Source organism: Dunckerocampus dactyliophorus, chromosome 8 (assembly GCF_027744805.1).
Source record: "Dunckerocampus dactyliophorus isolate RoL2022-P2 chromosome 8, RoL_Ddac_1.1, whole genome shotgun sequence".
Lineage (NCBI taxonomy): Eukaryota > Metazoa > Chordata > Actinopteri > Syngnathiformes > Syngnathidae > Dunckerocampus > Dunckerocampus dactyliophorus.
The window spans coordinates 11,749,615-11,893,793 of NC_072826.1; the positions used below are offsets into that span (position 1 = coordinate 11,749,615).

The 144,179-nt window shown below is 41.5% G+C and overlaps 6 protein-coding genes across 17 annotated transcripts in view; 2 read left to right on the forward strand and 4 right to left on the reverse strand.

Annotated features, from left to right (window-relative positions):
- Positions 1–394: 394 nt before the first annotated feature.
- Positions 395–18,368, reverse strand: inavab (innate immunity activator b). Of its 4 annotated transcripts, XM_054785780.1 has the most exons (11): positions 18,136–18,368; positions 13,120–13,248; positions 10,428–10,534; positions 7,477–7,610; positions 4,878–5,000; positions 4,565–4,796; positions 4,008–4,061; positions 3,618–3,927; positions 2,511–2,663; positions 1,581–2,277; positions 395–1,484 (listed from the first exon to the last, which is right to left on the reverse strand). In XM_054785780.1, the coding sequence occupies exons 3-11, from the start codon at positions 10,480–10,482 to the stop codon at positions 1,392–1,394; spliced, it is 1,851 nt and encodes a 616-aa protein (XP_054641755.1). In that variant the 5' UTR covers positions 10,483–10,534; positions 13,120–13,248; positions 18,136–18,368; the 3' UTR covers positions 395–1,391. The 4 variants fall into 4 exon arrangements, with proteins under 4 accessions (XP_054641755.1, XP_054641758.1, XP_054641756.1 ...); XM_054785783.1 differs by lacking the exon at positions 10,428–10,534; XM_054785781.1 differs by lacking the exon at positions 18,136–18,368 and having other exon boundaries at positions 13,120–13,333.
- A 23,053-nt stretch (positions 18,369–41,421) lies between these two features.
- Positions 41,422–106,425, reverse strand: LOC129186293 (growth/differentiation factor 11-like). Of its 7 annotated transcripts, none has more exons than XM_054784398.1 (6): positions 106,202–106,425; positions 105,721–106,081; positions 87,088–87,448; positions 69,972–70,332; positions 49,203–49,576; positions 41,422–44,946 (listed from the first exon to the last, which is right to left on the reverse strand). In XM_054784398.1, exons 3-6 carry the CDS (start codon positions 87,151–87,153, stop codon positions 44,566–44,568), a joined length of 1,182 nt encoding a protein of 393 aa, XP_054640373.1. In that variant the 5' UTR covers positions 87,154–87,448; positions 105,721–106,081; positions 106,202–106,425; the 3' UTR covers positions 41,422–44,565. The 7 variants fall into 7 exon arrangements, with proteins under 7 accessions (XP_054640373.1, XP_054640372.1, XP_054640370.1 ...); XM_054784397.1 differs by having other exon boundaries at positions 106,197–106,425; XM_054784395.1 differs by having other exon boundaries at positions 105,721–106,425.
- A 3,657-nt stretch (positions 106,426–110,082) lies between these two features.
- On the forward strand, positions 110,083–117,065 carry LOC129187003 (leucine-rich repeat flightless-interacting protein 2-like). 3 transcript variants are annotated; one of them, XM_054785839.1, is made up of 7 exons: positions 110,083–110,128; positions 110,365–110,470; positions 110,680–110,754; positions 112,453–112,491; positions 112,681–112,842; positions 112,963–113,046; positions 115,021–117,065. In XM_054785839.1, exons 2-7 carry the CDS (start codon positions 110,372–110,374, stop codon positions 115,489–115,491), a joined length of 930 nt encoding a protein of 309 aa, XP_054641814.1. In that variant the 5' UTR covers positions 110,083–110,128; positions 110,365–110,371; the 3' UTR covers positions 115,492–117,065. The 3 variants fall into 3 exon arrangements, with proteins under 3 accessions (XP_054641814.1, XP_054641813.1, XP_054641815.1); XM_054785838.1 differs by lacking the exon at positions 110,083–110,128 and adding an exon at positions 110,158–110,297; XM_054785840.1 differs by lacking the exon at positions 110,083–110,128 and having other exon boundaries at positions 110,178–110,470; positions 112,456–112,491.
- A 3,469-nt stretch (positions 117,066–120,534) lies between these two features.
- avil (advillin) lies at positions 120,535–132,436 on the reverse strand. The gene is made up of 20 exons (XM_054784406.1): positions 131,719–132,436; positions 131,505–131,618; positions 131,325–131,399; positions 129,674–129,870; positions 129,488–129,596; positions 129,293–129,403; positions 128,056–128,261; positions 127,894–127,972; positions 127,717–127,815; positions 127,486–127,639; positions 127,301–127,389; positions 126,092–126,229; positions 125,845–126,003; positions 124,868–125,047; positions 124,642–124,799; positions 124,432–124,576; positions 122,803–122,991; positions 121,286–121,354; positions 121,100–121,210; positions 120,535–120,938 (listed from the first exon to the last, which is right to left on the reverse strand). Exons 2-20 carry the CDS (start codon positions 131,562–131,564, stop codon positions 120,825–120,827), a joined length of 2,442 nt encoding a protein of 813 aa, XP_054640381.1. The 5' UTR covers positions 131,565–131,618; positions 131,719–132,436; the 3' UTR covers positions 120,535–120,824.
- A 4,010-nt stretch (positions 132,437–136,446) lies between these two features.
- Positions 136,447–141,837, forward strand: olfml3b (olfactomedin-like 3b). The gene is given in 5 exon segments (XM_054784875.1): positions 136,447–136,476; positions 136,478–136,541; positions 136,544–136,659; positions 137,907–138,192; positions 140,240–141,837. Coding segments are annotated over 5 exon segments (1,281 nt in total). The 3' UTR covers positions 141,025–141,837.
- A 1,458-nt stretch (positions 141,838–143,295) lies between these two features.
- The window catches only part of cdk2 (cyclin-dependent kinase 2), a 3,604-nt gene continuing 2,720 nt past the window's right edge, over positions 143,296–144,179 (reverse strand). The window contains exons 6-7 of the mRNA XM_054784217.1: positions 144,058–144,179; positions 143,296–143,893 (exon numbers count right to left, since the gene is read on the reverse strand). The exon at positions 144,058–144,179 is cut by the window's right edge and continues 82 nt beyond it. Coding sequence (XP_054640192.1) covers positions 143,789–143,893; positions 144,058–144,179 — 227 coding nt within the window. The 3' untranslated portion in view covers positions 143,296–143,788. The remainder of the gene's footprint in view (positions 143,894–144,057) is intronic.

The following is a 144,179-nucleotide window of genomic DNA, read 5'->3' on the forward strand; positions in this document are numbered from 1 at the left end:
GAATGTGGAATGCCTTAAGGTCAACGTGTGTATATATATATATATATATATATATATATAGTATATATACTGTATATGCATACATATACATGTATATAGATAAACACTTTTGCTGTCCCCCCCAACACACACACACAAACCTTTGATAACTGAGCCAGATCTATTAAGTATTTTACCAATTAAAAGTTGATTACCACCAGTGAAAGCATAATGTATTCTTAAAAAGGATGATTATATATATTATTTTATTATTTTTATATTTTATTATTTATACATTTTGAAACATAATTTGTCATACACAATATCATTCATTACGTCAAAAAATGTCTTTGGACAGAAACAATGATGTTGATAGAGTACGACATCAGAAAATGAAACTCAGCAGTATGCAACATTTTTTATTCCACAGGAAAACATTGTCATGAATGCAACAATATAACAACAGGAGCTCAATTTTCAATTTAACCTAAAATGCTTCAATAAAAAAGACAGTAAAAACGCACACAAGAAAAGATGATTGTGGTCTGTTACAATTACAGTCTACTGCACTAGGCGTTCACTCTTTATCTACACAAATTTCAAGTCTGACTTGAGTTGATTTGATAGTCACAAGTCACAATAAATTAACAGATAAATAAAATCACAGTGAGAGACTTCGAGTGAGTGTAGTTGAGTGGGGATCACTTGTATTTTGTGTGATAGACACATGAAGTTTACTATAATTGTAATTTTTGGTGCGAACAAAAGTTTGGTCTGTTGTAATCTGCACTCTCGCATATTTCATGTACATAGCTGCCAAGCTTCAAGTCTTTTCTCATACAATGCTACTGAAAATCTCATGTACTGTATGTTAACATAGCATCGTTTTTCAACTATTTAACTAATGAGTACATCAGCAATTAACACCAGCTGACACAGAAGCAAGTAAAAGCAGGTAAACAAGACAAAGTGACAAAACTGGAATGAGCAGCCTCTCGAAGGTACTGAGCCCAACCAGCATACACAAAAATACAGGTATTGTACATACACTAAGCGAACATTACTCATTTACAGTATCTTACAATAGTGGTTGATAGTCTTCATACAACTAGTTAAAAATCCCTAATTGCAGGTGTCAGGTTGCACGCACCTAAATGTAAAACAGTGAGTGTAATGGAGGGTATTTTGGTTTAGCCCATATTTCACAAGAGTTCATTTCAATGCTTATGTTTTGTTACACTACAAATTCCAACCTGCGTTTTCACCCACTTAAGTGAGATGTGCTCATTCAACTTTTCAGTTAATTAGTTTAGTTAAGGCCACATGAAATCAGACAATATTTCTTCTGGCGCTCAATTCAAAAGTGAATTGTTGCCATTTAATTCAGTTTCATTCATTGAGGAACCCACGATTCACACTTCACTTACATAGTGAGTGCCATCGTCTGCCAGCCAGTGTTCTTGAGAGTCATCTGCAGATATCTGAAGAGCTCTTCTTTGGATGACCTGCACATTAGTGACAAAGATAATTAATTGGAGATCACTTGAAAACTCAAAAATGACCATGAATGACAATACATTTTATATAATTGTCGGGCCTACCTGCTCATGGTACCTCTGATTTTGGTTTCGGGGTGACTCCCGAGTTGCCATGTTTTTCACCCTGACTGCGCCCTGTCTGTCAAGGGACCGCGACCTGGGTCCTTTGAACTGACTGCGCCGGTGCCATGATTTCAGCTGTTCGCTCACCACTTGCCGCGGGAGGCAGTTGGAGCCGTACTGTGGATGATCCCATTGTGCCGGGGAGGGTGAGTGTCTGCTATCAGGAGCCACATGCCTCTGTGCTCTCTGCAGGGGCACAGAAGCTTCTTTGTAGCGGTACTCGTATCTGTTGGAAAGACAGGGAGCCTGCTGGGTGCGATAAGTCCAAGGCATGTCCACATATGGAGGGTACACCACTTCCTCATTGTAATATCCTTGGTGGGACTGATGCCTGGGACTGTGGTAAAATGCAGCATGTGGGGCGGCTTGAGGTCCATAGCTGCTGAATGGAGGACAGACCGGGGAGGCAGCCTGATAGTGTCTGGGCAAATTGCAAGGCAATTCTTGACTGGGGGAGCTGCTGTAGGATGCAAATGAGTGTTCAGAGTTGCTATCCTCGGAGCCTGCATTGTTGACGTAATTAAACATGAGTGGAGGAGCTTCTGCTGATGTTTTGTTGTAATCTATCAGTCGCCTCCTTGGACCTCTGGTGCGACCACGTACCTTTTCTGATACTAGGGAAGATTCATTGGATATCCTGTGCAATTCAGACAAGAATGTTAGAATGTATTTTAACAAACATGCACAGACAAACAGCTGTTAAATTCACGTTCACAACCTGGATTTAACTACTGTAAGCAAATAGGGTTGGGAGTTGCTACAGTTGATCCAGGTCAAACAACCCCCCCCCCCATGACTTAGCTTTTATTTTAGGTGGTATATGTGTGCATAAAAAGGCACTTGTACTGTATGCCGATTCAGTTTTAGCACCTGAGGGAGAGCTGCCTGTGAACACGCATCTCCGGAGTGGAGGGCGTGCTGGTGGACTGTGTTCGGCTCAGTTTCAAATGGGAGAGCTGCTGTGGTAGAGCTGAGTGTGCCAAGCAAGCCTCCAGTGGTGGTAGCAATTCAGTCTTGGCTGGACTGCAGAAAACAGAAATATATAACATTTTATCGGCCGGTTAATGATTTAGTGTAAACTAAACACACTGTTAAAAATTGTAAGGGCATAAACAGTTGACAACTATAGTTAAGTATAAAGCATGTTAACAATGGATAGAGGATAAAGGAAAGCTTTGTTAATGGTGCCGTTAAAGGCATAATGTGCTCGGCGGTATAATGCGCTTGAAATGCTTAAAACTAGGTTAAGCTCTAAAATATGCAGACCAAAAATATACCATTTTCTCTGGGGACCTGAGAATGGTACAACAGTGTGTTGTATCTCATGCAAAACTGTACTCAGCATCAACTATTAACATAATAGATGTGTATTTTTTAAATATTATCTTTTACTTCTTTATTTTTTTTATATTTATTTATTTTTAATATAGCGGTTTATCTAAATTACACCTAAAGCACAGTATAACGCCTCAGCTTAGTTTTTACCAGTTGGACGTTATACCACGTATTCACCAATAGGTGGCAGTGCTAGACATTACTTGAAGCTAAAGGGAGATGAAATGATGAGGGTTGAAATGACCCTGAGAAACATTTTTTTCTGCTCCAAAAGATAACAATAAAAATACAGGCAAATGACACCAAATTACTGACTTTGTTCATTGTTCCTACACTGTTTCCAACACATGCTGAAAGATTTCAACTCAGCTTGGTATACCCAAAACTTGACAATAGACATCATAAAACACATCAGATAGAGCACTGGTATTGGTCACTTGTAGACTACAAGAGAACAGCATGTTTCGTCATGATTTTTAGGCTGATTCACCACAAAGAAATGTACAAATTGGCATCATTGTTGAAGTTTGTTCAGCTTCATTTCACTTCAAAAACTAGTGTCGGCAAAATCTGTGCAGTTTCAAATGTGGTGACTCCAAATGAGGCACTTAGAAATGTGTCATGATGGATGGTCTCCATTACCTGGCCTTGCAGGAGGAACGTGACTTCTTGCTCTTCTGGTATGGCTGGTCGAGGCTAGACTCAGACCAAGGGGAGAGCTGAATAGGAGGCGGGTCATATGCGGCAGGACTTGAGTTAAAACTCATAGAAGAGTCAAGGCTGGGGTGAGGTGACTGGCTCGGTGTCAGTGGCAGGTTCTGCGGACCCACAGTGGGTGACAGGTAGGAGCCATCTGTGTGGGACTCTGAGGACACACAGAGTGTCTGTGGAGGGTCCATCTCTCCTGAATATAAAAGTCCCGAGGAAAGCTGTGAAGACTCGCTCGCCACTTCTAAAGGAAAATATGACACACTTTTGAGTGAACACACATGCATCTTGACAGATTCTTCCTTCTAAACCTTTGAGCCTTACCTTCATCTTGAACCACCGAATCAGACAAAGAGCTGTCATCAGACGCAGCAAGATCTAACAAAGTATAACAGACTTTGAGTCAATACGTGATGCTTCAATCACATTGCCGTTATTAGCCCAAGGGGGTATCGCTAGTGATGTGCGATACCACTGATTTACCAAATAAAATTCAGGCTGGTATTGGCTATGTAAAAACGTACGCAATGCACAAAGTGCAGATGCAAACGTCATATCCGGTTACGTGTAACATACATAAATTGAATAAAACAAACTAAATTCTGAAAGAACAGCCTCTCTCCAATTGTCGCCTGCTTCCGTGAACACCCCGTCTTTTTTCACCTTAGGGAAATAATTCAAACATTTACTGTATGTTATTGGACCACGGGACAGAGGGCACAAAATAACTGACTTGCCCTGGTCCCTGGGAATTTATGCAATACCACTGAACGTGTTCTGCCAAAAATGAGCACTATTCCAATTTTCACAAATTCCGTGGAAGCATGTAAGAATTTGTAGCCAAACAGTCCTCTACATGAGCCAATGGTCAATGTTCTCACCTTGTTGTGTGATGTTAAAAGCAGGAAGTGGTGACGATTGGCCGTGCTCCAGCCGCAGTTGGAAGGCAGTCTCTTGTAGCCGTTTGAGTTTCTTCTCCTCTCGCTTGCACTGCTCCAAACGACTCTTTCTAACAGCCTTGCTCAGGTGCCTCTCCTCGCAAAGCTTTCGCGCTGCCTCGTAGATCTTAAACTGAAGAGCCAACTCTGCATCGACAATATTTAGGGCAGACTCCTGCAAAGGTAGAATGAAACAGGGGTTATGCACGTCATTCGAAAGCAGGCTGTCACGCATTCTATCTGTTTGTGCTTTTACCTCAGCTCCCTGGGGGATGCTTTGCTCGTCGAGCTTGAAAGCAGCCCCAATGCGTCTGCGGATCTGCGGAGGCTTCTCTCCTGGCAGCAGAGGATAATCTCCTGACAGCCGGCCCGTCAGCTCCTTCACAACAAAAATGAAATCACAAATCAAATCTCTGTACAAACAACCTTTCAACCTAACCAAGTTCATATTTCTGCAAATGCAACGATGAATAAAAACAGAAGACACATTTCTACTACAAATGCATCCTTAGGCTCCAGTAGCTCACATAAGCAAAGATCAGTCAAGCGTGAGAGTTTGGAAACGATACTCAAGCATTGTGTTCTCCTCACATGTTAAGACATATGGGGTCAGGGCGTCGATTGCACAATTCTAGTACATTCTTCAGATCTCACATCCTCCTACTAGGATCAAGAATTTGTGTCCAAACCAAAACCAGAGCAAGACAAGACAAAGTTTCTGATTCCATCATTCATAAAAACATTGATGCATTATGATGCTAACTTGTTATTTTGTCACAATGACGAGGAGGGGAGAAGGTGCGGTGCCTCCAATTAGATCACCTTAGCATGCCCCGACACGAGTGCCCAGCCCAAGTGTCAACAGGAAAGAATGATCAGCACTGGGATTTTTTTTGCCCTGAAGCAACTATGCTTTGGCAGACTCTAAATCAGATTATGTGTCCAGTTTCACAATTACTGAGCTTTATGTGACTTTCACATCTTTTATTTGACCAGGGAAGTGCAAGAGACAAACTAATACAGAAATGAGAGAGGTTATTAAATAGCCATCGGGAAACGACTAACTGAATAAAATAATACATAAATGAAACTGTTAAGACCAAACAATACTAATATAACATTCATAGATCCTCAACTTCAGCATACATATTTCATTCAGAACATCCCTCACATTCAGCAAACATGTTTATTACAGTACATCTTTTCAAGGGACAATACAAAATAAATTAAACGATATGCAGTACTTTAGAATAGTCAGTGTACAGCTTGTATAAAAGTAATATTTACTATGCATTGAACCCCCCCCCCCCCAAATGATCATCTAAATAGCTGCCAACAATACCAAGATAATTATGTCTTGCCTACAGTCAAGCATGGTGGTGGTAACATCATGGTCTGGGGCTGCATGATTACTGCCGGCACTGGGGAGCTGTGGTTCATTGAGCGAAACCTAAATTCCAACTTGAACTGTGAGATAACCAGAGCATGATCCCTCTCCCAGGAGAATCTGGCCCGCATGGCAGTTTTCCATCATGATAACAAGCCTAAACACACCTCCAAGATGACAAGTGTCTTACTTAGGAAGCTGAAGGTGATGGCACCTTGACACTTGCACTCATTTTGCCTCCGCACTGTCCCGCAATTCACCGTCATTTAGATGGTACACCTGAAAAGTGTGAAGACTTGTTGCGCACTCTTTACACATACGTACGCACACAAAATGGTGCGCATAGGCAAGAAATGCCACACTCCCGCACAACTTATTTACAAGCACTGTCAAGTACATTCGTAGCATTATTTCGTCCCGCTTTGTCCCGTGTGATGCCGCGCTAGCAGGCGTCACCCTTATCTTTATTAATTTCTCTATTTGCAAGAGCCCTACAAGACGTTGGACTCCAGAGAAGAAGCTTCTCATTTCAGAAAAGAAAAGGTATGTCTATATTATGTTGCAGCTACAGAAAGAGCAGGAAGAAGTCACAACCCCTAACTATAAAAAAGAAAGCCCGTACAGTGTGGGTGAGAGAATTGCTGACTCACTTTGGGCATTATGATCAGTTATTAACAGAATTTCACTAGGAAGATCCAAGAAATTACTTGAGAATTCCCCTTGACTTGCTCCCAGAGGCGTTGGAAAAGTTAACCCATTCATGAGAATGAAACACGCTTTGATACGCACCGAGAAATATGGCAAACGTCTAAAAATGCCCAATCTTGTAATGCAAACAAAAAAGCAAAAATTGTCGACCCACACCTTTTCTTCAGTGGCCCGTGTCCCACCAAACAATGCTATAAATGACCAAGAAAACATAACCTTGGTGGAAATAATAATGACGTTACAAAGGAGAAAAAGGTAAAGAGAGTGACCACTTATCAGTCTTGCTCTGTGAAGACATTTAGTTTAAAGATGATTCACACATTTGTAAGAAATCAACTTCTCTTTTTCTTTCCAGTCAGTGTCTAGTCTCAGCCTGCTGAACATTGTTTTTTTCCTTCGCCCACAGTATTCAATGTCACAAATCCTATGAACTGCCAGCTTCTTCTAGTAAGTGAGTTTAGAAATGCTGAAGTGAAAGTGAAGCTTATCTACAAAGAGGAGTGGGGACTGAAACCTAAAAAAAGAGACAAGTTACATTTTCAAGTCAACCTCAAAAGCATCTCCTCTTGCGTGCCATTTAATGAACATGCAGAAAATGTCTCATCAATCATTCCAGGTTGAACCACCGTGCATAAAAAGGTGCTGGCTGTCTGGTATGACACATTGCCAAAATAATAGAATTGCACCTTCCCCAATGACGTAACAAAGCTAAAAAGGTTTCAACAGAGCTTGTGATGACATCACACAATAATTTACTCACAGCTTCTCGAATACAGAGTTTCTTCAGCTCCAGAAGGCACAGGTCTAGTTGGTCTTGGAGCGCCTGGTGTTTGAGCTTCATGGCTCGTGTGTGCGTGCCGACATCCTTCGTATGTGATGTTGGGCTGTCTGAGCCTGCGGTGTACAACAAACAAAAACATAATTAGTTTTAACTCTGCCTGTTACCTACTGTATCTTGGAACCAGTAATACAGTCACATTGAGATGAAAACTACAGTCGTCCCTCGTTTATCGCAGTTCACTGGTTCCAGTCCCGACCACGATAGGTCAATTCCCGCAAAGTAGGATTCAATATTAACAAATGGAATATTTTTGTAGTTAGAGCATAAAAAAACCTGTTTATAATCTTCTAAAAACGTTTTTAAACATTATTACAGCACTGTGTACATTAAATAACACCCTTATTGTCACTTTTATACTCGTATTACCTCATGTAGCAGACATGATAAGCAATATTAAGACATAATAACTCACCGTTAGCACTGGGAAAGTTCTTTGTTGTAGTCTCTCGAACGTAATGTGGGTCGATCGCATGGCATTAAAAAAATGAACATCATCCATTATCACTATGACGTTTGTTACTTGATTGATATATAGGCCAACCAATCTAACATTAATCTGCCATACATAGATGCACACTGTAACAATGCTGCCAGCTTTGTTTACACCACATTGTGGACCGCTTATGCGCAGTGTACGGGATCTCTAAAGTGACACAAGAGACGACAACCACTTTTAGAGTAGCTTACGCATAAGCTACTGAGCTAATTAGTAAGCCTCCAATTTATTTATTCCTATCTTAACAATAGGTTTGGAACTGAGCTGAGAATGACAAAGTAAGAAGCCGAAAACATACCACTTCCACACAGAATGGGAGAAGTGTTTTTCACTATGTCATGTTGGACTGCAAGGATCCATGGCTGCACGCTAAGGTAATGTATTACCACACAAACATAAAGGCAACAGTGTGAGACCTTATTAAACATTTGTTTGAAAAGAAAAAAAGAAAAAATATGTTATTTTATAGAATACGAGTAAAGAATAAGGCTGTAACTTTACAAGAAAATTATAGTAATATTATGACGATTAAACGTGTTATTTTATGATTATAATAAAGATGTAATATTCTGATCATGAATGTATTTAATGTGTGTGTGTTTAACTGAAATCACCTCTTTTGTCGGGATGGTTACATCACCCGACATACTCATTTGAAAATACTGTAGGAGTGCCACTTTTATAGAACAGGCTTCTTTATTTTATAATGTCTTCATCAACAAATGTAAAAGTTGAATCGAATCGTATCAAATCGTAACATTTGTACACTGTATCGCTTCGTATTGAAGCGTTCTGCTTTTAAAATATATTGTTTTTTTAATCGCATCTTAACCCATGAATCTAGATGCATTTTGACTCGTCTACCTCAAAGAGATTGACATCCCTAGTACACGTATGCGTTCATGATCGTTCATACTGTTTTTTCTTTTCAGTATGGTAGCCATTTCTTTGTTTGGTACTCTGCCCTGAATGACTTCTTTCAAAAGCAGTTTGCTCAGTGAGTGCACTTTACTTCTACTGTCCTTTATGTCGTGATTTCCACACTTACAATCCAAAAGCCACAAGACAGCAGACCTCATTTATGCATTTGTGTGTCCCTCTTTCTAATAAAATAATACTGCATTTTTATAGGCGATAATTATTCAATGGCGTTGCAAAAGACTTAATAGAAATCTTTGGAAGAATCGACCATCACAAAATAAATCCACGTTGATGTACCAAAAACCATACAAACAGCAAAGAAGTAATACTCATGGCTATTTAAAAAAAAAAAAAACCCTGAGAAAAAGGTGACTATTTAGAAAAAGACGAGGATCTTTTTGTCAGTGTTTTCAATGGTGACAATGAAAATGTGTCAGAATCTCTGTAACTATTGACAACGTGTGCTGTGAGTGTTCAACTAGTACGGTCTGTCGCCTTGGAGACTAATAACATCAGGATTAGTCTCCTGGCCAGAGGGAGGAGCTTGGGTCAGAATGCATCGAGTAGTGCATACCTTTAGAGATTATTAACAGATTCCCTGCAGGTACTAACAAACATCTGAGGTACAACAGGAAAGAAGTGTGGCAGTGTGACAATAGAGCAGAGAATTCCACTTCCGAGAGGGACAATCAGCCATTGTTGATGGATGGACACTTTTTCATTGTATAGCGCAGACGCCACGTGGTCTAATTAAGGCCACAGGAATGTCACTAAGGCCAGAACTAAGCAGTACACATTACAGACTGCAGCAAAAACAACACTGCTGGTCTATGAGAGACAACAAGAACATTTTGCCATGGAATGTTTTTGGACAATGATTACCAAAACTGTAACAAAGTGAGGTTCACTGTCACTGCTTTAGATACTTTTTTGGTTTGTTTTTGTCAGTGGAAAGACAAAGACCAAAACCCTCCTGTGGCCCAAACTTTCGATTGTCTGTATTATATTGTCAAATTCCCCCCCCCCCCCCCCCCCCCCCCCCGAGATTACATGACATTAATGAAGAGTCTGATACTTCTGTACATGCTGTAAATGACCCAGATTCGAGCATATTTGCTCATTTTTGTCTGTAGTGCTGAGGCAGGAAAATAAAAACAGAAGGACAATATAAAAATATACCAGATCAAATGAAAACACAAACACACACCCATAAAAATAACATCAAAACAATCAAATTAATGAAAATGAGGACATGACTGGGAACTTTAAAGAAATTGTTTAATTAATTTAAAGATCAATTCAGGAGTGTGGAGTGGCATAAAGTGCTGAAGTGTCACACTAATGTGTAAGTTCTAACAGAGCAGCATGTGAAATAAAACTATTCATAATTATAGTGTAATAATGCAACAACACTACCAATGCGTATGGAATGAAAACATTGACCATGTTTTACCAGAGTGAAGGATGATGCCGCTGTCAGTATCACTGAACTCGCCGTTGCCTTCCATAAGGTTTGGTTGCTTTTCTTCAGTGGTAAGAAAAGCTAATAATCACCATGCCCTGTAAAGACAGTTTAAGAAACTATTGAAGATCCCTGATTATTCAAAAGTGACTTTTCATGATGTTCTAACAATAATGTGTCCTTACAGCCTGTTTATGAGTACCGAATGTGAGAAAAATACTGTATATCATCTCCCTCATTCGTTTGCTCCACTGTTGGTGCAGTTGCTTGTAATGAAGGGAAAAACATCCTTCCTCAAGGACAGGTTACCGCTTCAGACTCACCCCAGGCTAGACGAACCCACCACTTGACAGTTAGTAAAAAAGCAGGCTTCGCTCCACATCTTAAAAAAAATCCTGGCGCTCTGCCAACTATCTGTCAGTCAGTTACAGGCGTAGGAGCTGTAGTTCGATGATTTTGTTTTTATTCAGCAAATAGCCTAACATAGCATGACGTTGCTGTTAAAATGTGACTATAATGTTAGTACTGCAGCTCACATCACTATGCTAGTGTTGCTACAGTTTGTGTCCTCCTTTCCCACTCCTTACTGTTACTTTGTTGTATGTGATATATGGCATCTATTACGTTGGACAAGTGCAAAGTTACAGTGTGCATGTAAAAAAGTGGAGCCACACACTCTGACAGGCATGGACAAACACAGCTTCTAAAAAAGTGGCTATAAAATATATTCATTTATGATATGAAGAGTGACGAGCAGTGTTAAAAATCAACAGTCTAAAAACACACAATTATTAAAAGCTCATTAAAAGCAAGGACTATTACCCAACCATGTGACATATAGCTAGAATGATTCAGGTGTGACTTACCACCTTGACCGCACAATCACACAGGTGCAGTCACAGCTCGTAGCAGCCTCTGTGCGTACACGCTGCCACGTCTGGCCCGTTTCCTTTGACTGCTCTGTTGTCATATGACGCCAGGATCATGACCCTGGTTCGATTATTAACTAAAGGGATCGGCGGAATGTGCAGTGGTATGGTTGAATCACATTCCAGCACATAGAAGCGGTTCAGTTTGGTTAGCGGTGGAAAACTAAGGAGCAACAAGGTAAATGTTACAACTTGTTTGCACAGTGCACAGCTCCATGTTGAGAAACGCCTGCTGTTATCAGCCTGGACATGACGTGAGCATGACACATCCTTATTACGCTCATATGACTGTGACTTGTTTAGGAGGTAACCGGCCACTGGGTTGCCACAAACAAAACAAGCATGCTGGGATTAAACTTACCAGTTCAAACAATTAAAAAAATAGCAGATTTTTTTAAAAACAAAAGTCACCCCAATACACTGCATTTTTTCACCACTGGAAATACACTTTCAGAACTGTTTTTTTAAGGCAATGTTACAGAAAATCTTACATACAGTGGTGGCATAAATGCTTTGGCAGTGACTCATCTTTTGTGTTTCACTAAGTTTGCTGCTTCAGTGAGTTTTTACCATGATAAGACACACTGGAACAAGCATTTTTAATGCAAGTCTTAAGGACAAATCCAATTTGTGCAAGAAGACAATATTTTGACAGTTCTTCTTTAAAACCGCTGCCATTTTGAACTCAGAATCTTTCAAACCACTACAGATGCTCAATATTGGCTTTGTTAGATATTCAATATACCAATATTGTCCAGCATTTCATTGCCGATACGGATATCAACCGATGCTGATATTGGCAGCAGCTCTTCCCTCAAACTAATATCGTGTAATGAACACATTATGGTTCATTTACTGTGATGCTACTAGATGCATTTCACAAATAACAAACATCATTTGCGCAAGATAAGACAAATACTGTAATATACAATACAAGTTATAAAATTCTATATTTATCGTAAACATTTTGTCTCAACAAAACAGTCACTAAACAAATTATGACCAACTATATAATAACATGTTCTCTTACTAGCCTAATTTTTATTTACGGGGACGGTGCATATTACATTTCTATCAATATGCCAGAATTAGCCAAAAGTCCTAATGGAGTTAAAACCGTGATCCAGTTTCTCAACAGCAACAATACAATTTAGAAAGCTGTACATTTGTATGTGGCACAAACGTCCATATAAGAACAAAGTAAAGTAAAGTAACTCTGGACTGGGTAGTCATTTTCAGTACCACTGGTCACTTCTTATCAATACTTTGCTGCAGGTACGCTAGCTTTGTGTGACTCCGAATGATTCTTCCTGAGGCGTGATATTAGATTACAAGTATTGAAGAAAGAAGCATTATTCTCTCCTTGCATAACCAGACATTGTAAATTGCATATTTACAATCCAAAGGCGAAATAATTCCATACTGCGGACATACTGAGTGAGCAAGCTGTGTGGAGCAAGGAGCAGTTTGATGAGGTCTCACTTGCGCACAGATATCAATATCCAGTACAGACACACATCAACAGAAAAATTACCTTAGACAACTGTATTGACAAACAATGCCAGCTTAAGTTGATTTTTTTCCTCCATTCAGAATTTACCAAGCGACTTTAAGAGTGGCAAATCATACCAAACCAGAGATTGGGTATAAGAAATACAATAGAAACAATGACAGATCCATATTAAATCTGCATTATTCCACTATGTCCATTATTTACAATACAATTCAAATGCCAGGGTGTAGAATGTACTTACATAAGGATGAATTGCTGAAATTCAAAGCGTGAACACTCCTCAGAGTTTGCAAGGTGACAGGAGCCTAGCCAGTGTGCAGTGTGTCTGGACAGGAATGAGAGGCTGGCCCACTGAAGAAAGCGCTGCCTGCTGGAAGGGAGTGGCCACACACAGTCAGTATCGTATAACTCCCATCTGACTTTGAAACTGTGTCAAGAACAATGAGCAGGTTACTGAGAATTTCATCGCAATTATATGCGCTCTTATCAGTGATGGATGAGGGAGGCAACCTGACTAATAAGCACGCCCTCTGGGGGTAAGCGTGATTTTAAAAAAAACAGAGTAACAAATCTCAAGGATGGCGTGAGAACGCACAGTCGGAGCATGACATATTAAAAGAGTTAAATGATGAAAAATAAAGACTCATGCTGTGGTAAGTATTTGCAACACATGCCAGTACTGGCCTGTTTGTGTTCCCTCAATAACATATTGAACTCAACAACGCTACAGTTCTACTTGACATACAGTATATCATTTATCTGGTCAGTGCGTGACTACTGCCATCTCCTGGGTGTTCACATTGAAACCCATGATTAAAACAAAGGTTTTAAAACCGCATGCTGTCTCGTCCTCCTCAGACTTCCAGTAACCAGGCCGTTTTTGTTACTTCCACTATAAAGAGGGGAACCACATTCTGGTGGGATAGGCCGCATGATTTATAGACACCCAGAACAGCACCTGCTCTCTCACCGCATGGCATGCATTCATTCCGAATCTCAATATTCACTTTGGATTTCCAGGAATGTTGGTCCAGCAATTCCCAGACATTCAAAATGACCATCTCACGGCACCGCCAAAGCAGCCGCTCAGCGGAAAACAAAGCAACTGCATAATTGATTGTTTATTAATTGGCTGGCGAAATTATGCAGAAACTGCTTAATCAATTTTCAACCCATCCATCCATTTTCTTTACCGTTTGTCCTCATTAGGGTCACGGGTGATGGGCTGGGGCCTGTTGCAGTTGACTTTGGCTGAGAGGCAGGGTATACCCTAGACTGGTCGCCAGTCAATCACAGGGCACATATAGACAAAAAAACATTCATACTCACATTCACACCTATGGACACTTTAGAGTGTCCAATTAGCCTTACATGTACGCTTTAGGGATGAAAGGCGCATACGCACGAGGAGAACATGCAAACGCCACACACAATGGGATATCTCCGTGTGGTCCTCGATCCCCTGACTGAAATGTTAACCACTGGGCTATAGGATATTTTTATTTGTATCAAATACATGATGCATTACTCTGAATGCAAAATTCAGCTTGAAAAACAGACATAGAAGAAAAACAGTCCATCCAATCAATGTCACCTAATAGTGTGTAACTAAGGTACTACAATTTGGAAACCCACCAAACATAAAAAATCTACTTCTAAAGTCACACCAATACTCAAAAATAAGACTTCACCTCAGTACACATCTACTGTAAACCAGGCAGGTAGCTGGCAGGGGTTTATAAAATGTGTGGCACAGTGAGCCTCCCCTCAGGGAATATAATACAGCTGGGGCCTCCACTACTCCCTGAAAAACTGATTTTCTGGACCATATTTATATATAGTGACATTTTCTGCTTATCCCGGACTCTGTTTATTCTCTCACTGTAGGAATGCAAAAGCATTCATTTTGCCTTTGAACATATCTGAAGCTGTTTTTTCTTTATTTATCTCAAGCTGCTGCACCTCCACTGAAGTCTTCCGATGCATCCCAGTGGGGTCCCGTCTCACACAAAACACCTAATCTAAAATATAAACTTCACAGGTGTCTTTTGATTTTCTTTAGCTCTTTTGTGATACCAAAAACCAGTACCAGTGATGGCAGAGAGGAAAAGTGTGAAGATGACCATGATAGAACAGGAAAATGTACTTCTTGCGACATAAGTAGGGCACACGTCTCTGGCTATAAAGCATCAATAAGTTGGGATCAATAACAACAGAAGAGGAACGTAATGTACACCTCAAAGTCAGCTGTATCTATTAATGTGAAGACATTCACCTCGTGAGTCACATGCCATCTGTATTAATGGTGGGTATACAATGTATTGCTTTTCAGAGTAACTATACCGCCGGTTAACGTATTTTTAAATAAATATAATATTGCACATAGACTTAAATTTCTACGATGGCAGCAGTTAGACTCTGAAGCCGATTAATTGAGTTTCCATTATTTCCTATGGGGACATATGTTTTGAATGCAAACAAATCAGAGGTAGACCAGCATCCTGGAATGGATTGTGTTCAACCTCAGAGGTTCCACTGTATGAAACCAAAGAGGCAGAACTTCTGGCTAAAATTATCTGATCGTATTAGCTTATGATTACCTCATCATGTGATAATTGCAGCTGTAACAAATCAAATCATACATTTACCAAGAATTTATGTGAAAATAACATGTGCATAACGTGTTTGCTCAGACCAACTGTAAATGACTTGACGCTCTGATTAAGCTCAAGTAAACAGGCCGCATGCCACGTAGCGGCCCTAAAAGGAGATAAGAGACCTGCAGCCATGCAAGTGGATGATTACCATTATTGCAAATGTAGCTGCTATTTAGAAGAAGCTGTAAGGTAAAGAAAAACAACACACAAATAAACGGTTAGGTAGCTGGCCGGAAATCACCTTAATCACCACCAATTAATGCGAAATCACAGGTACGCTTAACTTTAATCTATCGTTCTCATTATGACGCCAAGTAAGAATGCGTGGTCGACTTCCTTTTATACAAGACTGATCCAGTGGAACCAGTTGGTGGACGTCATGGGTTGCTTTTCTAAAGCAGCAGTCCCCAAAGAGACAGACAGAGGCCTTTGTGTCTGAAACACAGCAGCTGCCTAAACAAATTCTTCAAATATTCTCAAGTCATTTTTATAAGCGTACTACAAGACTACTGGTGCCAGTGCCAGCGCCATCAGTTGACAACCAACTAGAGTGGAACCTCTGAAGTCAAATAGACATTTTAAATTGTACAATTTGGAGGTCTGCCAGACTCTGGGGGCAAAATATGCCTTTAAAAATGCACAAAAAGGTTTTAACTTCTTTTTACAACATCCGGGTAGACATTACAATACGATATTTATTCTTAATGATTAAATCGATTAAAAGAAGTGTGGCCAATATCGATCACATAGTGTATTCCTCCGTAGTGCACCGCACTGTAACTACTTCTTGAGCGAGTACCGTGTTCATGGACCAAAATTAGGTTTTTAATTAATTTATAGGAGCGCTAACATAAACACTAAATGCCATAAACTGAGGACAGATTGCGTTCAGCCTTAGTGGTGATCACACATTTCCACCCTTTTTGTTATCTGCGATCAGGTGTTAATAGATGGTGTAGTGTTGCATACATCCTGTGGCATGGCAATTATAATACTTACACTATGGTTTAAAAAGCCAAACAAAGCAAACAAAGAGTCCCTCCCTAAACTGTTGATATCCATCAGTATGGCCACTGACTTGATAGCTGTGCTGCCTGCAGCCTCCAAGCGAGAATAATGAAGACGTGAAATGAATATTGTACCTCAATGAGCATGTGTGAATATATGAATCACGTTTGTGCAGCATCATAAAAATGAAGCTACGCAAGACCTCAGAAAAACCTTACAAGAGCTCAGTTCAGCGAGTATCAAAGGACAATTCTGCATTTGTGCATGTTTTGCTTTTTCTTTGGATTATTTTACCTCTTATTCTGAAACAAGGAGTGTTATGAGAAGAATGTAAAAGGAACATGAATGCAGTAAGCAGCATTACCACATGGGAGTGCAATGCTGTTTATGTGAAACATCTTACACTTGTATGGGAGTTAAGAAGTTAAAATGTCTGTACAGTAAATAAAGGATTCATGTATTAATAAAGCATATACTCCTTATTGCTCTCTACTGCACTGACCCATCCAACTGCATTACCTTAACCGCCACACTTGGCACCTTACTGCAAATATTCTTACATTTGCACTTGTGGTTTTTAAGGCTGCACTATTCTGTTCAATTTAATATGATTCCAATGCATTTGGGTTACCTTTTCAAATGTATGATAATACAACTTGCCTCCATTCACATGCTGACTTGGAAAAATGCCAGTCTCTCTAAGAATTTTGAATTTAAAAAAAAAAAGTCATTTCTGTGCCTGGGGCAGAAGGTATAAGGGTTCTCGCTACCTCTGACCTCCAACCCTCAGGTCAACACATTGGAATGTGGAGACTGTGGAATATTTGAGATGGACAGCACACAGCACCAACCTAACTAATACTAAAACATTAAGTCAAACTGATAAGATCTGTCCATATATCTCTTCACATAGTTGGTTATTTTAATACCACTGTCACACACTTCATAGTTCCTCTGAAGTGTGATTTCTGGTACAATGGTGTTGTTTTCTCTTGAAAGAGGATGTTGCAAACTAACTACTTCTCTGCATTTGTTTATCTTTATGATGCACCTTTAGACATTGCTTCTTTTTCCCCTTAAGGGTGGCAGCTGCATATTGTTGTGTACTATAGATATAAAGACAGTGTCCTTATGGAGACCGTGAGAATTGAAGCCTTGCTATCTGATCAATAAATGTCAGTTATAGATGTAGAACGTGAAATAAACGAAGATTCATCACATGCAGGTGGTATGTACATTTGACTGTTGTATGCCAAAATGGTTTAAACCCATTCAACAGCTCAGCGATCTTGCATATTGTTCCATTACTCTATTTGGTAATATTGGTGCTAAAAATATAGATCTGTTTGTGTTTGTTGCTTTTTTAATTCATGCAACCGTTACATTGCTGCACAGACGTTGGGCCTCAGATTTAGGAGCATCTTACTTTAAAAACCTGCGTGTTTTTTTTTTTTTTTTGCCCGAGTATTAACTTAAGGTTGTTTTCATTTTAAAAGAACCAAGTGGTTTACACAGTTCTGTAAAAACGAACAACATGCACAATCACAGAATACTGGAGAACCAAACACTGCAATGCAAAGCTTGGCTCTTACCTTGCAGGCGAGCTAGCTCGCTAGCATCCAAAGCTAACTGACTCCATGCAATCTTCCCTCCATCCGCTCACATTCCACACATTTGAGCTGATACCTTCGCAACAGTGATGGAAGTCGTATAAAACAGGTATTTCTGGTATCGCTTTTCGGCGTCCAACTGACAGAATAAAATATAGTACAACCGCTTGAAGTGAGTTTTACTCCCAAAAGTAAACTTTTGCTGATGGGGGAGGCTTGAGTTGACTGCTTGATACATTTAGGGTATCTCGCAAAAAGGAGTACTAATGGTATCAAACAGGGTCACGATTGATAGTGATTGTGTTTCTGTCACTATGATTAAGAATCAAGTGAGTAAAATGGGTAAATTAAAGTTTAACATCTAAATACAAATTTAATGAGGTAAAAACAGGAAGCTTGTACTTATAAACAATTTCCATACGCTGCGGTATACAGTGTTTTGTTCTTCTGTTTATAAAATAAGTAATAAATAAATAAAAGTGCTAACCTTTACTGAAGTAATTTACTTATTCTTAATGTATAAAACTTTACATGTTAGTCAGTTAGCAATTATCGTCATCTTCACTATAATTTAATGTTAAAACTATAAATTACTAGCTAAAAATATGTATTTGAATGTCTCACGGTTCTCTCTCAAGTGCTTCGTGGTTATTTTACGGAAGAACGTCTTGCTGGTAAATGCAATTTTCTTTAAAATGTCATCATTTTTTGTCAACTGCTATACTTGGTGAAACCGATCAATACTTATAGAATTTTTTTTTTTACAATTGTTGATTGTGGAAGTTGGTTTGCAACAACATAATCAGTTCCAACACCATTATTGGTCCAGGTACTTGCTATTATATACAATTATAAATTTTCAGATTCCTGACATACAGTAATTAATAAGTAAATTGCAGTAGCAGTTATAATATCAAAACAATAATTTTATTTTCATCTTTTTCTCGTTCTTCTATAAATTGCCATGCAATAACAGCATCTGACCAGTAGAGGGCAGGTAAGGTTTACGTCAACGTTGACTTCCTTCGGCTTCATTCACAATGACCAGCAACCATCTATGCAGCTAACGTCATCAGTCTTCATTCTCATTAGTGGAAACAGGCTTCTTCTTCTTCTGTGGACGTTTTAGCCGTTAGCCATTTTAGCTATGTAGTAAAATCGTCTTTGTACATGACTTCTTAACAGATCAACTGACCATATTATCCTACATTTTGTTTTTATGGGCACTATCATCACAAACTTTATCGAGGTAGTGAAGTTATATTGCATATAATATCTAAAAGCATAATAAGCAGTGGCTGCATCACTTATATCTAGTTTTGAGGTGTCTTTTCCTGCATAAACATCAGTCACACATTTGGATGGAACTGGACTTTTTATAGGGCACCCACATGAATATTAAATTTTTTTCAAAAATTAAGAATATTTTATATATTTTTTAAAAGAAATAACGATGAAATTATTATATAATACACCTTTCTCTATTTTTTTTCCATTCATTTTTTTTATCAACATTTTTTTTTTATCAAAGAGCTGATTGGCAGCTGCCAATATAATGTGTTGTATTTGTAGCTTCCGACTTCTTTTTTTACTGGCCCAATCTATTATAGACACCCAAAAATATGAACAAAAATAAATTGCATATAATGCTTATAAATACATATAATATACATGATGAAGGAAAGGGATACGTTAACATTTAAGGTTACTTTTACTTTAATTGAAGACATGGTTCTTGATGTGACTGTTCCCAAAGACACAATGTGGCAGCGAGACACCACATGGACACCATTATGAGTTTTGCCATGAGTTATTTCTAGAATTCAAAAGTGTTTCTCACCTCAATAACCCAAAATGGAGACACAGAAATGTTCAAGTAGCAGCGTAAAGAAGGTGAAAAGCACTATTGAACTGAATTGAATTCAAGAAATAACTCAGGAAGATGGTGTCCGTGCGTGTCTTTAGGAACACTCACATCAAAAATCGCATCTTCAATGAAGGTATAAGTAACCTTAAAAGTTCATTCATCCCTTTGATTCGTCATTTATAAGCATTTAGAATTGTTTTATGCATGTAAAACTATAATTGTAAAACTATTAAAAAAAAATGTTTTGTGTTAACATTTTAGACAGCCAACCACTGATGACATCATAGACGGGCTACGTAGTTGACGTCCGGTTCTGGTTGCCATTTTGTAGGTTACCAAACTAGCTTCTATGTTTATGTGTTAAGGACATTTTGTGATAAAAAAAATACATTTAAAAACAAATGGACTGACGCAGTGTATTAAAAACATGCACTGTATTGTATGCTAACTGGAAAATATATGTAAACCGAGGCAAAATTGTGGCGTAAATTTTCCACATTAACTGAAAAACACGCTAACCGGGGCAAACTGTAATTATAAATGACGACTGAAACGGACAAATTAACATTGAACATATTTTTTACCTTTGTTGAAGTTTTGAAGAAGAAGGGGACACCATCTACGCACTTTGCGATGAGCTCCTTCTTGTGTTTGTGTTTCTCACCTTCTTGCAACTTTCTTTGGCCCCATGGCAGGTTATTTAGTAGTTGCACTCAATAAAAAAATGCACAGATTCAGCAGTATGATACAGTGCAGGTTGTTATGAGCAATATTGTACAATAACTGAGACAGTGTGTGAAAACAGGCCAACATTTTTGTTGAAAACCGAATCATACAAAAACTGGGGTGTTTGAAAACTGGGCTTTGACTTTGATATACAGGTACACATTCTCTGACCCTGTTGACTTGACAAGGACCGACTTGACAAAGGAGTCACAATTTGAAGTTGAGATGCATTCAAAACTTACTTATTTTTTGCAGTGTTCAATTATTTCCATTAACTGTACAATGTTTATGAAAAATAGTTGCATTGGATGGTTATCATGTAAGTGATGATTCGTGATGATTTGGCACCTCATGATTTTTAGATATCAGTCCATAATTAACTTAAAAACATTTTATTCACGTGGAGTAATTTGCCTCCATAACTATAACCTAGTCTTGCTTTGCAGCTGATATGCACTAGAAGCAAAACAAAAGGCTTCCCGTACTAATTACCGTGTGTGATGGTGGCGGACCACAAAATGTTTTATTGGATTTCCAAACTTCCTGTATTTCATCAAAATTATCTGTGTAGCAGAAATCGTGTGCATATTTTGCAAACAGTGCATCAACTGCTTCCACTGCAACTCATTTTACAGGACACAGTTGGCTGAATAAAAATCTGGTGGTTTTTGCTACACTGTGCAGCTGATTTTAAGTCAATAAGGAGTTGCTCCTGTCATGCATATGTGTGATTCTTGTAGTCGTGTCTTGTTCATTTCCACCATCATATTGTCCCCGGTCAACAAAGCTAATTGAGTTTGACAGCACCGAGAAGGCTTTAGTGGACAAGCACATTGTTCTAGAGGGGAAACTGTCATTATGACGCCCTCCTCGTGACAGAATGGACTTCGGGTGAAATTAACTTTGAGGTCCAGCTTGCACCTATTGTGCACGGCCAGGGGAAGAGTGAGGGCTGCAGGACAGGCCGCATCTCAGAGGAGCCGGCTGCGCTGGCCGGAGAACGCCTCATTGTTCTATGGGCAGTTTCAGTTAAGAAGGCGCAGAGAATGAATGACCTCCTTCTAGGTAGCCTGCTCCACTTTGCAGAATTCCGCTTTCTTGTGTCATGGTGCTGATGCGCGGATATACACTTCCTGGTCGGCGCTCATTGTTTGGTTTGACGTCGTTCTCCCTGGCGCTCAGCTGTACCGTTTCCCTTAAAAACATTTAATGATTTCTCTTGCATTCTTACTGCTCTGTCAGTGGAACACTGCATTCCTCTTGCCGAATAAATGCTGTCTCACTCCAATTGAGCAGAGTCAATGTGAATGCCAGTGAATGGAGCAGGCTCAATGGGGGAAAATAAACAATTGCGTTGGTCCATGGGTGCAGCGGGGGAGAGCGGATGAGAGGAAGGGAGAAAGGCCTCCCTAACGTGCTAAGATTCCCATGGATACTTAGTCTTTTCTCTGTTTAGAGGAAGATCTCGTAAAGTTCTTCAACAGAGGATGATTTCTCTTTTCTTTCTTTGGAGTTTTTATTTGAGGGCAGAAAGGGTGGTCAGCATTGGGGTGATTGTTTGACATAGAGGGGGGGATGTGGGGGTTACATGCACACGTGCACACACTCACACACACACACGCACCCACGCACACACAATTTGTTCCTCACTTGTCGAGTGCAACGTTTCAGAAAAATACCCCATTGTTTGGGTGTTAAAGGTGCTTGTCTTAGCTGTTTAACTGCATCCAAGGTTCCTCCTACACAATGACATGCAAAGCTCTGTCTTTTGAAGGGGTTTTTGACTAAGAAAACAAAACGTCATCTTGATGTGTGAGGATTTCTTCACACACACACACACACACACACACACACACACATATATATACTATAATCTCGTGTATCGTCTCGTGAACTGAGAGTCTCATATATATATACGGTATATAAATTAGGGGTGAACAATATATATTTTTACGGCGATATCAATACCGATTGGTAATGCCAGTTACTTGCTGCTTCTCAAGACCGATACCGATAATCAATAACTGTTAATTTTTTATATGAACTATATTTACAATTTTGATTTAATTCTAGTTTGTGTACACCTGGGGGTAAGAACGATTCAAACTGTACCTGGTGGCAAACTGTACCTGTATATTTGTCCTTGCCAAAATATCATGACATCACTACTATTAACAATCCATCCATCTTCTTCCGCTTATCCAAGGTCGGGTCACTGGGGCAGCAGCCTAAGCAGGGAAGCCCAGACTTCCCTCTCCCCCGCTACTTCGTCCAACTCCTCCTGGCAGATCCCGAGGTGTTTCAAGGCCGGTTGAGAGACATAGTCTCTCCAACGTGTCCTGGGTCTTCCCCCGAGACCTCCTACCGGTTTGACGTGCCCTGAACACCTTTCCTAGGAGGCATCCGGGGGGCCACCTGACCAGATGCCCAAGCCACCTCATCTGGCTCCTCTCAATGCGGAGGAGCAGCGGTTCTACTCCGAGTTTCTCCCGGATAACAGTGCTTCTCATCTTATCTCGAAGGGAGAGACCAGCCACCCTACAAAGAAAACTAATTTTGGCCGGTTGTACCCGCGATCTTGTCGTTTCGGTCACTACCCAAAGCTCATGATCATGGGTGAGGATAGGAACATAGATCGACCGGTAAATTGAGAGATTTGCCTTTCGGCTCAGCTCCCCTTCACCACAACGGACCGATGCAGAGTCTGCATCACTGCAGACGCCGCCCCAATCTGCCTGTCGATCTTGCGTTCCATCCTTCCCTCACTTGTGAACAAGACCCCAAGGTACTTAAACTCCTCCACTTGGGGCAGGATCTCATCCACGACCTGGAGATGGCACTCTTTTCCGAGCGAGAACCATGGACTCGTACTTACATGGAGGTGCTGATTATCATCTCAACTGCTTCACACTCAGCTGCGAACCGATCCAGTGAGAGTTGAAGGTCACGGAACGATGAAGCTAGCAGGACCACATCATCTGCAAAAAGCAGAGACCCAATCCCGCAGCCACCAAACCAGAACGCCTCAACACCCTGGCTGCGCCTAGAAATTCTGTCCATAAAAGTAATGAACAGAATGGGTGACAAAGGGCAGCCCTGGCGGAGTCCAATCCTCACTGGAAACGGGTCCGACTTATTTCCGGCAATGCAAACCAAACCTGATACCGGTCATACAGGGAACAAACCTCCTGAATTAGGTGGTCTGGTACCCAATATTCCCGGACTACTCCCCACAGAATTCCTCGAGGAACACGATCGAATGCCTTCTCCAAGTTCACAAAACGGTGGGATCAAGGAAGTCTTCGAAGTATTTCTTCCCCCTGTCCACAACATCTCGAGTCGAGGTCGGCAGCACACCATCCCCACCATACAAGCTGTTGACCATGCACTGCTTCCCACTCCTGAGATGGTGGATGGTGGTCCAGAATCTCTTCTAAGCCGTCCGGCATTCGTTCTCCATGGCTTCTCCAAACTCCTTCCATGTCCGAGTTTTTGCCTCAGGGACTGCCAGAGTGACAGACCTGCCGGTACCCGTCAGCTGCCTCCAGAGTCCCATGGGCCAAAAAGGCCCAATAGGTCTCCTTCTTCAGCTTGACGGCATCCCTCACCACTAGTGTCCACCAGCGGGTTCTGGGATTAACGCCTAGACTAGCAACCAACCACCTTACGGCCACAGCTCCGATCAACTGCCTCGAAAATGGAGGCACGGAACATGTCCCACTCGGACTCAATGTCCACCGCCTCCCTCGGAACATGGTCGAAGCTCTCCCGGAGGTGGGAGTTGACCCTCCTTCTGACAGGGAACTCTGTCAGACGTTACTAGCAGACCCTCACAATACGTTTAGGCCTGCCAGGTCTGACCAGCATCCTCCCCCACCATCAGAGCCAACTCACCACCACAGCACCTCACGGCAGTCAGTGTCAACAGCTTTCTTCAGGTCCACGAAGGTGGTGTATAGTGCGGCGTTCTGCCCCTGATACTTCTCTTGTAGTTGACGACCTGCAAAGCTCATGTCCACAGTGCTTCGTTCTGCACAAAATCCACACTGGCATTCAGGGAGAGCCGGCATAAATATCATCTCGCAGACCGGCCCACTCTCTTTCCACATCTGTGTTGGTAGGTTGGATTGACAGGTGGATTGGTGCGGCGTCTGCAGTGATGCAGACTCTGCATCGGTCCGTTGTGGTGAAGAGGGAGCTGAGCCGAAAGGTAAATCTCTCAATTTACCGGTCGATCTATGTTCCTATCCTCACCCATGATCATGAACTTTGGGTAGTGACCGAAACGACAAAATCGCGGGCCAAGCGGCCAAAATTATTTTTCTTCGTAGGGTGGCTGGGTTGGATCATGGGCAAGTTTAGATGCCTCGCCAAGTTCACCAGTTTGCCCAGCAGTTTCATGACGGAATCGCAGAGGACTGAGCCTAGTCACCAAATTCAAGGTGTACAGAGCAGTGGTCCTATCGTCCCTGCTGTATGCCTGTGAGACATGGACAGTATACAGTCGTCATGACAAACATCTTAATGCCTTCAACATGAGATATCTCAAGGCTCTGCTCCATGTCAAGTGGCAGGACAAAGTTCCAGACACTAAGGTGCTCCAGCGAGCCGAGTTGAGGAGCATCCACGGAACCGTGATGCGCTCTCATCTCTGCTGGGCTGGCCACGTGCAGCGCATGGACGACAGTCACCTCCCCAAGAAACTTCTTTATGGCGAGCTCTCAACAGCCATATGCTCACTCGGCCATCCAAAACTGCGCTTCAAGGACACTCTGAAAGCGTCCCTCAAGCAGTGCAACATTCCTCACGCTACCTGGGAGGATAAAGCTGAGGACAGATCTATCTGGTGAGCCACTGTGAATACTGGTAAGTCCGACGCTGAGCAGAGACGCATCAGTAGCAAAAAGCAGAGAAGGCAGTATAGAAAAAGCAGTTTGAACTTTCAGCATACTTCAGCCCCACACATCCCTTGCCCCCACTGCAATAGACTCTTCCATGCAAGGATTGGCCTAATCAGCTATTTCACTCACCATGTTTTTTTTGCTTTTTTAAAAATGTTGTACCATTTGCGTTTTGGAATTTGGTTTCTATAATCTATTACACCACTTAATATTTAGTAATTTTTTTTTTATTTTACCATGACGGTTATATTTATGATAATGATTTATATTATTTTTATTTTTCTTTGCTGATTGCCCATGAGAAATCATGTGATTCATGTCGAAGTAGGTGGCAATTCCTTGTCCTATGAAGGGCCACATAAGTGTTACTGAAGTTCTGAATTACTGGTAAATCCACCTTAAGTCAAAATACATGTTTTAATTCTAAATATTCTTTCTTTCAAACTGTAAAATTTGAACAACAACAATTTTAAAAGCTGTCTTGTAAATAGATGGTAAATAGATGAACCAAAATAGATGAGCCAGTATGATGAAGCATCCTAACATAGCATCATTGTATGCAATACAGTATAAATACAGTATATACCACACACTAAAACTAAACACAAAATATTGTATAAATAATCCATAGAAATGATTAAATAAATCATCTAATCCTATAATAAATCCTAACCTTTGCAGTAAAGTCACTGCACTTTAAAAAAATGACACCAGGACACAGCTCTCAGTATGAGGTAGTGCAGTTCTACACCACTGTAAACCACAATAATAAACCATTTGTTATGTTATGTTATGTAATAATATCTCTCTGTCAGTATCATTCAAAGTGAGCAGCTTGTCTCATTACTTAAAACTGTGCAGGTGTCCTGATTGTTGTAGGTCATGCATCCGAGACTAAATTATTCACATATAAGCCACATTTTGTTTGACTGTGTCATATTACTTAAAGTATATGAAGGGACAAGACAAACAATGCATTTTTTCTCTAAGTGTTTTCGCTTTTTCGGAAAAACACCCTTTTGGACTTCTGCCAAAATGTATATCTTTCCATCTCAGAGCATTTAGTAAACACACAGCCGAGCGAGGAGTTTCATTCCATTTGAAGCTGCCCATTTGACCTTGAAGGCCAAATGAGCAGCTTTGACAGAAGCCAGGAGAGGCCTGTCGGTCAGTGACGGCATCAGGTTTGTGTTTGTCAGCCTTTTTGACACTCAAATGAGGGAACTAGAAGCCCATTATTGTTGCAACACTGCGGGTTAATGGTGACAGACGTGTCAAAGATCAAAAATTAGCCTCAGTCAAGTAGGAGTGAGAACAGTTTAAAGTAGTTTTTATACTTTTCAGGACATTTTGAACAGACGTCATCATTGGAATATTGATAACAGTAAACTGAAATTAGTGTTTAACCATTCATATCTTAATTTTAAAATACAACAGTTACGGCGGCACTAGTATTGAAGGATTGTTAAATTGTGCAGGTGTACCTAATCATGTGGCCAGTGTGTGTCTTGACTATAATTAATCCAAGTAAATGTGACATTCTCGCATGACCATCAAATAGTAATAATAATGTTGGTCATGAGAAGATGAAGCCTATTTGTGGGAAGTCGAGACCAGTCAAGTCAATTGATGGGTGTACTGGCCTCACTGGACTGCCCTGGTCCCAGAGGGAGTTTTTGAGAACAGATGGCCCTCTCAGTGGGCAGAGATGCATGTCAGCTGACAGTGAATGACTATCACAGCACGGCAACAGTGCCCTTGAAAATTTTAGAGCGAGGTTATGTCAAACAAACAAATGATGTGACGTGAGCCTTAGAAAACGATACTACAGTCGTCCCTTGCCAATTTAGTGGCTTGACTCGGTTTTTCAAAAATACATTAATTAATAAATCATGCTGTTTTGTGGTTGAATATGGCCTATTTTTTAAACAATATGCATACTAATATTTATGTTTTATGTTTTTCCATCTATCCATTTTCTATACCACTTGTCCTTACCAGGGTCGCGGGTGTGCTGGAGCCTATCCCAGCCTTGTCTTTGGGCGCGAGGTGGGCTACACTATGGACTGGTCGCCAGCCAATCACAAAGCACATATAGACAAACAACCATTCACATTCATACCTATGGACAATTTAGAGTCTTCCAATTAACCTAGCATGCATATTTTTGGAATGTGGGAAGAAGCCGGGGTACCCGTAGAAAACCCACACACGGGCAGAACATGCAAATTCCACACAGATGTCCACACCCATGGACAAGTACACTACACATATCCACTTCAAATGGGTTAGTCTGTCATTCCAACAGCAAAGCAGGTTTGGCTGCCATATGGCAATCTTGTCATTGGGCAGTTATGATTGAGCCCTATGCCGTCTTCCCGGCAACAAGTGGCAGGCAAAGGTATAACCTGACCATGAAAAAGATCATTTTCATTGCTGTGCCTGTAGAAAGTGAAGTTTTATAATGACGCACTAATATTTGCATAGTCCATGCACATTATAACAGCCCCAGTGGAAGAGATTTGGGTTGGTTTGTATGTGTAAATCTCTATACCCCAAATATGAGATTACCCGTCTTTTTGAGACTTAGTTCTCAGGGAAAAAATACTAGCGGTTGTGTTATATAATTATGGTGAAACTTTTCTCCTTCTTGTCCAATGTGTGAGTTTTTGGGATCCATTGTTTGTGTTTTCAGTTGAAAAATGTGTTGTCCACCTAACTTACTAACTCTGCCAAGCACCGAGTGGCGTGGAAGATGAGTACAGCAGTTTTTCATACTGTATTAGCTTTGCTGCATCTACAATATGCGATAGTTCCATTTTTACTTCAGTTGTGAAGTTTTATAATGAATTGTAAATGAATATGAATGAGCTGTGTTGCACTGATGCCATTGGAAGACAAACTGGTTTACATTTTTGAAATTTAAAGCAGCCCACCTATGCGGTTGGGGCATTTTAGGCAGGAATAAGACTTGAATGTTTATCAGACTTACTGGCAAATTTCCCTGTCAGTTTGGTGTTTTGCTGCAAGGACCTGTTCACATTAGGAGCACTTTGGGTCGTAAGGTCAGAAGACAGGCTCAGGAACACCTGGTCCATTGCTCAGAGAGCCTTTAGGACCCGAGGCCCACCACTGAGAGGCAGGGGTACCGGAGGTGATCAGTGACACAGATGAGAACATGCTGCTGTGTGAAAGGTGATAAGAGGTGTGAGCAAAAGCACATTATTGTTGATGTTGTTTTTTAAGAGAAGCAAGCTTAAGGGTGCATTCAGAGGTAGTATTGATGAATGTGTGGATGGTGGCGTTTTGGTAGGGGCAATTTTGACCTGACAAGGCCCAGGCTCTCTCATGAATCAAAATGTGTCAGCCAGGCGCTGGAGATTGAGGGGCACTCATTGTGGCTCTGACACCCATGTGAGGGGCCGAGGCTGCTGGGGGTCAAGTGTGACACCTCATTAGGACGGTGTTGATTTAGTGCGGCCGCAGCGCAACAGACCTCCTCCCATGGGGTATATAGAGGCGTTTGAGGGAGGGGGTGGGGAGAACCGAGCACCGGACAGAGAATGGGGGCTGACGGCTGCTCATCGGCCGGGGCCGTCCATTTGACAGCTTGCATATCACGCACCTACGCCCTGCCCCTGCTTTTATTTTAAATTTTAAAGCATTTCTTTTTTATTTACGCCACTTTTTAAACATTTCTTACAGCACGAATAAAACAAACATTTCACCACAGCCTTGAATGCATTTTTTTGTGTGTTTTTTTAACAAAATGAGCCCAGGCCTGGTCAGTTTAAACCCCAGCACTCACCCCCCCCACACCCACCACCCCCTTCCACAAATGAACCCAAGAGCCCCTGACCTGACAGCATAATTCCGACCTTTCACCTTTGATCTTTCGATTTGAAATTGTTTTCTACGATGTCAAGATGATTTCAGACAAGCTGCAGTTCTCTCAAGCACAAACTCAAGCATTTGCCGTTAGAACATTTTCAAGCTTTTACAGTCAACCACGTACATATAAAGCAACTGGACGAATCACCGGTTGAAAGTTAAGTTATATTTGAGTTGAAAGTACAGTAATGTATTATCAATATTGCTAAAGTATCACTCAACAATGAAGTTATATGGGAAGTAAAATTGAGATAAATTAAAAAAAAGAAAGTGAATAAATGAATGAACTGATGTATAATTTCTCTCCGGTGTGGGAACCTTAAATTTACTTTATTAATTAAATCAGACTGCAAGTAAACTAAAATTGTAGTTTCAAAGTCGGTTAAAATTTGTGTCAGCATTTGATTTTTTGTTAAAGATTTTATGACATACAGTACATACTGACATCAACTTGGATTTATGATCGTATGCTCATATCTGTATAATCACAACATTATGAAAAGAAGTATTACAAGTAGAGCTTAATCAAAGTGTCATAGATGGTAATTGTTAAAGTGGACATTATTGAAATGTCAGCTATCCTGACGACGGTTAAAAACGAAACACAATCAATCATAATTATTCTTTGAGAGCAGACTATTTATTCAGCAGTGATTCTCTCTCTTACGTTTAATTACTTCATTTACAAACTAATCATCTGCCTTAATGTCCACGCTGACTCTGAGACATCCACCAAATGTTGTATCATGTCACTTTGCCCCTCTTTCTGCACCACACAAAAGGCTTTAAGGGAGTCCCTTTTTTCCTGCATTAACTCATCATGCATACCTAAATCTAACACGATGCAAGGCCCTGAGAACACATATGAATAATGCAAAGAAAGGATCATTAACCTACCTCTAAATGCATGTTAATATTGGAATTAAATCCACTCCCTTTAATATTCTGACGCTCTTGTGGGATGCTTGGCACCTCACAGATACAGAACATTCCCACAATTGATATTTTAAAAGTCATGAGCTATTGTATTTGTCACATTAATTAATACCTCTTGCGGGGATGATTTATGAACGCTCACAGTCCACTTTTGTTGCCTTTGAGGTTTTTACTCATTAGTCTGAATAATAACTGTCACTAATTCAAGCTGTTCTCCGTTGGCTTTTTGAATAGAGAGAGAGAGTGCAAGTGAGAAAGAGGCAGCAATAGAGAGGAGAGAGGCCTGAGAGATTAACTCCAGTGAGCTCACTCTGAGAGGCCCAGGAACGGCTCAATATTGTTCTAGCACTGGGGAGATGGAGGGTGGGTGTGTGTGGGGTGCTGGATGGTGGTGGCGCAGGAGGGTAGCGAAAGGGGGGAAAAAATCTTTATGCAGCCAGAGAAATGAACTTGATGATCTCAGGGGGTGCGGGGAGAGGATGGCCATTTTTTGCTCCTGACAATCAAAATTAGATTGGCCAGCGCTGTGTCAACACAAGACTTAGTTAAGGCAAGGCATGGGGGGGGGAGGGAAGGGCAACCCGCACCCCCCACCAACCCCAACCCCAGTGGGTGCTTGAGAGTTTGCCATGTGAACTATGGAGACCCCACAGTGCCTTTCACTGACTGCTTAGAGCCTCAAAGGAGACAAGGCCTTTTTTTTTATTGGCCGCCACTGTAACTGAAGACATCTCAGCTGCACGTTCTATATTTTGGCAACGTGTAAATAAACGCTGGTGCTGCCGTGTTTCATTTAAACCCCGAACGCTATGAAGCAGCACCATTATTAGTGAAGAATGAAGCAGTGCTTCGCTCAAAAGTAATAAGCAAACATCCTAACTAATTAATTCATCAATCAGGAGTTGGATTAGACACCTTAGTTTTTGTTACTGTTCATCTTATCAAGACATTTTGGATTAACTTTTTTTCCCTGTTCTAGCATGACTGCATCGAACAAGGTCCATGAAGGCATGTTTGGATTGGCCAATCAAACACAGCCAACATCAGATCTGACCTCTGACCTCACACACTTCCCGTATACACACGCCAACATCTTATAGAAAGTCAGAAAAGTGAAATAGTTGCAAATGGGAGAGAAAAGTGTGGATGATGGCTTAGAAATAAAAAAAAGTGTTGTAAGAAATAAAATACATTAATATACAAATTAATAAACATCAATAACACATTTTTAGAGTGGATTTATAACAGATATGCATACTCTACTTTGCATGTGTTGTCAGTAAGTACAGTCGGTAGAGATATACTTTATTGATCCTGAAGGAAATGCTTGTATCCAGTAGGAACAATATATAACAGTAACACATAAGATCAAATATAGTCGGAAAAAATCAAATAAAGTACAAAAGCAGTTGTCGAAGAGACATTGTAAGCCAGCGGTGTCCGAAGTACGGCTTATGTGCCATTTTCATCTTTCATTTATTGTTCCTTGACATATTTTAAAAATAAAATGAAATCATTATTAATGAGCTATACTATTAGATATTATACTAAGTTGCTTTGTCATCGATAACACAAATATAAGATGTGGATGTTTGTTCAGATAGCTTGTCATATATTGACCTACACGGGGTTGGTTTTAGCATTTTTAATGTGCAAAGCTCTGCCTTGTGCCTAATAAGGTTACTAAAATATTAGAAATAGTATGATGGAGTCCTTTTTTATACAACTGGAACCATAACAACAGTAATAATAAGCATAGGTTAAATGCATTATTGTGTTTGTAAAGCCAAAACCTTATGGAGGTGTACCTAATGTTGTGACCAGCAAGTGTACACTTGTAAAGACTTGGGATGTTTGCTTCCTTTTAAGACCTGAGTGTTAGAGAGCAAGTCCTCCACGGTAAGAGGGTGCAGGCCCACAAGTCCCAGGAAGGTGGATTGTTTGCATGCAGTGTCAGCCCGGGCGCAGCGGACTGCTGCACTGCCAGCCCGCAAATCATCTGGCTATGGAGCAGATGGTGAGCCGTGAGCGCATAAAGAGTGACGGCTGTCATTCACAAGGCATGAAGCATGGAGAACCGTGCATAGCTGGGATTTAATGACTACATGATTGTAGTTATGCAATTCTTCATATCATCAACTGAGTGAACTTTCCAACAGCAAAACATGTCCAAAAGGCCTCATCTGGCAAGAGAACAAGGACGAAAATATAAATGAGAGTGTGGACAGAGTCTGGGGTAAGCAGGAAACCCCACAAAAATATGCTCATAAAATCTTTAGAGGACTGTATTGTATTCTCTGGGGGTCGCTCACTATGCCACACTTTGAATCCCCCTGGTATACTCCGTCGTACTGCAATCAAATTAACACACAAAAGTATCGAGGAAAATATTATAAATCTCAACTAGTTAAGTTACCCGCCATCATCCTTAAATGCAGCCTTCTCAAAACTTTGTTTTGAGACTCAAAGTCCCAGGTCATTTTTTTTTTATTGGGCTCTGATGCCTACCAGCTTTAAAACAAGCTGCCGTGAGCAATTTTATTGATCATCAAGTGGAAACCAGTTTTTGATGAAATGCGTTTTGTTTCATGTATGTTTTAATAAATCCATATATGTTGTTTTCTTTAGTATTATTTAAAAAATATGTGTGTGTGAATATTATGTTAATGCATGATACATTTTTGTAGTTTTGGGTCCCAAGATAGGATTCCAATATATTATTTGGATGTTATCATTATTATTACTATTATTATTCTGTGATGTCAATGGGGAAAAATCGGGAAAAGCATAAACACATACACTGAAACCAATAGAGTTAAATAAACACACACTGTATACAAGGTGGGGCCACACGGTGGTCTAGTGGTTAGCATGGTAGCGACCTAGTCACAGTCTGGAGAGCCAGAGTCTTGGGAAGATGTGGGTTCAAATCTCTGATGGGAATTTTCTGTGTGGAGTTTGTTATGTTCTCCAGGGTGTACCCTGCCTGTCGCCCAAAGTGGCAGCTGGGATAGGCTCCAGCATGCCTTCGCGACCCTAATGAGACTAAGCGGCATAGAAAATGCATGGATGGACTATACAAGGTGGGCCAAAGGTAGTGTACACTATACATATACTTATTACGTGGCGTATACTATGCTGCGTGTTGCAGTGTTATGGAAGGAGGAATGTTGCAATATTGAAGCAGGACATTTCAAGCATTTACGAGATTAAACTGTGTTTAATAATTGTACTGTAGCTGTAATAATAATTATAAATGTAATAAAATGAGAAAAAAATGTGACACGGACACCCACTCTTGACCCACCCCGTGTATTTTACAGTTTGAGAGGCAAAGTTTGTTGTAAATATATTAAAAAGATATGCTGAGATTTTGACAACAATCCAATATCTGTATCTGCAACTTTACAATCTTCTACTTCTACTTCTGGTTTGGTTAATTAGAATAAACATATTAAAATATACCGGTATGCTATTTGAGTCCGATAATGCTTGAGTACGGGTGTCACTGCTATGGATTTTATTATCATGTTAGATTCTTTGTCCAGTCCCGTGCGTGTGATCTTTGGTGAACAGTTCGTCTGTCGACACACACCAGCTAAGGGAACCAGACAAAAAGGTGTCACTCGTGACCGTGTCCAACAATTGAAGCTTTTCACTACTTGCCCCCAATTCACCTTCTTTCTAAACTTTATGACTATAATTGCTATAAAGCTCCTCCCAAATCCTCCCAGCCCCCAACAAAGCTTTCTTGAGGGGCTCTGTGACATGTTCAATATTCCCCTTGGACAGTACCATTTCATAGGAGCCTTTCTAGCATAGTTTATTCAATGAATGCGTCAGAGTTCATCATGTTAGTGGTTTTAAGGCTTTTAAGTGGAGTGTTCGACCTGTTAACACGTCACAGCCAACTCGTACAACTCATCTTTATGTGGGAAAACAATAAAAGCACCAATCAACGTCCTCCCTTGCCCATTTGGGGCGACGATGAGCGATGATGTGCACGGCACGTTGATGCACTTGAGGGCAGGGGACTGTGTGAATGTTTGTTTATGTCGAGTAAGGATTTGTCAAAAGGTTTATGTCATTGCTGGCATCAGTCACTCTGAGCTTGTACTGGGTGGTCTTTGTCTGTTTGCATCCGTAAAGAGCTTTGCTCTCACTCTCATTTGTCCCCTATTGATTCTCTAAATTAGGTTGATGAGAGGCCCTCCTATCAGGTGGCATATTAATTGGGTCAGGCTGGATCTTATATGAAATCCAAATAATGGCAACTCCAACCCTAACAGTGAACCTTTGTCCTCTGAACACTCTCTTTCACCAATTAGCCTCGCCATGGATGTGCTGCCTGCCACCTCCGCTGACTGCTACTCTTTTCAAGGATGCACCACGCCACCGCTCGCCCACATTAGCGTGTGCGTGCATGGGACACAGAACTGCACTCACAACAGGGCCAAAAAAGGGCATACATTTTCTGTATATCCTATTTAATGCTTTACATTTCATTTCCGTGAGACAGAAATTTGCAAATTCAATTGGAAGTAAATTGAGTACATGGCACTCTCTGGTTCATTCAATCAGAATTGTTGAAAGATTGGAAATTATTCTAATGTTGTTGAACTGTCTGGCATCAACAGATACTTCCTTGAAATTCACACTGGGATTCATTTATAAATACATTCTTTGTTTATGAAACCAAACTATTGGAATACCACTTGTAAACTTACTTGTAGTAATTGTACATTATCAGCAGTGCTGTCAAGAGATTTTTAAAAATTGAGATTAATTAATTATGATCTGTAATTAATTGATCTAATTAATCTCTTAAAAAAAATCTCACCTAAAAATTGCTAAGAAAATCACTGGTCACTAGGTGTCAGTAATGTTACAGGAAAGTTTGATGAGACACAAAAGCATCAGACTTGATCGCTGGAACAACAGGCTTTTATTGCAGGTATGAATTATTTCACAACATCCCTACCACGGGCTTCCGGTAATACAAGCGTAAAGGTGACGCTAGGATTGTTATTTCATTCTAGAGGGCTCTAATAATGTAAAAAATAGTGTTCAGAAGGTCATAAACAGCTTTTCTATGCTCTATCTATGAAGAAATTCCATTTATGAATAAGAAATCCCACTTTGTGCAAATTCACTTATCACTGTCAGGTCTGGAACCAATTAACCGCAGTACACAGGAATTGCTGCACAGTCGCCCCTCGCCACATGGTGGTTAAAATTTTGCAGCTTCACTCTATCACGGTTTTTCAAAACTATATTGATTAATAAATCATGCTTTTCCTTTGTGGTTGAATATCAGCTATTACTAATAAAAAATATGCATGAGTCTTATTTATGTCTTAAATGGCTTATTTTCTTTTATGATGTCTACTATAGCACGGTAGACTAGAGGCCACACAGTCAGGAGATCGGGAAGATCTGGGTTCGAATCTTGTAAAAGTGTAAAAGGTTGTTTGTCTATATGTGCCCTGCGATTGGCTGGCGACCAGTCCAGGGTGTACCCCACCTCTCGCCCAAAGTCAGCTGGGGACAAGTGGCATAGAAAAATGAATGGATGGATGTCTACTATATTGGGTAAAGCGAGTGTAAATGTGACTATAGGGGTCTTATTTCACATCTAGAGGGCTATAATAATGTCACAAACCGTATTTAGAAGTCCTAAACATGTTTTCTATGCTCTAACTGCGAAAAGATTTTATTTATAATCATGGAAATACCCTTATCACATTTGGGTCTGGAACCAAAGTGCTTCCTGCGACCTTTGGTTCAGGGGGAAAACTGATTTGTTCTTTTTCCAATTTCCATCTATCCATCCATTTTCTATGCCGCTTCATCCTCATTAGGGTCGCGGGGGCATGCTGGAGCCTATCCCAGCTGACTTCGGGCGACAGGCGGGGTACACCCTGGACTGGTCGCCAGCCAATCGCAGGGCACATATAGACAAACAACCATTCACACTCACATTCATACCTGTGGACAATTTAGAGTCGCCAATTAACCTCACCTGCATGTTTTTGGGAATGTGGGAGGAAGCCGGAGTGCCCGGAGAAAACCCACGCGCACACGGGGAGAACATGCAAACTCCACACAGAAATGCCCAGGGGAGAATCGAACCCAGGTCTTCCCGATCTCCAGGCTGTTCCTGTATTGGCCAACGTGCTAACCACTAGACCACCGTGTGGCCTTTTCCAATTTCCAAATAATAAAAAAAAATAAATAAATAAATAAAACATAAAATAATACATCATAAAATAAAACATCAGGTCCATCAGCTAAATTGCTAACGCCTGTGCTGCTAAAGTTAGCTGTGGCTGCACTCAGGTCATTTGTGTGTATGCTCAGACACTTCAAAAATTAGGGGGAACATTGGTTTGTAGGCTGGAAACCGGTGCGCTTCTTAGTTTTTATGTGTTTTTCTCAGTATTTTAAACTATAGTAGACACATGTTGTGTGCCAAGATGCCACAAACCTACAAGCTGGGAAGGAAATACCATTTTACTGCATTCCCAAAGATCGCAAAAGACGACATAAGTGGATTTCAACCATAAAAACAAGCTTCCTCTCTTCCACTGTTATGTTGCCATACACTAAACAACACATGGGAGCAGTTCTCCGCCAGTCCAACGGAGCAGTTGAAATGGGCTCCTAACACAACTCTATCGTTCCCAACTAACATCCCTGGCTTCAACCGAGACACCTATACATAAAAAAATTGATGCAAACAGTAAACTAGCATTACATTGTTTAGCCTACTGCTTGTTGCTAGATGCTAACGTTATGTTACACTTACCTTCCCAGTGATCATGACGCTATCTCTAGCTGGGAGACACCAAAGTTGAAGGTTCATAGCACATCCAGACCTTTGCCCAGCTTTCAAATATTCTCCTGAGTAGTTGTATATGTCCTGTGGGTATGGACCTTTGTCCTTCATTTCACCAACTCAGTAGATGTAATAAGCACGCTGGGTGCATTATACAGGTCGGTTATGTTTAACATATTAAGTTATGTGTTGGATCTGTGTGATTAAAATGCGCAGTAAATTCAGAAGGCTTGAAGATGACGCTTGGCCTGCCAGCATGGTGCTGTACAAAAAACTACGGTAATTTCCATGCTACAAGCCGCTACTTTTTTCACACGCTTTGAACTCTGCGCCTTAAACAATTACAACAACAATAACTTATTTGAATTCTAGTAGAACTACAGTTTCCGTAATGCTCTGAGTGCTGAAACAGAAAGTAGTGGATTTCCACAATAGAAGCTAATCACGTTTTGAAGTATTATGCAGCGATCGTGTTTTGATCTGACAGAGCTTAAGTAAGTCTGACAAGTGTAGAATTACTACAGCTTCTGCTTGGACTGCCTGGACTGTGGCAGCTGTGGCAGCTGTGGCAACGTCTGATGAAAAAAAGCATCTCACGTCTGGGAATACCGAGTGCAGGTAGGATTGCAAGGTTTATATTGTGTCTTCTTTGTAAACGTGGACACTTGCGGCTTATAGACAATATAGACAATATCAGGCCCATAACCGGGGGGGTTCGGGGGGTTTGAACAAACCCCCCCGCGGGTCACAAAGGTCTGCTCGGTTTAAAAAAAAAAAAAAAGTCAAGTCTCAGGCACATTCACACTCGCAAGCTTGATGTTGTCATTTTGATGATGTCGAAAATATGCATCAGAAAAATGGGGGGAACACCAATAACTTTCAATACATTTTGGACATTTTTTGACTGTCAGACAAATTACTTTGCCAGAGGCTGCAATCAATCATGATCACTAATTCCTCTAAGTTAATAAGACATGGCCTTGTTAAGACATTCTGGAACCTTCAGTGCCACTTGTGAAAAGATTTAGGTGAATGTATGTACTAGGACTGTACATACAGTATTTGAGCCTGTATGTTTAATTTTGACCCTGTGTGGATTAGAGAAAATCCCCCAAAAAATCTAATGGGGCCATGCCACCCCAAAATTATTGGGGCGGCATGGCTCAGGTGGTAGAGTGGTCGTCTCGCAACCTCAAGGTTGCGGATTTGATCCTCCGTCCTCCCATGATCATGTCAAAGTATCCTTGGGCAAGATACTGTAGTTGCTGCTGATGCTGTGTCATCAGTATGTAAATGTGCTAACAGTATCAAAGCGCTTTGAGTGCCTTGGAGGTGGAAAAGCGTACGTACAGTATATGTATCACCTTTTGTTCTCGCTTTAGTTCTCAGATTAATATAGCAGGACAGTAGGACACTCAAAAGTTAAGCTCTATTTTACTTTTGTTCACATGTTCCAATTTGTTGTGGTTCCAAGACCAATGTTCCCATAGAAATCCATTATAACTGAACCTGTCTCCCTCATAAAAGCTTTATTAACTGCACAGCCAACGCTGTAAGTAACATTAGGCAATTCTTTGCCGTCATGCAAGCGTGAATGTGAGTTAACCACTGTTAATAGTAACACTTTGAAACAATAACATGTTTGGTCACTTGATGATACCTTGATGATCACCTCTCGGTCTTCCACTACGAGAATTTGTCACAACCGAGCAGCATTGAACACATCGGCAACAAACATCAACAGTGAAGGAGCATGAGGGTCTCCTGTATTTCTTGTACTTCTTAACATGGTAAGATGACATTTTATTTAAGAGGAGACTGAGGGCAGCAAGAAAATGGAGCGCTGCAGCAAAGTGGAGACTATGGCATACAGGAGGTCCTTGTTTTATGACGTTTTGTGCTATATCTCCCAGAAATGACTTAAAAACGTAGTAAATACGAGACTCATGCGAGACCTAGTCACGTGCGCGTGGTGGAAGAATACATCGTAGCTACACTGAGGAAGGACAATGTCACCGTGTGCAAACCAACTACAAAGATCAAGGAATGGAATAGTTCTCTCTTCTTTATTAGTTTTATTTATTTATTGTATTTAATCTTTTTATTACTGGATTTTATATGTCCTTCATGTGTTCTTTGCACAGTGTGAGTGATGTTGGTCGTATTTAGGTATAATTTAGGTATAAGTTCTGACTTACAGTGAAAATCAGCTTACAACGGAACAGAACGGAACTCTTTGTTCCGCAATTCGCCTATGCAATGTGTGCCATTTAAATCAGTGGTCCCCAACCTTTTTTGACCCACCGACCGGCTTGTGTTCCCACAAATCTCCCGCGGACCGTGGGATGCCGACCCACCATCCACCAGTTCAAGTTCCAGCCAAGTTTTTCCAGAAAGATTATTACATCGCTGTTTGACGTGTGTGGTAAAAGGCAGTGCGCTAGCATGAATGAACTTGAGACAAATGTGCACATTAGCTCTCAATAAGTCATCAAAACTTACCTTTATGCATTCCCACATAGTATCAGCATTTGAGACCAAATATGAGGTGAAAGAAAAATGGTAAAAATACAGTAGTAGTCTATCTGTGCGGCATGAGATGAAGTTAGCACACAAACAATGGACATGCGTCAAGTGAGACTGATGTAACAGAGAGAATCCGGCCACTCTTCACAATAAAACATTAAAAAAAATGAAATAATGGAAATTATTTTTTTCTGTGCGGCCCGGTACCCAATACCAACCTGGGGTTGGGAACCACTGATTTAAATGGCATGCCTGAGAAGCTTGAAGGCTAGTTTGCTTACTGTTTGTGTTCCGCATAAAGCAGCCTTTACACTTGCATGCATTTTGCCTCCGCATTGTCCCGCAATTTGCCTTGGCAATACGTGTCATTTTTTAAATTTATTTATCGCATGCCTGAAAAGTGTGAAGACGAGTTTGTGCACTGTTTGCGTTGTTTACGCATAAATTACGCACTTGGCATGACTTATTTACACCTTGTCAAGTACTGTTTACGTCTAGTGCACGACAATAGTACGCGCGACACGTATTGTTCCCACATGGGTATGCATTGTCACCACGACTTCCCGCATCAGTGAAGCAGTCCTGGCATTATTTGGTCCCATTGCGTCCTGTGTGACGCCACGGATCAGCAGGCATCACCCCAGCTTCATTACTTCCTCTATTTGCAAGGGACCTACAAGATGTTGAACTCCAGAGAAGAAGCTCATGCAATAAAGAAAGGTAAGTTGCATTCACAACTATTTCACGGAAATTATATGAGCCCAAAATTTTGAACATTTCAAAATTTTCTTTACGTGCTTACACACAGCCCCGCACAGTTTACACATACATCACACCTGTTAACAACCAATTTACTTATTGGCACGCCATTGGCACGCAAAACTGCGCACCACTGGACAAAGCAAGTGTAAACAATTCTTAAGTTACGCACTTGGCACACAATTCGTGACCAAAAATGTTGTGCATTGGCATGAACTGCCACCCTCCTGCACAATTTAGTGACACCTAAGTCAAATACTGCTTATGTCTAGTGTACGACAAAGTACACGCGACATGCAAAGGTGGCTCTAAGCACATTAACAAGGTAAGCTAGTGTTAGCATGTGTGCATTTCTTGTTGTTTATCTAACTGCCATACTAATATTGTTATTTTGAGATAGCCATGTTGTGCTGAGCAGCCTGGACAAAGATACTGTACGTGTACTGAACAACTGCATGGAGGTTGTTGCTGCCTTCTTTAAATTTGTGGACAGAAGCGTCCAGTTGCATCAAAAATCACAGCGTGGAGTACATTCCTTATTCTTTTTCATTGTTAGCAATAACTGTATTGCACTGAGCAGCCAGGACAGAGACTCACTCAGAGACACACCATGTGGTGTTGCCTTTTCTGGTTTGCGCATCTTCATCACATTTTAAATCTTTCCCCTCACTGGGGTAGGCATCACTAAAACACCAAAAGCCAAACAAAAAGCAAAACAAAAACGTGTGGAGTTCCAGTTAAGATGCCCACTGAAGTCTCAACTTGCAAGATTTGCTTGTAACATCTTAGAGAAATTAATATTACAAAATGAACAAGCGATGCCATAAGCTAAATAAATGATTTATTGTACAAAAGGAAAATTATAATACACAACAAAGGCAAAAACAAACAAACAATTGAATAGTTATTCATATGCACAACCATTAAACTACAAAGTTGGGGTGATTTCTTTAAAACTACACAAAGAACGAAGGAATGGAAAAACATTAGAAGCGGTGAACCTGTCCAAAACATCATAAATGTCAACATTTGGGTTTTGTTATTTACATAGAGACATTTTTTTTACTCTCATATATTTATATGAAAACACTCTCACACATACCAGTATACAAAGACTAAATTTCAAAATGGCTTTAACAATAGTCAAGCCATGGCGGGCACAGCTAATAATTACATCTTTTGACCGCACATGAGCAGAGCCGCTACCATCAGTCATTCCGTCAACGTCAACTCCATCCCAACCTGAGAGTACGGGGACCCTGTGGTTTGCTACTATCTTTTTGGGGGTGTGGAGGAGGGCTCATGGGGGGTTCTTACGGGGTACATTTGCACATTTGAATCAGTTTTTTAAAAGCTAGCTTAGTGAGGTAGACAGACTTTGTAATTAATATTAATAAATATAGACAATTGACCAGTTGAATCCTTCCCGAACCACTGCCCCTAACATCGTTTTCCTCCCTTTGAAATTTTCTAGCATATTCCTGCGATAACAACACAAGTTACAGCACACAACATGTCGTCCTCTACTTTGGCTAACAATCCCTGGATACTCCTCCCATTCTTGCATGGGCGCTGTCCCTTAAAATACACACAAAGGCAAATCATGTCTAAAAGCAAGACATTCAACACGTGGACGAAGTCTCTCTAACTTTGTAGCAGATTAAAGTATCGGTGGGTGGGCCATTTCCAGTTAAAGCATTCTGTCTTCGTTGATGCAGACATTAATGACACACATGACTTGTGGCCCAAGGGTTTGGAGTGGAGGCCTTTCAGGCCGCTTCCAGATTGGATAGAATGTACAGGTATGTGTGGACAGGCCCCCGCTTCGGACAAAAGTCAGGAAAAGTGTGATGGCTTCAAGAAACGCTTGATAACCTTCCTTGTTGGTGTGTATGGTTTCATCAGCAGACGCTGGAATCGTTTCGGCTACACTGTACAAGCTCTCTTGTGCTTGGTCAAACACAAATAACACTTTACCTCCTCATGCCATAGTGCAAAATTTATTGTTGGTAAGGTAGAGTGCCCCCCCCAAAAAAGGTGTTTGTACTCCTTTTTTCTTTGAATATATACATATATCATTTATATATAATAATGTCAGAAGGCTCTTCCTTTATCCAACAGCATAGTGCTTTCGTTTACAACAAATGGATATCTCTGCTAGGACATCCCGGAGACAAAGACACACTTCGAGCATACTAATCGCTACTGTAATCAAGCACTGACAATATAAAGTCTTTAGGATGAGGTGGATCAGTGATTTATTCCAAAAGGCAGTCAAATATGGATCCGCAATGACAGTTAGTGGCGTGGAAAGCAAAGCTCTTTTGCATTGGAAGCCATGAGTCTGTCTCAACTGGGCCACGAAAGGTAAACGAACTGAAATATGAACATGAGCAGTCATGTGATAGTAGAGTCAGCCATTAACTTCTTATACGCTTGTGCATGGGGATTTTTTTCCTTTATTTACATCAGGTGTGTTATTGAACATCTAATTACTTGTACTAACATTACTGAAAACGGTTTACTTTGTTTTGATTACCGCTCAGCTTCCCAATGTACAGTTCGGCCGCAAATTATTCATAAATAAGCTAAATTTAAAGGATTAGTGATTTTTTTTTTTTTTTACATGACAATTAATTTTTAGCTGGAAATGACAAAAAAGTGGCAAAACACTGTAAAAAACATTTTATTTCATTTTAAAAAAGGTTACTATTTTTAGTATTTAACACTCTGGCTTTGTTCAGTTTTACCATCAACAGCGTGTTTGTGAACATTGCAGGCGAAGAAGATTTGTTATGCCTTTTTGCTACCTTTCCTTCAGTTTACGTGAAATCACTTCTTGTCGTAAATATTAAATGATCTTTAATTTTGTAAGCCTTTTTGCCAGTTTGTTTGCTCAATGCACTTTATGGAAATCAACCTCAAAAATTAAAACGCTGTTTTTTATAAGCTACATATATTCTACGTATTATTTTATTTCATGTATAATTTATGTATTATTAAAATCAGTTTCATGTCAGCCTAGCTAGGAATATTACTTTTTGTAATATCCCTTGACCAAACGTGGCTAAATAATAGTGATAATAATCCAATAGAAAACGTTAAAAATTAAAATTTTCAAGCGTAGAGTGGACTCAAAAGGCCATGATAGAAGCCAGAGGGTTAAAAAGTCTTTTCCACTTTCTTTCCAGCTAAAAGATGCCCATGCAACAATTAAAAATTCACATGGAGTCATAATTTGTCCAGGATATGAAATCGCTGTGGGCTTAACTGTACATGTGAAGCACAGCAGCTACTTTTGCACAAATATCTGTGCTGTCTGTTGGTTATTTTGCAGTTGGAATAGAATGATTTCTACTGTCCCTTCTGCACTTCTTTTTTTTTTTTGGAGTTTTTACAAGACTCCAAATGAAAGAGATCAAAGCGGCAGTGAAAACGGTCTGTAGATACGCGGGAATGTCACACTGAGGCGTTATACATTAAGGGTTTGCTTTTTGGATCTCTGCGCCGCTTTCCATGTGAAGACACCTGTAAACAACATTTAAATGTATTTCTATCAGTTATTTGTGGATTTTGCTCGAAGAGTTGTGCACCTGGTTTTATTTTGTGGCTCACCTGTAAGTAAGAGTGTTTGTGAAATAAAGCAGTGTCCAAAATGTCTTTAACCCCTTCAGGACGGACAACGCTTGAAAATGCCTCCTGTTATCTCCATTCACTGACATGGACATTTCACAAAGACGCCATTAAAAAACATACTTTTGCCACTCCACACGTTCACTTCATTTCCATCACTCAGTCCCTTGTTATGATTGAACTTTTACAAGTTAGAATCAATTGAATGTCTGTGTTTTGTGTGTGTGAAATCTGGTGCCAAGCAATGGGTTCTGGTGCCAGGGGAGTGCTCCATTTGTGTTTTGTGTGTTTTGATGGAAAGGTGAACGTGCACAAGCGTTTGTCATCCCCTCAGCCTAAGAGCAACCACATCGATCCACCACCATGCCGGGAATCTTGCCGTGGATGATCTGCTGCTTATCGTTAAAGTAGAGCATGTTAATGGGCGACATCTTGGTTGGGGTGCAGCAGGGCCCTGCCGAGCCCCTGGGGTTGGCGTGCTGCACCAAGTGAGTGTGCGGGTACTTCTGCATGAACATGTACTCGCACTGGCCCGAGCAGTAGTTGGCTTTGTAGCGCTTGGGCGCGATGATCCAGTCCCAGCCAAAGGCCTCGAAGTCCACCGTCAGAGGGTAGCGACAACAGCGAGACTCGGTGGAGTGCTCGTCGCAGTCCAGGCCCAGGTTTCTTCGAGAACGTTTGGTCGTCTCCAGAACCTTCACTTCCAGGAACGGCTGCTGGAATCAGGGGGAGGAGGGTCAGGGTGGAGAGAAAGAGGTGGTTATAAGGGGCAACAGACAGGTGGGCAACTTCTGCAACTGATGATTACTTGAGCCCCTTAAATTGAGAGGTAAAGTTCGCAATATGGATTTTTTAAGACAGGGGCGTCTACATTTTCCCACGAGGAACAATTCAAAGGATGCGGGGTCACTTTTGTTTATTAAACAACTCAGCATTGTTCATGAAACAGCTAAAATCAATCAAATGTAGGTTAAGTTATGCTTCGTATTGTAGTACCTTCTATAGAGAACCTCATGCCAAGAAGACAAGCCAACAAGGTAAAGTACATTTTACTGTTTTTTTGTTCTATTTTGGAATCAGATTTTATGCTTAATTATTATGTTTCGGTTTCATTTAAAGCTTGATATTTCGTTCAAAGTGTACACAGTTAAGGCTGGGACCAATAGTTTTGTTCATGAACGGATTAAGTGCGTTTTTAAGTACCACAGTGGTTTATTATGTTTTTAAATCTATTTGTGCTATGGTGACAAAACAATTAGTTATTAGTATTGTGACGACCTGTGATAGTTCATGAACCTTGTGTATACAGTCGTCCCTTGCCACTTCACAGTTCAAATTTCGTGGCCAAGAACTACTATACGACGACATATTGTGGGATTTGATGCAGAAATATATGTCCATCATCCATTTTCTATGCTGCTTACCCTCACTACCTCGCGGGGGTATGCTGGAGCCTATCCCAGCTGACTTCGGGCAAGAGGCGGGGTACACCCTGGACTGGTCGCCAGTCAATCAAGGGCACAAATAGACAAACAATCATTCACACTCACATTCATACCTATGGACTATTTAGAATCTCCAATTAACCTAACATGTATGCATTTTGGAATGCGGGAGGAAGCCGGAGTGCCCGGAGAAAACCCACACACGCATGGGGAGAACATGCAAACTCCACACATGATGAGATGCCCAACGGAGATTCAAATCCAGATCTTTCATCTCTCCTGACTGTGTGGCCAACTTGGTAACCACTGGGCCACCATGCGGCCGGCAGAAATATACCGTCAGGAAAAAATACAGAAACAATGGAGAAGTAGTGCTATCGTGCATATCGATAAAGAGAAGGGTGATATCCAGGACCGTGCAAACTACTGGGGAATAAATCTCATGTCCCACATCTTGAAGATCTGGGAAAGATTAATGGACACAAGAATTAAAGCAGAAACATCTACACGAGAGGAACGATATGGTTTTAGGTAAGGGGACAACAGATAATGGAAAAACATTTGGAAAAGCAGAAAGGACAGCACATGGTATTTGTAGACCTCGAGGAAGTGTAGGATAGAGTTCCACGTCAAAAAGTGTGGAGATGTATGAGAGAGAAGGGAGTTCCAGAGACATATGTGAGAAGTGTTCAAAAAATGTGCTATGGCGTAAGAACACAGGTCAGCAAAATGTATCATAACGGAATGGATCCCAGTTGGAGTTGGCTTACATCAGGGATCTTCCTTAAGCCCATATCTGTTTATGGATATGATGTCTTGGGGTATAAGAGGTCAATCCCCCTGGTGCATGTTGTTGGCTGATGACATCAAGGTAGTAGTTGGGACACACGCATGCCAAGGTACCACTGTACAAATGACAATAAAATAATACCTGCAGTGCTCCAGCAGGTGGCATTTGAGACACGACGTACTCCGGTGACAACTCAACCCACAACAACAGGAAATAGAAATAACTTTGGTCTTGTCGGGTGAGCCATCTCCCAGGGCTAAAGCTACACGTACCATTCAAAATACCCTTTCCTTTGTCCATTTCTGCTCAAAGCACTGCTTTGTTCCGACTTGTGGCAGCTCCGTTTTCCCAAACTACAGTACAGGCCGAGGGTCAAACATGACGTGCTCACGTTAATGGCGTGTCAAATAAAATAACGGTGTTAAAGGGAATTTCCGTTAACTCGTTATTATCGTGGTAACTTTGACAGCCCCAATACAAATATATGGAATTGTGTCCTGTCATTTATCTTTCTGTACATAAAATACAGTACAAATAGGAATATTTCACAAATAATTGCAAATGACGATTAATCATGATTAATTAATTTGAAAACAGTCATTCATTTGACTAAAATTTGTAATCATTTGACAGCTCCAGTTTAAATACCTGGGCTTGAAGGTAGATGAGGACAGGAATTTGGACTCAGAGATAACAACTGCAGTGAGTGGAAGAACTGGCGGAAAATGTCTGGGGTTCTACTGTATGTGATCGTAGAATCAACGTCAAGGTTAAGGGAAGAGTATGCAGGAAGGTAGTACGACCGGCAATGATGTATAAAGACAAAACATGGTCAGTGAAGAAGATGCAGGAGAAGAAGTTGGATGTGTATGTGGAAATGTATCGAGAAGGAAGTGAATCCGTGGTTGTACAACTGCACTGCATCAGACTGCGAGGTGTTTCTAATATTTTGACTTGCTCATATAATTTCTATGACTGTTGATTATTGTGTGATTATTGAGTGCACGGACATTTTTTAATGATTTGATATCACCAAATCTACTATTTTCAACTTGAACTATTAGGCAAGTCGAATGGTGCACCAAAGTAGTCCCTCATTCCTCAGTGATTCCAGCTGGACTTCAGTAGAGTTTATGTGACGCATGAAGAAGAAGATGTAAACTCAAAAGGCCAGTGGGGTGAGACCACTTGTTGGCCTTTAGGGCTCTTGTTGCCGAAACTAAACTCCCAGCGGATCAGGGGAACGTTTCTTTTTTTCCTTCTTTGCTTGTTTTATTTTTTTGAACCTGCCGGTGTTTTGGATCTTTTTCCTTTTTTGGTTGAAAAATAATAATAGCCACTGCTGTGTAGTCCGAGGACAGCGCTTTTTTTGGCCAAAACACTAGAGATGACCACTGATCTCTGACCCAAATGAGCACAAATTTGGTGGTGTCCAGTTTTTACTGGGAGCACCATGTCCACTGGAATTACTGCACTAAAGATGTGTGCAGTCTTTAACAACTTATTTTATTCACTGCTGTGCATTTGATGCAATTCCTATTTTATTTTATAGTATTTTTAAATTGGTCTGTTTTGCCTGGGTTTCATTACATGATTATTTTGTTATCTGAACATATTATTTCTGAGTTTGAGCTAAGCACACTAAAATGACTGCCTTAAATTCAGAAAAAACATTGCAATGTCAACTCTTGAACAAATGCATCCAACATACAAAAACAACTTAAATTGACATGTGCATTAAATGCTTTTTCTGGCCACTTGGGGGCAGTAGGAACAAGTGACAGTCATAGAAGCCACCACCAGTCTGTATGTGATGACTATTTTGGCTGCTTTGAGATAAAGCATTCATTTTTCTCAATTTACTTTTTGGCTCTTTTGGGGTCTCTGTGAACGTGTAGTAAGTGTTGGTTCAACATGAGTGGATAAGGTTGACTTGACTCAAGAGTCTGTATTAACCCCATTACAGAGAATACAGTAACATATCATACAATCTATTAAAATTCGGAGCAAGCAAATAATTGTAGAACATCACAATATACTTATTTTCATATTCAGTGTTTTTTTTAAATCTTCTTATTTAGTTCATTTGTTCAGTAAATTTTTAAAATGTTTGATTAATTATGACTAGTATACTATATTTTCATTTAATTTAGCAATTCTATCTTTTTAAATCATTGTTTGATGGATTGGCTGGGGGAAATCACATGGCTCCATTGCCTCCAAGAGAGATGTGTGTTATCTTCTATAAAGGGCAATGAAGTAAAGCATTAGCATGAAATTAATAGGGTGACATATGCAGACTGTGTGTCGTCATTTACTGTCATTTTATAACAGGTCCTATGAGTCCTGCCCCAATTTATGTGCTATTTTAAATCTGGAAACATTGAAAATGATCTAACTAGGATCTTTCACACAATTTCCAGTAATGTTTTACCCGGGTAAAATAATTATTGATAATCAGTTCCTAAAAATGTATTCAAATCAGGCCCGTCAAAAGTGCCTCGGATTGTGAAAAGACCCACCTTGCTACAAGGAAGAGTTTAGAATTGGAGGAAAGTTTTTTACCCGGGTAATTTTGGTGAAAATTCTGCAACGTTTTGAGAAATGTTCCTGCGGTAGAAAAGGGGTCATTAATTTCCATGCACTAGCATTATTTTGTCAACAGTGTATGTATGTGTGCTGCATAAATGTTCTGAAATGGATCCCTTGCCCCAGGGACAGGTCTAAGGGTCCTTACCAGCCCCTCCTCCCCGGGTCGCAGTGAGGTAACGGCCAGGTCATTGCCACTCTCATCAAAGGCGTTGATGTCGATTCCCCAGTTGGTGTGAGGCTGTTTGAACCAGTTTTGCAACACGTGCTTGAAGTCAATACTTTGCCAGTGGCCCACCCTGGAGTTGAGTTCGATCTTTAGGGAGCGGATGCGGATGTGGCGACTGCCCTGCTCTGTGACAGGCTTGAGCCGCAGAATCTGCAGGTAGACTGTGGAGGTCTGCTGCAGTGGTCGCAGGTACACCCACAGCTGGGCCTTCAGCACCTTGGTGAACATGAGTTTGGGGCTGAACTTGAAGAAACAGCAGCTCGGTTTGCCGTTCACCTGCACAAGTGGCTCCGCTATGACAGAAAGCACAGACATTAATATACAGCAGAGAATTAGACTGAAGTGTGAAAAACACTTTCATGCTGTGAGTACTTCAATATTATTCATTCTGTTCCACCAACAGCTAAGTGCTTTTAATGGTGTGTGATACTGTTGTTTTCTATGTTTATTTTCACAAACATCTGCATTTTTTTGGTTGTGTTGTTCAAATATATTGCATATATGTATATATTGTTATATTGTTTACAGACATGGGGATGTAAACAGAATGTTTGGTCGTGGATGGGCTGTGGGGGCAAAAAAACAAAAATTTTTGCTTTTGTTTTGACTTTATTTTGCTCAAAAAAATTATATGTAATAAAAGGGGATAAGGGAATCGTTTTATTATTTTGTTGATATTGTTACATTGTCTTATATTGTTGTATTTAATAGTGTGTTGATACATTTTACTGTTTGCCTAAAATATTTCTCCTGTGTTTTATTCTGATTATAATTAGGATCAACAAATTAAAGGCAAAAATCACAAAATAATCCATCTTCTTCCGCTTATCCAGAGTACGGTCGCAGGGACCGCAGCCTAAGCAGAGAAAGTCAGACTTCCCTCTCCCTGGCTACTTTGTCTAGCTCCCGGGCTAGCTGAGAGACATAGGCCCTGTCCACACGAGAACACTCCCGAGGTTTTTTTTTTTTTGGTGGGTTGAAAAACAACGCGTCCACACTGTGTCGGAGTCACGAGAACGGATGACTGGGTGAAAACAATGTAAAACATAAGGTACACGTACATGTGGCACTGTAAACAGACACAGAATCATGTGTCTCACCAAAACTACAGAAGAAGAAAGAACACAGTCATCTTCCGCCGCTGTCGATCCGTCCTTTACTCTTGGGGTCTTGAACAAGACCCCAAGGTACTTGAACTCCACTTGTGACAGGATCCCCGGCCCGAAGATGGCACTTCACTTTTTTCCAGGCGAGAACCATGGATTGGGACTTGGAGGTACTGATTCTCACTCGGCTGCGAAATGATCCAGCAAGGGCTGAAGATCATGGCCTGATGAAGCCAGCAGCACCACATAATCCGCAAAAAGTAGAGACCCAAATCTGCAGCCACCACACTGGATCCCCTCAGTGTCCTGGCTGCACTTAGAAATTCTGTCCATAAAAGTTATAAATAGAATAGGTGGCAAAAAGCCCTAGCGTAGTCCAACCATCACTGGAAACAAGTCTAACTTACTGGCAGACCAATGCAGCAAACCACCTGAATCAGGCAGTCCAATACCCCCATAGACAACCTTGAGGAACTCGGGCACCCTTCTGGGCCCTGCCACTGAGAAGTTTTTTCACCACCTGGGCAACCTCAGCATAGAGATGGGAGAGTCCACCGTAGAGTCCCAGGCACTGCTTGCTCATTGGATGACATGTCGGTGGGATTGAGGAGGTCTTCCAAGTATTCCTTCCACCATTCAGCATCACACTGTCACCACCATACACGGTGTTGAATGTGCACTGCTTCCTCCTCTTGAGACAGCAAATAGTGGGCCAGGATCTCTTTGCAGCCGTCCGGAAGTCGTTCTCTTGGGCTTCCCTTACTCTGAACTGCTGTTTGGCGCAAAAGTGCAAACAACAGTCAGACTACCTGCTTGTCCAACCGGGTTAAACTCCCACTGAAACGGGAAGCAGCACGTATTGCCAACCCTGTCTGTCGCCTCTCCCCCCTGGCAACGCCAGAGTGGAAGACAGTCCAACCCCTCTCAAGAGGACTGGTTCGAGAGCCCTTGCTGTATAGCGAGGTGAGTGTGACTATACTGTATCTAGCTGAGGCTCCTTCCTCACCAGAGAGGTGCCATTCCACGTACTCAGAGCTAGCTTCTGCAACCAAGAATCGGACCGCCAAGGTCCCCTTTTTCAGCTGTCACCCATCCCACGCGGCACCCGATCCCCTTGGGCCCCTCCTATGAGTGGTGAGCCCATTGAAGGGAGAACCCATTTTGCCACTTCAGGCTGTGCCCAGGCAGGCACGGCCACTCACACTCACAATCGAGCCCCACCCTCAGGACAAAAGCATCAAATGATCTTGAAAAATGTCTAAATAAAAAGTTGGTATATGGAATGGATTCATTACAAAAACGGAGGTACCATTGTATTTACCTGGTATTGAAGCTATACCAAAATTTGTAGTATCGCCCACCTCTCGTGTGTAGCCTATTTGGGAGGGGTGAACTATTTACAAATATCTCCCCAAAAAATTGCCATTCTATGCTCGAAAATTAAAGTTGACACCATAGATAAATTAAATTAGCAACGACGTCAGGGAATCACCTCTAAGAAACTGGTAAACATCCAGTCAGATTGCTGTGATGTCAACCCATTACCACAGCGTCCATGGTGCAGGATGATTGTTATGATATCCTGTGATGTATTAATGCATGTTCAATTTCCTGTTCTCTGTTTTGGCCATTTGGCTTGCATTCGGCATTGTTTTTTTACTCACTGTCATTGAATCATTTTTGACTGAATAGTGTTAGTTTGCCCGCACTGGAAATTCGTGCACTTCCGTTAAAAAGGAAATCCTTCAACACCGACCTCTAACGTAAGCACAGAAATAGCTAACTAAAAAAAGAAAACTACACACTATATTGGTCCAACTCTGCTTAACACGTCACATCTCCACACGGCTTGTTCTTAATACAATACTGTGATAGTGACAACACTGTGACTTCTTACACATGCCAGTCTGAGTGTGTTCACACACCAACAGTTGTGTCAACACCGTGCCCCCGCCCCCATCAGGGAACAGCTTTTTGAACATTAATGCATGAATTAATCCCACAACATAGCTTGCATTTACACTTACACACAAAATGATCCAACCCCCACTGTATATTACGTATATATTTCTTAAAATGCACAGATGTTCAATAGACTGACAATTTGAAACAAATGGGGATCATATTATTAGATGTGTTCAGCTATTTATATTGTTTTTGTTTTGTTGGTTTATTGCACACTCCAACTAATGATGGCAAATAAATATCATAACATTTAAATTTACAATTAGGGTTGAATAATTTTGAGAGCAACTGTAGTCTATGGAAGTTCTACCATGCATGTTAGAAGTAAAATACTTGCACCAGTGTGTAATGCACAACACATACTGTGAGTACTATGGGTTACTGTGTCAGGGTCAAGATTCATGTAACTGCTGGGATGTTCACAAGTCTTTTTTTTTGCAGGTTCAAGTCATGTCTCAAGCCTCTAAAAAATAAATCTCTCATGTCTTATCTTCTTGTTTTGACGAGCTTTCTATCATCTGCTGCTATTCGGTCTACTAAGACTACAGCCGTCCATCATTTATCGTAGTTAATTGGTTCCAGACCCGCCCGCAATAAGTGAAGTAGGAAGGAGCGAAGTAGGATTCAATATTAATAAACTGAATATTTTTGTAGTTAGAGCAGAGAAAACCTGTTTATGACTTTCTAAATACGGATTTTAACATTACTAGAGCCCTGTAGACATGAAATAACACTCCAATAGTCACTTTTACACTCCTATTATTTTTTGTTTACATCACATTGCACAGGCTACAGGATCTCTGCAGGGCCACAACAGACGGCAGCCGCTGGCATAGCAAGCTACCGAGCTAACTAGTTAGCCTCTCCAATTTACTTATTCTAAACTTAAGAAAGTGTTTCAAATGGGGTGTGGAAGATTGACAAAGAAGCCCAAAACATACCACTTCCACATGGAATGAGAGGAGACCCTTTTTTCCCCACTCGATCTCGGCCATGGCATGTCCGTCTTTGCCATAGCATGACGGCTGGGCTCTGCTGGCTCTGTAGTTTGAAAGGTAATGTAATATAACGTCATATCTCATAACATTGCTGATGCCGCGTGACCAGAATACTACATATAACTTCCATCCATCTTCAATGCCTCTTATCCTCGCTGGGGTCGCGGGGGTATGCTGGAGCCTATCACAGCTGACTTTGGGCGAGAGGCGGGGTACACCCTTGACTGGTCGCGAGTCAATCGCAGGGCCCATGTATACATCATTCACACTCACATTCATACCTACGGACAATTGAGAGTTGCCAGTTCACCTAACATGCATGTTTTTGAAATGTGGGAGAAAACCCACGCACGCACAGGGAGAACATGCAAACTCCACACAGAGATGCCCAATGGAGATTCGAACTACATATATACAGTATTAAAATATCTTTCAATATTTCTTAATTAATAATATGCCATAGTCAACCATGAAACAGCAATCATTTATAATTTTATTGTTTTTAAAAACCTTGATATAGTGAGAGAGCGATATTCACACGGCTATATAGTGAGGGACGACTGTACTGCTCAGCTATGTCTAAGAAATTCAAAGCATCTACAGCAGTGGTCCCCAACCCCCGGGCCGTGAGTCATTTGGTACCGGGCCGCACAGAAAAAAAAAATTTCCATTATTTCATTTTTTTTATGTTTTATTTTAAAAAGTGGCCGGATTCTCTCTTTTACAGCCGTCTCACTTGATGCATGTCCATTGTGTGTGTGCTAACTTTATCTCATGCCGCACAGATAGACTACTACTGTATTTTTACCATTTTTCTTTCACATCATATTTGGTGTCAAATGCTGATACTATGTGGGAATGCATAAAGGTAAGTTTTGATGACTTATTGAGTGCTAATGTGCACATTTGCCTCAAATTAATTCATGCTAGCGCACTGCCTTTTACCACACACGTCAAACAGCGATGTAATAATCTCTCTGGAAAAACTTGAACTGGTGGATGGTGGGTCGGCATTCATTTTGTGCTTTTAATTTGATGTTATTCATGTCTTAGTTTTACACAATACATAATAAATAAGATAAATTAGATCGCTATAATGTACGAACGCCCGCATGGTCCGCGGGAGATTTGTGGGAACAAAAGCCGGTCTGTGGGTCAAAAAAGGTTGGGGACCACTGATCTACAGTATTATTATCCCTCCTTTATCTAGTAACATAAAGTATCAGTACTGATTAGTTTCCCCAATGTTAATACGCACAAAAAAAAGAAAAGAAAGGCAAAAAGAAATCCTAATGATTATTTACAAGTCCCAAAACATGAGTACGAGTTGAGTCTGAAGTCTTTTGAGCATGAATCCCAGACATGTCTAAAGTGGCTCTGTATGCGACTTAAGTGCAAATCGAGTTGGAGTCGCAAACTGGAGTCCCCATCTCTGTGTAACTGTAGTGTAGTTATAGTAAGGAAATCACATGATGTTAAAATGGCTCTCACAGTTGAGTCTCTCACATATAGGTTGTGCGTACGATCTGCTTTTTGGCTCCATCAATTCATTTGGTTACCAATTCTGATTACACGAGGGCTGCAAAAACAAATCCATTCGCATATTTATACAAGAATCAGTGACGGTGGTGGCCAGTGGCCAGATGGTCACCTTAGATTCCCTTGGGTCAGTCACAATGAAATGGTCTACCCCTACATTACATCTGACAAAATAACGTTTTTTTTCTAAAAGCAAATCCACTTTGGCTCGGATTAAGGTGTATGTTAAAGAACATGAGGGGTCTGCTGAAATAGGCAGATTTATTCCTGTCTTGATCCGCTGGTGTTTCCACAATTGGCACCACATGTCAGATGTGAACAGAGGTTCATTTACATAGACCTCCATCTGATATAATGACATCCATCCATTGCATTCATACATTCATTTCCATGTAAAGTGTTCATTTATTAAGGGAAATTTATTCCGCATTTATCAGGCATAATAATGCGCAGAGTAACAGAGTACAAAAGAATATTTTATATGCACCATTTTCCCTGAGCATATTTGACACAAATACCATTGCAAATGGTAAGTGAATAAACTGTCATATACTGTCATTTATCTGCCAAAGGACTGTTGTCGGATAAAGAAAAAGCTCAAATGTGCATGCATTTGTCAATCATTGCTCAATTGGAGGTTGCTCAGGCAACTTGCAAATGCTTCCTGGGTCAAAAGGTTATTTGGCACCTCAGACTAGTTAAGAAATGGGATCAGGGGTCAAAACCGTCAGCCTCTTTACATCTCAGGGGTGCTGGGGAGGGGTGACTCCTAATAGCCAGATTGAGTTTGAAGGTCAAGGTCGACCCTCTGGCAATGCTAATATGTCTTTCTTCACAACACGCCTTTTCAACAGAGAATCATTGGAAATCGGTGAAGCACAGCAATGCTGAGTAGGCCTCAGCTTGTTTTTGTTTTGATTAGGGTGGAGACTCTCCAGCCAATAGTACCAAACCTCAACAGAACACAGCACAGGGCTGTTTTTTTTTACACTAAACAAGAGTTGTAATTGAATTATGGCCATGTATTGAGAGATATGAATTCACTGAGGTACAGACGGACTGTCCATTAGAAGAGTCCAGGCCAGCGTTGAATAAGGGCCAAGCCGCGGACAGACATGGTCCTTCAGCCTGTATGTCCAGGCCCGGTCATTAGTGAGTGTAAATTATAGTGTCTCACGCTGGACAAACAATATGTCAATGTTCCTTTTTGCTGGGTTGCTGAGGTCACAGCAATTAACGTGTTTATTCATCAGCACAACATTGCCAATGAATGATTCCCAGGTTTGCTTGGGGTTGATGATGATTATTGGTTGGCATTAATCGATGAAGATGGCAACAGTTTGCCATTGTAGAAAAGAGTAAACAAAGGCGACAAATACTGCAACAATGTAATTGCTCTCTTTTTTAAGTAATTTTTGAGAAGGAGTATCATGAGACGTGATTAAGCTAGGACCATTATTAAACACACATGCCTAACATATGAGGCACGTCATGGCAAACAGTGACTTCATTGATGAATTCAATTTGGGCCTTTATAGATCCTGTAAGTGCTCTAGTGGAAGGAGGAGGAGGAGGAGGAGGAGAAGGAGGAGGAGGAATGCCTCCAGCTTTATTACACAGCACATTTTAGCGAGTGTTTCACCTGGGGAAAGCCGGTGAGTTTCGCTTGTAAAGCACAGAAAACCAGTGGGACACTTAAAAGTCTTCAATTAGCTTTGCTTCTGCTGCCATCGCAAATTGGAGCGGACAAGCACACAACTGATTTAAGACCTAGGATATGTTTACTTCTATAATCCAGCACCACCGCCCCATAAGAACTGAAAGTGGATAAAAATGGAGACATTTTGCCCCGCTGTTTACATGACAACAGGGTTTTGGAGCATGTCTAAAGGTGACATTTCGGTCTAAATGCTGAATACACAAACATACGCATCATTAGTATCAACAGTTCAGCTTTTTCTCATTTTATTATGCCTTTTTGTTGCAGTTTTTCATTTTTGGTGGGTTTTTTTTTTGTTTAATAACACTTTTACAGTATGTCACGGGCCAATAAAAATGCAGGGGACCATTTCAGGACCCCATCCTCACTTTGGACACCCCTGGCTGAAGAGTTTCATGTACAGGATGCATGCATGAGTATGTCTCAACAAAATCAACAACGGTGGATCAAATTTGCATGATGTTTCTCCAAGTAAATTTTAAAGGGACTGTATGCAACTGGCCAAAGATGACATTTCTTACAACGAAACAATATAAGAACATCACAACCATGGCTGTCACTCACAGTTGTATGGTGCTCACGTACGTGTCACATACACACACACACACACACACAAGCAGTCTCAGAGAGGCGACCAACAATTCACATTCATGTTGTTATGATAAGCTCTACAGTACATTCAATGAGAGCTAATGTGAGTAGCTAAACTTTGCCAAATCACTATCATTAGCTGACAACAAACAGAACTAATGCACGTGCGTGCTTTACACGGGGCGTACTTCACATACTCAAAGCAGGAAAAGGACGTTCTCAAAGAAGAGAGAGGTGAGATAAAATGCTTTCAGCAAATTCTAATGTTGGCGGACCAGTAGGCACCTGGGAAACCCGTTGGATACAGCGCCTTTAAGGTGTCACTTTATTAAATATGTCAAATACATGGGTTGATTAAGACTATATATATGACCGTTTTGGGTAAGATAAGCGCTTATATGCACTGTTTTTCACAAAGTGATATTGCCAACTAGTGGTGCGGCATGCACATTACAGCTCTTTTGGTCTTCACCGCAATTTTTTCCGTTTTTACCTAGCTATTCTCATTTAGTCCCTTAAAGCGTATTCCTTTCACTGTACATAAGGCTTAAAAGTCAAGAAAAGTATTAACAGATGCCATGTTTTTCCAAAGGAAGCAGCCTTGTTTGCCTTTCCTCCCCGTGTTTCATTACAGCAGCAGCTTATTTCCCCGTGGTATAATTGCAAAATATGCAGCGCAGGAGTTTTACTGCCGACGCGCAGCAGGCCTGCAGGTAAGCCTATCAAGCATCTGGTCGAGTCCCTGGGTACCTGTGACGCACCGTTAGCCCGCAGCCTTCTATACTTGCAAGTAACGCTCGACGTATAGAACATAAGGGTTTTATTCAGCACGCTGTCCATTTTAATACGAGGCACTGGGCATTTAAAATCCCTTAAACAGCCACATGCCGTAATGCTGCGGGAGAGTTGAGCTAGTTAAACTGCTAAAAGCATGTGGTTAAGGGATGTTAAGGTGCAGCTATACAATACAAATGATTGCAAGGGGTGTGCTTAAAGTTATAAAATATCATTGTTATTTAATATTTCCATGACTGTCAAGAAGGGCAACTTGACTTTAGTAAGTGCTCTGCCCATTGATAAAATGTACAGAGAGCATGAAAAAGGTTTGTAAAGTTTCATGATGGCTGCACTGAGCTTTGGCATTTAAATGATTTTACTAGCCTGTCCATTCACTTGTTAATCAGAAGTCGTGAAGGCAGCTGTAGATTTATTGTATACATTAAGCTACTTATGCCATCCAGGTGAAACTACGCAGTCATCTATTGTTAATGTCCAAATGGATAGCACATTATGGTATGAATCTAGATAGGCATCCCATTTGCATATATATCTATATTTTCTTTCCTTAATGGGAAATGCAAATGTGCCATTTTGTGGCGAGTGTGTGTTTGGCAGCCGTCGTGTTGAATAGATGTGACTCTAGGGTATCCCCACGCACCTTGGCATATTAATCATCGTGACACTTTCACGACCCTTCTAATAAGACAGGGGCCACGGTGCACCCCCTCCCCCCCCAAACATCCCATCCCACCCCAGCCCCACTCCCTCTTTGTCTCTCGACCAGTCCCCGGGGATGGGAGAAGGTGGTGGGGGAGGCCGGGCTTGGGTTGCGAGTGGAGGTGGAGGGTGTGTGTGTGTGTGTGTGTGTACGTTTGTGTGCGTGTGTGCGTGTGCATGGTGGGAGTGTGAAGTTAGACCCCCTCATTCGGAAGCCCTCCCTTGGGACAACGGCAGGCACAAGACCCCTATTAGGACTGAGCACAGTAGCCCCCCAGGAGCAACAAAAGACACCTCCTAATGCTCCTTGTTCTAGCTGAGTGCACACAAACACACAAGAGAAACATGTAACAGCACATAAACACACAACATACACAAGCACCAAACTCAGCCCAACGACTCTTTGAGCTAATTGTTTTTACTGACTCTTTTAGATGTATTTTCATTTTAAGACTGTGTGACATCACCAGCAGGACAGGGGGGAAGGTTGGTTTGGGAAGGAGAGTGGGGGGGGGGATAAAACAAGTGCAGTGAACTGCAATAAGGTGGACAGCTGGACAGCAGAAAGCATACTGGGCGTGTTTCTGTGCATCTACACGCACATGTGAGGCGTTAATGTCAGGTCACTGCTTTATTTCACAAACTTTTTACATGTGCCACATAAGCCCGCATGTACAGTAGCAAAGGCATTTTGTTTCTTGCCTTGCCTGAAACAAAAAGTCAGTTTTACCATGTTACCAGAAAATATTGCAAAAGTTTACATGTAAAAATGAGAGTCACCAGTTCTAAATAACTGTTTGGAAAGAAAGGAAAGGGTAGTTATCATCATCCATTACACCGGTGGTGTGCAATCAGGGCCAGCAAAGCCTTCGCTGCTGGCCTGAACACTATCAGAAGCACTGAGCTACATTTACAACTTAAATTCTGGCATTTGTTCCATGAAATTGTATTAATTTATTCCCAACAGTCTATTATCTTTATTTCGTAGTGTGTCTGTTGGCTGCACTGCTTCCAGTAGCTTCCAGTAGTGTGAAGTGTTCTTTTTATTTTTTTTGTCACACTTAAATGTTTCAGATCATCAAACAAATTTAAAAATTAGTCAATGACAACACAACTGAACACAAAATGCAGGTTTTAAATGAAACTTGTTATCATTAAACCTAGTAACTGGTTGGGCCACCCTTAGCAGCAATAACTACAATCAAGTAATGAGACTCTTACAGCGTTGTGGTGAAATTTTGGTCCACTCATCTTTGCAGGATTGTTGTAATTCAGCCACATCGCAGGCTTTTCCAGCATGAACCGCCTTTTTAAGGTCATGCCACAGCATCGCAATGGGATTCAGGTCAGTACTTTGACTAGGCCACTCCAAAGTCTTCATTTTGTTTTTCTTCAGCCATTCAGAGATGGACTTGCTGGTGTGTTTTGGATCATTGTCCTGCTGCAGAACCCAAGTTGGTTTCAGCTTGAGGTCACCAACAGATGGTAGACAGCAGAATTCATGGTTCCATTTACTGACTAAAATTCCGGGTGGTATTAGCGATACCGATCCTATACCAATACTTTGTGCAAATTCACCTAATGTGTCTGGTAAATTTAAAAAAAAATTATATTTCATATAGACATATGTCCATAATAAACACAATGTTTGTACATAAGGATGTCCACAAGTGCACTTGGCACCAGGACACCAGGCCACAGGTCTATGATTGACTTTGTAGTCATAATATCAGATCTGCGTCCGCATGTTCTGCACACGATGGTGAAGAGAAGGGATGAGCTGTCAACTGATCACCACCTGGTGATGAGTTGGATTAGATGGTGGGCGGGGGATGCCCCACAGACCTGGGAGACCCAAACGTGTAGTGAGGGTATGCTGGGAACGTCTGGCAGAGTCTCCCGTTCGTCGAGTCTTCAACTCTGACCTCCGGCAGATCTTTGCCTGCATTTTGTGGGAGGATGAGGCGGCAAGCCCCGAACCCGATGATGGACACCAGAGATCAGGGCTGCCGTCAAGCTGAAGAAGGAGCCCTATCAAGCATGGCTGGCTTGTGGGACTCCTGAAGCAGCTGACAGGTACCGGCAGGTCAAGCGGCACGCGGCTTTGGTGGTAGTCGAGGCAAAAACTCGGGGGTGGGAGGAGTTCTGGAAGAGGTTCTGGCAAACCATCCGACGCCTCAGAAAAGAGAAGCAGTGCCCGGTCCACAATGCTTACAGTGGGGACGGAAGCCTGCTGACCTCAACTGAGGATATCGTCGGACGGTGGAAGGAATACTTTGAGGCCCTTCTCAATCCCAATGACATACCTTCCATAGAGGAAGCAGAGTCTGAACACACGAACGCGGACAGTTCCATCACCGTGGCTGAGGTATCTGGGGTAGTCAAAGGACGAGTTTTTCCGGCAATTCCTCAAGGCCCTGGATGTTGAGGGACTGTCTTGACTGACACGTCTCTTCAATATTGCGTGAAAGTCGGAAAAGGTACCTCTAGATTGGCAGACTGGGGTGGTGGTCCCCCTTTTCAAGAAGGATGACCGGAGGGTGTGCTCCAACTATAGGGGGGTGAACACTCCTCAGCCTGCCCGGGAAAGCCTATTCCAGGGTGCTGGAGAAAAGGGTGCGACTGTTAGTCGAACCTCGGCTACAGGAGGTGCAATGTGGTTTTCGTCCTGGTCACGGAACACTGGACCAAATATACCAAAGCATCGATATTTTAATTTGAGAATCGATGTTAGTGCATGAAGAGCTGGTATCGATAATTCAATATTGATCCGCACATCACTTGTTACCCATGCAAAGCTGAAACTCAACTCTGATTCCCCGATATCACTTCATATCCGTTCCTCACTCAGGTCCCCTAGAAAAATACATTTATAGTAACACACACAAGCACGAGTCTTATTTCTGTTTTAAAAGTTTTACTCTCATTTTGTGTACTATATCGGTTAATACGAGTGTAATGGTGACTATAGGAGTGTTATTTCATGTCTAGAGGGCTCCACTAATGTAATAAACTGTATTTAAAAGGTCTTAAGCAGGTTTTCTCTGCTCTAACTACAAGAATATTCCATTTATACATAAGAAACCCTACTTGGCGGAAATTAATTTATCACAGTCGGGTCTGGAAACAATTAATCATGATAAACAAGGGATTACCGTATTTTCAAACAATCTAACGAACCCGGTCACTTCTAGCATAATCCAGAGCATTATAATCAGCTATACATTAATAACCTTGGATATGCATGTACTGTATTATTAAGAAATTGTACAAAAAATTTTGGACATGGACCACGGGACCAAGTGGCTAGCATGTTGACCGCACAGTTGGGGCATCTCTGGGCATCCCTGGGCATCTCTGTGTGGCGTTTACATGTTCTCCTGATGCGTGCGTGTGTTTTCTCATTTCAAAACCATGTTATCCTAAGTGGAGTCTAAATTGTCCATAGGTGTAAATGGTTGGTTGTATATGTGACCTGTGACGACCTGGCGATCAGTCCGGAGTACCCCACCTCTCAGCTGCAGTCAGCTGGGTGGGCTTCAGCTCACCCGAGGCCCTAATAGGCAGTAGAGAAAATGGATGGATGGAATTTTGGGCACGTCAGTTGTTTTGACACTTTCTTTACAGGTAAAATATGTCCTACTCAACAAATAAAAAAATCACCTCAACACAAAATTTGTCAAGGCTATGAATAGGAACAATGGACATGCTGTAGAATACAATCTGTGGAACATGAAAAAGGCAACTTCAGGCATGTGGTTTTGTGACAAATGGAAGGAAAATTAATCAAGATGTTAAAAAAGTAGGACACCCCATGGTTTAACTTTTAAAGTGCTGCACACAAAAGGACGAAAATGTGTCAAAACATGCACCCCGACTGCATTGCTAGTGCCATTATTTATCTAACAAATACACCACATGGTGGTGCTGTTAAGTCAGATTGACTTGAAATTTCTCGCATAGGACACATTTAGCCAAAATACCACAGAATGTGGTACACACCATTCAGGGACTGACATTCACGTGTGTAAAATTTTAGCAAGATTGGCTGACCAACAGCAAAACGTCACTGAACATTTGTTTAATTATTATAAAACTTTAAAGATATCTGCCTTGCATGCATGGTTGCGTGTCTAATTCATGTGTTAATTACTTCATATTTGTATGGGTCTCGATCTGATTGCTGCATCATGAAAAATTATGTTTTCTTTCTAAGTACTTGTACAATGCAATGCAGGAAGAAGCTCCATTACTGTACATTGCACACAAGAAATGAGGAACTATTGGCACCTTTTTGTATGGAACACTTATAATTATAATCCATTAGTATAATATGTAGATTATTATATATCTATTATATAAAAAATCCACTTATAATGTATAATTACATAAAACAAATAAAGAAGAAAACACAATTATTTACAGGCACCTCTTAAGAACTTTACGCACATTCAGATATCGTGTAATTTTTCTATGGAAAGCTGCCTCATTAAGTTAAGAGGGCCATGATTCTTCCGTGGAACCAATTTACATCAGTGTGCATGACCTTTTGTACGTGATCCCATTGTAATAAAAAACACCTGGTGGACATGTGGACTGATTACTCGAGTTTAACCTAAATCATTGTAAACCTTTCCTCACATGACCGGCAGGTCCTGCAGGTGCTTTAAAAAAGCCTATACTGTCCGACAATATCAATACAACACCATATCAATGCCTTTATGAGCTTTACTTTATTAAAGCACACTTTACATAATATAACTCCCGAAAGAATTGGGCCATGCATCTCCATAACTTTCATATTGGATGATGCGGTGATAAATACAAGCAAAAAGCTGCTGCTCCACTTCACTGCAGAAATAGAGCTAATTAAATTTTCATGGGATAAAAATGAGGTAATCTTGCCATTAATTGTGCTTCCTGCCAACACATTGGCTCTCTCTGAGGATGCAACATTATGCCCACACTGCATTTCCCTCGCTTAAACGCCTCTTAGTTTTAATGGACTCATCCATAAACTGATGCCTTGCCTATACGACCACACAGAGGCTGAACGCATCCATCAACAATAATCCCCTCAATGATCTCCATTTTATCTTCTCACTCCTACTACCACCACCCTGCTCCCTCCTCCTCCTCAGCCTACACAGGGCTTAATTACTGCTCTGAAGTAATTATTTCCTTTATTAGTGAAACGTAACATCTGTTTCCAGTCTTTTTAAGTGTTCCTATAAAACCCTTCCATGATTTCTGTCCCTTTAGGATAGAGCTGGGCTGCTTGTTGCTCCCCGCGGACTCGCTGCCTTCATTCCTCCACCCCCTTTCGTACGCACAGCATGAGTCAAGATGCACCTAACTCCATCGCACACTCCAAAATCCTTCAAGGAGAATATCCTACACAGCAGCTGAGCAGCAGAAGTCACAGTGAAATATGCCTGCTTTCTTCTTCTTATTATTATGAATACATCCTGCTCGTTATTATGAAGCATTTGGTAAGTGTGTGTTAAATGTCAAAGCAATAATTCCCATAAAGCAGGAGAAAAGACAAGCTATGGGTACTGCTACACAGGAGCGTGAGAATAGAGGAAGGAGGGTGGAGGGAGCGAGATTCCAGAGGTCCTGGGGAAATATTGTCCCTGTATTAATAGACTTTGCTCCCTTTGAAATTTTATTAGACATAAAGTTGACAGTATGTTGTGCAATTTCAATAGTCCTGCAGACCTTTCTAGAGTTCTTTTAAAACAAAGCGCTCGTGCCCCTGGCAGCCAAGCAATTCAACTGCCTTCATCTTTTCTTTGGAGTCCCGCCATTGATGGCCGCTGTGCCACAAGACGAACAAGTGTCATCGTCAAAGTGAGACCCAGGAGGAATAAATAAATCTATAAAAACCTCACATAGTCACCGCCTTGCAGCAAACAGTGGCCGGTGAGTTCAAGACAGTCCGGCTTCTCCAGGCTCTGTCCTTTTAGCGCTCTCCCTCTTAATTTTTATGGTTCCTGCACCTTCAGGAAATGACCCTTTTATAGGGTCAACACTATAAAAGACTTGTTTTTTTGTGGGAGTGGTTGGTGGATGTGTGTGTATGTGTGTGTGTGTGTGTAGTGGGGGATAAGTGTTCAAGTTACTACCGGTGCGTCTTTGCTGCCAAAGAAAGAGACCTGATGAGGTTAATAGTCTCCTCTTCAATATATCACATAGCTGTGAACTCTGTGACCCTTTTTGTCAATAGGAGAACTTTTCTCTTGAGTGTGTGTGTGACTGTGTGAGCGTGCAACTGTTTGTGTGTTTGTGTTCTAGCATCCACGTGTGTCTGCACAAGTGTAACATTATACACTGATGTATACTTCAGGTAGAAATGCTTTCACAGTTGCTTACTGCTACATACCAAGTTCAACAATGGTAACCTGCATATAATCACATTGGGTATGACGATGGGGCAAAGGGGCAGCGAAAACATCAAAATAAATACCATGCATGACCATGCTTGTGTTGTACTGGCTTAAAGCATAAACCTCACATACAGGTTCATTTCATGAGTTTCTGACTGCAGGATGACATAACAGAAGATGGCTACTCTTTGATGGAGTCTCTGGTGAGGAAAACTCTCCACATGCTTCTCATAGCACAGAAAATTACAGAATCTTAGTTCTAAAATGCAGTGTATCTCTTCTAAAAGCACTTCTTAATGCAGTCTATATTGCCACAATTAGGAATCAGAACCCATTTCTATCTCTCAGGGCACTGATGTACCGCACGGGGCTAAGGTCTAGACCAGGGGTCACCAACGTGGTGCCCGCGGGCACCAGGTAGCCCCCCACGACCACATGAGGTGCCCGCAAGCCTGCTTTTCATTCAGGTTTTCAGTTAATAATGAAAGAACAGTAGAAAGAAATGCATTCTGAAATACAAAATGTGAGTTGTGGACACCAGCATTTTGTTAATGTTCTGGTAAAACAAGCATATTCGCTTTGTTTGGCTTTAAAATAAGCTCTGAAAATAAATGTTACAAAAATGCGTAGCTCTTGGCCATTTTCATTTTGTAAAAGTAGCTCTCACAAGGAAAAACGTTGGTGACCCCTGGTCTAGACCCTATATATTAGAGGTACCAAAAAGGTACAGGCCGTTTGTCAACATGTACTGTAAGTCAAGGGTAAAAAAGTAATACAATTGAAGGTGCCACTCAGTGCAAGTGTATATCAGATGACAGAGGCCTAAAGGTTATAACAGATGGGCTCAAAAGCCCTCTCCCCCTGAAGCAAAACCCCCTTGGTGTCAGCATACACATTAAACTACACAATCAACCTCAAAATCAACAAGATATTATCAACGCTGATAAACAATCATTGGATTGACATGAGATACGAACGAGCGTCACCTCCAGAACATACTGTACGGAGGTGGATGCTTCAGTACATTAAGTGCCGCGCCATGATATAAATAGATGTACTTTTCCATGCAATTTCATAGTAATTAGCAACTCTGAAGCATGGACTCTGTCAACCCCCACTGCGGCACCCACATGTACCTTGTGTGAATACTAAGAAGCAACACTGTACAGTACAGTATGTACTGTATGAACCCACCCGACCATCAAAGGCAGTGTGCATGACTGTGAATATGGTGATTGGGTTTGAGGTGCGTGCGGAACACAGCATAGTGTTTGAAGCCCTCCTTCTTTCATGGAAAGACAGAAAAGAAGGCACTTGTAATCCTGTGGGATCCCCCGCTAAGGCGCCACAGGCAAAAAAAAAAAAAAAAAGGTGGTGGTGGTAGTGGTGGTGGGGGTGAGGGAGAAAAATAGCATATGATGAAAACTGCAGCTGGCGTGAAGAGGACGTGCTGAAACATGACAGATAAAGAAGATACATAACAGTAACACACACATGCACAAGCTCCTATTGATGACATGAGGCCCTGCCAAATTATACACTTGCACAGATACATACTGTAGACACAGATAGCTTGATTGCAGGTACTATTGCCACATAGTTTTTAATCCTTAGGAAACTGCACAATATACTTTCTATTATACTATTTATTAGAACTTTTCCATTTTGCTTGGTAGAAGGTTATGGGGGGGGGGAAATGGGGAGGATCGTGCTTTTGCTGCATTTGCCCCCACACTTTGTAACTCCCTTCCACCTGCGCTACGATCGACTACAGAGTTGTCAGTTTTTAAATCTCTTTTAAAAACTCATTTATTCAGACTGGCTTATGACACATGATGATAATATGTACTTTAGTTGTGATTCTGTGCCTGTATTTTTATTTTATTGTTTTTGTTGTTTTTATTCTATCTTATTCGATCTTACCCTGTTCTCATTTGCTATTGCGTGTTTTTATTCTTGTGAAGCACCTTGGGCACCATTGGGATGTTGTAAGGTGCTATGCAAATAAACTTTGATTTGATTTGATTTGATTTGATTTGATTTGAAGCTTCTTCCACCGAGGGCCACATACATAAAAACTAAAGGATGCAGAGTCCACTGTGACACATTTTGCACATTAAAGATGCTAAAGCATACCAGTGTAGGTCAGTATATGCTGAGCTAACGGAACAAAACATTGACATCTTAGCTTTATGTTATAGATAGCAAAGAAAATTAGTGTAAATTTCATGACATTTCTCATGAATAAAAAAAAACCCACATTTTTTTATTTTTTACAATGTGTCACGGGCAAGTAATGAAAATGTGCTGAGTGCCAAAAAATTGTCTCAGGGACGCACTTTGGAAACCCCTATGGGTTACTTTATACGGTTACATGTTACAATTCAACATGTCCGAAAAGGAGTATGAAGAAGCAGAGCGTATTTAATCCTATCGCTTCTCTCTGTCACAGCGATTACTAATAATTTGTTCACCTCCAGTGTGCAATATGTACCAGTTTAATCTAGTTTTTAGATCGCTTTTACAGCAATATAAATAAAGGAGTAAGAGTTGACAGAAACATTGTTTGTGTCAGGAATGGAATATTTTCCACTCTGTTTTGGATAAGTATTGCAACATATTTGTCCTTCACTTGGACTTCACTTAGCAGTTAAAAACGAGTATCCCTTATGAATAATGCATTTTTGTCGAATACGAGCATGAAACGAGTACGTCTCGTCATTATCCGTAATCAAGATGAAAGAAAATCCTCATTATGTGTTCACTCTTCACGCGCTGTGATTGGCCAGTCACACACAGCGACCGCCCCTCCCGAGACAGACTGTGCAGGCTGGAGCCACAGAGGAGTTGGGCGGTGGCTCATTCACGAACACGGTGCAATTGGCAAGTTGAAGACGGCTCATGTGGCATTGCACACTGCCTCTATTAGGTATTTCTCAGCTCGCCTTTATTTCAGTTTTTATCTAAAGTTAATTGGTAAACTTGTTTGGTAAAGTACGCGGTGCGTTTGACAAGACAGCGCTGTGCAGGCTTGTGTTGCGTCAGTCACTTATGCAACTCAATTGGGGAAGCATGACCGCTTTTTTCCTTGAGAAATATTTTTGTCTCATTCCATGAAGTCATCATAAAACAGGCGTGCTCCCTACAGTATAAGAGGTTTGTTAATTTTCAGTTGGTAGTACACAGATAGTGGTAACGTTAGCCTGCATTGACTGGCCACAACATTAGGTACACCTGCACAACAGTTGCATCAAACATTCTGCCTGTATGGCTATCATACTACATTATATACATAAGTGTGGTAAAATACAGTATTACACCCCTCTCAATAGGTTGCAGTATGCACGTTGCAATCTTAAAATTGTTTCGTAGCTCACGCGGTGCATTTCACAAGACAGATATATACGGCTTGCGCGTCAGTCACTGCCGGGGTTTTTTTTCATCTGCTTGCTTATAATTTGGCTGTTGATATAAAGTCAGTTGGAAAACTGCTTGTAGGACTGAACGCGGTGCTTTTGAGAAAAATACAGTGAACAAGGCTGACAAGATTATTTCCCTCTTTGCCATCAGTGGATGTTTGCATGAATCACCAACTTCACAAATACCATTAAAAAAAATTAAATAATAAAGTCTTACCAATCACTTACACACATACACAGTACACATATTGCTGAATAATAAACAATAAATACAGCAACTTCTGATCAATTCATGTCAATTTCAGACTTAAAATAATGTACCGATTTAAGCCCCGCCCATCCCCACTAAACCACGCCCACTTTGTTGTCTCTGTCCCGCCCACTCCGAGCACAGATAGATACAGACAATTTAGAGGGGTGAACAGATGTAGATACAGATACAGATAGTGGTGTACTCGCTGATCTCTACTAAAAGGATAATAAAAAAGTAATGCATATTTAGACCACACGAGGCTCCGCACTACACACACTCCACACTCTGCACACTCACACACACAGGTGCATCTTTGTTCACTGGTGGTGTACGAGCTCATTATATGGGGCGTGTTTTATCCGCCTTGTGCAGAATATATTACGTGTGTAAATGTTGTTGAACCCCGCGATCTTGCAGCAAAAGGTCACACACTCCCCTCGACCCCGAGTGCGTCTCTGTCTTTGTGCACCCGTGGTGGAAAAAAACGAGCTGTGCCTATAAACTTCGCATTTAAAAAGGCAAGTGCGGCCGAAGGGGGGGCGCTGCATGAGGGGAACAATAGCAGCTTTTTGGACACACTTTTTCTCACTGCGATGAACAGCAGGGAAACCGGTAGAGGCTCCTATAAAAGAACGATAGAGCACAGCTGCCAGCGTTCAACAGTCATTTTATAAAATGTCTCCAAGGGGGCTGCCTGTGGTTTATCAGCGAATTATGGCAAACTGTGCAGCAAATATTTAATGTTGTCGTTATAACTCCCAGAATTTAGGGCTTTCGTGCAAAAGGAGACGGCGTTATCATGGATAATGTACTTGACATTCAGCCTGCTTTGTCATGCGTTCACACACATGTGCAATAAGAGGTGTCAGCATGGAGATAGACTCTTGAGAGCAGCTGCCATGGTCCAAAACATACAGCAGTCACCAGGTGGACCATCATCATCATTAGAGGGATTGAAGACAAAAAGTCCATCAGGCAATATTGGAGATGTCTGCTTGAGGTTGAGCTCCTCGGGCTGCTTGATTATTGATTTATCAGGCTTAATCCCTTTTTGACAGCTGCCACCAACAGCTGATTGAGCCAATTAGTCAAGCCAAAGCTAAGTCAATTCAAAGAATTTCAATGAGGCACAGAAACTCCAATGAGAGGACTGTTTGCTTGCGTAATTACGCACAGTGCCCTTGGATACGAAGTTGTAAACTATTACTCACGCTCAGAAGCCATGGTGATGACGGACTCTGTGGTGGCGTGGTACTCATCCTCCTCCATAAACTCATCCTGGGAGGACGCGTCTCCTTGGAAGTCGTGATGGTCCAACAGCTGCTGGAGCGGAGGCGCCTTGGGCAGCAGCTGGTTGACCACTTCCCGGCTGATGTTAGGCGCCTGCTTCAGACGCAGCTTGCTCAAGATCTGCGACTTGATGGTCTCCAGCCTCAGCACTTTGCTTTGTTCCCTCCAAACGCAGGCGGAGCACTCGTGGGAACCGGCGTCCTCATCCAGGAGCGATAGGCCGGCATCCGTGGGCGTCTCGCTGGCGGGAGGCAGCAGCAGATTGGGCTCATCGCTCCCCGACTGTCCCAAGGAGATGAGCACCATCAAGCACAGTAAGAAGTTATACCTCGACATGACGATGAGTGGACACCAGGCAATGCAACTTTTTTGTTGTTTCTCTCTTTTTGAAACTCACTTTACCCGGTTAAATTTCCTCTCTTGGTTGTGCGTCGCTCCTTATCGTAACAAAGTGACATCTAATCCAACACCACGAAGTTGAGCTTTTTGCAATGGAAAATAAAAAAGTGCGTTCCAGTGTGTCTTGCGTCTTTATTGAAAGTTGATCAAATCTGATGAATGCATAGCCCGATCACATGTAGTATGGATTGTTGTTTTTGGCGTCCTCTGTACAAGTTTCAGTCCATGGAGGTGTGTGTGTAGGTGCGTGTGTGTGTGTGTGTGTGTGAGTGTGCAGAAGTGTCACTGGAAAATGTGCAAGTACGGTCAAAAAGGGGGCTCTTTATATATCTCAGCTGCCCGCTGTCGTAATCCGTCTCCATTGGCTAAGATTGCAACAAAAGGCTTTTAGGTCTGTCACCAAGTCCAGAGGGACAGAGCGAAGGGAGGGTGCAAGGTCTCTTATGAGCGAATATCCGTCCGTTTTTTACAGTGCACAACTAATGTCTCACTCTAACAAAACAATGAAAACTATATGACTGTTTGAGCTTGCTTAATGTAACACAGTAGTGTAAATCAGGGGTGTCCAAACTTTTTCCACCAAGCGCCACATGATGAAAAATCAGAGGATGGATTTGATATTTATTATATATTGTTTAATTATATAATTTTTAAAAGTTGTGTGTTATTAGTTATTACTATCAACATATCAGCTTTTTCTCTTTACATTGTGTCTTTTTGCTGTATTTTATTTTATTTGTATTATTTATTAAACTAGCCGTGGGCCGCACTTTGGACACCCCTGTTCTAAATAAAAATATGATGCACTGCTTTTCAGTACAAATGTTACTATATATAGTTCTTAAGTTTGACCTAAGCTGTACAAGCTTTTATAATTAGGTGAAAATGTGTCCACCTTTGTTAAATTGTATACAACTCCAATAAGACACAGTTTGCCATACCATAAACTGTTGGCATTTACATTAAAAGAGGGATGGTTTACTTTAGTCATGTAGCAGCAGATGTGCTTCTGTCTTTTATAGTCTTACTAAAGGTTTTAACTATCATCTCAAAAGTCACTGTTTCTCCATTCAGTTTACATATTTGATGAAAATGTTAGGACTACTTCAAACGGAGAAAGCACATGCTATGCTTGAACTTAATAAACAAAAAAGTTGCTTAATTAAAAAAAAAAAGTGGACGCGTACTTGTCAATGTTGCATCAATGACCCACTAGTGACATCTGCTGGACAAAAAAGATGGATAGTTATGAACGTGCACTGCATCTTTTGCTCCTCATACAATATACAGTAATGTACTTTGACACAGTGTTGTATTGCATTAATGCACTTATGTTAAAATAATTGTAGAATAATACTCAGCATTTATATAAGATAGCCATTTTTTTACTTTGCATATTTTTCCTGGAATCCAAGCTCACATCATTTACATTTATTTGAATATGACTACTTAATTATGACTAATTGTATTGTATTGTATGTACTTTATTGATCCCACAGCAGATGAATGTGCTGCAAAGTCAGTGTGCGTAGGCGTGTACTTACTGTATACATCAGCCAGAGCAACATACTTCCAACAAACATGCAAACACAATAAGCTGGTTTCTGGAAAACAATAACTTTGAAGAGGTCCTGGGGACATTTCGTGACATTCAGGGTTTTTTTTAAATTATTTTCAAGACATTTCGGTGCTCTGGAAGTCCAGGGGTTCATGGCATGCAACTACATACCATTCGGTCCTTGTACAACCGGAGCAGGATGCCTGGTTCGCATTGCCAGCAGTGAGCCAAGCCCGTCCTTGCGAACATTGACCTCCGCCAAGGCTGCCCTTTGTCACCAATTCTGTTAAGGACAACATTTCCAGATGCAGCCAAGGAGTTGAGGATGTCCCGTTTGGAGGCCTCAGGAGCTCATCTCTCCTATTTGTGGATGATGTGGCCTGGCCTCATCAGGCTGTGACCTTCAGCGTTTACTGGGGCAGTTCACAACTGAGTGTGAAGCTTCTGGTATGAGACTCAGCACCTGCAAATCTGAAGCCATGGTTCTTAGTCAGAAAAGCGTTGATTGCACTTTGGGTTGGGAGTGACGCCTGGCCACAGGTGGATGAGTTCAAGTTCAATCTCTGGATCTCATTCACGAGTGAGGGAAGGCTGGAGCATGAGCTGGACAGGCAAATTGTCAGAGAGTCTGCAGTAATGCGGTCGCTGTCCCGGACGATCGTGGTGAAGAGAGCTGATCCAGAAGGCAAGGCAAGGAAAATTCCTGCCCTCACCTATGAGTCATGAGCTTTGGGTCGTGACTGAAAGAGCAAGATCAGCCAAAATGAGTTTCCTCAAAAGGGTGGCTGGACTCACCCTAAGAGATAGGGTGAGGAGCTCAGTCAGGGTAGAGCCGCTGCTCTTGTGCATGGAGAGGAACCTGTTGAGATGGCTCGGGCATCTAGGCTGGATGCATGCCTCATGGAAGCCTCCTTGGTGAGGTGTTCTGGTCATGAAAAGTCTGGACCTTGGGCACGCAGGAAGGATCACTTGTCGCAGTTGGCCTGGGAGCACCACGGTGTCCCCTCCATGGAACTGGAAGAAGTGGCCAGAGAACGGGATGTCTGGCTTCCCTACTGAGACTGCACCCCTCAACCTGGACCCGGATAAGTGGATGTATAACAGTATATGTTGTTCAAACAATTTGCTCTAAACCTGTGAGTGTGCATGGTGTGTTTTATAAAGACATGAAATAGTTGAAAACAAAGCGATCAAAGTGCAGTGAACGCTTATCTCCTGTGTCAGACATAATAAATGTAGCAGATGAAAATAGCACTTCTAACATCTATCCGCATTCTTACACAAAGCCTGCATGGATACATATTTGTATGTGTCTTTCATCGTTTTGCTGCACTGTTATTCCATGGGAAATTTGTTAATATACTGTATTTACGGTATGTGCAGTTCATACTTTCCACCAAAAGATGACACTGTTGACACACTGATGTTACAGTCTCCCTGTGTGGGATCAATAAAGAAGTAAAGCAACCTAAATGGCATCCCATGTCATTGTCATTGTTGCCAACTTGGCAATTATGTCCGTAAATGTGGCAACATTCCAAACCCTCTTGGCAACATATTTTCTCAAAAGCGACTAGCAACAAATCTAGCGACTTTTTCTGGTGTGGTTGGAGAGTTTTCTGGTATTTGGGGACTTAAAAAGTGTAAGCACATATTGTTCTGCAGTTTTGGTTCTTACTGAGCAGCAGTGGGTGCTGCTGAGAGGTCCACCCCACCCCAAAGCGCTCACAAGCTGTCAGTGCACAGTCAGCTTCAGAGCATAGTGTTGCTCTACGCGTCCATGAATCACGCATGCATGAGGTGCGATGCCGCTGAGGTGGATCTCGCCCTGTTTTACAGAGTGGGCTCTAAAAAGTACATGTTTCTTAATCTTCATTAAATTACTACTCATTACAATCAAGCCTCATTCGGGCTCGCTCACTTACCTGTCAGTGTGTCAGAATGTGTGATGGGAGAACGTTGTGTGATAAATGAAACAAGTAGCTGTAACTGCAAGATAAGGGTGGAGGCTGGAGGTGAGTCCGGATGTAATTATTATGTTGTCTAGACTTTGAGAGGCGCTGGCCGAGATAAAATCTTCAAAATATTTTATTTTGATGAAGTGAAGGCCAATTTCAAATTAACTAACCAATTTGCAATTTTTTTTGCAGTTCTAAACGTAATTACGTTTCTTTTACTAACTTTTTGTCGCCTATGACGTTCTACTTTTTTCCTACTGCATCTGCTGCAAATAATATGCAAACTATTTGATGACGTCATCTAGTGACTTCTAGGACTGCCAATAGCTACTTTTCTTACTGAGGAGTTGGCAATAGTGATTTGGGTCGATCCGTCCATCCAACGTTTTATTGTGTTCTGCAAGGGTGTCTTGTTATTGAATTGATACAGAATGTCACTGTATCGAGTTAGTAGACTTTATCTGACAAGGTGGCATGTAGACATAAGCCAATGGGAGTAGAGGTGGTTTTGTTGGCCTGCGTTAGGTGGGTTTGACCCTCATGGCTCTCCGTACTTGCCTGGGCGTCGTCATTGTTACAGTACACGGTTCCTGTTTCTGTTCCTGCTGCTTTTGCGTAGGAGACACACACTCACACATAAATCATCTAGTCTTGGAGCTTACATAAACCACTTGTTTAAAAGGTTGAAAATGCTGTCGGTCACTGTAGACAACAGTGGATCTCCAAAGAAGCGGGCGTTCTCGCGTGGAATCAGCGAGGATGAATCACTTCGTAGCTTCATAAAGGAGGTGAGAATTTTTGGTTTTGGTTAAGAATGTAAGCGACTGATATTCTTAAACGATTTAAATTCACACTTCGGACGTTGTTTTTACTACCAACAGCGTCTTATTGGGTTGTTTTTAAAGGTGTTAACCTACTTCCTCCTACTAGCTAGCTAGCTAGCGTGCTGTTTGTTGACAGAGATGCTAAGTGCGATACTAACTGTGCTCACTAGGCTGAGAGCTCGTCCAGGCGTCTACCACGAAGTGACAGCCGAGCAGGAACCTTGAAGAGGAGGCCTGACAGCCAGGTAAGAGTCGCAGGAATAACTCAAAGGAGTTTATTAATAAGTATCAAGTTTTACTGATTGGGTTATGTAATGTCCACAGTAATTACTTGTAGGTACACCTGCTCAGTCGCATGAGATCGGTACAAAAGAATTGTGCTTGTCCTTGATACTGTTAGATATGTATTAAGTTTACATGTTTATTACTATTTTTGGTGTTTGCTGTGGTTCTATAGTTGTATATTTACTTCTGACTTAATAGACCACTTTTATTGGATCTCATTAGTTACTTGCCTGTCTTGTTCTTTGTTTTGCATAGGCAAATATCACTTTAGCTGTTCAATGTTATGATTTGCATTTACAGTGTTCCCTCGCTCTATCGCGGTTCACCTTTCTCGTATTTGATGTTTTGCTTAATTTTTTTAGTGCTTTTTTTATTACAGCATATTAACGCTGTCACAGCCTGAGCCTGGCCGTTTAAGAATTGCATTGTGGGAAGTTTAGTGTCTCTCTCTTTCCTCTGTCTGCACCGCCCAATGTTTCCTGTGTCCTCATTGGCTGTAGATTATTGTCAATCAATCTCCTTCGTGCTGTCCTGCCGTGTCTCCTGTGTCATCGCTAGCTTGCTTGCTAGCTTGTAAATGAATCTTCGGTTCGAAGGAGGAGGACTGCAACAGGTCGCTTACTGCAGCAATATTTTTTAAAAAGGATACAAACACGCTAAAGTACACAGGAACAGCGAAAAGGCATGGTCACATGAGTGAAATATGTGTGAGTGACTTAATAATTTTATGTGTCGATGATTAAGGTTGATCATTAACATTCAAACAAAGGTATGAACTTTTTTGAGAGTGTTTAAACAAGAAAGAAATGTGAGAAACTGTCTATAAAGTGTATGGTGAGGGGTTTTACAGCCTTAAAACATATCCTGTATAATAATTGTAAAAAAATGAAGTTGGCTGCTTTGCGGATTTCACTTATTGCGGGCTATTTTGGGAGCCTAACCCCCGCGATAAACGAGGGAACACTGTACTTCAAATAATAACATAAACAAACTCGTTCCAGTTAATGCCACTGTTCATTTAACCACATCTTTATGTTTCTTAATAAATGTGATCAAAGAGCTGTTTTCCGTTCCACTTTCTTATGCTCTCCAATTAACACCTCAGTTCAATTAACTGCTGAGTTGGAAATTCAGTGTGCGCGGTTAACAAAAGCACTCCTGCGTGTTACACTTGCTTACAATGAACACATCAGTGGTATTAATGCAGGATGAGCTCCTTACTGTTTTTAGTTAGTTCCTGTCTTGAGCAAAACATTAAGCTCATCAGCTCATTTGCTGTAATAGAGTTCTACGATGTATGACCGGTCAGGTTATGCGCATAAAGTCAGAGATTTTTAAGAGGCGAACACAGACCAACTTCTTGCTGTTTCAGATAACCTTGAATGTACTGTAATTGTTGGAATCCTTGTTGTCTTTGTAAATTTATGATTTACAGTTGGAGATTAATCATGAGTTTATCCAAACTAATGTTAAAGGTAAATAAGCAACATTATTTAAAGATATAGGTATTATACTGTAATGTTTGTATTGTTAATGTCACTTAATTTAACGTTTGAATTCATTTTTATAATGTATTTTTGTCCTTTCAGCAGTCTGAGAAGGACCTCTTCATGGGACTTCCTGAAATGCTACTGCTACATACCAAGTTCAACAATGGTAACCTGCATATAATCACATTGGGTATGACGATGGGGCAAAGGGGCAGCGAAAACATCAAAATAAATACCATGCATGACCATGCTTGTGTTGTACTGGCTAAAAGCATAAACCTCACATACAGGTTCATTTCATGAGTTTCTGACTGCAGGATGACATAACAGAAGATGGCTACTCTTTGATGGAGTCTCTGGTGAGGAAAACTCTCCACATGCTTCTCATAGCACAGAAAATTACAGAATCTTAGTTCTAAAATGCAGTGTATCTCTTCTAAAAGCACTTCTTAATGCAGTCTATATTGTCACAATTAGGAATCAGAACCCATTTCTATCTCTCAGGGCACTGATGTACCGCACGGGGCTAAGGTCTAGACCAGGGGTCACCAACGTGGTGCCCGCGGGCACCAGGTAGCCCCCCACAACCACATGCCTGCTTTTCATTCAGGTTTTCAGTTAATAATGAAAGAACAGTAGAAAGAAATGCATTCTGAAATACAAAATGTGAGTTGTGGACACCAGCATTTTGTTAATGTTCTGGTAAAACAAGCATATTCGCTTTGTTTGGCTTTAAAATAAGCTCTGAAAATAAATGTTACAAAAATGCGTAGCTCTTGGCCATTTTCATTTTGTAAAAGTAGCTCTCACAAGGAAAAACGTTGGTGACCCCTGGTCTAGACCCTATATATTAGAGGTACCAAAAAGGTACAGGCCGTTTGTCAACATGTACTGTAAGTCAAGGGTAAAAAAGTAATACAATTGAAGGTGCCACTCAGTGCAAGTGTATATCAGATGACAGAGGCCTAAAGGTTATAACAGATGGGCTCAAAAGCCCTCTCCCCCTGAAGCAAAACCCCCTTGGTGTCAGCATACACATTAAACTACACAATCAACCTCAAAATCAACAAGATATTATCAACGCTGATAAACAATCATTGGATTGACATGAGATACGAACGAGCGTCACCTCCAGAACATACTGTACGGAGGTGGATGCTTCAGTACATTAAGTGCCGCGCCATGATATAAATAGATGTACTTTTCCATGCAATTTCATAGTAATTAGCAACTCTGAAGCATGGACTCTGTCAACCCCCACTGCGGCACCCACATGTACCTTGTGTGAATACTAAGAAGCAACACTGTACAGTACAGTATGTACTGTATGAACCCACCCGACCATCAAAGGCAGTGTGCATGACTGTGAATATGGTGATTGGGTTTGAGGTGCGTGCGGAACACAGCATAGTGTTTGAAGCCCTCCTTCTTTCATGGAAAGACAGAAAAGAAGGCACTTGTAATCCTGTGGGATCCCCCGCTAAGGCGCCACAGGCAAAAAAAAAAAAAAAAAGGTGGTGGTGGTAGTGGTGGTGGGGGTGAGGGAGAAAAATAGCATATGATGAAAACTGCAGCTGGCGTGAAGAGGACGTGCTGAAACATGACAGATAAAGAAGATACATAACAGTAACACACACATGCACAAGCTCCTATTGATGACATGAGCCCTGCCAAATTATACACTTGCACAGATACATACTGTAGACACAGATAGCTTGATTGCAGGTACTATTGCCACATAGTTTTTAATCCTCAGGAAACTGCACAATATACTTTCTATTATACTATTTATTAGAACTTTTCCATTTTGCTTGGTAGAAGGTTATGGGGGGGATGGGGGGGGGGAATAGGGGGGAACGTGCTTTTGCTGCATTTGCCCCCACACTTTGTAACTCCCTTCCACCTGCGCTACGATCGACTACAGAGTTGTCAGTTTTTAAATCTCTTTTAAAAACTCATTTATTCAGACTGGCTTATGACACATGATGATAATATGTACTTTAGTTGTGATTCTGTGCCTGTATTTTTATTTTATTGTTTTAGTTGTTTTTATTCTATCTTATTCGATCTTACCCTGTTCTCATTTGCTATTGCGTGTTTTTATTCTTGTGAAGCACCTTGGGCACCATTGGGATGTTGTAAGGTGCTATGCAAATAAACTTTGATTTGATTTGATTTGATTTGATTTGAAGCTTCTTCCACCGAGGGCCACATACATAAAAACTGAAGGATGCAGAGTCCACTGTGACACATTTTGCACATTAAAGATGCTAAAGCATACCAGTGTAGGTCAGTATATGCTGAGCTAACGGAACAAAACATTGACATCTTAGCTTTATGTTATAGATAGCAAAGAAAATTAGTGTAAATTTCATGACATTTCTCATGAATAAAAAAAAAAACACATTTTTTTATTTTTTACAATGTGTCACGGGCAAGTAATGAAAATGTGCTGAGTGCCAAAAAATTGTCTCAGGGACGCACTTTGGAAACCCCTATGGGTTACTTTATACGGTTACATGTTACAATTCAACATGTCCGAAAAGGAGTATGAAGAAGCAGAGCGTATTTAATCCTGTCGCTTCTCTCTGTCACAGGGATTACTTGTCATGTTCTGCATTCTGCTCTGCTGCCCTCTGCTGTTTTTGTGTTGCAGCACATCCCTGAACATGACCCAGACCTAATCACACACACCTGCAGCTCATTACCTCCTCCCTTCTTAAGCTGCAGCCAAACAATCTACCAGTGCCAGATTGTACTCCTTGACTCCCTGACCTCCTGTTCCTTGCTCCCGCTTAGCCCGGCTTCTTGTTCCTTACCCTGCATTCTGGCTCCCTTACCTGCTTGTTCATTCAGCCTTGTATCCAAGATATCTCCTGTCAGGTTTGCCTACAGTGTTTTTTGTTTGTACTTTGGTTTTTGTTCCTGACAGCCTTTTGCTGTCAGTGTTTTTCGTTGGTTAACCGTTAGTGGATTTTCCTTAGTTGTACTTTTACCTTGTGGACTCTTTCTGTTCCATATTAAAGTATTTTTGTTACTATTTTTGACTCTGGTTGTCTGCATTGGGATCCTGATTCCTGTCGTGGCTCCCACCACGCCTGACGGAACAATCTGGCCAAAATGGATCCCGCAGACATGGAGCACTTCCGCTCGGCCCTGGCACATCAAGGCCAATTAGTCGGTGGCCACGAGAAGACCCTCCAAGGCATCATGGAGGCCATATCGGTCCTATCTGCCGGCATGGACGCTCTAAACCTACGACTCGCCAGCACCTCCTCTCACCCGCCACCAGAGGTCGGTACGTCTCCACACGCCTTAGACGCACCTAATGGCGCAGCTGCACACGCACCTGTATCTCATCAGCTGCGAGAGCCTAATATCCCTCACCCTGCTCGCTTCTCTGGAGATTCGGACTCCTGCAACCAGTTTCTACACCAGTGTTCCCTCGTTTTTGACCAGCAGCCCACCACGTACACATCGGACCAATCCAAGGTAGCATTCATAATGAGCTTACTCTCGGGTAGAGCCGCTACGTGGGCTATGGTTGCGAGCACATCTATGCCTGCCATACGCACCTCCTTACCCATGTTCCTGGAAGAAATCAGACGGGTTTTTCACCATCCCATTCGGGGAATGGAAGCAGCTAGCCGACTACTAGACATGAAACAGAAAGGACGCTCGGTGGCAGATTTTTCTATTGATTTCCGAGTGCTTGCTGTAGAGAGTGGGTATCCCGATACCGTTCTCCGAAGTATTTTTCGCAAAGCACTCGATGTACACATTAAAGATGAGCTGGTGGCTAAGGACAACACTACTTCCCTCAACGGCCTTATCAATTTAGCCATAGAGTTAGAGAACCGCATAAGGGAGAGGGTGAGAGAGTACACCAAGGAGGGATATGGCGGCAGGTTGTCAATTCCTACCAGGATACCATTACCATCTCCTGAGGGACAGAGGCTCGAACCAGGGATCGGAGACGCCGTGGCCGTACTACCAGAGGTTCCCATGCAACTTGGGGGACGACGCCTCGCCGCCGAGGAAAGAGCACGTCGTCGCAAGCTGAACCTCTGCCTCTACTGTGGAGATCCGGGGCATCGACTCCTCCAATGCCCCATTCGACCACATCGTCGCCAAGGATCGACTTCTGGATCAGCAGCGGAGTTGAAGCCAAGATCCAGGAGCAACCAACCGGCTACGGAGGACCATCCAGCCATGGGGAGCTGTGAGTACCTCCATGATTCAGCCACTACAGCGGAGGAGGTTTCCTTCATGAGACTTCAAATTAAGGGAGTAATTATAAAGAAAGAGAGAAGTATTGACATAACCGCACTTATTGACTCGGGCGTCGATGACTGTTTCTTGGACACTACGTTTGTTCTCAAACATAATATCAGCATGATTAAGTTACCTGCTAAGAAGGAGGTCTGGTCTTTGGATAGGCGCTTCCTGGCGGCCATTACACACCAAACCGAACCGCTTATCCTTCATCTCTCTGGTAACCACTCCGAGACCATCCGTTTTTATGTCATGCCCTCCCAGTCCGCACCACTAGTGCTGGGGTTAACCTGGCTTAAGCTTCACAACCCACTCTTAGATTGGAACAAATTGCACGTCTCCAGTTGGAGCCCGTTTTGTCACGCTAACTGTCTCCGTTCGGCTCGATCCAATGTTCCCTCTTCCATATCCCCAGAGGAAGTTATAGATCTTACAGGAATTCCTAGCGAATACCACGACTTAAAGCAAGTGTTCAGCAAGGACCGTGCGCAAACACTTCCCCCTCATCGACCGTACGACTGCGCCATAGAATTACTCCCTAACGCCACATTTCCTAGCGCCAAATTGTATAACATCTCCGCTCCAGAACAGAAAGCCCTCAAAGAGTACATTTCCTCTTCCCTAGCAGCCGGTCTTATTCGACCCTCTTCCTCGCCACTGGGGGCGGGCTTTTTCTTTGTTGCCAAGAAAGACAAATCTCTACGGCCCTGTATCGATTACCGGGGGCTCAATAGCATCACGGTCCGCAATAGTTACTCCTTGCCACTTATGGATTCTGCCTTTTCCGCTTTACACTCTGCACGCATTTTTTCAAAATTGGATCTCCGTAACGCCTATCATCTGGTACGCATAAAGGATGGAGATGAGTGGAAGACCGCGTTTAACACACCGCTGGGGCATTTCGAATATCTGGTGATGCCTTTCGGTCTCACGAACGCCCCGGCGGTGTTCCAAAATCTCATTAACGATGTTCTCAGCGACATGATAAATCAATTGTTTCGTATATTTGGATGACATACTTATCTTTTCCAGGAATCTTCAAGACCACACCACTCATGTCCGACTAGTTCTCCAGCGTTTAATGGAGAATAGGCTCTACGTTAAGGCAGAGAAGTGCGACTTTCACGCCACTTCGGTGCCATTTCTGGGGTACATTGTGGAGAAAGGTCAACTGCGTGCCGATCCCGCCAAGATCCAGGCGGTGGTCGAGTGGCCTACTCCCAAATCAAGGAAGCACTTGCAGAGGTTTCTCGGGTTCGCCAACTTCTACAGGCGATTCATACGTAATTTCAGCAGCAAAGCAGGACCTCTGACTAGGTTTACATCACCTAAAATTCCGTTTGTATGGACCCCAGAGGCTAATTCTGCGTTTAACACACTCAAGACCTTGTTTACTTCCGCTCCGGTTCTGGTACATCCTGATCCTAATTTACAATTTTCTGTTGAGGTTGACGCTTCTGATACGGGAGTGGGAGCCGTGCTGTCCCAGCGGTCCCCGGTCGACCAGAAGCTGCATCCCTGCGCCTTCTTCTCGCGTCGCCTCACACAGGCTGAAGGGAACTACGATGTGGGCAACAGGGAGCTGTTGGCCATCGTTCTCGCGCTGCGGGAGTGGCGGCATTGGCTGGAGGGCGCAGTTCATCCTTTTATAGTTATCACCGACCACAAGAACTTGTCCTACATCAGAACCGCCCAGAGACTCAATGCCAGACAAGCCCGTTGGTCACTGTTCCTAACACGCTTCAATTTCTCCATCACCTACAGACCCGGTTCACGCAATATTAAACCTGACGCCCTGTCCAGAGTCTTCAGTCCCACGGAGGAGGGAACAGCGCCGGAAACCATCATACCTGTGGCCCGAGTGTTGGGCGCTCTTCGGTGGGAGGTGGAGAAGAAGGTGTCGGAGGCAACTAAAGGGGAGGAGTCTCCAGAGGGTTGTCCTGCTGGTAAATTGTTTGTTCCTGAGACGCTGAGGTCGGACGTATTGCAGTGGGGTCACGCTTCCAGAGTTACCTGTCACCCAGGAACCAGACGAACTCAACTGGCATTGGCGCAGAGGTTTTGGTGGCCTTCCATGGCGGCGGATGTGAAGGAGTTCGTCGCGGCCTGCTCTGTCTGCGCCAGAAATAAGTCATCGAATCGACCTCCGGCGGGTCTGTTACAACCGCTGCCCATCCCGACCCGTCCCTGGTCACATATAGCTTTGGACTTCGTTACTGGACTACCTGCTTCCAGAGGAAATACCACAATTCTGAACATTGTTGACCGGTTTTCCAAGATGGCACATTTCATAGCGTTACCTGGACTACCTACTTCACTGGACACAGCGCGACTCTTGGTGAGACATGTCTTCCGCATCCACGGAATCCCAATCAACATTGTTTCCGACAGAGGGCCCCAATTCACTTCCAAGGTCTGGAAGTCCTTCTGCAAGATGCTCGGGGCATCAGTGAGCTTATCATCCGGTTACCATCCACAGACAAACGGCCAGACAGAGCGGGCCAACCAGGACCTCGAGGCCGCCTTACGCTGCGTCTGCCACCGACACCCGTCATCCTGGTCCATCCACCTCCCCTGGGTGGAGTACGCGCATAACACCCTTGTCAGCTCGGCCACAGGTATGTCACCCTTTAAAGTCGCCAATGGATACCAGCCTCCTCTTTTTCCGTCTCAGGAGGCAGAAGTGTCAGTACCATCGGTCCAGATCCACCTTCGCCGCGCCCGAAGAGTTTGGCGAGAGACGGTAGCCGCACTGAACCGCACGGCGGAGCGCAATCGACGCCTGGCCGACCGCCACAGAATTCCGGCACCCGTCTACCAGGTCGGTCAGGAAGTCTGGTTGTCATCCAGGGACTTACCACTGGCCGGAACCAGCCGGAAGCTTGCACCCAGATTTGTGGGACCATACCTAATTGACTCCATCATCAGTCCCTCTGCCGTCAGACTTAAACTACCTCCAGCACTCAAAGTACACCCGGTATTCCACGTCTCCTGCCTCAAACCTGTGTCCTCCAGTCACCTGTGCCCCCCGGCCGAGTCGCCTCCTCCGCCGCGCCTGATCGATGGCCATCCAGCATACACGGTGAAGGCTATCTTGGACTCCCGAAGGAGGGGCAGAGGATTCCAGTACCTGGTCGACTGGGAGGGTTACGGCCCTGAGGAGCGTTCTTGGGTCTCCCGCTCCCTTATCTTGGATCCGTCACTCATAAGCGACTTCCACCGTCTCCATCCTAACAAGCCAGGTAAGCCGCCAGGAGGCGTCTTATGAGGGGGGGACATACTGTCATGTTCTGCATTCTGCTCTGCTGCCCTCTGCTGTTTTTGTGTTGCAGCACATCCCTGAACATGACCCAGACCTAATCACACACACCTGCAGCTCATTACCTCCTCCCTTCTTAAGCTGCAGCCAAACAATCTACCAGTGCCAGATTGTACTCCTTGACTCCCTGACCTCCTGTTCCTTGCTCCCGCTTAGCCCGGCTTCTTGTTCCTTACCCTGCATTCTGGCTCCCTTACCTGCTTGTTCATTCAGCCTTGTATCCAAGATATCTCCTGTCAGGTTTGCCTACAGTGTTTTTTGTTTGTACTTTGGTTTTTGTTCCTGACAGCCTTTTGCTGTCAGTGTTTTTTGTTGGTTAACCGTTAGTGGATTTTCCTTAGTTGTACTTTTACCTTGTGGACTCTTTCTGTTCCATATTAAAGTATTTTTGTTACTATTTTTGACTCTGGTTGTCTGCATTGGGATCCTGATTCCTGTCGTGGCTCCCACCACGCCTGACATTACTAATAATTTGTTCACCTCCAGTGTGCAATATGTACCAGTTTAATCTAGTTTTTAGATCGCTTTTACAGCAATATACATAAAGGAGTAAGAGTTGACAGAAACATTGTTTGTGTCAGGAATGGAATATTTTCCACTCTGTTTTGGATAAGTATTGCAACATATTTGTCCTTGTTCACAACAAAAAGCAAACACACACTCATAAGGCCTTTCACTTGGACTTCACTTGGCAGTTAAAAACGAGTATCCCTTATGGATAATGCATTTTTGTCGAATACGAGCATGAAACGAGTACGTCTCGTCATTATCCGTAATCGAGATGAAAGAAAATCCTCATTATGTGTTCACTCTTCACGCACTGTGATTGGCCAGTCACACACAGCGACCGCCCCTCCCGAGACAGACTGTGCAGGCTGTAGCCACAGAGGAGTTGGGCGGTGGCTCATTCACGAACACGGTGCAATTGGCAAGTTGAAGACGGCTCATGTGGCATTGCACACTGCCTCTATTAGGTATTTCTCAGCTCGCCCTTATTTCAGTTTTTATCTAAAGTTAATTGGTAAACTTGTTTGGTGAAGTACGCGGTGCGTTTGACAAGACAGCGCTGTGCAGGCTTGTGTTGCGTCAGTCACTTATGCAACTCAATTGGGGAAGCATGACCGCTTTTTTCCTTGAGAAATATTTTTGTCTCATTCCATGAAGTCATCATAAAACAGGCGTGCTCCCTACAGTATAAGAGGTTTGTTAATTTTCAGTTGGTAGTACACAGATAGTGGTAACGTTAGCCTGCATTGACTGGCCACAACATTAGGTACACCTGCACAACAGTTGCATCAAACATTCTGCCTGTATGGCTATCATACTACATTATATACATAAGCGTGGTAAAATACAGTATTACACCCCTCTCAATACGTTGCAGTATGCACGTTGCAATCTTAAAATTGTTTCGTAGCTCACGCGGTGCATTTCACAAGACAGATATATACGGCTTGCGCGTCAGTCACTGCCGGGTTTTTTTTTTCATCTGCTTGCTTATAATTTGGCTGTTGATATAAAGTCAGTTGGAAAACTGCTTGTAGTACTGAACGCGGTGCTTTTGAGAAAAATACAGTGAACAAGGCTGACAAGATTATTTCCCTCTTTGCCATCAGTGGATGTTTGCATGAATCACCAACTTCACAAATACCATTAAAAAAAATTAAATAATAAAGTCTTACCAATCACTTACACACATACACAGTACACATATTGCTGAATAATAAACAATAAATACAGCAACTTCTGATCAATTCATGTCAATTTCAGACTTAAAATAATGTACCGATTTAAGCCCCGCCCATCCCCACTAAACCACGCCCACTTTGTTGTCTCTGTCCCGCCCACTCCGAGCACAGATAGATACAGACAATTTAGAGGGGTGAACAGATGTAGATACAGATACAGATAGTGGTGTACTCGCTGATCTCTACTAAAAGGATAATAAAAAAGTAATGCATATTTAGACCACACGAGGCTCCGCACTACACACACTCCACACTCTGCACACTCACACACACAGGTGCATCTTTGTTCACTGGTGGTGTACGAGCTCATTATATGGGGCGTGTTTTATCCGCCTTGTGCAGAATATATTACGTGTGTAAATGTTGTTGAACCCCGCGATCTTGCAGCAAAAGGTCACACACTCCCCTCGACCCCGAGTGCGTCTCTGTCTTTGTGCACCCGTGGTGGAAAAAAACGAGCTGTGCCTATAAACTTCGCATTTAAAAAGGCAAGTGCGGCCGAAGGGGGGGCGCTGCATGAGGGGAACAATAGCAGCTTTTTGGACACACTTTTTCTCACTGCGATGAACAGCAGGGAAACCGGTAGAGGCTCCTATAAAAGAACGATAGAGCACAGCTGCCAGCGTTCAACAGTCATTTTATAAAATGTCTCCAAGGGGGCTGCCTGTGGTTTATCAGCGAATTATGGCAAACTGTGCAGCAAATATTTAATGTTGTCGTTATAACTCCCAGAATTTAGGGCTTTCGTGCAAAAGGAGACGGCGTTATCATGGATAATGTACTTGACATTCAGCCTGCTTTGTCATGCGTTCACACACATGTGCAATAAGAGGTGTCAGCATGGAGATAGACTCTTGAGAGCAGCTGCCATGGTCCAAAACATACAGCAGTCACCAGGTGGACCATCATCATCATTAGAGGGATTGAAGACAAAAAGTCCATCAGGCAATATTGGAGATGTCTGCTTGAGGTTGAGCTCCTCGGGCTGCTTGATTATTGATTTATCAGGCTTAATCCCTTTTTGACAGCTGCCACCAACAGCTGATTGAGCCAATTAGTCAAGCCAAAGCTAAGTCAATTCAAAGAATTTCAATGAGCCACAGAAACTCCAATGAGAGGACTGTTTGCTTGCGTAATTACGCACAGTGCCCTTGGATACGAAGTTGTAAACTATTACTCACGCTCAGAAGCCATGGTGATGACGGACTCTGTGGTGGCGTGGTACTCATCCTCCTCCATAAACTCATCCTGGGAGGACGCGTCTCCTTGGAAGTCGTGATGGTCCAACAGCTGCTGGAGCGGAGGCGCCTTGGGCAGCAGCTGGTTGACCACTTCCCGGCTGATGTTAGGCGCCTGCTTCAGACGCAGCTTGCTCAAGATCTGCGACTTGATGGTCTCCAGCCTCAGCACTTTGCTTTGTTCCCTCCAAACGCAGGCGGAGCACTCGTGGGAACCGGCGTCCTCATCCAGGAGCGATAGGCCGGCATCCGTGGGCGTCTCGCTGGCGGGAGGCAGCAGCAGATTGGGCTCATCGCTCCCCGACTGTCCCAAGGAGATGAGCACCATCAAGCACAGTAAGAAGTTATACCTCGACATGACGATGAGTGGACACCAGGCAATGCAACTTTTTTGTTGTTTCACTCTTTTTGAAACTCACTTTACCCGGTTAAATTTCCTCTCTTGGTTGTGCGTCGCTCCTTATCGTAACAAAGTGACATCTAATCCAACACCACGAAGTTGAGCTTTTTGCAATGGAAAATAAAAAAGTGCGTTCCAGTGTGTCTTGCGTCTTTATTGAAAGTTGATCAAATCTGATGAATGCATAGCCCGATCACATGTAGTATGGATTGTTGTTTTTGGTGTCCTCTGTACAAGTTTCAGTCCATGGAGGTGTGTGTGTAGGTGCGTGTGTGTGTGTGTGTGTGAGTGTGCAGAAGTGTCAGAGAGGTAGAGAATCCACTTTGTGTCAAAAAGGTATTTATGACATGTACATGATTGATTTATAACCCCCTGTCATAAAAGTTTATGACATGCCCCTCCCCCCACCCCCACCCCCACAACATCAAAACGTTTCACACCTATGTGTCAGGGATCAAAGCATCAGGAAGCAATAAAAGTTTATGGCATACCATCCATCCATCCATCCATCCATCCATTTTCTATACCGCTTCTTCCTCATTAGGGTCTCGGGGGCATGCTGGAGCCTATCCCAGCTGACTTCGGGCGACAGGCGGGGTACACCCTGGACTGGTCGCCAGCCAATCGCAGGGCACATATAGACAAACAACCATTCACACTCACATTCATACCTATGGACAATTTAGAGTCGCCAATTAACCTCACCTGCATGTTTTTGGAATGTGGGAGGAAGCCGGAGTACCCGGAGAAAACCCACACGCACACGGGGAGAACATGCAAACTCCACACAGAAATGCCCAGGGGAGAATCGAACCCAGGTCTTCCCGATCTCCAAGCTGTTACTGTGTTGGCCAACGTGCTAACCACGAGACCACCGCGCGGCCTATGGCATACCAATAAAGCAATAAAATAATAAAACATCAATGCGTTTTCACACCTATGTGTCAGGGATCAAAGCATCAGGAAGCGGACATGCGGAAGTCATAAAACAAACAAACAATCATAAAATCATTCCCACGTGACTGTGTTTTCTTCCGGCTGCGTGTGGGGGAAGCCCCCATTCCCATACCCCTCTTTTCCTAACGACCCCCCTCCACCCCCACCACCCCCAAGACATCCTCCGGCCTTATCTGGGTGTGTCTCAGCATGTGTGACTGGGGCCCCCAATACCGCCCCCTCCGGCCTGTCTGTGTGTCTCAAACATGGAGTTTTCCCATTGAAACAATACAAGTAATACTGCTAAAACAGTCAACACATTGCATCCTTAGCTCACACGTCCCCATTCAAACCATTTAAATCAGCCAATTGCAAAGAACACTGAAACACTCAAAACACTGAAAACTCGTTTTTACCATAGTCCCATTGAAACAATAGAAATAATACTACTAAAACATTCAAAACATTACAACCTTAGATACCAGTCTTTCTACTACAGCTATTTTTTTTTAAAATTATATTTTCTTAAATGTCATGATTACCTGTCAGCCGTCCATCCACCAGCCTTGTTTCTTCAATAGCAACGTACAAATGATACATCTAGGCCACTCCCTCCTGCATCTAGACCACTCCCCCCAACCGGCCGATACAATTACTGTTGAAAGCTATCAGCTTGACCCCTTGGCGTTAAAACAGACTTTATACTTGCATTTGGTCTGCTTTCTTATGTTAAAATGTTTAGCATCGTGGCGTCATCCTCTGAGCATGATGTATTGCACTCCTAGAGCTTTCCTAGCATAGCCATGCTATCCCTGTAGTGTCTTATCTTTTAATCAGCACTCTAGTGTTATGAATGACTAAAGGAAAGTAGACTTACAACTTGCAACTATTTGGTCTCTTTTAATAAAAATAAAAAGTCTAGAACAGCTACCAGTCTTTCTACTACAGCTATTTTGTTAAAAATTATATTTTCTTAAAAAATATCATGATTACCTGTCAGCCGTCCATCCACCAGCCTTGTTTCTTCAAGAGCAACGAACAAATGACACATCTTGGCCACTCCCTCCTGCATCTAGACCACTCCCCCCAACCAGCTGATACAATTACTGTTGAAAAATCACAGCTATCAGCTTGACCCCTTGGCGTTAAAACAGACTTTATACATGAAAGCAAATAAAGGTGATATACCACAGAGTCAAGAAGCTGTAAAAAACAGGAAACCTTGGGACAACTGTCTTATCACCCCCATGACTTATCAACTGTGGATCATTACAATCCTCTCCAAGTACCCAAATACAAGAATGTACTATATTCTATTTATTTAGGTCCTTATTTCCAATGCAGTACAAGTATACTGCATGTACCAAAATACAAGAATGTACTATATTCTATTTATTTAGTTCCTTATTTCCAATGCAGTACAAGTATACTGCATGTACCAAAATACAAGAATGTACTATATTCTATTTATTTAGTTCCTTATTTCCAATGCAGTACCAGTATACAGCAAGTACCCAAATACAAGAATGTACTATATTCTATTTCTTTATTTCTTTATTTATTTATTTCCAATGCAGTACTAGTATACTGCATGTACCCAAATACAAGAATGTACTATATTCTATTTATTTATTTATTTATTTATTTATTTCCAATGCAGTACTAGTATACTGCATGTACCCAAATACAAGAATGTACTATATTCTATTTATTTCCTTATTTCCAAACGCAGTAAAAGTATACTGCAAGTACCCAAATACAAGAATGTACTATATTCTATTTATTTATTTATTTCCAAACACAGTACCAGTATACTGCAAGTACCCAAATACAAGAACGTAGTATTTTACATTTATTCATTTATTTTGAAACGCATCAGTCTTTGCCCCCCTTACCTAGTCTTTGTGAAGCTTTGATCAACAGGGCTCCTCTTGGAACTTCTTCTCCTGGCTTGTTTGTCCTGAATGAACACCCTGACTCGGGTCCATTTGGTGTGACTTCTCTCGGGAGTCCATCCTGGCCGCATCTCCATTTGGTCTGCTTTCTTATGTTAAAATGTTTTGCATCGTGAGGTCGTCATCTCAGCATGTGTTCGACTTGTAGAGCTTTCCTCACACAGCCATGCTATCCCTGCAGCGTCTTATCTTTTAATCAGCACGCTAGTGTTATGAAGGACTAAAGGAAGGTAGACTTACAACTTGCAACCATTTGGGCTCTGTTAATAAAAATAAAAAGTCTAGAACATACTGTATAAAGATGATCTAAAACAATAGATAGTGACTTTGTTAGGTATGTGTCCTTCTGAAAGCCTTTCCTACAAAGGAGTGTCTTGATTGAAAAGTGTGAATGTTGGTCATTACCAAACCTGATTGTCCTGATGCATACATTTGACATTACAGGGCCAATTCCTCCCCCTAAAGTGGATGCAAATACTGTACATACTGTATGTTGGCTAACAGAAAGACACACATATACTGTTTACATATGACCAATATTATATTTATTATCACTATGTATATATTGTTAGAGGTTGTTATTATTGTTATTCATTGTCTAGTTGTCCAGATATGATGTTTTGTTCTATTTATTATTTTCATTGTGTCCCTTTTAATCACAGTTAATTAGTACATACTGTATGTGTACTATTCATTTTGACCTCTCTTTTATTTCTTTCTTCATTTTTTCTTTTTATTACAATTAGAACATGGCGGTCAAGGGGTTGGTAATGACACAATATGCATGCTACACGTGCATTCTGTAGGAAATCCTACAGAAGTACTGATATGATGCAGTATGGGGTGCTACTTCAGTTACACATTTGACGACTACATCACTAGCAGCAATTTTAAAGGTTCTTTCAGTTAGATATGCGTATGTGCATATAGGACAGGACGCTCCATTTGTTGTATAATGTATAATCATGCCATTCTCTCAGCAGGGGTCGTAAGCACAATACGCTTTTTTATTTATTTATTTAATTTCCAAACACATCGCCGGTATACTGTAAGCATTCAAATACTAAAGCAGAGACATTATTTGATTTTAAAAAAACAAACCAACAAACATGCCCTGACTTGTCTCCAGGACATGGGGGGCCTCAGGAGGCAGGCTATGCTTCCTCAATCTCCACCCCCCTTTCCACAGATACCCGAAAAACCATCCGCTGTACCCACTACATTCTACTGTCATCTGGAACTTGATTGAGAGAAGGAGACTCTTTTTTCCCCAACCCCTATTTAATTCAACATGGCACAGCAGAAGTCTTCAGGTAATATTCACCCTTTACTGATTACCACAAACCCATCATCCATCATTGGAGAACATTCCTATAATAAAAAAGTCCTATGTAAAACACTATTGTCTAAACATTGACTAATATTTGTTTTTAAAGAGTGCTCATTAGATATAGAATATAATGTGTTGATATATATGTACTGTATGATATAGATTTCCTTTTCATCTCTGACATTATCTTAAAATATGCTTGATACTACTGTGTTGCCGGGCAAATTCGTAAGACTACTGGTAAACAACAGATGCATCACCCATAGCAAATCATACTTTCTCATCAATACAGTTAATCTTGTTGTTTGTTTTATTTCTAATCTCATTATTTTCTTTACAATCATACAGGAATCATCAAGGATCCACACAATAAGACGGCTGAATGCACCAATCTCGACAATGTCCCCACAACTTGGGGTTATGCCGACAATGAATCGACCTACGTGCCCGTTTATCGGCACAACGACGTAACCCCGTCTGAAGATGTTGGAAGTGCGACAAGATTCACTGCAAACATCATCACCCTCTTCCAAACCTTACTGAAAAAATGTTTGAATCAGGTAGCGTGGGAAATAGCACGATCTGAATGCAACGGCTGCATCATAGAACATCCAAGCCAGTTGCAGCATTCATGTCTAAATGAACGAAGAGTCATTTACATCAACCACTACAGCAGGGTAGTTGAGAGCGTTTTCCGTCCTACCCTGACAACCGCACTTCAGCAGCTGTCATGTGTAGAACCAGGATACGTTGTTATAAGTACAGAGAGACTTCTTGGTGCTGCCGAAACAATAATACAATATTGTTGGATGTTACTGTGGGGCTGGTTCTTTTTAGTTTTGTGTTTTACTAACAGTGTTTTTAATTTCAACTCCTCAGTTTTAAAGTGTTAGATTTTGTTTGTTTCACACTTTCTTTCATACTTCTGCAAAGCCTTTTATGTCACTGTACTGTCCGACGCTCATCGTCACTCTACAAATTTTCGTGTTCATAATGCAATGAAGACGTGTTGTTGGAAGATTGTGCTTATTGAAAAGCGAACGAGGAAATAGAGGCATAGTTTTTCTAGGTGAGGGCTCGTTTCCTTGCTCCTCATCGTCGTCCTGAGTGCGACCAAAGCATGCTTTCTCCATCAGGTCGTGTATTTACTGGCTGTATACTGGTACTGCATTGGAAATAAGGAACTAAATAAATAGAATACAGTACATTCTTGTATTTTGGTACATGCAGTATACTTGTACTGCATTGGAAATAAGGAACTAAATAAATAGAATATAGTACATTCTTGTATTTGGGTACTTGCAATATACTTGTACTGCATTGGAAATAAGGAACTAAATAAATAGAATATAGTACATTCTTGTATTTGGGTACTTGGAGAGGATTGTAATGATCCACAGTTGATAAGTCATGGGGGTGATAAGACAGTTGTCCCAAGGTTTCCTGTTTTTTACAGCTTCTTGACTCTGTGGTATATCACCTTTATTTGCTTTCATGTATAAAGTCTGTTTTAACGCCAAGGGGTCAAGCTGATAGCTGTGATTTTTCAACAGTAATTGTATCAGCTGGTTGGGGGGAGTGGTCTAGATGCAGGAGGGAGTGGCCAAGATGTGTCATTTGTTCGTTGCTCTTGAAGAAACAAGGCTGGTGGATGGACGGCTGACAGGTAATCATGATATTTTTTAAGAAAATATAATTTTTAACAAAATAGCTGTAGTAGAAAGACTGGTAGCTGTTCTAGACTTTTTATTTTTATTAAAAGAGACCAAATAGTTGCAAGTTGTAAGTCTACTTTCCTTTAGTCATTCATAACACTAGAGTGCTGATTAAAAGATAAGACACTACAGGGATAGCATGGCTATGCTAGGAAAGCTCTAGGAGTGCAATACATCATGCTCAGAGGATGACGCCACGATGCTAAACATTTTAACATAAGAAAGCAGACCAAATGCAAGTATAAAGTCTGTTTTAACGCCAAGGGGTCAAGCTGATAGCTTTCAACAGTAATTGTATCGGCCGGTTGGGGGGAGTGGTCTAGATGCAGGAGGGAGTGGCCTAGATGTATCATTTGTACGTTGCTATTGAAGAAACAAGGCTGGTGGATGGACGGCTGACAGGTAATCATGACATTTAAGAAAATATAATTTAAAAAAAAAATAGCTGTAGTAGAAAGACTGGTATCTAAGGTTGTAATGTTTTGAATGTTTTAGTAGTATTATTTCTATTGTTTCAATGGGACTATGGTAAAAACGAGTTTTCAGTGTTTTGAGTGTTTCAGTGTTCTTTGCAATTGGCTGATTTAAATGGTTTGAATGGGGACGTGTGAGCTAAGGATGCAATGTGTTGACTGTTTTAGCAGTATTACTTGTATTGTTTCAATGGGAAAACTCCATGTTTGAGACACACAGACAGGCCGGAGGGGGCGGTATTGGGGGCCCCAGTCACACATGCTGAGACACACCCAGATAAGGCCGGAGGATGTCTTGGGGGTGGTGGGGGTGGAGGGGGGTCGTTAGGAAAAGAGGGGTATGGGAATGGGGGCTTCCCCCACACGCAGCCGGAAGAAAACACAGTCACGTGGGAATGATTTTATGATTGTTTGTTTGTTTTATGACTTCCGCATGTCCGCTTCCTGATGCTTTGATCCCTGACACATAGGTGTGAAAACGCATTGATGTTTTATTATTTTATTGCTTTATTGGTATGCCATAAACTTTTATTGCTTCCTGATGCTTTGATCCCTGACACATAGGTGTGAAACGCTTTGATGTTTTATTGTTTCATTGGCCCGTCATAAACTTTTATTGTTTTATTGCCATGTCATAAACATGTCACGTAGGTGTGAAAACGCTTTGATCTTCGTCACATAGGTGTGAAAACGCTTTGATGTTGTGGGGGTGGGGGTGGGGGGAGGGGCATGTCATAAACTTTTATGATAGGGGGTCATAAATCAATCAAGACATGTCATAAATACCTTTTTGACACAAAGTGGATTCTATACCTCTGTAGTGTCACTGGAAAATGTGCAAGTACGGTCAAAAAGGGGGCTCTTTATATATCTCAGCTGCCCGCTGTCGTAATACGTCTCCATTGGCTAAGATTGCAACAAAAGGCTTTTAGGTCTGTCACCAAGTCAAGAGGGACAGAGCGAAGAGAGGGTGCAAGGTCTCTTATGAGCGAATATCCGTCCGTTTTTTACAGTGCACAACTAATGTCTCACTCTAACAAAACAATGAAAACTATATGACTGTTTGAGCTTGCTTAATGTAACACAGTAGTGTAAATCAAGGGTGTCCAAACTTTTTCCACCAAGCGCCACATGATGAAAAATCAGAGGATGGATTTGATATTTATTATATATTGTTTAATTATATAATTTTTAAAAGTTGTGTGTTATTAGTTATTACTATCAACATATCAGCTTTTTCTCTTTACATTGTGTCTTTTTGCTGTATTTTATTTTATTTGTTTATTATTTATTAAACTAGCCGTGGGCCGCACTTTGGACACCCCTGTTCTAAATAAAAATATGATGCACTGCTTTTCAGTACAAATGTTACTATATATAGTTCTTAAGTTTGACCTAAGCTGTACAAGCTTTTATAATTAGGTGAAAATGTGTCCACCTTTGTTAAATTGTATACAACTCCAATAAGACACAGTTTGCCATACCATAAACTGTTGGCATTTACATTAAAAGAGGGATGGTTTACTTTAGTCATGTAGCAGCAGATGTGCTTCTGTCTTTTATAGTCTTACTAAAGGTTTTAACTATCATCTCAAAAGTCACTGTTTCTCCATTCAGTTTACATATTTGATGAAAATGTTAGGACTACTTCAAACGGAGAAAGCACATGCTATGCTTGAACTTAATAAACAAAAAAGTTGCTTAATTAAAAAAAAAAGTGGACGCGTACTTGTCAATGTTGCATCAATGACCCACTAGTGACATCTGCTGGACAAAAAAGATGGATAGTTATGAACGTGCACTGCATCTTTTGCTCCTCATACAATATACAGTAATGTACTTTGACACAGTGTTGTATTGCATTAATGCACTTATGTTAAAATAATTGTAGAATAATACTCAGCATTTATATAAGATAGCCATTTTTTTACTTTGCATATTTTTCCTGGAATCCAAGCTCACATCATTTACATTTATTTGAATATGACTAATTAATTATGACTAATTGTATTGTATTGTATGTACTTTATTGATCCCACAGCAGATGAATGTGCTGCAAAGTCAGTGTGCGTAGGCGTGTACTTACTGTATACATCAGCCAGAGCAACATACTTCCAACAAACATGCAAACACAATAAGCTGGTTTCTGGAAAACAATAACTTTGAAGAGGTCCTGGGGACATTTCGTGACATTCAGGGTTTTTTTTTAATTATTTTCAAGACATTTCGGTGCTCTGGAAGTCCAGGGGTTCATGGCATGCAACTACATACCATTCGGTCCTTGTACAACCGGAGCAGGATGCCTGGTTCGCATTGCCAGCAGTGAGCCAAGCCCGTCCTTGCGAACATTGACCTCCGCCAAGGCTGCCCTTTGTCACCAATTCTGTTAAGGACAACATTTCCAGATGCAGCCAAGGAGTTGAGGATGTCCCGTTTGGAGGCCTCAGGAGCTCATCTCTCCTATTTGTGGATGATGTGGCCTGGCCTCATCAGGCTGTGACCTTCAGCGTTTACTGGGGCAGTTCACAACTGAGTGTGAAGCTTCTGGTATGAGACTCAGCACCTGCAAATCTGAAGCCATGGTTCTTAGTCAGAAAAGCGTTGATTGCACTTTGGGTTGGGAGTGACGCCTGGCCACAGGTGGATGAGTTCAAGTTCAATCTCTGGATCTCATTCACGAGTGAGGGAAGGCTGGAGCATGAGCTGGACAGGCAAATTGTCAGAGAGTCTGCAGTAATGCGGTCGCTGTCCCGGACGATCGTGGTGAAGAGAGCTGATCCAGAAGGCAAGGCAAGGAAAATTCCTGCACTCACCTATGAGTCATGAGCTTTGGGTCGCGACTGAAAGAGCAAGATCAGCCAAAATGAGTTTCCTCAAAAGGGTGGCTGGACTCACCCTAAGAGATAGGGTGAGGAGCTCAGTCAGGGTAGAGCCGCTGCTCTTGTGCATGGAGAGGAACCTGTTGAGATGGCTCGGGCATCTAGGCTGGATGCATGCCTCATGGAAGCCTCCTTGGTGAGGTGTTCTGGTCATGAAAAGTCTGGACCTTGGGCACGCAGGAAGGATCACTTGTCGCAGTTGGCCTGGGAGCACCACGGTGTCCCCTCCATGGAACTGGAAGAAGTGGCCAGAGAACGGGATGTCTGGCTTCCCTACTGAGACTGCACCCCTCAACCTGGACCCGGATAAGTGGATGTATAACAGTATATGTTGTTCAAACAATTTGCTCTAAACCTGTGAGTGTGCATGGTGTGTTGTATAAAGACATGAAATAGTTGAAAACAAAGCGATCAAAGTGCAGTGAACGCTTATCTCCTGTGTCAGACATAATAAATGTAGCAGATGAAAATAGCACTTCTAACATCTATCCGCATTCTTACACAAAGCCTGCATGGATACATATTTGTATGTGTCTTTCATCGTTTTGCTGCACTGTTATTCCATGGGAAATTTGTTAATATACTGTATTTACGGTATGTGCAGTTCATACTTTCCACCAAAAGATGACACTGTTGACACACTGATGTTACAGTCTCCCTGTGTGGGATCAATAAAGAAGTAAAGCAACCTAAATGGCATCCCATGTCATTGTCATTGTTGCCAACTTGGCAATTATGTCCGTAAATGTGGCAACATTCCAAACCCTCTTGGCAACATATTTTCTCAAAAGCGACTAGCAACAAATCTAGCGACTTTTTCTGGTGTGGTTGGAGAGTTTTCTGGTATTTGGGGACTTAAAAAGTGTAAGCACATATTGTTCTGCAGTTTTGGTTCTTACTGAGCAGCAGTGGGTGCTGCTGAGAGGTCCACCCCACCCCAAAGCGCTCACAAGCTGTCAGTGCACAGTCAGCTTCAGAGCATAGTGTTGCTCTACGCGTCCATGAATCACGCATGCATGAGGTGCGATGCCGCTGAGGTGGATCTCGCCCTGTTTTACAGAGTGGGCTCTAAAAAGTAAATGTTTCTTAATCTTCATTAAATTACTACTCATTACAATCAAGCCTCATTCGGGCTCGCTCACTTACCTGTCAGTGTGTCAGAATGTGTGATGGGAGAACGTTGTGTGATAAATGAAACAAGTAGCTGTAACTGCAAGATAAGGGTGGAGGCTGGAGGTGAGTCCGGATGTAATTATTACGTTGTCTAGACTTTGAGAGGCGCTGGCCGAGATAAAATCTTCAAAATATTTTATTTTGATGAAGTGAAGGCCAATTTCAAATTAACTAACCAATTTGCAATTTTTTTTGCAGTTCTAAACGCAATTACGTTTCTTTTACTAACTTTTTGTCGCCTATGACGTTCTACTTTTTTCCTACTGCATCTGCTGCAAATAATATGCAAACTATTTGATGACGTCATCTAGTGACTTCTAGGACTGCCAATAGCTACTTTTCTTACTGAGGAGTTGGCAATAGTGATTTGGGTCGATCCGTCCATCCAACGTTTTATTGTGTTCTGCAAGGGTGTCTTGTTATTGAATTGATACAGAATGTCACTGTATCGAGTTAGTAGACTTTATCTGACAAGGTGGCATGTAGACATAAGCCAATGGGAGTAGAGGTAGTTTTGTTGGCCTGCGTTAGGTGGGTTTGACCCTCATGGCTCTCCGTACTTGCCTGGGCGTCGTCATTGTTACAGTACACGGTTCCTGTTTCTGTTCCTGCTGCTTTTGCGTAGGAGACACACACTCACACATAAATCATCTAGTCTTGGAGCTTACATAAACCACTTGTTTAAAAGGTTGAAAATGCTGTCGGTCACTGTAGACAACAGTGGATCTCCAAAGAAGCGGGCGTTCTCGCGTGGAATCAGCGAGGATGAATCACTTCGTAGCTTCATAAAGGAGGTGAGAATTTTTGGTTTTGGTTAAGAATGTAAGCGACTGATATTCTTAAACGATTTAAATTCACACTTCGGACGTTGTTTTTACTACCAACAGCGTCTTATTGGGTTGTTTTTAAAGGTGTTAACCTACTTCCTCCTACTAGCTAGCTAGCTAGCGTGCTGTTTGTTGACAGAGATGCTAAGTGCGATACTAACTGTGCTCACTAGGCTGAGAGCTCGTCCAGGCGTCTACCACGAAGTGACAGCCGAGCAGGAACCTTGAAGAGGAGGCCTGACAGCCAGGTAAGAGTCGCAGGAATAACTCAAAGGAGTTTATTAATAAGTATCAAGTTTTACTGATTGGGTTATGTAATGTCCACAGTAATTACTTGTAGGTACACCTGCTCAGTCGCATGAGATCGGTACAAAAGAATTGTGCTTGTCCTTGATACTGTTAGATATGTATTAAGTTTACATGTTTATTACTATTTTTGGTGTTTGCTGTGGTTCTATAGTTGTATATTTACTTCTGACTTAATAGACCACTTTTATTGGATCTCATTAGTTACTTGCCTGTCTTGTTCTTTGTTTTGCATAGGCAAATATCACTTTAGCTGTTCAATGTTATGATTTGCATTTACAGTGTTCCCTCGCTCTATCGCGGTTCACCTTTCTCGTATTTGATGTTTTGCTTAATTTTTTTAGTGCTTTTTTTATTACAGCATATTAACGCTGTCACAGCCTGAGCCTGGCCGTTTAAGAATTGCATTGTGGGAAGTTTAGTGTCTCTCTCTTTCCTCTGTCTGCACCGCCCAATGTTTCCTGTGTCCTCATTGGCTGTAGATTATTGTCAATCAATCTCCTTCGTGCTGTCCTGCCGTGTCTCCTGTGTCATCGCTAGCTTGCTTGCTAGCTTGTAAATGAATCTACGGTTCGAAGGAGGAGGACTGCAACAGGTCGCTTACTGCAGCAATATTTTTTAAAAAGGATACAAAAACGCTAAAGTACACAGGAACGGCGCCAGGATGAAAAGGCATGGTCACAAGAGTGAAATATGTGTGAGTGACTTAATAATTTTATGTGTCGATGATTAAGGTTGATCATTAACATTCAAACAAAGGTATGAACTTTTTTGAGAGTGTTTAAACAAGAAAGAAATGTGAGAAACTGTCTATAAAGTGTATGGTGAGGGGTTTTACAGCCTTAAAACATATCCTGTATAATAATTGTAAAAAAATGAAGTTGGCTGCTTTGCGGATTTCACTTATTGCGGGCTATTTTGGGAGCCTAACCCCCGCGATAAACGAGGGAACACTGTACTTCAAATAATAACATAAACAAACTCGTTCCAGTTAATGCCACTGTTCATTTAACCACATCTTTATGTTTCTTAATAAATGTGATCAAAGAGCTGTTTTCCGTTCCACTTTCTTATGCTCTCCAATTAACACCTCAGTTCAATTAACTGCTGAGTTGGAAATTCAGTGTGCGCGGTTAACAAAAGCACTCCTGCGTGTTACACTTGCTTACAATGAACACAACAGTGGTATTAATGCAGGATGAGCTCCTTACTGTTTTTAGTTAGTTCCTGTCTTGAGCAAAACATTAAGCTCATCAGCTTTAATTTGCTGTAATAGAGTTCTACGATGTATGACCGGTCAGGTTATGCGCATAAAGTCAGAGATTTTTAAGAGGCGAACACAGACCAACTTCTTGCTGTTTCAGATAACCTTGAATGTACTGTAATTGTTGGAATCCTTGTTGTCTTTGTAAATTTATGATTTACAGTTGGAGATTAATCATGAGTTTATCCAAACTAATGTTAAAGGTAAATAAGCAACATTATTTAAAGATATAGGTATTATACTGTAATGTTTGTATTGTTAATGTCACTTAATTTAACGTTTGAATTCATTTTTATAATGTATTTTTGTCCTTTCAGCAGTCTGAGAAGGACCTCTTCATGGGACTTCCTGAAATGCTACTGCTACATACCAAGTTCAACAATGGTAACCTGCATATAATCACATTGGGTATGACGATGGGGCAAAGGGGCAGCGAAAACATCAAAATAAATACCATGCATGACCATGCTTGTGTTGTACTGGCTAAAAGCATAAACCTCACATACAGGTTCATTTCATGAGTTTCTGACTGCAGGATGACATAACAGAAGATGGCTACTCTTTGATGGAGTCTCTGGTGAGGAAAACTCTCCACATGCTTCTCATAGCACAGAAAATTACAGAATCTTAGTTCTAAAATGCAGTGTATCTCTTCTAAAAGCACTTCTTAATGCAGTCTATATTGTCACAATTAGGAATCAGAACCCATTTCTATCTCTCAGGGCACTGATGTACCGCACGGGGCTAAGGTCTAGACCAGGGGTCACCAACGTGGTGCCCGCGGGCACCAGGTAGCCCCCCACAACCACATGCCTGCTTTTCATTCAGGTTTTCAGTTAATAATGAAAGAACAGTAGAAAGAAATGCATTCTGAAATACAAAATGTGAGTTGTGGACACCAGCATTTTGTTAATGTTCTGGTAAAACAAGCATATTCGCTTTGTTTGGCTTTAAAATAAGCTCTGAAAATAAATGTTACAAAAATGCGTAGCTCTTGGCCATTTTCATTTTGTAAAAGTAGCTCTCACAAGGAAAAACGTTGGTGACCCCTGGTCTAGACCCTATATATTAGAGGTACCAAAAAGGTACAGGCCGTTTGTCAACATGTACTGTAAGTCAAGGGTAAAAAAGTAATACAATTGAAGGTGCCACTCAGTGCAAGTGTATATCAGATGACAGAGGCCTAAAGGTTATAACAGATGGGCTCAAAAGCCCTCTCCCCTTGAAGCAAAACCCCCTTGGTGTCAGCATACACATTAAACTACACAATCAACCTCAAAATCAACAAGATATTATCAACGCTGATAAACAATCATTGGATTGACATGAGATACGAACGAGCGTCACCTCCAGAACATACTGTACGGAGGTGGATGCTTCAGTACATTAAGTGCCGCGCCATGATATAAATAGATGTACTTTTCCATGCAATTTCATAGTAATTAGCAACTCTGAAGCATGGACTCTGTCAACCCCCACTGCGGCACCCACATGTACCTTGTGTGAATACTAAGAAGCAACACTGTACAGTACAGTATGTACTGTATGAACCCACCCGACCATCAAAGGCAGTGTGCATGACTGTGAATATGGTGATTGGGTTTGAGGTGCGTGCGGAACACAGCATAGTGTTTGAAGCCCTCCTTCTTTCATGGAAAGACAGAAAAGAAGGCACTTGTAATCCTGTGGGATCCCCCGCTAAGGCGCCACAGGCAAAAAAAAAAAAAAAAAGGTGGTGGTGGTAGTGGTGGTGGGGGTGAGGGAGAAAAATAGCATATGATGAAAACTGCAGCTGGCGTGAAGAGGACGTGCTGAAACATGACAGATAAAGAAGATACATAACAGTAACACACACATGCACAAGCTCCTATTGATGACATGAGGCCCTGCCAAATTATACACTTGCACAGATACATACTGTAGACACAGATAGCTTGATTGCAGGTACTATTGCCACATAGTTTTTAATCCTCAGGAAACTGCACAATATACTTTCTATTATACTATTTATTAGAACTTTTCCATTTAGCTTGGTAGAAGGTTATGGGGGTGGGGGGGGGGGGGGGGGGGGATAGGGGGGAATAGGGGGGAACGTGCTTTTGCTGCATTTGCCCCCACACTTTGTAACTCCCTTCCACCTGCGCTACGATCGACTACAGAGTTGTCAGTTTTTAAATCTCTTTTAAAAACTCATTTATTCAGACTGGCTTATGACACATGATGATAATATGTACTTTAGTTGTGATTCTGTGCCTGTATTTTTATTTTATTGTTTTAGTTGTTTTTATTCTATCTTATTCGATCTTACCCTGTTCTCATTTGCTATTGCGTGTTTTTATTCTTGTGAAGCACCTTGGGCACCATTGGGATGTTGTAAGGTGCTATGCAAATAAACTTTGATTTGATTTGATTTGATTTGATTTGATTTGATTTGAAGCTTCTTCCACCGAGGGCCACATACATAAAAACTAAAGGATGCAGAGTCCACTGTGACACATTTTGCACATTAAAGATGCTAAAGCATACCAGTGTAGGTCAGTATATGCTGAGCTAACGGAACAAAACATTGACATCTTAGCTTTATGTTATAGATAGCAAAGAAAATTAGTGTAAATTTCATGACATTTCTCATGAATAAAAAAAAAAACACATTTTTTTATTTTTTACAATGTGTCACGGGCAAGTAATGAAAATGTGCTGAGTGCCAAAAAATTGTCTCAGGGACGCACTTTGGAAACCCCTATGGGTTACTTTATACGGTTACATGTTACAATTCAACATGTCCGAAAAGGAGTATGAAGAAGCAGAGCGTATTTAATCCTATCGCTTCTCTCTGTCACAGCGATTACTAATAATTTGTTCACCTCCAGTGAGCAATATGTACCAGTTTAATCTAGTTTTTAGATCGATTTTACAGCAATATAAATAAAGGAGTAAGAGTTGACAGAAACATTGTTTGTGTCAGGAATGGAATATTTTCCACTCTGTTTTGGATAAGTATTGCAACATATTTGTCCTTGTTCACAACAAAAAGCAAACACACACTCATAAGGCCTTTCACTTGGACTTCACTTGGCAGTTAAAAACGAGTATCCCTTATGGATAATGCATTTTTGTCGAATACGAGCATGAAACGAGTACATCTCGTCATTATCCGTAATCGAGATGAAAGAAAATCCTCATTATGTATTCACTCTTCACGCGCTGTGATTGGCCAGTCAAACACAGCGACCGCCCCTCCCGAGACAGACTGTGCAGGCTGGAGCCACAGAGGAGTTGATTGGTGCCTCCTTCACGAACACGGTGCAATTGGCAAGTTGAAGACGGCTCATGTGGCGTTGCCCACTGCCTCCACTTTATTAGGTTTTCCTCAGCTCGCCTTTATTTCGGTTTGTATCTAAAGTTACTTGGTAAACTTGTTTGGTAAAGTACGCGGTGCCTTTGACAAGACAGCGCTGTGCAGGCTTGTGTTGCGTCAGTCACTTATGCAACTCAATTGGGGAAGCATGACCGCTTTTTTCCTTGAAAAATATTTTTGTCTCATTCCATGAAGTCATCATAAAACAGGCGTGCTCCCTACAGTATAAGAGGTTTGTTAATTTTCAGTTGGTAGTACACAGATAGTGGTAACGTTAGCCTGCATTGACTGGCCACAACATTAGGTACACCTGCACAACAGTTGCATCAAACATTCTGCCTGTATGGCTATCATACTACATTATATACATAAGCGTGGTAAAATACAGTATTACACCCCTCTCAATACGTTGCAGTATGCACGTTGCAATCTTAAAATTGTTTCGTAGCTCACGCGGTGCATTTCACAAGACAGATATATACGGCTTGCGCGTCAGTCACTGCCGGGGTTTTTTTTTCATCTGCTTGCTTATAATTTGGCTGTTGATATAAAGTCAGTTGGAAAACTGCTTGTAGTACTGAACGCGGTGCTTTTGAGAAAAATACAGTGAACAAGGCTGACAAGATTATTTCCCTCTTTGCCATCAGTGGATGTTTGCATGAATCACCAACTTCACAAATACCATTAAAAAAAATTAAATAATAAAGTCTTACCAATCACTTACACACATACACAGTACACATATTGCTGAATAATAAACAATAAATACAGCAACTTCTGATCAATTCATGTCAATTTCAGACTTAAAATAATGTACCGATTTAAGCCCCGCCCATCCCCACTAAACCACGCCCATTTTGTTGTCTCTGTCCCGCCCACTCCGAGCACAGATAGATACAGACAATTTAGAGGGGTGAACAGATGTAGATACAGATACAGATAGTGGTGTACTCGCTGATCTCTACTAAAAGGATAATAAAAAAGTAATGCATATTTAGACCACACGAGGCTCCGCACTACACACACTCCACACTCTGCACACTCACACACACAGGTGCATCTTTGTTCACTGGTGGTGTACGAGCTCATTATATGGGGCGTGTTTTATCCGCCTTGTGCAGAATATATTACGTGTGTAAATGTTGTTGAACCCCGCGATCTTGCAGCAAAAGGTCACACACTCCCCTCGACCCCAAGTGCGTCTCTGTCTTTGTGCACCCGTGGTGGAAAAAAACGAGCTGTGCCTATAAACTTCGCATTTAAAAAGGCAAGTGCGGCCGAAGGGGGGGCACTGCATGAGGGGAACAATAGCAGCTTTTTGGACACACTTTTTCTCACTGCGATGAACAGCAGGGAAACCGGTAGAGGCTCCTATAAAAGAACGATAGAGCACAGCTGCCAGCGTTCAACAGTCATTTTATAAAATTTCTCCAAGGGGGCTGCCTGTGGTTTATCAGCGAATTATGGCAAACTGTGCAGCAAATATTTAATGTTGTCGTTATAACTCCCAGAATTTAGGGCTTTCGTGCAAAAGGAGACGGCGTTATCATGGATAATGTACTTGACATTCAGCCTGCTTTGTCATGCGTTCACACACATGTGCAATAAGAGGTGTCAGCATGGAGATAGACTCTTGAGAGCAGCTGCCATGGTCCAAAACATACAGCAGTCACCAGGTGGACCATCATCATCATTAGAGGGATTGAAGACAAAAAGTCCATCAGGCAATATTGGAGATGTCTGCTTGAGGTTGAGCTCCTCGGGCTGCTTGATTATTGATTTATCAGGCTTAATCCCTTTTTGACAGCTGCCACCAACAGCTGATTGAGCCAATTAGTCAAGCCAAAGCTAAGTCAATTCAAAGAATTTCAATGAGGCACAGAAACTCCAATGAGAGAACTGTTTGCTTGCGTAATTACGCACAGTGCCCTTGGATACGAAGTTGTAAACTATTACTCACGCTCAGAAGCCATGGTGATGACGGACTCTGTGGTGGCGTGGTACTCATCCTCCTCCATAAACTCATCCTGGGAGGACGCGTCTCCTTGGAAGTCGTGATGGTCCAACAGCTGCTGGAGCGGAGGCGCCTTGGGCAGCAGCTGGTTGACCACTTCCCGGCTGATGTTAGGCGCCTGCTTCAGACGCAGCTTGCTCAAGATCTGCGACTTGATGGTCTCCAGCCTCAGCACTTTGCTTTGTTCCCTCCAAACGCAGGCGGAGCACTCGTGGGAACCGGCGTCCTCATCCAGGAGCGATAGGCCGGCATCCGTGGGCGTCTCGCTGGCGGGAGGCAGCAGCAGATTGGGCTCATCGCTCCCCGACTGTCCCAAGGAGATGAGCACCATCAAGCACAGTAAGAAGTTATACCTCGACATGACGATGAGTGGACACCAGGCAATGCAACTTTTTTGTTGTTTCTCTCTTTTTGAAACTCACTTTACCCGGTTAAATTTCCTCTCTTGGTTGTGCGTCGCTCCTTATCGTAACAAAGTGACATCTAATCCAACACCACGAAGTTGAGCTTTTTGCAAAGGAAAATAAAAAAGTGCGTTCCAGTGTGTCTTGCGTCTTTATTGAAAGTTGATCAAATCTGATGAATGCATAGCCCGATCACATGTAGTATGGATTGTTGTTTTTGGTGTCCTCTGTACAAGTTTCAGTCCATGGAGGTGTGTGTGTAGGTGCGTGTGTGTGTGTGTGTGTGTGAGTGTGCAGAAGTGTCACTGGAAAATGTGCAAGTACGGTCAAAAAGGGGGCTCTTTATATATCTCAGCTGCCCGCTGTCGTAATCCGTCTCCATTGGCTAAGATTGCAACAAAAGGCTTTTAGGTCTGTCACCAAGTCAAGAGGGACAGAGCGAAGGGAGGGTGCAAGGTCTCTTATGAGCGAATATCTGTCCGTTTTTTTCAGTGCACAACTAATGTCTCACTCTAACAAAACAATGAAAACTATATGACTGTTTGAGCTTGCTTAATGTAACACAGTAGTGTAAATCAGGGGTGTCCAAACTTTTTCCACCAAGCGCCACATGATGAAAAATCAGAGGATGGATTTGATATTTATTATATATTGTTTAATTATATAATTTTAAAAAGTTGTGTGTTATTAGTTATTACTATCAACATATCAGCTTTTTCTCTTTACATTGTGTCTTTTTGCTGTATTTTATTTTATTTGTATTATTTATTAAACTAGCCGTGGGCCGCACTTTGGACACCCCTGTTCTAAATAAAAATATGATGCACTGCTTTTCAGTACAAATGTTACTATATATAGTCATTAGGTTTGACCTAAGCTGTACAAGCTTTTATAATTAGGTGAAAATGTGTCCACCTTTGTTAAATTGTATACAACTCCAATAAGACACAGTTTGCCATACCATAAACTGTTGGCATTTACATTAAAAGAGGGATGGTTTACTTTAGTCATGTAGCAGCAGATGTGCTTCTGTCTTTTATAGTCTTACTAAAGGTTTTAACTATCATCTCAAAAGTCACTGTTTCTCCATTCAGTTTACATATTTGATGAAAATGTTAGGACTACTTCAAACGGAGAAAGCACATGCTATGCTTGAACTTAATAAACAAAAAAGTTGCTTAATTTAAAAAAAAAAGTGGACGCTTACTTGTCAATGTGGCATCAATGACCCACTAGTGACATCTGCTGGACAAAAAAGATGGATAGTTATGAACGTGCACTGCATCTTTTGCTCCTCATACAATATACAGTAATGTACTTTGACACAGTGTTGTATTGCATTAATGCACTTATGTTAAAATAATTGTAGAATAATACTCAGCATTTATATAAGATAGCCATTTTTTTACTTTGCATATTTCTCCTGGAATCCAAGCTCACATCATTTACATTTATTTGAATATGACTAATTACGATGAATGTGCTGCAAAGTCAGTGTGCGTAGGCGTGTACTTACTGTATACATCAGCCAGAGCAACATACTTCCAACAAACATGCAAACACAATAAGCTGGTTTCTGGAAAACAATAACTTTGAAGAGGTCCTGGGGACATTTCGTGACATTCAGGGTTTTTTTAAAATTATTTTCAAGACATTTCGGTGCTCTGTAAGTCCAGGTGTTCATGGCATGCAACTACATACCATTCGGTCCTTGTACAACCGGAGCAGGATGCCTGGTTCGCATTGCCAGCAGTGAGCCAAGCCTGTCCTTGCGAACATTGACCTCCGCCAAGGCTGCCCTTTGTCACCAATTCTGTTAAGGACAACATTTCCAGATGCAGCCAAGGAGTTGAGGATGTCCCGTTTGGAGGCCTTAGGAGCTCATCTCTCCTATTTGTGGATGATGTGGCCTGGCCTCATCAGGCTGTGACCTTCAGCGTTTACTTGGGCGGTTCACAACTGAGTGTGAAGCTTCTGGTATGAGACTCAGCACCTGCAAATCTGAAGCCATGGTTCTGAGTCAGAAAAGCGTGGATTGCACTTTGGGTTGGGAGTGACGCCTGGCCACAGGTGGATGAGTTCAAGTTCAATCTCTGGATCTCATTCACGAGTGAGGGAAGGCTGGGCAATGAGCTGGACAGGCAAATTGTCAGAGCATCTGCAGTAATGCGGTCGCTGTCCCGGACGATCGTGGTGAAGAGAGCTGATCCAGAAGGCAAGGCAAGGAAAATTCCTGCCCTCACCTATGAGTCATGAGCTTTGGGTCGTGACTGAAAGAGCAAGATCAGCCGAAATGAGTTTCCTCAAAAGGGTGGCTGGACTCACCCTAAGAGATAGGGTGAGGAGCTCAGTCATCCAGGAAGAGCCCAGGGTAGAGCCGCTGCTCTTGTGCATGGAGAGGAACCTGTTGAGATGGCTCAGGCATCTAGGCTGGATGCATGCCTCATGGAAGCCTCCTTGGTGAGGTGTTCTGGTCATGACAAGTCGGGACCTAGGGCACGCAGGAAGGATCACTTGTCGCAGTTGGCCTGGGAGCACCACGGTGTCCCCTCCATAGAACTGGAAGAAGTGGCCAGAGAACGGGATGTCTGGCTTCCCTACTGAGACTGCACCCCTCAACCTGGACCCGGATAAGTGGATGTATAACAGTATATGTTGTTCAAACAATTTGCTCTAAACCTGTGAGTGTGCATGGTGTGTTGAATAAAGACATGAAATAGTTGAAAACAAAGCGATCAAAGTGCAGCGAACGATTATCTCCTGTGTCAGACATAATAAATGTAGCAGATGAAAATAGCACTTCTAACATCTATCCGCATTCTTACACAAAGCCTGCATGGATACATATTTGTATGTGTCTTTCATCGTTTTGCTGCACTGTTATTCCATGGGAAATTTGTTAGTATACTGTATTTACGGTATGTGCAGTTCATAATTTCCACCAAAAGATGACACTGTTGACACACTGATATTACAGTCTCCCTGTGTGGGATCAATAAAGAAGTAAAGCAACCTAAATGGCATCCCATGTCATTGTCATTGTTGCCAACTTGGCAATTATGTCCGTAAATGTGGCAACATTCCAAACCCTCTTGGCAACATATTTTCTCAAAAGCAACTAGCAACAAATCTAGCGACTTTTTCTGGTGTGGTTGGAGAGTTTTCTGGTATTTGGGGACTTAAAAAGTGTAAGCACATATTGTTCTGCAGTTTTGGTTCGTACTGAGCAGCAGCGGGTGCTGCTGAGAGGTCCACCCCACCCCAAAGCGCTCACAAGCTGTCAGTGCACAGTCAGCTTCAGAGCATAGTGGTGCTCTACGCGTCCATGAATCACGCATGCATGAGGTGCGATGCCGCTGAGGTGGATCTCGCCCTGTTTTACAGAGTGGGCTCTAAAAAGTAAATGTTTCTTAATCTTCATTAAATTACTACTCATTACAATCAAGCCTCATTCGGGCTCGCTCACTTACCTGTCAGTGTGTCAGAATGTGTGATGGGAGAACGTTGTGTGATAAATGAAACAAGTAGCTGTAACTGCAAGATAAGGGTGGAGGCTGGAGGTGAGTCCGGATGTAATTATTATGTTGTCTAGACTTTGAGAGACGCTGGCCGAGATAAAATCTTCAAAATATTCTATTTTGATGAAGTGAAGGCCAATTTAAAATTAACTAACCAATTTGTATTTTATTTGCAGTTCTAAACGTTATTAAGTTTCTTTTACTAACTTTTTGTCGCCTATGACGTTCTACTTTTTTCCTACTGCATCTGCTGCAAATAATATGCAAACTATTTGATGACGTCACATAGTGACTTCTAGGACAGCCAATAGCTACTTTTCTTACTGAGGAGTTGGCAATAGTGATTTGGGTCGATCCGTCCACCCAACGTTTTATTGTGTTCTGCAAGGGTGTCTTGTTACTGAATTGATACGAGAATGTCACTGTATCGAGGTTAGTAGACTTTATCTGACAAGGTGGCATGTAGACATAAGCCAATGGGAGTAGAGGTGGTTTTGTTGGCTTGCGTTAGGTGGGTTTGATCCTCATGGCTCTCCGTACTTGCCTGGGCGTCGTCATTGTTACAGTACACGGTTCCTGTTTCTGTTCCTGCTGCTTTTGCGTAGGAGACACACACTCACACATACATCATCTAGTCTTGGAGCTTACATAAACCACTTGTTTAAAAGGTTGAAAATGCTGTCGGTCACTGTGGACAACAGTGGATCTCCAAAGAAGCGGGCGTTCTCGCGTGGAATCAGCGAGGATGAATCACTTCGTAGCTTCATAAAGGAGGTGAGATCACAGAATTTTTGGTTTTGGTTAAGAATGTAAGCGACTGATATTCTTAAACGATTTAAATTCACACTTCGGACGTTGTTTTTACTACCAACAGCGTCTTATTGGGTTGTTTTTAAAGGTGTTAACCTACTTCCTCCTACTAGCTAGCTAGCGTGCTGTTTGTTGACAGAGATGCTAAGTGCGATACTAACTGTGCTCACTAGGCTGAGAGCTCGTCCAGGCGTCTACCACGAAGTGACAGCCGAGCAGGAACCTTGAAGAGGAGGCCTGACAGCCAGGTAAGAGTCGCAGGAATAACTCAAAGGAGTTTATTAATAAGTATCAGTTTTACTGATTGGGTTATGTAATGTCCACAGTAATTACTTGTAGGTACACCTGCTCAGTCGCATAAGATCGGTACAAAAGAATTGTGCTTGTCCTTGATACTGTTAGATATGTATTAAGTTTACATGTTTATTACTATTTTTGGTGTTTGCTGTGGTTCTATAGTTGTATATTTACTTCTGACTCAAAGACAAATTTTAATAGACCACTTTTATTGGATCTCATTAGTTACTTGCCTGTCTTGTTCTTTGTTTTGCATAGGCAAATATTACTTTAGCTGTTCAATGTTATGATTTGCATTAACAGTGTTCCCTCGCTCTATCGCGGTTCACCTTTCCCGTATTTGATGTTTTGCTGAATTTTTTTAGTGCTTTTTTTATTACAGCATATTAACGCTGTCACAGCCTGAGCCTGGCCGTTTAAGAATTGCATTGTGGGAAGTTTAGTGTCTCTCTCTTTCCTCTGTCTGCACCGCCCAATGTTTCCTGTGTCCTCATTGGCTGTAGATTATTGTCAATCAATCTCCTTCATGCTGTCTTGCCATGTCTTCTGTGTCATCGCTAGCTTGCTAGCTAGCTTGTAAATGAATCTTCGGTTCGAAGGAGGAGGACTGCAACAGGTCGCTTACTGCAGCAATATTTTTTAAAAAGGATACAAAAACGCTAAAGTACATAGGAACGGCGCCAGGATGAAAAGGCATGGTCACATGAGTGAAATATGTGTGAGTGACTTAATAATTTTATGTGTGGATGATTAAGGTTGATCATTAACATTCAAACAAAGGTATGAACTTTTTTGAGAGTGTTTAAACAAGAAAGAAATGTGAGAAACTGTCTATAAAGTGTATGGTGAGGGGTTTTACAGCCTTAAAACATATACTGTATAATAATTGTAAAAAAATGAAGTTGGCTGCTTTGCGGATTTCACTTATTGCGGGCTATTTTGGGAGCCTAACCCCCGCGATAAACGAGGGAACACTGTACTTCAAATAATAACATAAACTAACTCGTTCCAGTTAATGCCACTGTTCATTTAACCACATCTTTATGTTTCTTAATAAATGTGATCAAAGAGCTGTTTCCCGTTCCACTTTCTTATGCTCTCCAATTAACACCTCAGTTCAATTAACTGCTGAGTTGGAAATTCAGTGTGCGCGGTTAACAAAAGCACTCCTGCGTGTTACACTTGCTTACAATGAACACATCAGTGGTATTAATGCAGGCTGAGCTCCTTACTGTTTTTAGTTGTGTTTATTTTCCTTCCTGTCTTGAACAAAACATTAAGCTCATCAGCTTTAATTTGCTGTAATAGAGTTCTACGATGTATGACCGGTCAGGTTATGTGCATAAAGTCAGAGATTTTTAAGAGGCGAATGACGCACACAGACCAACTTCTTGCTGTTTCAGATAACCTTGAATGTACTGTAATTGTTGGAATCCTTGTTGTCTTTGTAAATTTATGATTTACAGTTGGAGATTAATCTTGAGTTTATCACAGACATTTGTGCATCATTAACACATGGCAAACTAATGTTAAAGGTAAATAAGCAACATTATTTAAAGATATAGGTATTATACTGTAATGTTTGTATTGTTAATGTCACTTAATTTAACGTTTGAATTCATTTTTATAATGTATTTTTGTCCTTTCAGCAGTCTGAGAAGGACCTCCTCATGGGACTTCCTGAAATGGTGACACTTTCTTCATGTACAAATATGTCTAATTGCATACAGTACATATGCTGTAATGATTTATAACTGTTATAGTAATTTCAACAGAGGAATTGTCATGTCTCCCACTAATGGATTCTACTAAGCCTTTCTCAGCCTACACACAGTCACAGGACACATACTGATTTGGTTACCTTGTTTGCGGTGTAGCTGGAGCTGCAGGCCAGCTATGACGAGGCGCTGCACGAGCTGCGTGGGCTGGAGGTGGAGCGTGAGGCTCTGTTGTTCCAGGTGGACGTCCTGCAGGACACGCTGGAGGGTGTAGAGGAGCTGCTGGCAGAGGCTCAAAGGGAGGCTAGAGATGCTCATTTGGTGCGTCGGTGGCCTCTGTGGTGCTGTGACTCCAACATACACAACATTTAGCAGTTTGGTGAAGATGTTGTATTGTGACAAAAGCTGATAATGCCACTTGTCTCTCTGTCTGCTCTGCAGGAGTTGGAGCGTGAGCGGGATGCCAAGAGAAAACTGGAGAGTGTAGTCCGCTCTCTGATGCAGAAAGTGGAAACATTAAAAGAGGTCATGTGATATTTTATAGAAACCCTGTCTGCATTATTAGATTTCACAGCGGGTTGTTGACTTTAAAACAACTATCCAGTTAATTTTTTAATGATAGAGAGCATAAGAAAGCTGAGCTCAGTGATCCTTTTCACCAATGTAGCAGGCTTGCAGCCACAAAATATGACCTAACTTTCAGGGGTTATGTTATGACAGACAGAACACTATTCATTTTGTAGGATGACAGACAAATGAAAGATGAAGTAATTAGTAGGGCTGTCTTCGACTAAGGATTTTCATAGTTGAATCTGATTTGTTAGTGTTTGTCCATACTCAACTGTTGTATTTTTTTAAGAGCAGAGTTAATGACAGTCCCTTGTATTTTTTTAAGAGCAGAGTTAATGACAGTCCCGACTAATAAACAGATATCATTTGCGACTTTCCACCTCAAGAAACAGCCTAAAACGCTCAGATAAAAAAATAAGCATGGTAAGTGTGCAGTACAACAACAGCAGTACCTTAATATATTGGTAACACAGAAAGCAAGACAAAACACAGTCGCACACATCAGAAAAGTGCACATCGAATAGGAACGACATGGCTTGAAAAACAACTTGGCAAAACGTTTGAGTTTGCAGCCTTATTTCTTGCATGAAAATTCACTGTCAGACTATAAAATGAAGCTAGCATAACAGCCTTACCTGCTTTAAATGATACGTTGTTGGTTGTTGTTGTTGTCATACTTTATGTAAGTAGCTGCTGACACAATTTGCATTTCACTTTCTGGAGTCATCGTTAACCTTTTCAAAATACTTCCACACTTTGGATGATTTTTTTTGAGTAGCCATTATGAGCAAATACCTCAGGTACGTCGATGTTGACATTCTTCCTGGCATTTAAAGCTAGCGTTCACCTCAGCTCCTCTTGATATTGCCACTGAAGCAGGTGATTTTTATTAATGCGTGGTAAATAGATGTCTTTTGTTAAACACACACGTCATCTTTAATTCTTTTTTTTTTTTAAACACAAATTAGGCTGTTTTGGAATCAAAATAGGCTATTCATAACAAAAACAAAGACATTTGTAAAACTGTGTGCTCAGGAGCCGTGAGCACCCCTCACGTAGTCAGAATGGTACAATCTTAATCACATGACATTTTTATATGATTGATAGTTGAATCAAGACTCCATCGAATCGTTGACTATTCTAAGACACCCCTAGTATTTACCAAAGAACCCTATTACAATAAAGCTGGGTGTAAAGTTCACATTTGTACATATTCACATTTCTAGCAACCACATTTCTGGTGCCTGGTCTTTTTGTAACATTCAGGGATTTTTGTTTTGATATGATAAAGCAAGAACCCTCTATTGATTTTGAGCGATGACCAGACGCTCAAAATCAAACAAAATAAAAGTCCATATTTGCACGTTTCTATTCACCACTCTCCCTTTAGCTGATTTTTGCTGATCTTCAAACTGCCAGCCATGATTGTGCTATGTTAAAGCAAGAACCCGATTTATTTTTATGCCATAGCCAGCCCTATAAAGCTGAGATCAAAGTTAAAATTGGCGCAAACCCTTTCACCACTCCATTAGCAGATTTCTGGTGATCTTCAAACTTTCAGGGGTTGTTGTACGAGAACACAGTTGATTTTGAATGATAGCCAGTGAAAGAAAGCCGAGGTGAAATACCGGGTTAGTGCATGGTCCTCTCCAATAGTGTGAAAACAGGTGATTAAAAGTCACACATAATGGTGTTACATTGAAGCAGGAACCCTACTAATTTTTAACTAGCAATTTACTTTATCGCTGCTGAAAAGGATGCAGTTTAACTGATTTCTCTCTCTGTCTACAAAATGTTTTCTGCTTTCCAAGTGATATGAATGGATGGTATAGGAAAACTGCAAACTGTGTACTGTACATTTTAATTAACATAATTCCAGTACAATGCATGTTGTTGGCTTTACTTTGCTGTTACTGTTTTTCCACACAGGAAAGAAACACCAAAGAGCCGATGTGTGACCACACAGGGGAAAGTGAGGTGGATGCAAAGAGATCAGGACACCAAATGAATGGTAATGCCGACGAAGACACCTCCCTGTGTGAAGCTGCGCCAGCGTCCAAGGCGGACGAGGGAAGCGTGATGACAAAGATGAGGTGGGTGGCTAATAGCACCCCCTCCCTTGCACTGGACAGCCCGGCCTGTGGGGACGGGGTGCATAGGAGGCCTTACGAAAGCTGCACCGAAGGCGGACGAGATCCTTCTCCAGATAAGAGCGACTCTGACACAGCAAGCACGTATGAGGACGCCTCTGCGGAGACTCCGGAGCAGCAGCACGTCTTTCCAGGTGACACTCAGGAGCTGCCTCATGACTCCACAACTCACCAGGTGACCAACGAATGCAACACTGATAGCACCGACTCCCATGAGGCTCAAAGTAGTGACAACTGCGTTGTGTCTTAATTTATCTGTTAGGGGATTTAGTTAGAAACCACACACCTTTTTTAGAATAGCCTCACAGCAGCAGAGCTCAGGTGGTTCACTAGCTCAGTGTTTTCCAACCTTTAATGAGGTACATATTTTACATTAGAAAAATCTCTTGGCAACGAATATGTTTTATGATTAACAACAGGTGGATAGACAGGTTCATTATGTACCAGCATTTCGTTGTTCTGCCTCGCTGTGTGTCGCTGGCATAGATGAACAAGGATCCTTTGTGATCGCTCACGACATCCTAATGTGCAGCGGCACCGTAGTTGGGAATCACTGCACTAGCTAACATAGATGACTACTTTTCTCAATCATATCTTCACTTTGTGTCTTAAGACTACTAATATTTTATACTTTTTGGAATTCTGAACAATTGTTCTTTCTAAGCTGCCTGCACAAGAAAGTTTATTGGTTTGAGTATAAAGATATGTTGCCATCAGTCTGTCTGCAAAGTGGCTTTAAGTTGTTTTTGGGAGGCTCATTCTCGATGCTTTAGTTTGTAAGGTCATTATGTTTCTAAAGTGTGAGGGTACCACTATTTATTCACTGCCTGACTGTTTTATACTGTAAGGGAGCTGTACTTTTGTATGTCTTTTGTACTGTTTCTTTTGAGAATTTAGGGAAATTGGCTGCATTTGCACTTTTCACCAGTTGGCATAAATGTGCTTTCAAAACAACATTCCCTTTAGAACCAAACAAATCAGAGACCAACTCAGCTGCTGCAGGCTGCGTCCTCCTGTAGCTGCATGGAAATACTGCATGTTTGCACACTTGCAGTAGAGCTCAGTGACATTTTTCATGTCTCATTGCTGTAAACCTGCAGTTTTGGGTTTTTTTTACGTTTAAGGCCAGAATCGCCACCTCTGTTGGGAGCTGTAGTTTGCATGAACACGCATGTCATGTATTTATTTCTGCACGGCACATACAGTACATTCATCTTTATACCATTTTTATACAGCCTTTCGCAAATATATTCCAAAATGCTTCGTCACGGACATGCATTTTACTTACATGTATTTAATAAAAATAAAAAAAAATCCACAATGTGATTTGCCAACATTCTCTTCTTGACTTATTAAGTGTCTTAACTATCATGAGCTCACTCATCTGTTGAATAATTAATAATAGAGTGCAATGGGCTTCTGTCATCTTGTGGACAGTTTTAATGAATATACCTGTATATTTGCAGCGTAATATCATGACTGCATTTTTTTTCCTCATACTTGATTAGCTGCAGTGCTTTCACACACAGATCTGATGACTATTTGATGCCGTCTGTCACCACCTACAGTACAACAACTTCATCTGTCATTGCACAATCATTGTAATTGAGAACGCTCTTACACTGAGGATGCTGACATGTTTTATGGCGCATTCTGTGATTAGAGCCTTTCGAAAGGGACTTCATTACAGCCTGCAGTTAAGATGGCGGTTTTTAGTTTCTTGACCGTTCAAGTAATCAAATGTTCTGTGCTTTATTTCCACACAATGTTTTGCAGTAAAAATATGTGACAGACCTGATAACTGAATACATATTTCATAATAAAAGGTCTGAAATCAAACTGATGTTTGTGCTTGTTTCATATCTTTTTTTAAAGAAGTATATTTTCTCCTCTAACTATGAGTTAAGTTGGATACTTCCATTGTATAGAAATTAACAGAATATAGTCGTCCCTCGCCACATCATGGTGCGGCTTCACTGTCACTGTTTTTCAAGATATGCTGTTTCATGGTTAATATGGCTTAATAGGAAAAAAAGGCGGATTTAAGCAAATTCTACATATTTGTTTTTACACATAGAAGCCAAGAAGATGCATTTTGTGATTATGTAGTATTCTAAACTGGTCACTAGGTGTCAGTGATGTTAATGTTCGGTGAAACATAGAACCACCAGATTTGATCAACACGCTTTTATTGCAGGTTTGACTGATCTCAAAACAGCAGTGATTTGCAGTGAGGTTCATGGCTGGTGAGGCACTGACACCCTTGGAGCTTTTTTTTTGTTAAGAGGTTGCTCATTAAGTCGTCCCTTGCCCCATCGTGGCTCGAACATCACTCGCTCTGTCGTGGTTTTTCAAAAATAAATTATGGTTGTTTGGTGGTTGGCTACGACCTATTATTAGTCCAAAAATGCATATTTAAGCAAATGTTATGTATTTTTAGCCCGAGTAAAGCATTTTCAAGCATAGAACAGTTCAAAATGAACTATAATAACGATAGTTTGAGGCAATACAAGACGTGGTCTATACTAGCCACTAGGTATCACTAGTAACACGCACCAGATTTGATAGTAAACGACAGGCACTATACTATAGTTTTCTCCGGGTACTACGGTTTCCTCCCACATTCCAAAAACATGCATGTTAAGTTAACTGGAGACTAAATTGTCCAAAGGTATGAATGTGAGTGTGAAGGTTTGTTGAATATGTGTAACCCGCCCTGTTTCGCACCGCCCGCACCGGGGCTCGAATACAGGACCTTCGCGAGAGCGCTGTCAAAATCCCGGGCTGTCGACCGTGTCTTCAGCGCAGCTCTCAAGGCAGAGGGAGTGAGGTTTACACTGGCTGGCATCTGTTACACTCACGCCCTCAAATCATCCGGGTCACGGCACCAATGTAACCCGCCCTGTTTCACACTGTCCGCACCGGGGCTTGAACACAGGACCTTCATAATGGGAGGCGAGAGCGCTGACCACAAGGCTAAAAGCCCGGACTGTCGACCGCGTATTCAGCGCAGCTCTCAAGGCAGAGGGAGTGAGGTTTACCAACGTACACTTGCGCAGCCTCACTGGCTGGCATCCGTTACATATGTCCCCTGCAATTGGCTGGCAAGCAGTCCAGTGTGTACCCCACCTCTCGCCCGAAGTCAGCTGAGATAGCCTCCAGCATACCCTAGCGACCCGAGTGAGGACAAGCGGCATAGAAATTGGACAACAGCCACAATAACATAACCATAGTCGTAACCCAGCTAAAACTAATTTCGAATCCCAGATGTCACTTCCTGTCCACGCGTCTGGAAGACAGTGAAACAAAGGCACGAGCCTTCGTCTTAATGGCTAATTTTCTGATTATATCTACTATATTGTAAAGTTGACACTATGGGTGTTATTTAATGTCTTGAGGGCTCGAATGATCATGTTCGGTTTTCTATGCTCTACTAAAATAGGAATGGAATTGACGAGTGGAATTCACTTATCTTGCCCCAATTGGGATTACTGAAATTCCCTTTGGTCAAACAAATGTTTTCAGAAATGTCTTAGACCCAATTCATTTTTTTATACACTTAAAACATGTGTTCTTACCTGTTATTTGTATATGAAGTACATGTTGCCTTGAAGTTCTGATACTTTGATGTAAAAGTCCTCCCGTATGACATTTCTATGTATTTTCTTGTCTGATTAGCAAGAATAAGGTCACGGTTACATTAAAGACATTACACAGGCTGTAAAAAGTCATGCTGTATATTTCTGCAACATAACTGGTGACATGAACAACAGAAAACGGCAAGTGTCACGAGCCAAATCATTTATACTAGTCTAGAGGACTCTACTTTAAATGTTCAAACGCATATTTAGAAGGACGTAAACAGTTTTTCTATGCTCAAACTACATAACTATTCCATTATATACCTGTACAATGGTGTGAAAAAGTGGTTGCCGCCTTCCTGAATTCTTATTTTATTCCATGTTTGTCACATGTTTCAGATCATCAAAAACATTTAAATATTAGTCAATCACAACACAGCTGAACACAAAATGAATTTTTTTAAACCTTTATTTAGGGAAAAAAATCTAAACCTACACGGCCCTTTGTGAAAAAGTGATTGCCTTCTCCCCCCCCCCGATTAAAACACAACTGAGATTGAGATCTAAAAGTCTGGAAAATGTTATAAAGCCATTTCTAAAGCTTTGGGACTCCAGCGAACCACACAGTAGTGAACCTTCACAGGAGTGGCCGGCCAACCAAAATTACCCCAAGAGCGCAGCGACGACTCATCCAAGAGGTCACAAAAGACCCCACAACAACGTCCAAAGAATTGCAGGCCTCACTTGCCTCAGTTAAGGTCAGTGTTCAAGACTCCACCATAAGAAAGACACTGGGCAAAAACGGCCTGCATGTCAGAGTTACAAGACGAAACCACTGCTGAACAAAAATAACATTAAGGCTCGTCTCAATTTTGCCAGAAAACATCTTGATGATCCCCAAGATCTTTGGGAAAATACATCTGGCGTGAAAATAAAGCATTTCAGTAAAAGATCATACCAACAGCAATGTGGTGGTGGTAGTGTGATGGTCTGGGGTTATTTTGCTGCTTCAGGACCTGGAAGACTTGCTGTGATAAATGGAACCATAAATTCTGCCATCTACCAAAAAAATCCGGAAGGAGAATGTCCGGCCATTTGTTCGTGACCTCAAGCTGAAACCAACTTGGGTTCTGCAGCAGGACAATGATCCAAAACACACTAGCAAGTCCACCTCTGAATAGATGAAGAAAAACAAAATGAAGACTTCGGAGTGTCCTAGTCAAAGTCCTGACCTGAATCCTATCGAGATGCTGTGGCATGACCTTAAAAAGGCAGTTCATCCTGGAAAACCCTCCAATGTGGCTGAATGACAACAATTCTGCAAAATTCCTCCACAGCGCTGTAAGAGACTCATTGCAAGTTATCACAAACACTTGATTGCAGTTGTTGCTGCTAAGGGTGGCCAAACCAGTTATTAGGTTTAAGGGGTAGGGATGTCCTGATCCACATTTTTGGTTTCCGATCCGATTTTTTTTATAGTCTTGCCAAACTGATCCCGAGCCTTTTTTTTTTTTTTAAATAACAAGCTTTTGTACAATGTGAACTTGTTACAAACTGTGCACTTATAGAGCATTGACCATGGCACCGCTAAAATATCATTGAACCCTTTTAAAGTCCTCAGATGAGACCAATATTTTGTATAGATTGAAATGCTTTGGTCATGGTGCAACATCATTTACCAACAGTTGGCAAGGCACATTCATTTATTTGGAGGCAAATTAGCATAGGGAAACATTCACTGACAGGTTTGGACATTAAACTGCTATTAGTACTTAATAGTGTAATGCAGTTCATTAGGGTCAAATAAACTGCCGAGCTACATAAGAAATTCTTTAATCATTATTTCATCACCTTGAGCGCTTAACTGATCAATAAGTTCACATTATCAGGGTCTTTATAAAGAACTAATTCATACATTTTACATGTCCCAGTGTGCTGGTATGTGTCTGATGGGAAATTAACTGCCTAGTAGTCGACCGCTACTTGTTTCCCCACAAACATATCAGAAGAGCCCTTTTTGTTTTTTCAAGTTCAGCTGTCTCCAACGGGGCAGGCTTGCAAATTGGTCTTTGGTGATCCCAAAGATGTTGCAGAAGTCTGTTTCAGTGAGGTATCTCTGAAAGGCAGTTGACAACATGAAAGAGTACCAGTACACATTTGAGTTTGGATTGTGATCTACTTTTGGAGGGGTTTGTTTCAGTCTATACTGTAAGTAAAACAGAAAATACATGATGCACTGTACATGTACACATGGATAGTGTTAGCAGTCAAGGGTACCTCTCTCTGGGCCGGGTCAACATCACCAGGTAGCTCATTGACAAGCTTGTTGACCAAAACCTCAGCAGGAAAACACCGAAGGCTTTTATCATTTTCCCCACAGCTGTAAACCTAGAAAGATTTAAAGATGCTTTTCCTGTCACACATCCAGATATGTTCTTTTGACATTAAAGTTAGTGTACGTACATTTGCAGCATTAATGGGAGAGTTGACATTTCCAAGCTCCTTTTTCAGCTGCTCATAACTCTTCCCCTCCTTTGAAAAAAAAAAAAAAAAAAAAAAAGACACGTCAGCCTGTCTGAAGTGTGGGCCCGCAGTTTGGTTTTTTATTGTATCGTGACACAATGTAGAAATAAAATGAAACACGGATGCACACAAAAAGGGAAAAATAAAGCAACAAGGCATAATGTGAGGACAAATAGTGGAAATGTCGATACTAATAACGAGGGGTGTCACAAGTTCTCGTGTCACAAGATCTGTCTCGCAAGAACAGGGCAGGAAAAAGCTGCAGATTGTGAACTATGGCATCGCTATTATGAATGATAATACGGTAATATGTATGGGGCAGTGTGCGAGGCATTATTGGAACCGCACATTAAGCGCTTAAAGCACACTATAGACCTTGCAATCCGGCGTTCCCAGCGTCAGTGTCAGCAAGTGATGTGTGGGTGTTTTTTTCCATCGTTAAATGTTCCGGGAAACAAAAACAGCTAGTACGGACAGCTGTCGCCAAGCCAAAGCTGTAGTAATTCTACATTTGATCAAAGTTACTTAAGATTTGTCAGATCAAAACACGTACTGTAGATATTCGGACTTGTCTGCACCCTTATCACTAAGCGGTTCTATTTACGTTCGTTATATTTGGCTTAGCGCACTTTACAAGCACCAGCAAACGCTTCATAACATTATTTCATACATAGAAGAGATCCGTGTTGACAATTTGCCGACATTGTAGCTATATTTAGCGAATAGGGGTGCAAATTACACGTGAAAGTCAGGAAGTGGTTCTTGCTTGTAACCACCGTGTGCACCTCCGATTGTACCTAAGTATTGCTGTGCAATGCCGGTCTGAAAGCTGCATAAACCCCTCCACAATGCAGCTCGATAGAGCCGAGAAAGCAGAACTCAGACACACTCCTCCGTCACCTGGCAACACCTCACACACGTGTGTGTCTAGAGTGTCACAATATCTCGTATCACAACATCTCTCAAGATTAAAATGTGATTAAAAAGATTTCTCGTTCATAAAAAATACTCATGAGCACAAGGCCAGGGACGATAATAAATTATTCACACAATAAAGAAAAAATTAAATACATTTTGCCGGCCTCAATATATTGCCATGTGCATGCTTGTGTTTTCCTCGCCTTTCGCCGCCAAACAGGCAGGAAGAAGGTTCACTGTGTACATTGGTTTCAGCACCTTTCCATGTTTGTTCCATCAAACAATGGCAAATGGAGTGAGACTCTGTCTCGGTGGGTGGAGGCGGGGCCGCTAGCATACACACAGAGTGCAGAAGACTATAACGTAATAGAAATGAAAATACTAGATTGCAATATATTGTCATATTTTTGATATTTTTTCATTGTACTTTTCTGAAAAGTAACGTTAAAATCTCGTCTCGTCTATCGTCTCGTCTTGTGAACTGAGTGTCTCATGACACCCCTAATAAACACACATGAATAGTTTTGAGTTGCACTTACACTCCATTTAGAAGAATCCCAAGCAGTGAACCACCCAGTGAAGGTGAGTGGTTCAAATCCTTGCTTGATCAAAAAGACAGGGGTGTCTGGATCTCTGCCCCCAGGGTGTGTGCGCAGGTACTCCTTAGTGGTAAGCACTGCGTCTTTGCGTTCTACCCTGTTGGACTCTTTACCGATCCAAAGAAACACCTGAAGGCAATTACCATTTTGTTTATCATATATTTTACAATACAACCCTCACAATTCTGCCAACTATTTTTTATTTTATCATGTCAAGGGATAATACTGTAGAAAGTAAACTTGGATATAGTTTGTAGTAGTACATGTACAGCTTGTATAGCAGTATAATTTTACTATCCAGTGAAAATGAGTGAACACAGTCCGTATTGTCTAGATTGCTGGGTTTCATCCACATGACCTCGAGGTGTTTGGGGGGGGGGGCAAACATAAGCTACCAAATACACACTCCATGTTTGTGCAACATTTTGGAAATTAAAGCCAACAACAGTGCATGTCGTTGCTCCAGTTGTGTGACTGTGCATGGTGTGATGCATGAACACATTAAATAGTTGTCAACAAGACGATCGAAAAGCAGTGAAGGCTTATCTTCAGCATCAGACATAATGAAAAGAATGCTTCTAACATTTCTATTTGCCCTCTTACACCACATCATTCTACATGGGTACATTGTTGTATGTGTCCTTCATTGTTTTTCTGCACTGTTTGGCCAAGTCGGAGCTCCATAGCCACGTTTCAGCCCAATTTCACGTACTGTTTCCGTGCTACTCGTAGCCCTGGACCCCGCCACACTCTCCGTGGAGTATCGCACAACATTCTTCCAGGTGGCAGTTATTTGTGCATTGCACACGTTGTAATACGTTTGTTTGCCCCCCATCTCTTTGCGGCGGGGCCGACAACAACCGGATGTGACGACACATGAAACCCTGCAGTACTTAAGACGGCAACACAAAGACTGCGCCGAGATAATTGTATCTTGCGTACAGCCAAGCATGGTGTGCTAGGGTCATGATGGGGTGTGGCACGAGTGCTGCCGGCTTCGTGGAGCTGTTGCTTCATTGAGGGAAATATGAATTCAAATATATTTCCCCTACATTGGGAAACTGGGCTGCATGGCAGTTTTCCAACATGATAAGGAGCCCAAACACACCTCCAAAACGACAAGTGTCTTGCTGAGGAAGCTGAAGGTGCAGCTGATGGAGTGGCTAAGTATGTCTACAGACATCAACCCAATTGAGCACATGTGTGGCATTTCAAGAGTAAGGAAGGTGGAGTAGAGCAAGGTGTCCAACATCCACCAGCTCCACCAGTGATGTCATCATGAAGGAGCGGAAGAGGATTCCAGTAACAACCTGTGCAGGTCTGGTGAATTCCCTGCCCAAGAGGATTAAGGCAGTAAATATAAGGCACAAAATATTCACACTTCGGACATGTTCATCGTGAGGTGTACTCACTTGTGTTGCCGGCTATTTACACGATAATGGCTGTGTGTTGACTAATTTTCAGTGGTTGCGATACAAGCTGTACACGGACTGACCTTGACTACTACCTTAAGAAGATACCTTGAAATAAAAATGTGTGAGATACATTTCGTATGTTTCCCTTCTGTACCTGGTCCCATGTGTCTAGTAACATGACATCATCCTCACTGAGGTCATCCTGCGTGAACTGGGTCACTTCGGTCACAATGAAGCGTCCGGACTTCTCGGAGCATTCAAACAGGCGTGGCTGATGGTCCAAAACGGCCTGCTTCAGTCTGCAGGCACACACAAACACAATCACAGCACTGGAAGCTTCTAATAGCTGTCAGTCATTTACTACCTCTTGTCACAAGCATAAGGAGCTCTGCCTCCGAGTATCTCCCAGAATTCATCGGCCTCTTGGCCCTCTATAACAATCTGTGCATGGATGCTCTGTGTCTTCTGTCCAATCACAGAGCTGAACTCCTTTGCCATGGCCCTCTCATCTCCACTGGCTCCCTAAAATCAAATTCGGTTAACCACAATCATCACAATGATAATGTCACCTGGATTCTTCTCCTGCCTACCTTTCCACACCACATATAAAGTCCAGACTGACTCTTGAGCAGGAACACATCATTGGAGTTGAGAGAAGAGGCCAGTGCTGAAACCTCTATGGCTTTTGTATTGGACGGCTCACAACCATGGACCTGGAACAGCCTTACTGGTGGCTCTGGCTCAAAAGACTCATTTCCAGGTGTAGTCCCCTGACAGAGAATGGGATTATTTTTATGGGGTCCAAAATATCATCTTCTAAACAAAATCTCACTGGGATGTTTCCAGGAAGTTAATAGCGTGCGTGTGTGTGTGTGTGTGTGTGTGTGTGTGTGTGTGTGTGTGTGACAGGAAGGAAAGCTTCACTCACAAGTAGTTTACCACGTTTCAATTTCTAGACTCCATACGATAAGATTATTTCGTACTATCAAAGTCAACTGTTTGGTTTTTTGTGAACTTACATGGCAATGAATTAGGGGTGTCCAGCGGCACAAGGAGCAATGTTCGGCCTGCAGCTTGTTTTTTATTGGCCTTCGGCATATGCTGAAAGTTTAATTAATAATAATATATATCATTAAATGTTAACACTAATAACTATTTGCTTTGACGCTTAGAACACAAAAGCTAAGCTGTGGATGTTTTTTTTGAGTTAGCGTAGCTTGCCCTACATTGGATTGGTTGAAGCATCTTTAATGTACAAAATGTATCAAAGCGGCCAAAAGCATCCTCAGTTTTTCTGAATGCGGCCCTCAGAAGAAAATGTTATAATAAATACTTTAAAAGTTATTATATTATTTGCGGGGGGGAAAAAAAGCAAACGTTGTTATTGAGGACTCTTTAATTTTGATTAATTTGTTGAGAAACTATAAAAATGTTCAAGTGGTCATTTCATTAGAAGATGTAACAACTTGCACACGACACTCTCGTCCTCCATAAAATGGATGGCATACATTGTGTTTGTCCATTCATGCCTTTCTGTGAAGTTTCAGGTATGGGTTCACAATCATACCTCAAAGATGACCATTTTGCCTTTGAAAATGGCCAAAAAATGCTTTGGTTCTTTCCCCATGGTCACTCTCACTTCAACGGGCGCCCCACCGTACCTCTCATCCATATCTATGGCCTGAAGGGCAGAGGCTCCCAACACATTCTGTGTGGCATGTCGCCCCTGAAACATTGCATGATGTCACAATGTGACACCTTCGAAGACTGGAAAAGGATAGACTTGCACAATGTTTTTAGTGTTGAAGCCTCACCTGCCATATGTAGAGCAGGTAACTCTTCTTGTTGTTCATTAGGTAAGTGTAGAGGATCAAGTAGCAGTCTCCTCCATAGAAGTAGCCGTAAGATTGAGGCTGCAAAGGTTCCAGCTCCAAATTCCCAATTCTCCACACCTGGGTGTATCACAGACATGTGCAATTGTATCATGGCTACAATCCAATAATGTAGTTCCTTTGACGTCATTGGATTAGTATAGAACGGCGCCGGAAGACTACAGGGAAGGCACAGCAGCTTGAGAAAAATTAAGAAAAACCTATTTCAAACCAAATCTACAGTATGCTAACTTCACAGTTATGTCGAAAGCAAAAGGTTTTCAATTCATACAGTGAGACTAAACAGAGTCTGAGAAAACTCCACAAAATCAGTTTGTTGGGGACCAGGAGAGTATTATATTACAGTGCCCTCCAGCAGGACTGGAGGGTTTTGCCTGTGAAGACTGCATTTAGAGGTGAAAACAACATGAAAACCAGAGAGCTGTCTATGGGTGGAAAAAAACAAGCCATTGTGCATCTGAATTGAACATTGCACCAACATTGGCCATAGCAACGATTTGGAATGTCCCGAAGAAGATATAAATCACTTGTGTACTAAGTGTCAAAAAACATCAAACAGGTAGACCAAGGAAAACATCAGCAGTTGATGACACAAACATTGTGAGAGCTGTAAAGAAAGAACTTGGTAATGACATCAGAAACCATCTAAACAAGGCAGGAATGGCGGTATCACTATCTACTGTTCAAAGAACACTTCATTGACAAAAATATAATGGTTACACCAGAATATGCCAACCACTCATGAGCAAGTATAGGGAGGTCAGACGGGAATTTGCCAAAAAAGACAGAGATGCCTCAAATATGTATCAGTCCATAAAACTTTTGTCTCTGAATTTTTGAGGCTCCCACACATTAAAAAAACCCCATCAGTATTTACAATAAGGTAAAGGGTTTAACAAGAAATAACCATAAGTGCTAATTTAGATGAATTAATTGGAATGTTTATCTGTTTTATTCTGTGCCTCATAGTCCCCCTCTCCAATAAACAAAAACTATAAGCATTTGTGCTTGTTTTTCTTAATTTCTTAATTCATATTGTCAAGCAAGCAAGCAAGCAACTAACTCCCCGGCTGCTGTGTTCATGTGGCTAAAAGTCATAATAATATTCTCTACAGCTAGCAATGCATGTACCTCCACTTGTCCTGATCCGTCGTCCACCATCCGCTCCTGGGCAGCAATCTGCATCACACTGACATCAAATTTCTCCAGTGTGATGGTAGCTGGGTATGGAAATACAACATTAGCATCCACGTGCAATACCTTGTTTATACTGCATCTATTCTTCTCACTACTGACTTGGAAACGATGTCACATACCAACTTTTCCCTTTGTGTGCACCTTACCAAGACCTTGAGTCTGGTCCTTCACAGACCATGTCTGGAACAGCTGCTTAAAGAGAGCCGACTCTGCTCCGTCATTCATTACCTCCACATTTGTCGTGATGGGATAGTTTTTGACCTTGATAAATTCCTCAAAAGGCCAGTCAGATAATAACAGAATGTGAACATGCTTTGCAGGAGCAAGATGGATGGGTGTGTGTCACTCACCATAGCTCTGCTTATGGCCGTCTGTCTTTCATTTTTGGTAGCTTTCCTCCCCTTCCATACAAACACCTTTGTCCCACCATGGTCCAGGATGTAGCAGTCCTGTATAGATACTTCTTTTTAGTATTGACTGGATGTCTTCTATACTCTACTACTTTACATTTAAAGAAATCAACTTGCGTCATGTCTGAGGAGATCCTGAACCAGTGGTCTCGTTGCAACCTCTGTGATTCTAATACAACCTTCAGCATCAGTGACACTGCCAAAATTGGACAAAAAGTCACACACATAAAAAAGCAAGAGTGAAAACACGACACATCCTTGGTTCTGAGAGCAGCTCACTGGTAAAGAGTGACATTTTCCCTCTGCTCATGGTCAAGGCTTTCTTCAGGAGGTCCGTCTGTCAAAGCGGAGCTTCTCTCTCCAAGAACACCAGTCAGCATGTCCATAATGTCAGGAGAGTCATCCTCTGCGTCGCCCTCAATCACTTTGATTGCCGCCCGACCTCCTCTCTCTCGGTCTCGGATGTCTTTGGCCAACAGCATCCCCTTCAAGGTCAAAAAAGGCAGTCAACTACTGCTGTACAACTTTGTGTTCAGTGATTGGCCAAAAAAGCTAGAGGCAAATACGAATTACAGGATCGCTACTGAGTAGTACTGCTTCCTCAGTAATGTAACAATCTTGTAATTGCTGCAGAGTACTTGAGAAATAATGTACAAATTGTCACTATTTGTGTAGTAAACCAGTAATTACCACTTTGCACTCATAACTGTGCTGTAATAACTACTATTTACTTGTGTAATACCATTAAAATAATTATGAATTATGAAGTTCCTATGAAGTGATTGTAAATAATGCTTAACCATGTAATTACATGCTGTAATTACAGTAAATAATGTGCAACAAAGTAATTGTTGCTAATTAGAATATAATGAGCTTTTATAAGGCTGTTTCCAGGGAAATTGTGCCCTGAGTTGTTGCCAGACGGTGTTTGTCTAATGATGCAGTTAATACTACATAGTACATGTGTGATAATGCACTAATTACGACATACTAAGTGTGTAATATTTTACTGATACCAGCTGATTACAATGAAACAGTTCCTTCTCAGTATTTTTGTGCGGTGATGCCATTCGTACTATACTAAGCAATTGTGCACCGATTACTACAAAAGTTGAATGTAATTTGCTATGGGTATGTATGTGCCCTGCGACTGGCTGGCAATCGGTCCAGGGTGTACCCCGCCTTTCGCCCGAAGCTAGCTGGGATAGGCTCCAGCATACCTCCCTAATGAGAAGAAGCGGCATAGAAAATGGATGGATGGATGGATGGATAGTTGCTACTCAATATTTGTGTGTGGTGATGCAATTAGTATTTGAGGAATAATCCTATTTGACAACATTTGCATTTGAATATTAGAGACATTTTTTAGAAAATAAGGGCAAATGAGGGAAAGTCAGGGAAATTGTAATCTTTCCACCAGAATTTTGACCAGCAATAAAAACATTTGTGTAAAAATGCAGCATGGAGCATTATTCTTGTGGGCGTGGGCCCATCCATTTGCTCACAGCCATCTTACTTGAAGTCTTTCCTGTTTGTAACTCTTGGGTCCATTCCACTGGATGATGGTTTTGCCCGTGTCCAACAAAAACACATCGCCAAGGTTGAAGCTCTTCCAGCTCAGCTCCACCTGAAAAGAGTTAAGAGTTCAAGTCTTTCTACACAAGGTCCTCTGTCCTCGGATGCTACGTAACCACCTGAAAGCATGGCTCACCTCCTTGGCAATCACTCGTTTCTTGCCCTTGACATGAAGCAGCCTCTTGACGTCGTACGTGTTGCTTTCAGTGTGCCTCATGCCTGATGCAACTCCACCCTTCTTGTAACTACATGACACAGGGTGGTGATGATAATGTCTGGGAACATCCAGGTTACATTCCCCACATTCAACACTTTCACTCACATTATTCCCTGCTTGAAATAGCCCTTGAAACCATCTGACTCATGGCCCTGAACCTCCCTGTGTTGGATCGGTGTGGAGCCCAAAAAGTCATCCAGCTGTGTAGTGTAAACTGCTGCTGCACCTTGTTCATCCTGAGACGACTGTGAGCCGATCCAGAAGTGGATGTCATAGCAGAGAGAGCTCTTCATTTTCTGGGTCTGGAGATAGGAAAGGTCACACAAAACAGCATGAGACCTATGATATATATACAGTATGTTTTTTTTATATATGACACGTTCTCGGAATCTACTGGCTAAAAACCTGACAAGGGAGTCAAAATTTTCGGTCGAAGTGCACTCAAACTTGCTTATTGTTCACAATGTTCAGTCACCACCACATCATAAAAAACATGTCAAAAGATAAATGTAATTTTGCCTCATAAATACAGCCTAGCTTCTTGCTTTGCAACTGTGTTAAAAGCAAAACAGAAGGTGTTGAAGGCGCTTCCAACACACAAGCATGACGGCGGTGGACATGAAAGGCAACAATTGTTACTGGGTTTCCCAACTTCCTGTACTTGATCAATATGATCTGTGTAGCAGAAATTGTGTGTGTATTTTGCAAACAAAGCGGCATAGAAAATGAATGGATAGATGAAGCTGCAATTCGGCCTCTGTCCGACAGAGGAGCCCAGAGGGCGGCTGACGTCATTGCAGTGCCACAGAAGGCACCAAATGCGTTGCTCAGATGCAATGCATATAAGAAAACTTCAATTTTTTTTTACTCATTTTACACTCATGTTTGTATATTTCTGAGGTATAATATTTGAGTGTTAAGTTGCTGTGTGATGAGTTTAGTGTTCTTTGTAAGATGATGTTATATTGTTATACTGTTATATATAATGACCTCCTGCAATTTCCAATAGGTTGACAAGCTCGCAGAGCTAGCGGCACAGTATTTAAACCAATTAGTCGTAGTTCTGAAGTAAAGGGAGATGTCACGAGATTACAACGGAGCCATAAATTAGCCACACGGTTGTACACGCCGCAGAGTTCCAAGTTTAAGAAAAGTAGCGGTTTATACACCGGAAATTACAGTAATATCAGAACCACTTAATAAAACCATGCTATTCCTGCCAGTTTTTTTTTTTCCAATATCCAGGATTAAATCATTAATCAAGAAAAGACCAAACATTATCCAAGATTCATTCAGATATCACTATACCTCAATAATGTAACAATTAGAAGCATGCAATTTCCATTTTACCTTCGACAATTTCAAAATATACATAGTATAGGAGATCCTTGCAAAGATCTCTGCAGGTTCGGAGAACATGTGACATACATTTTTAAAATACATATATATATAAATGAAATTAAATCGGTAATTCATTAAAATAAAGTTAAAAAGTATCATCTGAAATAATAATATATATAAAATAATTTTTTATTTGGTGGCCACTGAAAAGCACCATGAAATGATAATAAATGAAATCTGTCACAGTGACCCATCAAGAGGAGGTGGGCAGGATCAAAGATCCGGTTGGTAACAGGGATTGGAGCTGATAGTTTGCATGGCTAAAAGTAACTCGGTGTCGGCCGTGTCAGTCATAACTCATCACGTGACCTACAGTAGCAAAAAAATAAAAATAATTGAGTCATATTTTACTTACATAGAGAAGCACATAGCAGTCACCCTCATAAAAGTGTCCATAAGATTTTTCAGGGACTTGAACGAGCTCCATTTTCTATCACACAAAGACAGAAAGTCTGTTTCTACTATTACTTCTGTAACAGTATTCACCCCCTTGTTTAGTCAGCATCCAGTAGGGAAACTACACAAATCAAATTACCTCAATTCTCCAGATTATAATCCCAGGGGTGTGAGTTACGGCTCGAAATGCGTACTCCATGTTGCAGTTGTTTTGGTACTTCGCTTTTCTTGCTTGTTGATTTTCCCCGAAAGTCTTTGGTGAAACACACATTACAATAAATTACTCTTAACATACAGTACAAACATAGAACAATAGGAAAGGAAAAGAAAACTAATCATGATGTAAAGCATACCTTCCAACAGAAGATCCTTATTTAGTTGATAACTCAAGTCCTCCAATCCTCTTCACTTCAGTGACCCTAAATGATTTGCATGAATTTGCGTGTTTCGGGACCTTTCACAAAGTTCTGCCCAATCACAGAGGAAGACACAACATGCCGTAGGCAAATTGGTCCAAAAGAGACAGAAATTCAAAGTGCATACACAGACACAAACATTTTACACATCGTGTTTATGTCGTGTAATTAAAAGACGTCGGATGATATTATTTAATATCCATCCATCCATTTTCTATACCGCTTCTTCCTCATTAGGGTCGCGGGGGCATGCTGGAGCCTATCCCAGCTGACTTCGGGCGACAGGCGGGGTACACCCTGGACTGGTCGCCAGCCAATCGCAGGGCACATATAGACAAACAACCATTCACACTCACATTCATACCTATGGACAATTTAGAGTCGCCAATTAACCTAACATGCATGTTTTTGGAATATGGGAGGAAGCCGGAGTACCCGGAGAAAACCCACGCACACACGGGGAGAACATGCAAACTCCACACAGAAATGCCCAGGGGAGAATCGAACCCAGGTCTTCCCGATCTCCAAGCTGTTACTGTGTTGGCCAACGTGCTAACCATTAGACCACTGTGCGGCCGATATTATTTAATATTCCAAATGTAATTATGCATTCATATTAGCAGTTGTTAAGTACTACCATGGTACCTAAAACCTGCACTGTACAGGGTTGCAAAAGAGTGACATTTTCAAGTACATTTCCTGGACATTTTACATGGAATTTAGCTGTGAAAATTTTGAATTATTGAAAGACAAAAAATATCGAGGTGACTTAATGACAAATAACTTTGAAAATAAGCCAAAAAACATGAATAAGAATGTAATAAACACAAAGTGGTTCCAATTTTTTTTGCATGTTTGACACACTTAAATGTTTCAGATCATGAAATGTAGATTTGGATTTTTTTTCTCTCTTAATAAAAAGCCTCATTTAAAAACTGCATTTTGTGTTCAGTTGTGTTGTCATTGACTAATATTTAAATTAGTTTGATGATCTGAAACATTTAAGTGTGACAAACAGGCAAAAGAAAAGAAATCAGGACGTGGGCAAACACTTTTTCACACCACTGTATATCGTAGAATCTACTAGATAATAAAGTTCCTAAGTTTTTGCTGAATAAAAACAAAAGTAGTTAATATGAATAACTATTAAAAAGTTGACTGACTGTAGTATGTGCGTTCAAACGCATACAGGACTTTAGGAATGACGCGTATGCAGCGGGTGTGCCCTCAATATTCTTACACTAAGACGTGTGCTGCTAGAATTTGCATTTTGCACATTTGGATTTTAATGAGGTTTTACGTAGAGAAGAAAAAGAGAAGGCTTCTTAGCTTTAGCCATCAGGAGGGCATGACAGTGTGAATGCCTGAGAGAAATTTTTACCAGATTTTGGCTTTTGTAGCTTGTGGTCTAAAACTTTTGATCAGGCGATAAACAGCCTATTTCATTTTTTGTTGTTTAAATTACAAGTTCCAAATGTTTTATTGTCTCACTCCCCCTTCTTGCTTTTGCATATTGTAGCTCTACGTAAAACCTCATTAAAATCCAAATGTGCAAAATGGAAATTCTAACAATTTTTCAACTGGTCTGAAGATTTTGATCAGGTCTGTATTGCTGTACTCATAGTACACCTTTAAACTATTTGTAACCTCTTTAAGCCTGCATGGCTCTGAAAAACATTAGAATTACATAAATACATTATGGAAAATTATATATTTCCAGTTTAGATCACTAAAAGGGCACTATTCACCCTTCTCCAACATGAATATACTACACTATTCATCATTTAGTACAGTTAATAGATACAAACACTGGGCACACCAATAAACTCACTGGAAAACAATGTGGTCAGCAAGTTAGAAGAGCTGACCTTTACAGCAGGCATCCTTCCACCAGATGGAACATTTATTTTAAATATGCCTCACAAATGAAATCACCTTGTGGAATATACTGTAAAACGTTAATACTTAAGACCATTTTTTCCAGCACTTTTCTCCTCACATGTGCCTCTCCTGGAAATTATATCATGCAAGTTAAATGAATGACACAGCGATTTGAAAGTACTGGAAAATGGTTAGGAACCGAGTATGCCACCTAAGTCTTTTTTCCAACAGTGTGGGGGAAAGTACCTCAAGAGGTGACTGTTCCGTACGTCTTTCTGATCTTTGGAGGCAATTACAGAGCAACAGACTACTTGCTTACGACTAATCACACCAAATTACAGTGTTGTCTTCCCTGCAGAAATAAGTCCTGTAATTCAAAACCTAAACCTCAACATCCATTATCATATCCAGTAAACTGACACAGGAAGCTATCATTCATGTGAAGTAATAAATATAACAAAGAATCCTGTGTGTATGAGAAGGATTTCATCTGGTAGAATTGTTAACATGAGCGTCATGTCAGCATTCACACTAGTGTTAGTCGGCAGTAAAAAAAAACAAAACATGTTACACTTACCATTCCTCAATGGATTAGAAAATACCGGAATTATTTAGAATATGGGTACGCTTTAAACCTGATCACTTTGTAGTATTGCACTTTTAAGATCATGGGTTGAAAGGCAATGATGGCGTAAAGAAAAGACCAGTCTTCCTCAATGTCATGCTTTATGTTGCTCACAGCCACTAGGGGGCATACCCTCAGAGCTTGAATGGTTTTACCAGGTCAAACAACTTCAATGTGGATCTAAATTTACAAGGAAAATATCGTACAAAATGTAATTGAGAAGTCAGAACCCAAAATGGGTCCACAGCAATGGAAATTATTGTTCAAAGTGGTAGTTATCAAAGGGAAGATTTGCTCCATGTTTGTGGTTATAGAGTGCAGTACTTGGCTGCATCCAGCAGAGGCACCGTTGAGTTGGTCTCAACCATTTCGCAATAACAGACAAAAACAATATAATGTCCGCTGTGGGCTACATCCATGCAGACCCCCTCAGATATTTCTTCAAATAAAGATATGGGGGAACACACTTTACTAAGGGTTTAATGCTTCAAAAATAACCGTATTGACCTTAATATAAGACAACCCCCCTTTTTCATGACCTGTTCGGACAAAAACAAAATGGGGTGGGGGGGTCTATATTGTAGTCTACAATAAAAAGGACATCTTATTTCTTAGATCCTCAACAGTTTATTGATCGCCAGTATATTAAAGGTGATTTGGTCTCCAATCTACAATATTAAAACTTTGTAAAACATTTTTTTGTTGAACCGAATAAAATGATTGCCGTTCATGGCATTCAGTCACCACTGTCTCGTAGACGCGTACATGTCACTCGGGCACATACACAACAGCAGTCTCAGAGAAGTGACCGAGAATTGTTGTCATTGTGTGGTTCTGATAGGCATACATTCAATAAAAGCTAACATGAGTAGCCAACCACTATTATTAGCTGACCGTAATTACAACTAATGCGCGTGGGTGTGTGTGTGTGTGTTGCGAGGGGTGTGGCTTGCAATGTCAGAGCAAGCAGAGGGACTTGCCCACACTTTTTTTCAAGTGTTTGTCATAGATGCATGACTTCAGGTCACTGGAGTGTGGGAGTTACGCGCTGCGAGCTTGGGGAGAAGTTGTTTGGTGCCACCTGCTGGTATACTTGTATTAATCTCTAGATCCTGAATATGAGATGAGACGTCTTCTTTAGAAGAGATCAAATACAGTTTTATATTCAGGTCAGTATGGGTCACCTTTCGCGGATTCGCAGATTTTTTTCCTTTTTTAAAATTTTTTATTACCGCCTATGAACGCTGTCAAAGGCCGAGCCTGGCCCTTTAAGAAGTTGGGAAGTTGAGTGTCTAGCTCTTCCCTTTCTCGTCTGTCTGCACCACCCATTGTTTTCTGCCTCCTGATTGGCTGTACACCATTGTCAATCAATCTCCTCCGTGCCATCCTGCCATTTCTCTTGTGTCATCGCTAGCTTGCTTGCTAGCTTGTAAATAAATCTTTGGTTCTATGCAGCAATATGTATGTAAAAACAAGGATACAGAAACGCTACAGTACAGCACAACGACACAGGAGTAAAATACGCGTGACTTAATAATTTCTTGTGTTGATCAATAAGGTTGATCATTAAAATTCAAACAAAGGTTTGAACTTTTTTGAGAGAAATGTGAGAAAATGTTATTGCCTTTCTGAGAAAGGTGTGTAAAGTGTATGGTGAGGGGTTTTACAGTCTTAAAACATATATAATAATTGTAAAAAAAAATTAAATTGGCTGCTTTGTGGATTTCACTTATTGCGGGAAATTTTTGGAACATATCCCGATAAACGAGGGAACGCTGTAATAATTGATCATTTATTTTCACCAGTCAAGGGTGTACCCCGTCTCTCGCCCGAAGTCGGATAGGCTCTAGCATGCCCCTGTGACCCTAGTGAGAATAAACGGCATAGGAGATGGATGACTGGATGGATAATTTATTTTCCCCCATATTATTAGTCATGAATTTTTTGATTTTGTTATTTAGCATGGCGAGAGCATTCCACACATTGGAGCGTTTTATTTGTATAGTGGTCTTTCCATCCATTCCACCAAAAGGTGATCGTACCACATACATTTGAATATCCTGCTACAACCATTTACCTTCCTGGTTCCTGAGTGAGTCATCAGGTAGAAGCCATAGACAAAGCAAGGAGGACAGGCCTGTGCCTTCCATCTCAACCAGATGTCATTGGCTCCTCCCAGTGAGCTCAGCTGGCTGGACATTCCAGCCCACCTCTGGGAATCTGCTGGCTCCTCCACATTCTCACCAGTCTAAGAAACAGCAGGAGGAGACACAATGAGAGGACTCGTAGTCTTGATTAGTCTGATGTGCTTCTCAAGCGCGCAGCACCAAGCCCTGATTGACTACTTGGAGCGGAGGCTGCTTGCCATTGAGGTAAGGCTCTCACCTCTCGTCTTACTGTTGAGCTCTGTGCGCCACTGGGAAACTTCCAGGAATAGGGCAATGGAATGCAGATGTGAGGAAAATGCTGAAAAGTTCCGCTCTTATAAACGTGCGCTGACGGGATTCTGGGCTAAATTATGCTCCATGTATATACATTTTTACATAGGAGGAACGTAAGATGAAGCAAGGATGACAGATGAATTAAAATACCTAACACTACATGGTTGAAACTGTACAAGTGGGAATAAAGTTATCAGGCAACATCCTGTAAGGGAGATGAAAATAGCTCCAAGCATGCATTCATTATACAGTAGCTGTCTACAGTATTTTGTATTACTACTGAATAACTTTGTCAGGGAATATTGTATCGTAGCAAACACAAAATATGTCACTAAAATCCCTGTCAATTTTCTTCTTTCAAATTCCTTGCTGTTTATTTTAATTATGTATAATCACCTGTAGAGAAAATGTCAATTCATTTCTCATCTCTGCTGAGAGCTCAGGTTTCTTAAACTGCTCGATGTTGGTGCTTTTCTTCTGAATGAAAATTCATGTGGGATGAAAGCATGTCTTCTTCATCGTAATGCAGTCCGTCCTTGGTTTTCGAACGCCCCAGTTTTTGACAAAAATTTTAACCAAAATTTTGCCTCGGTTTTCATACACTGTCTCGGTTTTTGTACAATCGTGCACACAACAAACAGTTTGGCCTGTACTGTGTCATTCCGTGGAATGGAGTGCCCACACAAAGTATCCTATGAGTTGGTTGTTCACTGTCCATGCATTTTTAAAAAATGTTTTTATTGAGTGCGGCTGCTAAACAACCCGCCATGGGGCCAAAGAAAGTCGGCTCATTCGTTTCTTGCCATCATCACCAACAAGAGTTCAATAAAGGTAAAAATTATGTTAAATGTTCATTTGTCCATTCCATTCGTCATTTTTAATTATTTTTGCTTTGCTTCAGCCATGTAAAACTCTAATTAGTCTCTATCAAATGTATTTTTTTGTTCATATTTTTGGGTGTCTGGAATGGATTATTTGGATTTACATTCTTTCTTATGGGAAAAATTGCCTCGGTTTTTATACATTTCAGTTTTTGTCTGACCTTTTGGAACGCAAAAAATAACAAACCGCTGTACTTGTTTACCAATTTGTTGACCGAATCCTAAAACACTTGTCAATTGTATTTATAAGACATTTTTTAATCAATTTATCTGACCTGTTCGTCAAAAAAACACTAGGACCGCATCTCCCTGTGGCATGAACAAGCCACCCGCTATGCCTCGGAGCTGCGGGAGCTCAAACAACAGATGGTTTCCCAGCTGGAGAACCTGGACAAAGAAAAAGAGACACTCCGCGTGAACCTGGACAGCATGGGAACAAGAGTGGACCGGGTCGAGAGAGAGCTGGATTACTTGGAGACCCAGAATGGGGCTCAGCCTTGTGTTGATGTGGATGACAAGCTGATAGAGCAGCAGGTGACACAAGTGCAGGAGAAACAGAAGACGAAATACTTCAAACTCACTGGTGAGATTCTATTGCGCTCTGTTTATTTTTATTTACTGTTTACTGCAAAACACACTATAATTACTTTATATAAATGTTTTTGGCAGTTTAGAACAGGGAAAAAAAGCATCTACAACATGATAAATTGCTCTGACAATATAAATCATACAATTGTAACTAATTAGCTGGTGCAGTAGACCATTTTTTTAGGGTACTTTTACCTGGGTTTGTTTTTCTTGCTAAGCCCCTTGTTTCTGGGTGGCCTTTGAGGAGCGCAAAAGTCAGATAAATGGACAAGGAGAGTTGGCAGAGACAGGAAGTCAGATAAACACATACAAAGAAAATTCTTCTTCAGATTTTTTCCACATTAGTTTCAGTGATAGCAAATGAGATAATACTTCGCATGAAATGGAAATGGTACATATCAGAATGAAAAAACAAATAATGCTAAGACTTTAACCGCAGTGCCATTTGCTGGATCCGCCCGCGACATTCGTTCCAATGCTAAAATACCACAGCTAAAAATTGGCCGTTTTAAAATGAAATACAATCTATTATTAAGTACAATTCAATAATTCTATTGAATTATCTTTGCAGTGCATGCGATTCTGTATTCTGTTTTCATGGCGATGGACTGTAAGTATAATATATCAAATACAGTAGGTTATGTTCCGAGGCCACCCGCAAAAGATGAAAAACCACAATTAAATGATACGCCCATAAAAATGTCCTCCCTCTCCAAACCTGCTAGCTTGACGTTGACGTTCTCCTCTGATTTTGGATCGTTATTTGCAATAAAAGTAAATTGGATTGGCTTCAGCTCCAGATCCCTGCCCATCTCTCCTCAATTAGAACGCTAACAAGCTAAATGCATAAAAGCACAATCCAAGTTTAAGCCCTAAATATGCCTCAGACACTTATTACGTAAATGTATTGTAAGTTCTAAAAGGTATACAGAATGTATTCACAAGTGGCTAGCAGTGGTACACAGCTCCCTTGCACCACAGGCCACTGGGTCGTCCCGGCTCGCTGTCGGAGAAGGCGTTTCTCCAAGCCGCGTCTACATAATCCACACTGCTTGCCTGTTTTAATTACAGTAACGACTTACGATCATACATTAACACTGTGTTCACCTCGCTGCAAGTTCTGAAATGTATTCTGTTTATTTTATACATTAATATCACATACTTAAAAATATTACAGACTCACTGTAGGTTGAATGAGAGGTTCTGTAGAGAAAACTGCCTATTTTCAGAGAATAAATAAATACATTTTTGACCCACAATCTATGAATATGCAGAGCAAAATCCCAAAGCCCATTTTTGGGAAAAAATATTTTTGAAGACAAAATTATTGTTTTGTGAAAATCATGTTTTCTTTGTGAGTGAAATCATATGTCATCATATTTAATTATACGGATTTCTTAGCTACTGATTATTTACCATTATCTTAAAATTGGATTAATAAATGAACAAATGATTGCTGTTTCATGGTTGACTATGGCCCATTATGAGTCAAAAAAGATTGAAAGACAAGTCATGAATCGTATTCTGGTCAGTAGGTGTCAGTAATGACACAAAACATTGATGAGACATGACATTACATGAAATTACCTTAACACTGCATGTAGTCAACCATGGCATGTCTGACATAGAGTGGAAAGAAGTTTCCCTATTCCATGTGGAAGTGGTAAGTTTTTTTTTCTTCCCCACTCCGTTTGAAACCCTTACTTAAATTTAGATTACATAAATTGGAGGCTAAGTAGTTAGCTCGCTAGCATGCTGTTCAGCTGTGGCCGTCTCTTGTGTCCCTGCAGTGATCCCGTAGCCTGCGTATTAGCAATGTGGTGTAAACAAAGAACAATAGGAGTGTAAAGAGTGTCCACAAGGCTCTAATAATAAAATAAAATTATTTAGAAAGTCATATTGTCTATGCTCCAACTACAAAAATATTTAATTTATTAATGTTGAATCCTACTTCGCGAATATTCGCTTATCGTGGTCAGGTCTGGAACCAATTAACCGTGATAAATGAGACAATTGTTAGACGGTTGTGTTTCTCTTGTTAGACTGCAGCGACATGATCTCCACCATAAAGGCCATGAAGATCTTGAAGCGAGTCGGAGGGTCAAAGGGCATGTGGACCAGAGACACCGGTGGGGGCTCGGGGAAGGTCTTCATCTTCAACGGGACCGATAAAGACACAATCTTTGAGTTTTCGACCGTGCAAGATTTCACTCGCTCGCAGGGCCTGTCTGAGTCAAGGCAGCTGAAACTTCCCTCTGCCTGGAGTGGAACAGGCCACGTGGTCTACAATAATCACGCCTACCTCATCACACAGGCAGACGAGGTGACGCTGGTCAAATACGACTTGAGAAACAAGTCTGTGGCTGACAGTGCGGTGTTCCCAGTCCAAGACCATGTCCCAGTGTATAACCTGAGCCCTGAGACAGTGATGGACTTGGCCGTGGACGAGGAAGGTCTGTGGGCCATTTACGCAACACATCAGAGAGAGAAGCACATCTCTCTGGCCAAAATAGACGCCACCTCGCTGGGCATCGAGCAGATGTGGGACACAAACTGTCCGAGAGAGAACGCGGAGGCGGCTTTTGTCATTTGTGGGACACTTTACGTGGTTTACAACACCAAGCAGCCCGGACGCTCACGTGTCCAGTGCTTGTTTGACATCAACGATATGGTGAGCAGTGATGACATGCCGCTGCTTTACTTCCCCAAACGCTACGGAGCTCATGCCAGTCTCAAGTACAACCCGCTAGAGCAGCTGCTCTATGCATGGGATGATGGCTACCAGATTCTCTACAAACTTGTCATGAAGAAGAAACTTGAGGTTTAACACCTCAAGTAACCAAAACCTCCAACCCACATTTTGGTAGCTATGAAGTAGTTGTCTTAACCTACTGGCCAGTGAAATTCACTTTTTTTTTTTTTTTAAATCCACATCTTTTGTACTTTTGTCCTTTTTTGTATTAGTCACAATGAGTTTTGTTAATATGTCTGTGTATTCTTCAACTGCTGACAACCTTCTGGCATACAGGGGGATCATGAACTTATTACTTCTCTTGTAGTGACATTTTGCTTTGTCATAGAACTTTGCCTCACTAACTCGTTAATGTAAGCCCTGGTTGCAATGGTTGCAGAGTGTAAATAGCTGCAAGCACTTCCTCTGGATACAAATTTCCTGCCGCTTCGCAGTTAAGCCACTGCTCTTACATGACTACTTTGCTTGCCTGTTTGTGATTATAGCTCATTAGGGGAAAAGCCAACCTGGCTAGCGTTTACATAATCTATTTTTATTGAAATGCAAATATGGGTTAAATCCCCCATGTATGTGTGTGTGTTACATCAAATGTAATCAATGTAATCAAAAGTAACTGCAGTGCTTCAAAACAAATACGACCCACATTTCATAATGTCAGCAATCATTAATCGGGCATCTTTTTAGCTGGCGAGCTCAAAGCTACATTAGTCTGCATTGATTTTAATGGTATCTGCTAGCTGGCTAGCACGCTCATGTTTCCTTCGTCATACTTATTGGGCTTGAGTGAACCACATGTGAGCAGGTTTTTCACCAAATAAAATCAATTACAGTCATTAACATCTTGCCAATTGTGCAGATTAATCAACAGAGTGTAGTAGTAGTAGTAGTTTTAAGCACAATTTATAAACGTCTTCTTTATTAGTTTAACACAAAAATGTCAAACTTAAATGTGAAGATTTTTAATAATCATTTTCTTCTATTGAAGCACACTGCTTCACTTGGCGACATCTAGCGGTCAAAAGATGAAATAATACTGAATCAAAAAAATATTGAAAACAAAATATTGTCCTACTGAAAGTGTGGTTAACTATTTTTTAAATAGTGGTTTCCTGTATGAACATGTCTATGCAAATATATATACACATACATACGTGTATATATATACACACACACACACACACACTGCTCAAAAAAATTTGAGGAACACTTCGAAAACACATCAGATCTAAACTGGGGGGAAAATGATCTTGAATATCTTTCCTGATAATAAGTGGGTGATGTATTAGTAACAAAATGATGCCACATAATTTGATAGAAATGAAAATGATCCCCCTGTAAAGGGGGGAAATCAAAGACACCCCAAAAATGAAAGTGAAAAAATGATGCAGCAGACTGGTCCATTTTGCCAAAATGACATTGTAGCAACTCAAAATGATTCTCAGTAGTTTGTGTGGCCCCCACGTGCTTGTACGCATGCCTGACAACGTCGGGGCATGCTCCTAATGAGACTACGGATGGTGTCCTCGGGGATCTCCTCCCAGATCTAGACCAGGGCATCCATGAGCTCCTGGACAGTCTGAGGAGCAACCTGGCGGCGCCGGATGGACCTAAACATAATGTCCCAGAGGTGTTCTATTGGTTTTAGGTCAGGTGAACGTGGGGGCCAGTCAATGGTATCAATTCCTTCATCCTCCAGGAACTACCTGCATACACTAGCCACATGAGGTCGGGCATTGTCGTGGACCAGGAGGAACCCAGGTCCAACTGCACCAGCGTAGGTTCTGAAAATGGGTCCAAGGATTTCATCCCGATACCTAATAGCAGTCAGGGTGCCATTATCTAACCTGTAGAGGTCTGTGCGTCCTTCCAGGGATATGCCTCCCCAGACCATCACTGACCCACCACCAAACTGGTCATGCTGAATGATGTTGCAGGCAGCATAACGTTCTCCACGGCATCTCCAGACCCTTTCACGTCTGTCGCATGTGCTCAGGTTGAACTTGCTCTCACCAGGGAAGAGCACAGCGCACCAGTGGTGTAGTTGATCATTTTCATTTCTCTCAAATTATGTGGCATCATTTTGTTACTAATACATCACCCACTTATTATCAGGAAAGATATTCAAGATCATTTTCCCCCCTAGTTTAGATCTGATGTGTTTTCGAAGTGTTCCTCTAATTTTTTTTAACAGTGTATATATACACATATATACACATATGTAAATACATTAGACTTGATATTTGCATAAAAAAGGTGCAAAACGAAGGACCTGAAATATTTTCACCAAATGACGACAGACAATTAAAAAAAAAAAGGACTGTAGTCAAAACCATGAAGACTGATATAAACAAGTTTATTTTTTCCAACTGTCAAAAACCAGTAGCCATATTAAAACGCTTCATTAGGTGAGAATAAAATCAAGTAGGAAATTGCAACACACAAAAAAGTGTAAAATCTGAATACAAGGCAAACATTGCAACATCACCTGCGTATGCACAAAGATGAGGAATAAAATAATTTAGTTTTGCTGAGTTCTTTCACTGCAAAACTGGAAAGACCAATAAAAACTTGGTATTTGCACTATCCCGAAAAATGTATGCAATGATTTTTATCTAAATTTGGAGGCTCTAAAGCCAACATACTATTTAAATAACTCACTAAACCAGAATAAATCTGTGAAGGTTTATACAAAACATTAGTACTAACAAAGCACATAAGGATCTAAGTTGTTTTTACATAACAAATAACCTTCAAACAGATACCAAACATACCCCTTTTTTTCTTACCAAACATGCCACCAAGTCATTGGGCCACTTACTGCTTATTGTCAAGACACAATTCAGATTCTCAGATGAGGAAGAGGCATGGTGACATCACGGAAGAATCGATGGACGAGGGCATTTTTGGCCGATAACCTTTTGTTTGGGTCGTAATGCAGCATTTCCTGTAAAGAGAAAAACAAACAATCAATATGCTTTATACTGCTGTGGTCTAAACTAGGAAAATATAATATTGCTCTGCAATAAGATCCAGAGAGACAATATACTGGATATATCCTCCTTGTCAGAAGTAAACCGATAAGAGTAAATGAAAGTGAAATGTTCTCACCCCGAGCAGCTCTCTACCATCCTCATCTAGGAGAGGAACCACTTTGGAAAGATCCTGGCGGGCCCACTTGGGGAACGATGGTTTGTAGTCTGGCATGGATGTAACTCCCGGCCACGTGGCCT

Coding starts and splice junctions, on each gene's coding strand:
- avil (XM_054784406.1), bottom strand. CDS start 131,564: ATGGAGTACGCATTTCGAGCCGTAACTCACACCCCTGGGATTATAATC. Junction 125,048..125,844: donor GCAAAATGGTCATCTTTGAG/GTATGATTGTGA, acceptor ATTCTCTGTCAG/GGGACTACACCTGGAAATGA. Junction 124,577..124,641: donor CCTTATGCTTGTGACAAGAG/GTAGTAAATGAC, acceptor GTGTGCCTGCAG/ACTGAAGCAGGCCGTTTTGG.
- LOC129186293 (XM_054784398.1), bottom strand. CDS start 87,153: ATGAGTTTATGGAGGAGGATGAGTACCACGCCACCACAGAGTCCGTCA. Junction 70,333..87,087: donor CATCACCATGGCTTCTGAGC/GTGAGTAATAGT, acceptor TCCTTGGGACAG/TCGGGGAGCGATGAGCCCAA. Junction 49,577..69,971: donor CATCACCATGGCTTCTGAGC/GTGAGTAATAGT, acceptor TTTCTGTCATAG/CGGAGCCACTTGTGCAGGTG.
- LOC129187003 (XM_054785839.1), top strand. CDS start 110,372: ATGCTGTCGGTCACTGTGGACAACAGTGGATCTCCAAAGAAGCGGGCG. Junction 110,755..112,452: donor AGAGGAGGCCTGACAGCCAG/GTAAGAGTCGCA, acceptor TTGTCCTTTCAG/CAGTCTGAGAAGGACCTCCT. Junction 112,492..112,680: donor TCATGGGACTTCCTGAAATG/GTGACACTTTCT, acceptor TTTGCGGTGTAG/CTGGAGCTGCAGGCCAGCTA.
- inavab (XM_054785780.1), bottom strand. CDS start 10,482: ATGGAAGGCAACGGCGAGTTCAGTGATACTGACAGCGGCATCATCCTT. Junction 5,001..7,476: donor AACTCTGTATTCGAGAAGCT/GTGAGTAAATTA, acceptor TTTGTTGTGAAG/GAGCTGACGGGCCGGCTGTC. Junction 2,278..2,510: donor CACAGGCAGCTCTCCCTCAG/GTGCTAAAACTG, acceptor TGAATTGCACAG/GATATCCAATGAATCTTCCC.